The following is a 120,000-nucleotide window of genomic DNA, read 5'->3' on the forward strand; positions in this document are numbered from 1 at the left end:
GGCGCGATGCATGTAATTAATTGCGAATGATGAAACTGCATCATCCAGGCCTATAATTCATGTAGGAGAGTGGCAGTCAATAGTCAGAGCTCTCTCAGAGCGAGTGTACTCTTGTGACGCCCCAACACTTCCACTTCCACACCCAGGGAAGGTGACAGGGTGGGGGGACAAAGGGGTCACTTGTCCAGGGCCCAGGGAGAGAGGGGGGCCGAGAATTGGATGCTCATTATATTGTATTGATTGGGTTTGGGGCCCTTTCAGATGTCTTTGTCCGGGGGCCCAGCCAAAGCTGTCGGCGGCCCTGCCCACACACCAGCCACACCCCCATCACCACCACCATCACCCCCACCCCACATCCACACGCCTACCACCATCACCCCACCCGCCTACCACCATCAGCCCACCCGCCTACCACCATCACCCCACCCCACCCCACCACACCCACACGCCTACCACCATCACCCCACCCGCCCACCCCATCAGCCCACCCCACCCCCATCACCCACCCCCCACCCACACCCACCCGCCTACCACCATCTACCCCCCACCCCCACCCCACCCACACCCACCTGCCTACCACCATCACCCCACCCCACCCCACCCACACCCACCCGCCTACCACCATCAATCCACCCACCCCACCCCCTCCCCCCCACCCGCTCAATTTCACACCAGCTAATTAAAGTGTGTTAGTGCCATCGATTCATATGTTGTATAATTGGTATGAAATGGTGATTAATTCACACTCATGAATCCCAATGCACACGTCACAGCCATACAAATATACAGTGCAGTGCAGCATACTGTATTGAGGAAATGAAGTGGGCTGAGCTGCTGGAGACTGGCTGCCTGGCAGTACCCTTGAGGCAGCCATGTTTGTCTGGAAAAAAAACCCAGTTCTCTCTCTCTCTCTATTGTTCTCCTCAGTTCTCTCTCTTTCTCTTCTTCTCCTCAGTTCTCTCTCTCTATTCTTCTCCTCTTCTTCTGACTGCCCATTTCTCTGTTATAAAGCGGGCAGACTCAGGCATTCCCACGGTAAAAGGATGGGGGAGGAGAAGTGCAAGAGAGAGAGAGAGAGAGAGAGAGAGAGAGAGACAGACAGAGAGACAGAGAGAGACCGAGAGAAACAGAGAGAGACCGAGAGAAACAGAGAGAGAGAGAGAGACAGAGGGGGGGAAAGACAAACTTTCTGAACCTGCAATCCTTCCCCCATATCTCAAAGCTTCTCTCTGCAGTGTTACTTGTGCAAATGTGTCTATTTTTAGATACTTTATAACGACTATATACAGTATGTTAAGTTAAAACAGGACACATAAGTTGAGTAGCAGGGAACCATGTGACTTTGCTGTGAGTCTGTAGCCAGGCCACGGCCTTCTGGTGATGCAACATCTTTGGCGCTGCTTCTAGTCAGGCCAAGAGCAATGTAAATATCGTTTCTGATCTCCGGAAAAATCGGGAACTCCACCGAATTTGTCCGAAACCAGTCGTCAACCAGTAGGCTAGCCATCTTAGGGAGGCAGGTCAACCATGCTGTTTGGGAAATGTTAATTGTTATGTTCTTGGTCAGACCAAGTCTCGAAGAGATTTGAAAGTCGCTGATAATCAGGCTAATGAGTTGGCCATACAGTGTCAAGGAGGCGTGGCCTGGTCCTCGGGAAGGCTGCGAATCTCATCACCTTTCCCCCAGCCTGCAGGGGTTTGATCTCTGCCAATTTTATAACCCTTTTATCCAACTATTCACACCTTTCCTGTCCATCTGGGTACAGTAGGCCTTGGCATCAGAGAAGGGAATGAATCTATCTCCACATGTACTGTACACAGTTAAAAACAAAGGTATCACTGGAACAACGATCAGATTTCTTTAAAGTTCTTGTAAAATGCATCGTTATTCAAATAAACAACACACCAGCACAACACAGCAACACAAACACTTTCTCTCAGGAAGGACCACCTCAAAATTAGGATATTATCAAGCATTGGAGTTTGATTCTGATGAGAGCTGAGTATTAAAAAGATGCACATAGTCATTATGAAGGGAATGATGGAATGATCTCTCTCAATCACACACACACACCAACACTCCCCCAACACACACACACACACCACACACACACACACACCACACACACACACACACTAACCAGTCGATTCACCACACACGTCATTGCTCACAGAACTTTTCGTGAGCACACGCACAAACACGTGCCCATATGGTCAATTAAAGAAGAGGAGGAGAGAGCACACGTGCACACACACACGACGTGCCCTCATTGTCAATAGTAATGACTTGTTGGTGCTGTGTGTGCTGCTGTGTGTCAATTTGCTTTTGGGCCAGACTGACTGCTGTGAGTGCGCTGTACTCATCTGTCTTTCATGCAGAAGTCAAATCAATAGGTATCGCTGAAGAGAGTGCATGTGAACACGATGCTGCAGGGATGAGCGGAGGGAAGACACAACACATGTAAATAGCAGAGTCAGTGCATCATCTATTGCAGCCTGTGTGTGTGTGTGTGTGTGTGTGTGTGGTAGGAGTTGGGGTCCTCTTTGTGTCTTTTATTGTTATATGTAATATTTAACAATTAGTCAGCTGTCAGTATATGTTACATGCTTCCATGTTTAATAGTGTGTGTGTGTGTGTGTGTGTGTGTGTGTGTGTGTGTGTGTGTGTGTGTGTGTGTGTGTGTGTGTGTGTGTGTGTGTGTGTGTGTGTGTGTGTGTGTGTGTGTGTGTGTGTGTGTGTGTGTGTGGTAGGAGGTGGGGTCCTCTTCTTGTCTTTTATTGTTATATGTAATATTTATTTGTTCTTTACTAACTGTCAGTTAGTCAGCTGTCAGTATATGTTACATGTTTCCATGTTTAGTAGTATACAATACATGTGTGTCACCTGTCTGTCTACTGTGCTGTGTTTTTACCGTACATCACACTCATGTCCAAGCAAAATTTCTCTCTTGAAGAGACAATAAAGGATTATCTTATCTCATCTTATCTCTTCTTAAAACTCTGCCGAGACGAGAGAGCTTCCTTGCATAACATAACTACAGTAACTTCCTCAACTCACCTCTTCGCAATCATGGGTACTCACCTGCAATACATTTCACACTGAAGGTCCTCCACTATTTTTCTGCTTTCCATCTACTTCTATACTGTTGGATTCTGTACTTGCTTGAAGGTCCTCCTTGGGGAAGTCGCTTTGGTAAAAAGTGTTACAGCCATTTTGGTGTTTTTTATGTTTTGGCCTACTAAGGTAGTATTTTGGGTTAAATGTGATATATTTGATTATTATGGAGACGATTGAATTGAATGGTTATGGCTGGATTATGCTTATTTTTATTTTTATGTTTATTGCTTTAAGTGGCGATCACCATTGGGGATGACCTCATATGTCAAATGTCATTTAGCCGGATTTTGGGTTGGTTTGGATGAATGGGAAATGCAGCCCGGTCTGTCATACTATTTCGACAGTACTTGCTCTATTCTGTTACATGTCACAATACTTTCTTTAAGTTTGGGCTGTCTACTTTATTTTAATCAAGGTTTCATTCATCACTTTAATCACTCTGGACACAAAACATATTTTTACACCGTAACATTGAGGAGTGCGCGTTCTAATCCCAGCCGAGGCCAAGTGTTTCACCTTTCCATTGGAACTTGGAAAAAATGGACAGCACAAAAAGCGTCTGCTAAATGTATCGTAAAACATATAAACTCTAAATACCAGAGCCAGTGCATCTATTACGTCCTAAAACACAAATAAATACATGTATTTATACTGTAAATACCAGAGTCAGTGCATGTATTAGGTCCTAAAACTTGTATAAATATCAGAGCCAGTGCATCTATTACGTCCTAAAACCTGATTCACACAGACGAATGCAGAGTGGACCGTCATCTCACCACCCACACGCACACACACACACTATGTCTATGAGAAAGAGAGGCTGTGGGGGGAGTGTGTGTGTGTGAGAAACAGACACGCACACACACGCACACACACACACACACACACACACACACACACACACACACACACGCACACACACACACACACACACACACACACGCACAGCTGGTATATGGCCTTGAACTGCATCTCCAGGCTGTGCTCTGGCCCGGATAAAAATAGCTGCAACATCAGACACACACACACACACACACACACACACACAGTTAGGAGGGCAGGTGGAAAACGGACACACGCACACACACACACACACACCTCAGGTCCCACTCCACTCTCCAGCCCAAATGCAAAGCCAGCGTATAAAGTAGAGGTGTGTCGTTCACGAACGAGCCGGTTCTTTTGAACGGCTCCCTGAAGTGAACGATGGGAACCGGATCACAGCTGGGGGAGCCACTCGACTGTTATTACGTTCATTTTTCATTCATTTTAAGCACGTGACCTCGACCAGAGTAATTCAATTTGGGAAAAAAACACAATTGTTTGCCTTAAAGAGTGGCAAAAACGGTATTTAGAAGCAGGAGAATAATCAGTTGTTGTTTGGACAACATTTCCTTGAGGTGGAGTCAAAATATTACATTCTAAACACTGAATAAATAATTTTAAAAAGAGCCAAAAGAGCCAGTTTTTTGAACGGCTCTTTGAAAGGAACGAGCCACTAAGATCCGGATCCCGCTAAAGAGCCATAAATCCCATCTCTAGTATAAAGTAGCACTAATATTCACCACTCTCATACTCTTATTCCACTTGGCCCTTTTCTCCGCAGTCCATTCCCTCTCCTGTAGAGATGGGCTACCTCCACTCCCTCTGCTGTAGAGATGGGCTACCTCCACTCCCTCTGCTGTAGAGATGGGCTACCTTCCTCCATTCCCTCTTCTGTAGAGATGAGCTACCTCCACTCCCTCTTCTGTAGAGATGAGCTACCTCCATTCCCTCCTCTGTAGAGATGGGCTACCTTCCTCCATTCCCTCTTCGTCTTCTCCACGGGCGAGCCCACACCCAGGCACAAGGAGGACTGAAGGAAGGATATCGAGATCCAACCGACATTATTTTGCTGACACTTGAGTTACAGTTTGGCAAGAAAGAGCAAGAGTAAGATTAGGCTGAATAACCAAAGACAATGAAGAGAGAGAGGCATAAAAAGTGATGAATAAGCCTGAAGACGAGACGGGACGAGTTGAGCTAATACTACTACTGTGAGCAGCTCACACTAGAATTACTTGAAATATCAGAGTGCTGCCACAGCCATTTTTTTGCTTTGTCATTGACAGGGTGTTTGGATACGAGGGATGGCAAGGCTCTTTTGCTAAGTGTTTCGGCCTGTATAGAGAGAGATATTGCGATTTTAAAATGCAAGTTAGGATAACTCTGATTCAGTTAACCAGTTGGAAGGAGTACATTTTAGAAGAGTAAGATTGAACAGTCTTTGCTTAGCTACACTACACTCATTTATTAAATCAAGTGGCAGTGATTTTTAATCTAGTGCGGTAAAGCTATAAAATTCTTTATATTGAAAACTAGAAGCACTCAGAGAGTGCAGACCTCCACCAAGGCCATGAGGTCACTGACACCATAACATCTACATGCTGTGCTACTATGCCCATAATATAGCTTAAAGGAACACACCATCGTACATAAACAATGAAATATGTTCTTCCCAGAAGTGTGACGAGATGATGCGTACCTCTCCGGGCGTTGTGCGACCTCCCAGTCAGTCAGACGTGCTCCTGTTAGCATTTGTAGCTACTCAGCATGGCCAACGGTACGTTTCGGGGCTGTAGTTATATGCAACCAACGTCTTCCATGTTTTTCCTGTTTGAATAGGTTTATATGACCATTGACATGAAACAATGTTCGGTTACACAAATTCAAACGTGCCTTTGTCTATGCTGTGGAAAGTGTGTACTATAAAGACAGGCATATCAACACCTTCTGCTCGCTTCGACAGCACATTAATACCTTCACTTTTTTTTCTCCACCCGCCTCACTTACTTCCGTCAATACAATTGGGAAGCGGCTCTAGTGTCAACCTGATATACTCTTACATTCCAATTGTTTTTTTAGCGTCATAGCACATTAGCATAAAGCCAGTTGGCATTTACTGTACACATGTACACCATGACACAAATCGACATTTATTTATCATCTGTGAATTGAGCTGCCAAAAGAATTTCGTCGAAACAAATTGGGTGAGCAGAGTGAATTTCAGCCATTGAAAGTCAGCTAATATGGTAATGAGCAATTTTCGGCGAAAACCAATTGCAATGTTCATTATCTTCCCATGTCCCAGGCTGACAAGCCAGAGCTGTTATGTGATTAGCTACAAACATGTTGATATTATGTCCAGAGCAAATACAGTGAATTCATAGCAAAACCTCTTTAACGACCTCAGCCTTTCGGTTGCTTTGGTCGCCAACCCTCCACAAACAAATGAACAGACTTCCGTCACCACTCTGGGTTGTTTCTCGAACACATAGTTGCTTTCCAGTTAGCAACAGGAGTAGTTGCAAATGGGAAATTGTATTGTAACCAACAGCTGTGAACGTAGTTAGCTATGGTTTATGGCCCATTTGGTTCTAAACACCCCATTTCAAATTCAAAATTGCGAGTGGCTATCTGTCGTTGAATGGGTCAACATGAAGCACTAACAAATACATTTTTTTAAGTAAATCTCCTTTATTAAACTTATAAAACATCACTTCTCGAACTGTTCAAGAGCAGGAAAAAGAAACCAATAAAAAGGGGCACCAGGGAGCAGGTGGTGGTGGTGGGGGGGGGGGGGGGGGGGAGAGAATGGGACAGAGCGCCTGCTGACCCCCTGAGTTTCACCTTTGACCTCTACACATGTGACGTGAGGTGAGGTCAGCCCCGCCCATTTCACCTGCCACAGGACCAACTGAACAGGGGGAAAATCATATAATAATAATAATAATAATAATAATAATAATAATAATAATAATAATAGCAACAATAAAAATTCCAAAGACATCAGGTAGAAAAGTTGAATTGCAAAGTCACTTGATTTCTTTCAAGTCAATGTGTTTGTGACTTCTCGCTCATGTTATGTTTATGTACTTCTGCTGCCGAGAGGAAATGGACAAAAAAGGAAATACATAATTATGTGATCGTAATTAGGCTGCCAAACCAAAATGCTCTTAGAATTAAGCTATTTCCCACCTCACCGTTTGTGGAGAAGTAGATTGGGTGGTGTGATTGGTCTGAACAGCTCAAGAAGGAAACAGGGGGCAGTGGTGTAATCCTATTGGATGCCACTACAGGAAACAGGGAGCAGTGGTGTAATCCTATTGGACGCCACTGCAGACACACAGGAAACGGGGGGCAATGGTGCAATCCTATTGGACGCCACTGCAGACACACAGGAAACGGGGGGCAGTGGTGCAATCCTATTGGACGCCACTGCAGACACACAGGAAACGGGGGGCAGTGGTATGATCCTACTGGACGCCACTGCAGACACACAGCTTCATCAATCCGGTGGGAAGTGCAAATCAAGGGTAACACGAGTGGAGCGAAGGGGGAGTAGAGCTGCCCCGCTGGGACTCGAACCCGAACGTTCTGGGCCCAACCTTCTGGGTTACCAAACTGGGACTCGAACCTGAACCTTCTGGGTTACCAAACTGGGACTCGAACCCGAAACGTTCTGGGTTACCAAACTGGGACTCGAACCCCGAACCGTCTGGGTTACCAAACTGGGACTCGAACCCCAAACGTTCTGGGTTACCAAACTGGGGATCTGACCGCTACACCAAGAGACACAAGCTCGTTGGCATGACAGTCAGAACACACAACCCACAACCCCAGTGATGGACACTCCCATCACAACTAGTGTGTTGAATGTAGTGAAAGGGTGTTGCAGGGGGCGGGCGGGGGGGGCAGCAATATTGATATCCAGAGTGGGGGGAGTGAGGGGTGGGGGGGCAGAGGAGGGAGAGAGGGAGTGACGGGGTGTTAGAAAAGGAGAGGAAGGAAGGAGGGCCACAACTCTGTCCATCTCTTTGTGTTCACCTTGAGTCCTTCAATAACATTTAGCGCGCCACTCTTCCATCAAGTCTGTCTCTATCAGTCAAGTTCAGTCAGTATCTCTCTCTCTGTCTTTCTTGTCTTTATTTCCCCCCTCCCTCCCTCCATCCTCAAGGAGCCGAGAGGGGGGACTCCCGTGTTGGCGAGCCGGCCAGGAGGTCCTCTGGCGGGTAGACGGTGAGCGTGCACGCCCGGATGCCGCCCAGCGACTCGGGCAGGTCGAAGACCTTGTGCCACTCGTCCTTCTCGGGGTCGTAGCGCTGCACGATCTCCACCATGCACCGGTTGTTCCACGAGTAGCCGCCCACCACGAAGATCTTGTTCTCGAAGACGGCGACTCCGACGTCGCTCTGGCCGCGCAGCATGGCGGCGATGGGCGTCCACAGGTCCAGCGAGGGGCTGTAGTACTCGCACGTCAGCACGTCGTCGTAGTCGCTCGTGCCCCGGAAGTGGTTGCCGCCGATCACGTACAGGCGGTCGGCCACCGTGCACATGCAGTGTAGGCCCCGCACCGTCGTCATGGGAGCCTTCTGCGTCCACTTGTCCGAGTCCGGGTCGAAGCACATCAGCTCCTTCTGGAAGGTGTCGTGCGTTATGCCCCCTGGTGGGTCGGAGGGAGAAGGAGAAATAACACAGATTAACAAAAAAGTAATACTTGGGGCATGGGAACTATATACAGTACATACAAATACAGACACGCTTATTCATAACTAGACCTGGCCTGCGTTTCCCAAAACCATTTAAGTTGTATTTAAGCCTAAGCAGTACGGTACTTGAGTATGGGTGTCCCTTATAGGATCAATACATCACATCACTAAACGTTTATACATAAAAACCACCAAGCAACGCACAGTTCAAACGATAAGGTGCAGGGGCCGACCTTTTTGGCTTCCCTGTACCGTTATCTACCATACAGGAACAAGGGCCCTTTTGCACACACAATCTGAATGGTTGCATTGGAGGTGACAAATGGTGCAAAGTGGTAGACAAATACCCTGTGCACCGCCCATGACACTCTCATTTGTATTACTCACAACCTTTCAGTCAGAGAGAGTAGAGAGAGAGAGAGGTTCCATTGGCCCATTGTTTCCGGGTTCTATTATTGCAAGGGGGAGGGGGGGTGGGGGGGGGAAATCACCCTTTAGGCAGACCTAGGCAGACCTAAGGACTGTTCTATTCAATGCTAGGAGTATTATGACACGCCCCTTAAGGCAGACCGGAACCTGGTCATGTTAGGTGCCCATAGCAACCTATTAAATTGGCATATCTCTATATACTCATAGTATCTGTTTCAGCCATTCAGGGATGGATTTCTCGAAACCGTAGTTGCTAACTATGTTAGCTACTTTGTTGTTTGCAATGCAATTCCCCATTGGCAACCACCTATGTTGCTAACTGGCTAACAACTACGCTTTGGAGATCTTCTTCAGGCGAGTTTATACATTGTCTCTGTCAGGCAAATACCTTGCTTCTGTCATTATTTTTTACTTTAATTAATAAATCACTATTTTCTAAAATAAATAATTTAAACAGTTCATGAATCAATTGAACAATTAAGTTCAACATCGTGTTGTGGTTGATGGCACCAGGTGGTTTTTGGAGAAGGTTGAGTGGCAAGCATAGACATAAATACATTTTGCTCACGCACAACAGAAAAAAATACAATTTGATTGTGTTATGCCATAGGGGATTAAAAATAATGAACGAATAAATACAAACAAAAACAAAAAAACCCACAGAAATACCAAATGTCCTTGTCTACGAGTCTCATTCATCCTGATCATGTCATGCAGAAAGGTTAGTTCTGAGCAGACAATTCCTTCCGATGCAGAACAAAACGTACAATGCATACAAACACAAACACAGATACACTATGCAAACACAGAAAGTAAGACATGCATTAAAAACAAATATGATAACTCTTTGTTTAAAAAGCTGCAGGGGCTCCGTGTGTTTATTTGCATACTAATGCAGTCACACAATACAGCAAGAGACACCACTGGCTTTTATACAGACAATACAGCAAGAGGCACCACTGGCTTTTATACACACAATCCAGCAAGAGTCACCACTGGCTTTTATACACACAATCCAGCAAGAGTCACCACTGGCTTTTATACAGACAATACAGCAAGAGACACCACTGGCTTTTATACAGACAATACAGCAAGAGGCACCACTGGCTTTTATACACACAATCCAGCAAGAGTCACCACTGGCTTTTATACAGACAGAGCTGAAGCAGAAGGAAGCCTTCCTACCTCCAAGTGGAGAGAGAGAGAGAGAGAGAGAGAGAGAGAGAGAGAGTTGGAGTGGAGGGAGAGAGAGAGACAGCGAGAGAAAGAGAGAGAGAGAGAGAGAGAGAGAGAGACAGCGAGAGAGAGAGAGGTAGAGATAGAGAGACAGAGAGAGAGACAGAGAGAGAGAGAGAGAGACAGAGAGAGAGAGTGTGTGAGAGAGAGAGCGACAGAGAGAGAGAGAGTGTGTGAGAGAGAGAGGTGGAGGGAGAGAGAGAGACAACTAGAGAAAGAGAGAGGTAGAGATATAGAGACAGTGAGAGAGACAGCGAGAGAGCGAGAGAGCAGAGAGAGAGAGAGAGAGAGAGAGAGAGAGAGAGAGAGAAAGCGGGAGAGAGAGAGGTGGAGGGAGAGAGAGAGACAGCGAGAGAGAGAGAGGTAGAGATAGAGAGACAGAGAGAGAGAGTGTGTGTGAGAGAGAGAGAGGTGGAGGGAGAGAGAGAGAGACAGCGAGAGAAAGAGAGAGACAGAGAGAGACAGAGACAGAGAGAGAGGTGAGAGAGAGACAGAGAGAGAGGGAGGGAGAGAGAGAGAGAGAGAGAGAGAGAGAGAGAGAGAGAGAGAGAGAGAGAGAGAGAGAGAGAGAGAGAGAGAGAGAGAGAGAGAGAGAGCAAAAGAGGGAAGTATAAAGATGTGGGGGTCTACTGATGCCTTTGGTGCATCTCTTCTGTGTGCTTTACATCCTACAATAGCACAGCAGGTGCAAGGTGTTATGGCTGTACTGTGTGTGTGTGTGTGTGTGTGTGTGTGTGTGTGTGTGTGTGTGTGTGTGTGTGTGTGTGTGTGTGTGTGTGTGTGTGTGTGTGTGTGTGTGTGTGTGTGTGTGTGTGTGTGTGTGTGTCTGTGTGAGTGCGAGAGAGAGACTGGTGGGGTATGTTTATGTGGAGCTGCATATTTTCACACCTGTGTGTGTGTGTGTGTGTGTGTGTGTGTGTGTGCGTGTGCGTGTGCGTGTGCTGTGTGTGTGTGTGTGCGCGCGCGTGTGTGTGCGTGTGCGTACCTGCGCATACACTTGTGCCTTTATGTGGTGGTGTGTGTGTATATGGTGCTGCATATTTTAACACTTGTATATACAGTGTGTGTGTGTGTGTGTGTGTGTGTGTGTGTGTGTGTGTGTGTGTGTGTGTGTGTGTGTGTGTGTGTGTGTGTGTGTGTGTGTGTGTGTGGCGGGGTACTGTGTATATGTGGTGTTACCCGTCATCAACACCTCTGCGTGTGTGTGATGGGGTTGGCTTTTCAAGTGCAAACCCGCATCCCTGACTGTGCTTTAACACATAAGAAAATCTCTGAATAATGATCTCTCTCTCTCTCTCTCTCTCTCTCTCTCCAGCTACTCTACATAATTCAGTGCAGTGTATTACTGGAGTAATGTAAACACAGACACCGAGTTTATGAGTGGTGACTGAAGAGGAAGAGGAGGAGGAGGAAGAAGATGGAGGAGGAGTAGGAGGAAGAGGAGGAGAGGGAAGAGGAGGAAGAGGGAGGAGGAGGGAGGAGAAGGGGGAGGAGGAGGAGGAGGAGGAAGAGGGAAAAGGAGGAGAGGGAAGAGGGGGAGAGGGAAGAGGGGGAGGAGGAGAGGGAAGAGGGAGGAGGAGGAGGAGGAGGAGGAGGAAGAGGGAGGAGGAGGAGGAAGAGGGAGGAGGAAGAGGAGGAAGAGGGAGGAGGAAGAGGAAGAGAAGGAGGAGAAGGGGGAGGGGGAGAAGGAGAGGGAGGAGGAGAGAAGGAAGAGGAAGGGGAGGAGGAGGAGGAAGAGGAGGAGAGGGAAGAGGGAGGAGGAGAGAGGAGAAGATGGAGGAGGAGGAAGAGGGAGGAGGTGAAGGAGGAGGAAGAGGAAGAGGAAGAGGAAGAGGAAGAGGAAGAGAAGGAAGAGGAAGGGGAGGAGGAGGAGGAAGAAGAAGAGGAGGAGGAAAGAGGGAGTAGGAGGGAGATGAGGAAGAGGAGGAGAGGAAGATGAGGATGAGGAAGAGGAGGAAGAGGAGGAAGATGAGGATGAGGAAGAGGAGGAAGAGGAGGAGAGGAAAGCAGGACATGTCTACAGGGAGAGCTGAAAATAAAGAACAGCACAATCCCACAATGCATCTGGCCGGGAGAGAGAGAACGAACCCCCCACCCCCCGCAGAACAAAAGCACTCTCTGTGAGAGGGAGAGGGAGAGAGAGGCAGAGAGAGAGAGAGAGACAGAGGACAGAGAGAGGGATAGAGAGAGAGAGGGATAGAGAGAGAGAGAGAGAGAGAGAGAGAGAGAGAGAGAGAGAGAGATGTGTCTGTTCACATCTACAATGTTCGCTGAAGAAGTCAAGACAGTATATCTCCATCTTCAACTCCGCTGCTGAGGCCCTTCAATCCCTTTATGTGTCCAATTATGGTAATGGGGATTACTGCAACTGATGCCTGATATACATTGACTAATTGAATTGATTAATAGAATTTGTACAGAATTAAAAAGCTTGTTTATACAGTGTACATGTTATATCATGCAAGCATCGTCATTAACTACATAAATACATAACTACATCATTAAATACATGCCTATACCATACCAAAGCACATTGCCTCCACATTTTTAATTTTTAATCTTCTACACTCATTCCCTGTACCTGCTTGTGTATTTCATTTTGTTTTTCCCCTCCGCAATGATTAATTAATACACTGTATACGCGAATACACCTTGAGAAGGTGGCCATGCCTACCTGAGATGTACTAAAAGCCCTTGAGGTGTCCATGCTAAAACCCCTTGAGAAGGTTTGAGAAGGTGTCTATGAGGTGGTGTGCTTGCCTACCTGAGATGTACTAAACCCCTTTGAGAAGGTGTCCATGCCTACATGAGATGTACATGAGAAGGTGTCTATGAGGTGGTGAGCTTGCCTACCTGAGATGTATTAAACCCCCTTGAGAAGGTATGCATGCGGTGTCAATGCTAAACCCCCTTGAGAAGGTTTGAGAAGGTGTGCATGCCTACCTGAGATGTATTAAAAACCTTTGAGAAGGTGTGCTTGCCTACCTGAGATGTACATGAGAAGGTGTGCTTGCCTACCTGAGATGTACATGAGAAGGTGTGCTTGCCTACCTGAGATGTACTAAACCCCTTTGAGAAGGTGTCTATGAGGTGGTGTGCTTGCCTACCTGAGGTGTCTATGAGGTGGTGTGCTTGCCTACCTGAGATGTACATGAGAAGGTGTCTATGAGGTGGTGTGCTTGCCTACCTAAGGTGTACATGAGAAGGTGTCTATGAGGAGGTGTCTATGAGGTGGTGTGCTTGCCTACCTGAGGTGGTGTCTATGAGGTGGTGTCTATGAGGTGGTGTGCTTGCCTACCTGAGATGTACATGAGAAGGTGTGCTTGCCTACCTGAGATGTACATGAGAAGGTGTCAGGTGTCCATGCTAAACCCCCTTGAGAAGGTTTGAGAAGGTGTCTATGAGGTGGTGTGCTTGCCTACCTGAGGTGTCTTTGAGAAGGTGTCTATGAGGTGGTGTGCTTGCCTACCTGAGATGTACATGAGCCCTTGAGAAGGTGTCTATGAGGTGGTGTGCTTGCCTACCTGAGATGTACTAAACCCCTTTGAGAAGGTGTCCATGCCTACATGAGATGTACATGAGCCCTTAAGCAGGTGTCCATGCTAAACCCCCTTGAGAAGGTATGCATGAGGTGGTGTGCTTGCTAAAACCCCTTGAGAAGGTGTCTATGAGGTGTGCATGCCTACCCGAGATGTACTAAACCCCTTGAGAAGGTGTCTATGAGGTGGTGTGCTTGCCTCCATGAGATGTCTTTGAGAAGGTGTCTATGAGGTGGTGTGCTTGCCTACATGAGTTGGTGTCTATGAGGTGGTGTGCTTGCCTACCTGAGGTGGTGTCTATGAGGTGGTGTCTATGAGGTGGTGTGCTTGAGAAGGTGTGCTGCCTACCTGAGGTGTCTATGAGAAGGTGTGCTTGCCTACCTGAGATGTACATGAGGTCAGTGCTTAATTTGTAAATCACGAGGTACCGGAACGCAAAACACATATGACATCACAGCGACGATGAGTTGGACAGAGGTCCCGGAACGCACAGAAAAACTATTGTTACGCAAACGAATAAAAACGGGAAAAAGATAAATAGATGCAATTCCCTGCGTTTTATCGACATTGAGTCCCATGTCAGCTCATATCCATACTTTTGTTTCTTAATACAAGGGACGGTTGGCAATCCAATGGCTATTTTAAACAACAGCCATAGCCTATTAAATGCTGTAATGACAACAACCAATATTTTTTGTTTGATCGCTAACTTTATGCTTAGTAGTTTCGTGCAGGGAAAGTATGCTTTCCCCATGAGGTGAAAAGAAACCGAAGCGGTCTTCTACTAGTCTACCTATTGAAAGGACAGTGCATGACTGTCCAATTCTTATCCTTTCCCGTATTCACACAACGTTGGCATAGGCCTATTAAACGTCAAATCCACGCTTTGTTGGCGACTTTGTTGCATATGATTTGGCTAATCCGCATGTGCTGTTGCGATATGCCACTTCACTGTTTCAAGGGCTCGCGCACTGATGGTAAGCGAGCTGCGATTTTCAGGGCTCGCGCACTGATGGTAAGCGAGCGGCGACTTTCCCGGTAGACTTGGCTTTTCACACTGACTGTCTGCTCGCGCTGCGGTCCGGTTGACAATCCCTCCGACCAATGTTTTATTTGGAGCGTGTAGGCCCTATTTGAATGAAATATCACATTGTCTTTGCCGTTTTCGTGCTCAAATTGACTTGTAAGCTACTGTTAGGGTCTTGGGAGAGAAGGAAACGCGCGCGCACACATGCTGAGCGCTCGCCAGCCGAGGAAGATCTCATCCTCTCACCCAGGCTGTCTTTTTCGCTAGGCTACATGACTGATCAATGCACCAAACGCAGCCCAGGTGCCACTAGAAATTAGTAGGCCTATGTCCAAAACCTTGTGTGCCGACCAAAATTTGATGAAACATTTTAAACAATGTTTGGCACAGCCAGGCTTTCCATCTCATCCGCGCATATGAACAAACAACGAGAGAGGGGGAACTTCACGTAGCCTACATTTAGTCAGATAGTAGGGATGGAAATGTAGCATAGTAGATCTTAAATATATGGGACAAGCAGTAGGCTATCAATTGTGCTTCCCCCACCAAAATAGCCACGCAAACGCTGGACTTCTCCTACTGCAATAAAGTGGGGAGGTCGCGACTTTCGTCTTGAATGTTGCTAAATTTTAACTTGGTCTCCTCCATGCTTGCATGCAGACAAGTCCCCATGAAGCACTTCAGAATCCTCTCCCTTTCACTCAAACAAACACACTCTCATACACTAGTTTTGTGAGATGGCTTTGTTTCCTGTGTGTCGCGACGATAAAAATATGTCGATAGTTTTTTTTCAGTCGGTGCGCGTTGCCTTCAGCTCTACCATATTGTAACGGTGCAGCCGACTGTAGGCTATTTTTAAGTTTTAAAGGTTATGAGTTGGACGTCAGGCAGCAATAAGTCTGCCTTTGGTTTAGCCTTGTTACCTTTCCAAATATGAATAAAAAAAACACTGACCAACACATAAGAAATAACTTAGATCAACATAACGAACATCTTTTCTCATTTTTTAAGTAGTGCACTTTTGCAAACCCTTGTTTGCAGACTTGCGCGCTCGGTCTCAATTTGGAACAGCGCACATCAGTGTCTGACTTTAGCATTCAGAAATGGTGGTCTTCTCTGCGCGCACACTTCATGGTTCCTTCTCGCTTGCTCACTCGGCTTGTGGTTGTTGCGATCCTGACAGTATCAACCCCAATTTCGGTGAGATGGGAAATGTAGCGAACATGGGATAATGCTGCGCTCACCCCCCTGAGGAGGCAGATATTCCCTTACAATATAGTAGCCTCTCTGTATTTTGTTATTATTATTCATTCACGAGAGGTTTCCGGATCAGCCATAGTAAGTCCCGGAACACAGGGGGGTCAAAATTACGAGGTGGGGGATCCTGTTCCGGCATGATCCGGCTCAAATTAAGCACTGCATGAGGTGGTGTGCTTGAGAAGGTGTGCTGCCTACCTGAGGTGTCTATGAGGTGGTGTGCTTGCCTACATGAGTTGGTGTCTATGAGGTGGTGTGCTTGCCTACCTGAGATGTACATGAGAAGGTGTGCTTGCCTACCTGAGATGTACATGAGAAGGTGTGCTTGCCTACCTGAGATGTACATGAGAAGGTGTGCTTGCCTACCTGAGATGTACATGAGAAGGTGTGCTTGCCTACCTGAGATGTACATGAGGTGGTGTGCTTGGGTGTGCTTGCCTACCTGAGATGTACATGAGAAGGTGTGCATGTGAAGGTGTGCTTGCCTACCTGAGATGTACATGAGGTGGTGTGCTTGCCTACCTGAGATGTACATGAGGTGGTGTGCATGAGAAGGTGTGCATGCCTACCTGAGATGTACATGAGGTGGTGTGCTTGCCTACCTGAGATGTACATGAGAAGGTGTGTGTGAGGTGGTGTGCTTGAGGTGGTGTCTGTGAGGTGGTGTGCTTGCCTACCTGAGATGTACATGAGGTGGTGTGCTTGGGTGTGCTTGCCTACCTGAGATGTACATGAGGTGGTGTCTATGAGGTGGTGTCTATGAGGTGGTGTCTATGAGGTGGTGTGCTTGCCTACCTGAGATGTACATGAGGCCTCCGTAGACGGTTCCTGCGTGGCCATAATGAGGCTCGTTCATCTTGGCCACGTACGTCCACTCATTAGTACGAGGATTATAGCACTCAACTGTAGCTGAGGAGAGGAGAGGAGAGGAGAGGAGGAGAGGAGAGGAGAGGAGAGGAGAGGAGAGGAGAGGGGAGAGGAGAGAAGAGGAGAGGAGACAGGAGAGGAGATAGGAGAGGAGAGGAGAGGAGAGGAGAGGAGAGGAGAGGAGAAGAGGAGAGGAGAGGAGAAGAGGAGAGGAGGGGAGAGGAGAGGAGAGGAGAAGAGAGGAGAGGAGAGGAGAGGAGAGGAGAGGAGAGGAGAAGAGGAGAGGAGGGAAGAGGAGAGAAGAGGAGAGGAGAGAGGAGAGGAGAAGAGGAGAGGAGAGGAGAGGAGAGGAGAGCAGAGGAGAGGAGAGGAGAAGAGGAGACGGGAGAGGAGAAGAGGAGAGGAGGGGAGAGGAGAGGAGAGGAGAGGAGAGGAGAGGAGAGTAGAGGAGAAGAGAGGAGAGGAGAGCAGAGGAGAGGAGAGGAGAGGAGAAGAGGAGACAGGGGAGGAGAAGAGGAGAGGAGGGGAGAGGAGAGGAGACGAGAGGAGAGGAGAGAGGACAGGAGAAGAGGAGAGAAGAGGAGAGGAGAGGAGAGGAGAGAAGAGGAGAGGAGAAGAGAGGAGAACAGGAGAGAAGAGAGGAGGAGAGAGGAAGAAAAAAGATGCGTCATTAACTTCATTATTAGGCTGTACATTACAGCTCTTCTCAATAGAGGAGGTTAAAACCAAAACACTACAACATGGGACACATGTTGAGAGAAATGGTACATACCAAAGTTGATTTAATCAACATCGAAATAAATGTTAATATGATCCCATATACACAAACACTAACTTACATACCGTATTTGACAGATACAGTCTCAGATAGTGTGGCATGTACATATTGTGTATACACAGATGAGGCAGGTGATGAAATGGGGAGTGTGTGTGTGTGCGTGTGTGTGTGTGTGTGTGTGTGTGTGTGTGTGTGTGTGTGTGTGTGTGTGTGTGTGTATGTAGTGCCCTTGTTCATGGGTTACATTAGTTTATCCAGGCAGAAATCCAGCCAGAGCCCACATTAATCACACCTCATTATACACGCATGCTCACCTCCACACACACACACACACACACACACACGAACGCGCGCACACAAACACGCAAGCATGCGCAGTCCAGGCATTGTGTACGTACTCCATACCAAAAGCCTACATGTAACATTAAAACAAAGGAAAGGTCACAGATTTTCAAGGACAGTTGTCTTCTAAGACCTTTTCAATTCTCTTTGTGTGTGTGCGTGTGTGTGCGCGTGTGAGTGTGTGTGTGTGTGTGTGTGTGTGTGTGTGTGTGTGTGTGTGTGTGTCTATGCAAAGTAGAGCAGAGTACTTTTATTAACCCATTTTGGCCTAAGGCACCTGCAAAAAACGCATGCTGAATGCCTAAGCCCTGTTGGAGAAAAGGTGCCCTCAGGCTATAAAAACCTGTATATCTCAGCCTCCGAAGCACATAAGAACATGGAATAAGTTGCATTTAAAAGTCAGGTCCCTTATCTTGCATTAGATGGACTCGAAAAAATATATACATACGTACATACATACGTACATACATACTGTATCTGTATTTTAATATTTTTTTTGGTCTTTTTGACTCGTGAAGATGGTGACAGGAAGCGAGTGAGGAGAGAGAGACGGGGAAGGACCGTCAGCGTCAAAGGACCCGGGCCGAGAATCAAACCCAGCTCGGCTGCATAGCGGACGAGTGCCCTACAATTAGGCCACGGTAGGGGGCAAACTCAACAAAATATTGACTCTTGATTTTGCTTATTACAGAATGTCTCTGGCTTGAATAAGCTTGAAGACATGAAGAAGATAGAAATGAACAGTCTAACAAATTTATGTGGAAGTTCCTCGCAGCATATACTGTAGTAGCAATAATGCTAATTGACTGAACTCCTGAAGTTTGCTCTGATCACCCAGTTCGACGACCCCTCCATATTAAAAATAATGACTTCCTCCGCTCTGGTCGTTCCTGGTGCACACGTCACGAACATGTCAAGCCTTCAAGTCAAACTCCCCATTAGCTTGCTCACGACTTGTCAAGAATGAGCACTGTTCTGCTGTAATGTCCATGGATCCTATAGTGCCGTGCCGCACATTCTCTCATCTTACTGGCCAGTCTTAAATAATTCCCTTTAAGTAGCCAGGGAGATGGAGAGACAAGCGCAGCCCGACGTCTTCTCAAGGCCGTACAGCACATAGCTCCTCAATGGAGAAATAGGTCATCAGAGAAGACAGACACACATAGACGCAGATAGATGCTCAAACACGCACACGCATGACGCACACACACATCCACGCACACGCGCACGCGCACACGCAAACACGCATGCACACAGCTACAAGGCAAGGCAGGCATGAAACTGAACGGACAAGCTGGACAGGTCCTGCAAATCGCACTGAGATAATATAACATGAAGTACAAGGAGGAGAGGAGAGGTCCTATAGAAGAGGTCCTATAGCTGCTGATGAAATAAAATGGCAGTTTGTTCAAAGTAAGGCCTTCCAATAAGTTAGCTGCAGTGGTCTACCAAAGAGACTAGCGATTACACTTGCAAAATATGTACTTGGGGCCAAAAGGGAGTTCCAGCAGAAAATGTTTGGGAACCGCTGCACACAATGGTTTACCAGGCCTTCATTTAAATCACTATGCATGTGGTACAGACTTTAAACTTTCTGTGACTTCTGGGATAGCATAGTAATTTTGGTCGTTTGCACACTTAGTTAGCAGTTTCAGACTAGAGTGAGTGTTTGTGTATAGTGCACATTTCACGTTTGAAGTGCTTGCACATGGTTATGTATATGTAAGAACTGTCATATGATCATATGATTGTGTAAATGTCTGCACATATAACGTTTGTATTTGTGCGTAATTTTAAGTAACAGCCAAGTTATCATTGGGTGTCTGTATGCATGCTCTTTAGCTGAAATGTACCCAATGTCCAAATAAAAATACACACACACACGCAATCTCTCTTGCACGCACCCACGCACGCACGCACGCACGCACGCACGCACCTCAGCTGCAGGATCCAGTACAGTAGGGGAGAGTGGGATAAGCAGTGCCAGTTTCCGCTTAGTGTGACTTTAACGAGAGGCCATGATCGTTATGATTTCATCTAATGCCTGAACATACGTTATATTTCAGGAAGTTGGGCATCTCTGGAAACATTGACCTTTGATGTGTGATACGGATTTTAATTAACAACCCCCCTCTGAAAAAAGCAGCACTGCGTAGCCTTCTCAGATGTAACCAGATGGTATCAAAGGGTTGCCCAGGGCACTGGGAGTACAACGGGCTAAAAACATGGGGTAGGGGGCCAGTCAAGCAGGCATGATCCACTTCTATGTAAACCTTTGCTAGTCTGTTTCTCCCTTAATATTGGTGTCAGATTCACACAAATGCAGTTCTGGGGTGCTACCTTGCTACTAAACAGGCACAGCAAGTATGATTGAAATCTGTGTCGGTCGGGTCCCAAAGTGTCTGATTTCACGTGAAATTACCCAGTGCTACCATCGACAGTGTGCTCACCTTCTCCATCTTGGACTGGTATGGCAGCTCCACCAGTCAAGAAAAGCCTCCAAAATCATTGGCCACAGTCTTCCCACCTTAACCTCACATTACAACACCAGACTTGCCAGGAAAGCCAAAAACATCACCTTTGACCCTACACACCCAGCAAACCACCTATTCACACTCTTACCACCAGGGAAAAGGTACCGCAGCATCTCATGCAATACCACACGCTTCAGGGACAGTACCTACCCACAAGCCATCCGCCACTTAAATACACTAGCACTTTACAGCTACTCCACTACCGGACCTTCCTAACGCTCTTGTTTACTGTGCACAATGTTCCTAAAATTCTGTACAACCCCTGCACTTTAAATATTCCATTGCACGTCAGAGTCTCTCTGTGCAACATGTTATCACCCAAGTGGTGGAACGGTCTCCCAGAGGCAGCAAGACTAAGCACATCTCTTGCAGCCTTCAAGAAACAAGTAAAGACCTTCCTCTTTCGAGAGGAGCTACTAAACTAATGCTTGAGCTGGCCTAGCCCCAGGGCAGACTCTTGACATGATGTTTAGTTTAGTTTAGTCTAGTTTAGTTTAGTTTGAGTGTGTGTGTGCGTGTGTGTATGTGTTTGTGTGTGTGCTGTGTGTGTACTCTTTATTAATTGAAAAAAAAAAAAAACTAACCCCTCTTTGCAACTGCACTTGTTCTGTATATCTCCTGTACACTTTGTATTTGCTTGTGATGTTGGCTTGATTATGTCATCTTCTTAAAGTCGCTTTGGTTATAAAGCGTCTGCCAAATGTAATGTAATGTAATGTAATGTCATCTTACTTGCCAGAGCTTTTAAGATAACACGCCGGCTTGAACTGTCTATGGCGAGTACAACTGGCTAAACGCAGGTTATAGAGGAAAGACAATATTCCGATATGTAAACAGAGGGCGTGGGGAGAGAGTTGAGAATCTGCGTGTGTGTGTGTGTGTGTTGCTGTGTGTGTGTGTGTGTGTGTGTGTGTGTGTGTGTGTGTGTGTGTGTGTGTGTTGGTGTCTTGTGTATTTATTTCGTGGGGCAGTGAAGTGGGGTGGGGATAGTAAATACAAAATATGAGGAAGTCAATCATTATAGGCAGAGAGCATGGGGAGACGGTGGGTGGGTGTGTGTGCAAGGGGCGCGGGCGCGCACGCGTGTGTTTTCAAGTCTATGTGTGTGTGTGTGTGTGTGCGGTGGTAGTGTGTGTAACATACAAAGGAATGCATCCATCCTTGGCAGCATCTGGTGGTACCCTGGTACATGCAGCACTGCAGACCACTCCCACCAGTATTAGACTTTGAGCACACACACACACGCACACGCACACGCACACACACACGCACACACACACGCACACGCACACGCACACACACACGCACACACACACTTATCTCCTCCTCATACCAAAACTGCTCTCAAACTGATGTGTGAGGAGAGACATAAAACAACTTGCCTGAGATATTCAGTCTGTGTGTGTCTGAGAGTGAGTGTTTTCCTGTGTGTGTGTGTGTGTGTGTGTGTGTGTGTGTGTGTGTGTGTGTGTGTGTGTGTGTGTGTGTGTGTGTGTGTGTGTGTGTGTGTGTGTGTGTGTGTGTGTGGTATGTATCTGGTGTGTGAGGAGAGCCATAAAACAACCTGCCTGACACATTGCAGCTCTCCAGAGCAGTGAGGAAAACACCCATGCATGATAACTCCCTTACTCCCCACACACATAAACACATGGACACACACACACACATGCGCGCGCGCGCGCGTGCGGACACAGACACACAGAGACACACACACTTAACAACGCTCAACAAACACCAATCAATCATCTCTCCCTGTCTTCAATGAACAGCAGTCCGACCGCAGTTTGCCCTCTCTCACCCCTGTACACACACACACAGCATCATGCATGATAACAGATCTGGACCTCACAGTAGCTGGCACCAACTGGTATCCATCTCTACTCCACTCCTTTAAGCCAACACACACACACACACACACACACACACACACACACACACACACACACACACACACACACACACACACACACACACACACACACACACACACACACACACACACACACACAGAGACACAGACAGACAGACAGACAGACAGACAGACAGACAGACACACACACACACCTCAAAAGTATGCATGCACACAGAACATGCATTCCACCTCTATCTAAGACTATTTGACATCTTCACATATTTCAGCATTGCATCACTTCCATCGCTAGGGGATACCAAGCTCATCTCTTCCTGCCCCGTTTGTATCCACCAACTAGGACATTACATGAGCCATTACAACACTCAACACCAATATCCACCAACTTGGACATTATATGAATTATAACACACTCCACCAATATCCGCCAATTTGGGCATTATATGAATTATAACACAACTTGGACATTATATGAACTAAAAACAAAGATTTTCCGAGTTCTGAGTCCTTTAGAATGTCTCTGCTAGGGATGGCGAAAATTTAAAAAAAAAAAACTTAACCGGCTACTGAGCCTAATTAACCAGTTAACCGAAAATTCTCTGCCCGTGAAACAAGTTATGCCCCCATTTTAGAATGGTTAGGCTCCTGTCACACTATGGTAGTTTGTGCCCTTTGTATTATGAATTTTCCCCAATCATTGTCCACTAGAAAAACAATTGCTTTGCCAGCGCAGTCGCACCCGCGCACAGGCACACATAACGCACAAAGTCGACCTTCCATGCAACACAGCACCGGGGGCGGGGCGGCTAACCGGCAGAGAAAATTTTAACCAATTAAGATTGATCCGGTCAACTACAGGTTAAACGGCTACCGGTTAACATGCCAAGTCTCTGCCATAACAACCCACAATCCACAACCTGGAGACTACATGAAATATAAGGACACACAAGGCTAATATCCACCACCTCGGAAACTTATATGAACCGTAACGTTCAAGGCTATCCAGCGGCTAAACTCATACATTACACAAACTATAACGACACAAGAGGAAGGCCGGGAGGAAGACGCATGCCATCATTTTACATTTTATGCCCGTCGAGCTTAGGGTCACCTCATGGCTGATTTAATCAGTCAACCCCTCCCTCCCTCCCTCTCTCTCCCTCTCTCTTTCTCTCTCTCTATTCCTCTATCTGCCTGTATTACGTGTTGCCAGATTCGGCGGACTCCCGCCCAAAAATATACTAGGAAGCTGGTTCAGTAGTTAACCAGCTTAAGCTAACCTTGTGGGTAGAGGTCAATTATCTAATAGAAGAGCCTGGAGAGAGTCCTCATTTTCTTGACGGCTGTAATGCAATGTAGTGTCGTGTAGTGTAGTGTCGTGAAATGTAATGTCATGTTATGTCAAGTCTTACCAAGCTCCATGACTGTAATGTAATGTAATGTAGTGTAGTGTAGTGTAGTGTAGTGTAGTGTAGTGTCATGTAACGTAACGTCGTGCTAATTCTTACCGAGCTCTCCGGCGGCGTTGCGGCCCCCGACGGCGTACAGGTATCCCTTGAGCGCGCTCAGATGGAAGAAGGTCCTCTTCTCGTTGAGGCAGGCCACCTGTATCCACTTGTTGTAGCGCGGGTCGTAGCGGAACACCGTGTCCACCGCCGTCTTGCCCTTGGTGTCGTAGTTGCTCTGGCCGCCCACCACGTACAGGAAGTTGCCGATGACGGCGATGCCGTGCTGGTAGCGCGGCGCGTCCATGGGCGCCAGCGCCTTCCACTCGTGCGCCTTCTCGTCGAACAGCCGCAGCTCCTTGGAGACGACCAGCTGCTGCCGCAGCACGCCGCCGAGCGTCACCAGGTGGGCGGAGTCGGAGCGGATGGCGGTGCGCTCGGACTGCATGACGGGCTGCATGTAGGGCATCATCTGGTAGTTGCTGGCCTCCAGCAGCAGGTTGACGCAGGTGTTGTCGGTGCGCATGAAGTCCACCGTCTGCACGTGGTTGATGAGCTCGCTGGGGGACATGAGGGGGAAGCGGATGTTGCGCATGAGGCGCGCCGCGTGCTCCATGCGGGCGCCCGATCCTCCGTTACCGCCGCTGCCTCCTCCTCCGCTACCTCCACCTAGGGGGTGTAGAGAAATAATATTATCGATATGTATAGATGCCATTGTCTATGGCCGACAATCGAATCACATCGCTTGGTATTGCGGGGCATTCTTAAAGGTGTATGCCACTATTTTGGGGCTTAATACAGTTAAAGTCGTTGGCCAGGGTTTATAAAAGTGGTAAAGTATCTTATTTTTCATCTTAAGCGCTGTCTTGCTTTAAGACCAGTTAAAAGAGGGAGCATGTCGCTAAGCTAGTGAAAGTCAATGGATCCGTGTACACAGTTTACATGTAAGCCCCAAAATAGTGGCATACCGCTTTAAGTATCGAAAATAATTAATCGAATCACTGGCCCCTGTCTAATGCCTTAGTTCTATAACATTATGGAAGTGGAAAAGTAATTGTTTTGTTTTCGTGGGGCATTCTTAAGTATCGAAAATAATCAAATCACTGCCTTAAGAAATCGATATCAAATCGTACCGTCATGGAGGCTGTGATTTTTTGTACATAATAGCTAATGTAAAATAAAAAGCTAATGGGGATCTAATAAAAACAGCACAGAGAGCACTGATGATGGCAACAGCCTGAAACGTCTGCTCTACCTTGCTCTGACTAAAATAAAATAAAACTCCTTGTGCTTGACCTTTCTGTCTTGATTAGTGTGCAAACCTGCTCCAACCCTATACCTGATCTAATAAAAACAAACAAACTCCTACCTCCACCACCTCCGCCTCCACCTCCACCACCTCCACCACCGCCGCCGCCGCTCCCCTCCTCGTATCGCAGCCAGCGGCAGGCGGCCTTGAAGAGGTCCAGCTCGCTGCACTGCTTCAGGCTGTTGCTGGCAAGCACGAAGGCCAGCCGCTCGAACGGCAGCTTGACGAACTCCCCCGTGGCCAGCAGCGAGGGGAAGTTCTTGAGGATGAAGTTGTTGACGTACTTGTCCACCTCCGTCAGGTTGTAGGTGTTGGCGATGCGGCCCACCTCCACGCAGTTGTCCAACGACACCTGGGGAGACAAGAATGAAGAATGAATTACTGATTATTAGTTAATTAACTCAATGAGTATTACAGTAAGTCAGGTTGTAGATGTTCGCGATGCGCTTGACCTCCACGCAGTTGTCCAACCACATCTGGAGAGAAGAATTAATAAGTCATGACTGATTATTAATTCCTTATTTTTATAAGTATTACAGTAAGTCAGGTTGTACTGCAGATGTTCGCTAAGCGCCCACCCGCCACGCAGTTGTCCAACGATACCTGGCACAGGTGACACATTTAATAATTACTAATGAATAATCCTGAATCATGTATAACAGTAGGCTACAGAACACATTACCTGTAAGTCAGGTTGTAGGTGTTGGCGATGTGCCCCACTTCCCCACAGTCATCAAATGACACCAGTCACAGACGACATATTTAACAATTATTAATTAATCACATTTAATAAGCAAGTCAGGTTGCGGGTGTTGGCAGTGCACTCCCCACCTCCACACAGTCCAGCGACACCTGCAGATAAGCTTTAATAATGAATAGCTACTTAATAATAAATAATAATCATTACCGGTATTGATCGGTAACAGGAGAGATAACACTTAACCCATTCGAGCCTAAGGCTGCTGAATGCCTACGCCCTTTTTGGGAAAAGTTGCCCTCTGCCTATGAAAACCTAAATATCTCAGCCATCTCAGCATATAAAAACATTAAAAAAGTTTTACAAGCTAGGACCCTCATCTTGCATTAGAATGTGCTAATTCAGCTCTAACATACCTACATTTTAAATTTAAAAAAGCTCAAATATCAAGTGCCTGAACGCAGTGTATATGTCACTCAAGGCACCAAAGGTCAAACAACGTATCAGGGAAAAAACAAGTGAAGAGATGTGATGCAAAACCCTGTCTAAAAGCCATGACAAACATCTGTAAAATTTCATTTTTGAAAAGCACTTTTAAAATCAGATGGACTGATATTTTAAGTTCACTTAATTGATAGCAATTCACCCCGTCTTTGTGAACTCATCACACATGCAGGTAGAGGGTTTTGGATCTGACAACAATTGTTGACTCGTTTAGATTAAATTGCCAGAAGTTCTACAAATAATCCTTTTCATGTGCTTGTAATAAAAACCACTGAAAAGCACTAGAGCACGTTATATTCTGAGGATGCTGAGATGTGCATTCATAGCGATGAGAATAGGCGTGCGTGCTCTACTTCTCGAAACTGAAGACAAATTTCGGGAGCGAGTTAGACTGTCAAAACGCCGCCCTGTCAAGCTGTCTCATTGCTTATTTATTCTGACCATGTTCAGTGATGACGGCTCTGACTGAAACACGTCTGTGAACATGGTCAAAATAAATTAGCAATGAGAGAGAACTCGAGTGCACATTTTAACTTGTTTGATGTGCTTATGTGGCACACTTTATCACTGCCTTTGGGTGCAAGTCAAAGCCCTTCCTCTCATCCTTTCCTGTAGGGCCTCTTTCCTCCATATTGCCTCTCTTGCCTCTGTAAAGGAAACAAACAAAGTTTCCCCGCTGACAACCAGCTCAGAGCCATTACTGGTGGAGGGCGGGCTCCCTTCCCCCCAATTAAACATCCAGACGGCAAATGAGAAAACTACCTTTGAATTGTGTTTTTGCAAGATATTGAATAAAAATGCTGACCACCAATGACGTCAATCCTCGCGTCACAAGGCCAGAGGAGGACAGAGGAAAGGACAGGAGGAAACAGTTTGACTTGCAGCCCTGGGGCCTATACGTACTAAGAATCAGGTTCAGGAGTAAAGCAGGTTAAGTTAAGAGGTAAATCATCTAATAGAAGAGCCTGGAGTCCTCATGGTCTTAACAAAATGTGGACTCCAGGCTCTTCTATTAGATGATTTACCTCTTGGTTTACTCCTGAAACCAGCTTCTTAGTATACCCCCCTCTGGTCTGAAAGATTAGGTATAGAGGGAGATATGAGGACCAGATGATAGCAGTACATGACTTTACCAGAGATTCATAGAGTATAATATCTGATCTTATCTTCTCCAGTGTCTCTAGCTTTATTGAAGGGATACACCGGACAGCAAGGCAGCGGTGAGGCTTCACTCTGGGAGGGGAGAGCCATCTCTAGCCCTAATCATAGTCATTATAAACTGCCAATGCTCATCTAGGTAGTCATTATAACCTGCCAATGCAGTACTTGTAGTGTTTTTCAAAGGCACCAGTGCAGGGAAATAAATATTCTCCACTTAAGGGATTATCGTAAAATACATATTTTTATTAAAAAAAACAAGACAAACAAGTTTGGGAAACACTGGTGTAATGACTGCTTAAGTGTGAGGCGTTAGATAGGGTAGAGTCATCACCACTGGTAACAACATGTGTACGTGGCGTGCGCGTTTGTACTTTCAGTTTCCTTGCTGCTGTTGTTGTATATTGCTGTGTTGCTAAATAGCTATACTCCCCACAATCTGAATATTGACTTTGCTTTGTCATCTTTTGAAAGTCGCAGGGTAAGACTGTCTAGGGACCACTGAGTTGGTAAGTAGGAAAGCTCCATAAATCCAATACACATGAACACTTAGTAAGTAGGGCTTCACCAATATTGATACTGGTATCTGAATCGTCCCAGATACTTGCTCGTTATACTCACTTAACAACGCAACGTCTCATGTTCCATCGACTTGAAAGTAGCTTGGGTAATGCAATGTAACGTTAAGTCGTCCCCTTACCCCCGAGATGAGGAAGACTTTGCAGAAGTCGAGCAGACAACACCACGAAGCACATTTTAAACCACAGACTGACAGATAAAGCATGTAATGTAATACAACGTAATGTTGTCCCCTTACCCTGGAGATAAGAAACACTTTGCAGAAGAATCGCACAGTAAGTACCGTACATTTCATTTAATCTCACATTAAGTCCATTTAAAACAACAGACTGTAAGAGCACCTAATGCAATGTTGTCCCCTTACCCCGGAGATGAGAAAGACTTCGAGCACACATCACCACCAAATACATTTGAAACAACAGACTACAAGGAGAATTACAAGTACTTTGCAGAAGTCAACATCACCAAGAGCATCTAATGTAATGTTAAGTAGCGCAATGTAATGTCCCCTTACCCCGGAGATGAGGAAGACTTTGCAGAAGTCTAGCAGACAACACCCCTTTACTGTACCATAATGTAATGCAATGTAACGTTAAGTTGTCCCCTTACCGCGGAGATGAGGAAGACGTCGAGCACGGGGAGGATCTGCAGGATCCTGCAGGCCCTGCCCACCCACCATATTCTTAGCCTAGGGTTGTATTTCTAGCAATATTACCAGACAAATTATTAATGGAAAATCTAGCAAAATTGACGGACAAAAAAGGTAGGTAGGTAGCTGTAGCCTTACGCCAGAAGCAGATATCGTCAGGTGGTATCCAGCCTTCTCTGCGGTGTTTCGGCCCTGAACCACAACACCGCCAATATAATATAATGTTGTGCCACAGAACAAAGAAAAAGGGTCAGAGGGCTTCGGCGTTCACTGAAGTTTTGGCGAAGGTGCTCTTTGGTTATCCTTTACGAAGGATCCATCCAAGTCAATGAAAAAATATATCCAAGGCACTCTTCTTCTGGGTTAAAAAGCTTTTAATAAACAGCTAGTTCATAGTAGAACGGTTAAAAATTGCCAACATGTTTCGGCCGACAATGGCCTTCTTCAGGGCTGTAAAAACATAAAAAGCAATGTAAAAGCAATGCTGTAAAAGCAATAGGCATTGACCACATCCCTTTGAATACACGAAGAGGGGATAGACAAAGACTGCTTAACCAAAAAGAGAGCAGATGGATACACAGTTTAAATGCCATGCAATATCCGGGTTTGAATGATAACATCGACATGATTTCATTTCTCTGATATTTGTTAGTTACTATGAAGTGTTGATGTTTTTTAAGAATGGTTTATGATACTCTCTGTTTTTCTTGTAGCCTATAAGGTGTAAGGACAGCAGGTGTCTACCATATTTGTTTTGGGCACCTGTGCGAGCACGGACGGGAGTAACCAGATGGCGCGCACGTTCACAGGCGCGCACGGTTTGGAGACCTGCGCGACGCGCACCAGAACTTGATGACGTTCACATGCATATAGGGAAGTGGGGGGAGATTTGAAATGTTTTTACAGCCCTGAAGAAGGCCATTGTCGGCCGAAACATGTTGGCAATTTTTAACCGTTCTACTATGAACTAGCTGTTTATTAAAAGCTTTTTAACCCAGAAGAAGAGTGCCTTGGATATATTTTTTCATAATATAATGTCCCCTTACCCCCGAGATGAGGAAGACTTTGCAGAAGTCGAGCAGACAACACCACCACATACGTATATAGAAAACAACAGACTGACAGACAGAGCATGTAATGTAATAGAACATACAGTCCCAAGAAAAAGTTTGTACACCCTTTGAAATTTCTTACATTTCTGTCAAAATTTATCATAAAACATGGTCTGATCTTCCCGGAAATCTCAAGAAGGAACAATCAGAGTCTGCTTTAACTAATTCCACACAAACATTTACATGTTATCATATTTTTATTGGCCATAAGGCTATAACATTCACAGGACAGCAAGGCATAAGTAAGTACACCCTTGCATTAAATAGGTTTTAACCCTCAGTTAGTTGCAATATCCTCAACCAGACTTGTCCTGTAGTTGCAGATCAGATTAACAAAAATATCTGGATGTATCTTGTCTCCCTCTTCTTTAGAGAACTGCCTCTCGTCAGCAAGGTTTCTGGGATGTCTGGAGTGCATAGCTTTATTGACTTCATGCCATATAATCTCAATTATTTTTAGTCAGGGCTTTGACTGGACTATTCCAGAATGTGTATTTCATTGTTATGAAGGCATTCTAATTTAGATTTGCTTCTAAAGTATGGGTTGTTGTCACATTTCAGCACCTATCCTCTTATGTGCTTCAACTGTGTGACAGACTTCCTCACGTTTTTTCTGTAAAATATCACAATAAACTTGAGTTCATTGCTCCACTGATAATAGCAAACTTTCAAAGGCCTGAGGCAGCAAGGTAGCCGCATATAATGATGCTCCCGCCACCATACTCAGAAGTGGAGATGTAACCAAGAATAACTAAAAATGGGGTTCATTCTGCCAATCTAAAATTAATGGGGTTTCTGTCCAAAAAAATATTGCTGCACATTTGAGGTTTGCGAAAAAGCATTTATATGCTTCATAAAATTACTGCAAAATATTCTGTAGACCAACGTTGAAACCAAAGTTGAATTTTTCAGGGGAACACATAGTATCATGTTTGGAGGAGAACTGGAGAACCACACCTTCACCAAAACATCATCTCCACCTTTGAGTATGGTGGCGGGAGAATCATTATATGCGGCTACCTTGGTGCCTCAGGCCCTTGTCAGTTTGCTATTATTAGTGGAACAATGAACTCAGAAGTTCATTGAGATATTTTACAGAAAAAATGTGAGGTAGTCTGTCACACAGTTGAGGCACACAAGAGGATGGGTGCTGAAATGGGACAACAACCCATATTTTAGAGGCAATTGACTTTTGAATTGCTTCATAACAATGAAATACACATTCTGGAATAGCCCAGTCAAAGCTCTGACAAAAAACATTTGAGATGATCAGGCATGAAGTCAAGAAAGCTATTCACTCCAGATATCCCAGAAACCTTGCTGCAGAAGGGCAGTTTTCTAAAGAAGAGGGAGTCAAGATACATCCAGATTGTTTTGTTAATCTGATCTGCAACTACAGGAAACATCTGGTTGAGGTTATTGCGACAAACTTAGGGTTAAAACCTATTGAATGCAAGGGTGTACTTACTTATGCCTTTCTGTCCTGTGAATGTTTACATCTTATGGCCAATGAAAATAAGTAAACTTGTAAATGCTTGGGTTGAATTAGTTAAAGCAGACTCTGGTTGTTCCTTCTTGTGATTTCCGGGAAGATCAGATCATGCTTTATGACCAATTTTGACAGAAATGTAAGAAATTTCAAAGGGTGTACAAACTTTTTCTTGGGACTGTATGTAGGATATAATGTCCCCTTACCCCGGAGATGAGGAAGACTTTGCAGAAGTCGAGCACGGGGAGGATCTGTAGGAAGCTGGCGGCCTCCAGCGTGTCCTGCAGGTTCTCCATGTTGAGCGAGAGCTTGGCCGTGTAGATGAAGTCGATGATCTTCTTCAGACCAATCCGGTTCACGCCGTGGAGCTTTATACACATCAGATCCTGCTCCTTCATACCACCTGAGGAGAGGGGGAGAGAGAGGAGGAGGAGAGAGAGAGAGAGGAGGAGGAGAGGGGGAGAGAAAGGAGAGGAGGAGGAGAGAGAAGAGGTGGGAGAGAGAGGGAGAGGTGGAGAGAGAGAGAGAGAGAGAGAGAGAGAGAGAGAGAGAGAGAGAGAGAGAGAGAGAGAGGTGGGAGAGAGAGAGAGAGAGAGAGAGAGAGAGAGAGAGAGAGAGAGAGAGAGAGAGGGAGAGAGGTGGGAGAGATGTGTGTTAGCAATAGAACATATAAATAGCTTAAGAGTACACATGAAATCCCTCTCCTTTATCCCACCTAAGGGGGGCGAGAGGTGGGAGGTGAAGAGAGGGATGCAGAGAGAAGAGAGGGATGGAAGGGGAGAAGAGAGGGAGTAGAGAGATGGAGGGAAGGAGAGGAGAGGAGAGAAGAGAGGGATGTAGAGAGATGGAGGGAGGAGAGGAGAGAAGAGAAGAGAGGGATGGAAGGAGAGGAGAGAAGAGAGGGATGTAGAGAGATGGAGGGAGGAGAGGAGAGAAGAGAGGGAGGGAAGGAGAGAAGAGAGGGGATAGAGAGATGGAGGGAAGGAGAGGAGAGAAGAGAGGGAGGCAGAGAGAGATGGAGGGAAGGAGAGGAGAGATGGAGGGAGAGGATAGGAGAGGAGAGGAGAGAGGGAGGGCCCTACAGATAAAAAAGGCAGTTACTGTTGAAAATCGGTTATAATGATTTTAATGACATATAGTATATCAGAATATAAAGTTAATTTAAATGATTACTCTGTAAAGAATGAGGAAGAATGAGGTAATATAAATGAACAAAACTGCCACATCAATAATCTACCTGAAGTTGGACAATAGGATCATTTTATAGTTGATACTGTAGGTAGGCGTAGGTACTACTGCCTATTTGCTTTGTTGGGCAGAGTAGTGTGAAGTACACATCAAATCCTCCTGCTTTATCCCACCTCAGGGGGCGAGAGGTGGTAGGGAGAAGGAATGAAGAAGAGGAGAGAGAGACTGTGGGTGAAAGAGGGAGTGAGAGAGACTGTGGGTGAAAGAAGTGTGTTGGTAATCCACTGTATAATCCATGGTTACAGGGGGCGCGTCATTACTATTTTGGTAGCAGTTGCTAGCGCTACATCAGACAGAAGGGCTACAGGCACTAGCAGACTGACAACGCTGCCAGTCCGACAAACATCAGGAAATAAGGAGATATATATAAGGAGAAATGGGGAGAGATGAGATATAAGGAGAAATAAGGAGAAATGACGAGAGATGACGAGATGGAGTGGAGCGTGGATATCAATGTACACAGTCAGGTACATAAATGCATACACAAAGATACTATCCCAACACATACAGCACACAGAGAGGAGGAGAAATGTCCCAAAATAATAGAATAGTAGTAATAACAAGAAATACAGAGACAGAAGAAGAAAGAGAGAGCGCAAAAGCGAGAGAGACATGGAAGATGAGGGGTGGAGGAAGGGAGGAGGAGGGGGAGAGAGTGTGTGTGTGTGTGTGGGGTGGGGGTGGTGGGGGAGTGTGGGCTAAGATGATTAAATGCAACACCCGTAGAGAAGAAACAAGGCATGACCCCTGGAGATACACAGCCTAACAGCCACAGCCTAACAGCCTAACCCAATTCTCATTTAGGGAGAGATAAACAAACAAGACGTCACAGTGTCCACACACAGCCTTCTAAAAGGGTGACAGATGGGAGAGAGAGAGAGAGAGAGAGAGAGAGAGAGAGAGAGAGAGAGAGAGAGAGAGAGAGAGAGCAGAAGAGAGAGAGAGAGAGAGAGAGAGAGAGAGAGCAGAAGAGAGAGAGAGAGAGAGAGAGAGATGGGGGGAGAGAGAGAGAGAGAGAGAGGGAGATAAAGAGAGACAGAGAGAGACAGAGAGAGACAGAGAGAGAGATGGGGGGAGAGAGAGAGAGAGAGAGAGAGAGAGAGAGAAAGAGAGAGAGAGAGAGAGATGGGCAGAGAGAGAGAGTGGGTGATGGATGGACAAGGTGTGAAACCAGAAGAACAAAGTGTGAAGCGGAGAAGAGACAGCTGAAGAGAAGATGAGTCACTAGTCAGTGGGAAGCAGGCACGCACGCAGGCACGCACGCAGGCACACACGCAGGCAGGCAGGCACGCAGGCACACACGCAGGCACACACGCAGGCACGCAGGCAGGCAGGCAGGCAGGCAGGCAGGCACACACGCAGGCAGGCACACAGGCAAGCACACACGCAGGCAGGCACGCAGGCAGGCACGCATGCACGCACGCAGGCACGCACGCAGGCACACACGCACAGGCACACACGCACGCAGGCAGGCACGCAGGCACGCACGCAGGCACACAGGCACGCAGGCACGCACGCACACACGCAGGCAGGCACACAGGCAGGCACGCAGGCACACACGCAGGCAGGCACGCACGCAGGCACACACGCAGGCACGCACGCAGGCACACACGCAGGCACGCACGCAGGCACGCAGGCACACACGCAGGCACACACGCAGGCAGGCATGCACGCAGGCACGCAGGCACACAGGCACGCAGGCACGCAGGCACGCACGCACGCACGCAGGCACACACGCACACACGCAGGCACACACGCAGGCAGGCAGGCAGGCAGGCAGGCAGGCACGCACGCAGGCACGCACGCAGGCAGGCAGGCAGGCAGGCAGGCACGCAGGCAGGCACGCAGGCACACAGGCAGGCAGGCAGGCACGCAGACAGGCATGCACGCAGGCAGGCAGGCATGCAGGCAGGCACTCAGGCACTCACACAGGCACGCACGCACCAACTGGATCTGGAAACAGCTCCTGAACACCTCTGCTCTGGTTAAGCGAACAAAAAGGCACTCAAAAAGGACTAAAAGGAACACCCACAGCAACAACGATCCCTCTGACTGATCCAATTGCTCCATTTACTGTATTTATAATGGCAGTTACAGCAAATATGGCGACATGAAAACTTGAGCATAGGAGGTCTGATGGCCCAATTTCCCTCGCCAGACCTTAAGCGCTGCTACTAGTCAGGTCAAGAGCAATTCAAGTACTTTCTGAGCTCCAGAGAACTCGGGAACTCCACCCACTTTGTTGGTGAGCAATCAACTTTGAGCAGCTCCAACGGCCCTGGGTAGAGGCGTCTTCAAAGCAGTGACGTAGTTTAAGCAGAGACGTTCTATTGGGACTAAGAAAATGTTGGGTTTAAACTTCAGCGCAACTTTTTCTGAACTTGACGTGTAGCAAACCAACGGAGGTGGGTCAACCGCGCCGTTTAGGAAACGTTAATTGTTATGCTTTAGGTCAGACGAAGTCTTGAAGGGATATGAAAGTCGATTATAATCAGGCTACAATTTCCCTACACTCAAATACCATCGCGACAACACCCCAAATAGGGCTGATGACTCTAAATCAAGTAATCAGAGTGTATGCATTAAGCTTTCTTTCACATATGAATATGTTTTAAGCATTCACAAATTCATCACATTCCAGGCACAGATGGCTGTTTTCTTGGGACAATCTTGGTGAAACCATTTTAACCTGCTATAAAACAACATTAATACAAAGCAATAAAACCAATATGTGTACGGTATGCTTTTATAGAGATGTCCTCCTTCCTCTGATCCAACTATAAACTCAGCTACGCCGTTTGCAGCACCCTTCTTGATCCTCAGTCTGGCAGAGACTAGTACCTAACTCATCTTCAGGTATGCGTTTCTCATCCCTTCTCTTCTCTTCTCTTCTCTTCTCTTCTCTTCTCTTCTCTTCTCTTCTCTTCTCTTCTCTTCTCTTCTCCTCTCTTCTCCTCTCTTCTCTTCTCTTCTCTTCTCTTCTCTTCTCTTCTCTTCTCTTCTCTTCTCTTCTCTTCTCTTCTCTTCTCTTCTCTTCTCTTCTCTTCTCTTCTCTTCTCTTCTCTTCTCTTCTCTTCTCTTCTCTTCTCTTCTCTTCTCATCCCTTCTCTTCTCTTCTCTTCTCTTCTCTTCTTCCAGGGGATACGTTTATTTTCTGCCTTATCTGTCACTGTAACAACACCGGCTTGATTTTCTGCTCCACTGAAGACACATCAAAGCTCTTTCTTCAAGGCCTCGTCACTTCTGCAATCCCGCTCCTTCTCATGGCCTTCTGTCTCGCCTATTCTGTAGGAATACGTTTCTTATCGCTCTCTCTCTCTCCTGAGAAAACAAAACATTGGTCCTCAGTCTCTGTCTTTCATCTTTCCGTCCCATCTACCTCCCCTACATACCTGTCTGCCCACACCCCAACAATTTTTCATTGTCTGTCACCACCACTACCGACCCCCCCCAAACACACACACCACCTCTTCCACCTCCTGTGTGTACAGTCCCTCTCGTCACCTCCCTGTTCCTCTCTCTCTCTCCAGTCGCCCTCTCAATCCATCAGGACAGGCCTTTTACTCTCGCTCAAGCCAATCCACTCGGCACACAAAGGCACTGCTGTCCTGTCTGAGATATGAAAGCCTGACTGAAGGCGCGTTCTGGCCGACGGAGAACCGTGCCCGACTGCCCGACCGCCCGTTCCCCTTCCCACACCTAATCTCGAACCATTCGCCGCGTTCACACTGCAGGTCTGAGTGTTCGGGAACTGGATAGTTGGTTCACAATGCAAACCAGAAAGAATACTTGGTTTTTCGCTGTGAACCGTGACGACAACGTGGACGTCAGCAGGTGCATCCGAGTAACACATGCGAAAAAGTTCAGAGCCCGGTAATGAACACACTTCAGTTCCGAACTTAACTGGTGCGGGCGCCGGCACCGTTCTTGTCGGCCTGAAAACAGTACGAAAGGCCAAATGTCCACAATATAGCAGAGAACATCTCCAACAATGTCTGGAAAGTTAAAGGTGGGGTTGCAGGTATGACATCACGTTGGGGGAACTCCCCCAAGATTCTAAGGTTCTACATAGACTCCTATGAGCCTGCGGAACCCCCAACGTGATGTCATAATAGTACATTTTCCTAAAATGGTCAACCTGCAACCCCAAAGGAAATGTCCACACTGGTGGATTTTTACTCCCTCTGTTCTGTCCATCTACCCCTCAACGAAGTGCCAATCAGCACTGTACAAACTTGAAAAGGTACACTGTGCAGGAAATGGTCAAATGAGGTACTGCAACTATGTTGCTCATTGAAACAGGGCTGCCTATTGCCAAATTTGATCTTTACATGAAAGTTTACAAAGTAATAAACAAATATTTTCTAGTATGGTCCATGTAGAGTCATTTTTGCAGCTAAAAATGACTTTTTTTTTGGAAATTCAAAATGGCGGACCATGGAGAAGATCCCCCTTTTCATGTATGAAAAGTGCTATTTTTCCAGTCATAATGAATACTTAGAATTTGATGGTGGTGTTAAGTATTCATGAAAAAGGTAACATCAGTGAATGGGCAGCATGAATTCTGGAAATAAACAACTACAAATCTCACACAGTGTCCCTTTAAAGGGCGGCAAATTAAACGAGGGATTCTGATGAAGAAGAGACATCATGATCGTACAGACCAAATACCAAGATCACAACCGCAACTTAATTGTTCAGGGTGCAATGAAAACCCATTGTAAAATTTCAGGTGAAACACAGGAGGTAGCAGTCAAGGAAAGATGGGTCGCATGTTAGTCATCAGAAGAAAGCTCTTCAGTTAACACTTTATAAAGGCGTGTTTCACCTCAGCGTCTCTCATCTGTAAATAAGACTTAAGTCTTTCACCTGTAAACACTGCTGTATAAAGGTGTGCCCTCTAACGAGTAACCATTTGGTGTATAAAGGTGTGTTTCCCCTTACCTGTAAACATTGCTGCATAGAGAGGTGTGTCCCCTAACAAGTAACCATTGTTGTATAAAGGTGTGTTTCTTTCTCTTACCTGTAAACATTGGTGTATAAAGGTGTGTTTCTGTGTTTTACCTGTAAACAATGCTGTATAAAGGTGTGCCCTCTAACGAGTAACCATTGTTGTACAAAGGTGTGTTTCCCCTTACCTGTAAACATTGCTTTGAAGTAGTCGCTGGAGGAGGCCATCATGGCTCTGTGGACTGGAAAGGCCTCGTCCCCGTCCCCCGCCACCAGCGTCACGTCACACAGCAGACCCTCTATCCTCAACTGGTCAAAACCCTGAGAAGGAGAGAGACACATATTAAACCCTCTATCCTCAACTGGTCAAAACCCTGAGAAGGAGAGAGACACACACATCATGAGGAGCGAGCAGAGAGCAGAGAGAGAGAGAGAGGGAGACAGAGAGCAGATAGAGAGAGAGATGGAGACAGAGTGTATACCAATAGAAGAAAGAGACTGAGAGGATCAAGATGACTAAGTGTAGTAAGCCACATGAAGGCACCATAACAAACCAAAGCACATGGCGATGAATTTTTAGTCGTGTGCAGAGAATCTATAAGCCACCATGTCTGTTGTTCAGTTGGGGGTAGAGGGTAGAGAAGAGTATCATTTATTGATCCCAGGGGGAAATTAAGGTGTCAAGTACGTAGCATACACACATACATACAGAAGACATTACACACATCATTACACATACAGTATATTAACCATATATAACTCACTCTTACATACATTCAGCCCAAGGCAGTGCTCTCTCTCTCTCTCACACACACACACTGACACACACACACACACGCACTCACACAAAGTTATTAAGTGTCAAAAAAAAAGCGTCAGCGGTCTGCTTTTTGGAGGGTTCGTACACAATTTAGATCTGCTGACCTTATTTCAAAATAAAATCCCACTATTCCCCCATGCGCCACCAAAATTGGACTGTGGGGACAATGAGCCACACAATCAATCTCACTCTGACGATCTCTTATGGCCGCTACGCTTTCTATTGAAATCCATTTCAGGACTCAATCCTCTGGAGAACACAAAAGCGGAAAGTTTTATTTTAGATTTGTTCAAACTGCAAAAATCGCAAAATCAATTTTCTCTTGCTTTGGGGAGAGCCCACATAGCCTACTGTACTTCCAGAAAATAATAGCACCTCCACCACTATAAGCAAATAAATGATGAAATATTTGTAAGTTGGCGGCGCTAGTACTGTAAGCTTGCAAGACTGGGAAATAAAAGTAGGCCAAACTGCAGTCTGCCAGAGGGGCTGGAGAGACGAGATGACAACGAGTGAGGAGAGGAGAGACAGAGGAATTAGCAGTAGCAGTAGCAGTAGGATGAGGATTATCAAAAAGGGAATAATGGAGGAGGAAGCTTTGCTGCCACTGTGGTATTGTACTGTAAGAACAGTGTTCCTCAAAATTTTTCAGGCCAAGGACTACTTTGTCTCCCCAAAAATGTTTAGGGACCACCTGTTATCTGAATTGACAGCTGAGGGGTTGCAAATTTGACACTGCTAATTTAAATGCAGATCACTCACTTTTTATTCACATGTATTATGTGGTTATTGTGAAGAAAATAAGACTTCAGCTATGCTTATCTTTGTAATAATGTTAGGCCTACAAATAAAGCCTACTGCTAGCTTGTCTTGGAAAATTAGAAATCCCCTTAGGACCACATGAGCTGTGTCGCGGACCACTAGTGGTCCCCGGACCACACTTTGAGAATCACTGTATTAGAGGGATGCGCAGCGCTAGTAGGAGGCTCCCCGCTAGGCAGCAGGACCCTGGAGATACAGCCAGCCTGGCGAACTGACTGAGGAAGAGTGTTTGTCTACCACACTTATCGCCACTTACTAAACAGAGGAACAGTGGAAAAAGCAGGAAAAGCATGTTTGAAGGGATGTCTGCGTGAGCGTGCAAGCGTGTGCGTGTACCTGCGTGCAAGAGAGAGAGAGAGTGAGTGAGTGTGTGTGTGTGTGTGAGTGTGAGTTTATGAGAGAGAGAGAGAGAGAACTGCAGTGAAATAAACAGAGTGAGAGGATAGAGGGATAGAGGATAGTGGGTTCAGAGAGAGAGAGTGTGTCTGTGTGTCTGTGTGTGTGTGTCGTGTGTGTGTGTGTGTGTCGTGTGTGTGTCGTGTGTGTGTCGTGTGTGTGTCGTGTGTGAGTGAGTGAGTGAGTGAGTGAGTGAGTGAGTGAGTGAGTGAGTGAGTGAGTGAGTGAGTGAGTGAGTGAGAGAGAACAGCAGGTTCAGTCTTCTTGAGGTTATGATGAAGATCTCAAGTCAAGTCAAGTCAAGTCAAGTCAAGTTTATTGTCAATTTCTTTACACTGGTCATACAAAGAATTTTAAATTGCGTTTCTTGCTCTCCCATGCAGACATAGACTAATCTAGGTAAGGACATAGACAGTATAGACATAGACAGTACTCATACATGGACATAGACAGTATGGACGTAGACATTGCTCATACAGACATTTAAAGTGCAAGACTGGACAACAGAAGACTTGTAGAGAACATACATTAAGAGGAGGTATTTTGTTGTGCTTTTTCTAAAAGTCCTTTATAGCGTTCTGACATAGTAATAGTAGCATTTGAAGAAATAAATAATTAAAAAAGGTTTTTATTAAATACACCAGCAGCAGTATGTGTGTGTGTGTGTGTGTTTGTATGTGTTTTGTGTGCGTGTGCGTGTGCGTGTGTGTGTGTGTGTGTGTGTGTTTAGTGCAGGTAGAAAGTGCGGTGTGCGTCTGTGTGTGTGTACCTGTGTATGTGTGTGTGTGTGTGTGTGTGTATGTGTGTGAGTATGAGTTGTGTGTCAGTGTGTGTATGTTTGGGTTTAGTGCAGAAAGTGCAGTGTGCGTGTGTGTGTGTGTGTGTGTGTGTGTGTGTGTGTGTGTGTGTGTGTGTGTGTGTGTGTGTGTGTGTGTGTGTGTGTGTGTGTGTGTGTGTGTGCATGTGTATGTGCATCTCAACAGCAGCATTGCACTCGATGACGTCGAATAAGCAAACAGATCCTAACAGAGCGAGGTACGGCCTAAAGGGAAATAGATGTCACCCCTAAGCATGGGCCCGCGCCATTTAAGGTGTGGATGATGGTGACATGTCTACACCACTTTTGAGGTAAACCTAGTTTGTTGCCACCCCTTTTGCAAAAGTATATTGCAAAAATAGCACTCCTGGAGAATTTGCCAGACAGTTAAGACACTAAACCTGTGCACAATATGGAGAGAGAAAGAGAGAAAGAGAGAGAGAGAGAGAGAGAGAGAGAGAGAGAGAGAGAGAGAGAGAGAGAGAGAGAGAGAGAGAGAGAGAGAGAGAGAGAGAGAGAGAATAACATCTTCCTTTCTTCAAGAACACATTACAAATCCGGACCTTGTTCTTCTACTAAGGAGGTCCAGAGTGTGCTGCAGTGTGCCTGAGGTGCTGCGGGTCGCCCTTGTGAGGATGTTAAGCGTGCAGCTTTTAGCTGAGGGGACAGAACGTGGGGTTGGGAATAGATCCAGTCATCACCTGACAGGACATGGCTTTGGGAATACTGCCGTGCAAAACAAGAACGCACTAACTCGAAAATGGTAGAAATTGAGTTTAGATATAGGAAGCCTTTTTTCTCAGTTTGCCAAAATCTGAGTTACTGCGTTCTTGTTTTGTAGGGCAGAATACATCCAGTCTTCACCTCTGGCCCGCCCATGAAACTGCTTATTTTCCCCTCCGTATGCTCCGCCCACTGGTCGTGTGGTGCCAATCACTGCCCGTCATTAGACATGGAAGAACAGTTTGTTTAGCCACTACATACAGCAGGCGGGTGGGGGATACGGAGGGGAAAACAAGCGGTTTCCAACTATCGACTGGATCTATAGAAGACAGTACTGGGGGGGACAGGATATGGGTTTGGAATAGAAGACAGTGTGATGATTTTTTTTGTTTTTTTGCAGTGCTGTGACACTTTCACACTCTTGTCTGTTCAGTGAGCCTTACGATCTCTGTGTGTGTGTGTGTGTGTGTGTGTGTGTGTGTGTGTGTGTGTGTGTGTGTGTGTGTGTGTGTGTGTGTGTGGTGATGACTTGAGGGCTACAGGATATGAGTACAGGACAGCTCACTACAGTAGCTGGCTGTCGTTGATGAACTGGCATTCTTCAAATAGCATTGGACATTTTAGCCGCAATAGTCAGTAATGGCAAAACACACAGATTTGTTGAAAATCATAGTTTGTCATGATCTAGCACAGTTTTGGAGCATTTTTCCATCCCTCCGCGGCAAATGTGTGCTCCTTCAAAAGCTTTTCCTGTGGGTGGTACTCCATTGAAAACAATAGATTTCAGTGGTATGCATCATAATGTATAGTCCTGGTGCAGTGCATTGTGTTGCTAGAATTTAAAAAACAAAAAAAAAACAAAAAAAACTTTACTCCTGGGTCCACCTTGGGTGGTGTCGTGTTAACTCTGTGATCTCCATTAATGTAGACTGCGTAAAAAAGCAAAAATCTATTTGGGTAGTCCGGACTGGAGTGTCCTGGAAATAAGAAGATATAGGACATGCATGCAGCCTGTATAATGGCCTAGATACAACATGGAGCTACTTGGAAGTAAAAGTAGAGAAATATACCCCAAAAAATGCCTCTGTGGGAAAGCCAAGAGTCAGAGTGCCTCCGCAGCCGGCCCAAGGGGAAGCGACTTTCTGGCCATCACTGGCACAAATGCACACACACACATGCACCTACACACACACGCTCGCACGTGCGTACGCACGCACCTACGCACTCGCACACACACGCACACTCGCGCGCACACACACACACACACACACACAGGTAGACAACCCACTGGCTCAAGGTCAAAGTGTGACCTCTACACTGAGATGCCAACAGCTACAGCTGCAGGAAGCTGCGAACACCTCCCACTCATATTCACACCAGAAACCCTGACAGACACACACACTCACATCCACTAGAGCAGTGTTTCTCAATGGGGGCGGTACAGCCGGTGGGGAGCCCTAGGGGGACGTTGATAAGGATACAGTTGACATTAGGGATGGCACAAATCGCACCGAAAATCGAAACCGTACAATTCACACACATACTGAACTGAACCGTGCAATCCATCGCAAATCGCAATTCATGTACTGCCCAGAAAAATATGTAAAACATATTCTAGACAGATCTAGAACAGATTCTAGGAGTATCTTATCCAGTCTCTCTGATTAAAACATTAGCGTATAAGACCAAATCAGAGGATGACACAATTAAAATCACACCATTTTCACATTATAAGCCTATACAAACCATATGTAGGATATTTAGTGATAAGTCCGATTCTATTAGCCAGTGCACCATTTATCATGAACTAAAAAAAAAGAACCGTAGAGAACCGAAAACCGTGACCTTGACACCGTGATATGAACCGAACCGTGAATTTTGTGAACCGTACCACCCCTAGTTGAGATGGGGCGGTGCTTAGTTGGCGGCATAATCCATTTACATTTTTTAATAGCTTTTAATGCTTATGATGAGGTCAAGGGGGCGTTGGGAGGCTTAGGGTGAGGTCCAGGGGGCGTGAAAAAAAGGTTGAGAACCTTAAAGAAACCCTCCCAGACAAACACGGACTCATATTCCCACTCCGCATTCTGTCCCGGTGTCTTTACCAGAGATTCTTTAAGTATAGAGATATGCCAATGTAATAGGTTGCTATGGGCACCTAACATGACCAGGATCTGGTCTGCCTAAAGGGGCGTGTCATAATACTCCTAGCATTGAATAGAACAGTCCGTAGGTCTGCTTAGGTCTGTCTAAAGGGGGATTTCCCCCCTCTCCCTTGCAATAATAGAACCCGGAAACAATGAGCCAATGGAACCTCTCTCTCTCTTTAGTGAATGAGTTCAAGCCCACCGCCAGGAAGTAGACAAAGTCATCTGCTGCACAGAGTCTGCAAAGTTAGTCTCTTCCATCAGGACCTCTCTTAGTAGTGCTAGTGACAGCCTTTTGCCCACACAGGGTTTTATTTTGCTATTGGCCGTCCACGACCTTCAATAACCTCTGGGCTCAAAGTACAGCTTTCGTATGCCCACCAATAACTCGTGCCCTTCCAGAAGACAGGTGGAGAGAGAGAGAGAGAGAGAAAGAGAGAGAGAGAGAGAGAGAGAGAGAGAGAGAGAGAGAGAGATGAGATAGATAGATAGATAGATAGATAGATAGATAGATAGATAGATAGATAGATAGAGAGAGAGAGAGAGAGAGAGAGAGAGAGAGAGAGAGAGAGAGAGAGAGAAATAGCGAGAAATAGCCTCGCTAGTCTGTTTTTTTATGACTCATTTTACCACTAAAAACGCAGAGTACACAAATCACTGTAGACAAGCCTGGATAAATAAAGGATAAATGAAAAATGAAGATCTCTTACACATATGTAAGAAAGAACGATAATGGATGTTATGAATTCTATTAACTAGCTAAATGAATAACTACCATGGCCCATCTCTGCTTAATAAATAACCACCACAGCATATCTCTGCTTAGTGTGCGGCATTTCACTATAATCTGCCGCTGCTTCCCGGTGCCTAATCTCTGTTCTGTGGTACACGGGGCGTCATGCAATATAGATACACATTGACATCAATAATTCAGCTCATCCACACCGCCGGAATGGCGTCAAGGAAAATAAATGGAGTCGAGCCGTGACTAAATACAATGAATCTCTTTCCTCACACAGCCAATTCCCTCTCAGCCAATTCTCCCTTAGGCATTTTTGTTTTACTTGTACTGTTCCCTTTTCGGCTAGAGATCCCTGGACAATCAGTCTTTTTCACCATCCAATTTCTTTCCCCTTCACCAATCAGAGCTCCATGCCATATACAGCATCTTTTTAAAAACCCATCATGGCGTCTCGAGGGGATATGAGCTGGGGAGAGGAGAGGAGAGCAGGGTAGCAAACAGCCAATTAGAACCCGGGATGACCGTGGCAGCCAGGGTGGGTAAAAAAGGGCCAATCAGATCTGCCGATAAATGTCGGGTGCAGGGTGTAAAATAGCCAATCAGAAATGGGGATAATAAATGTCGCGTCTGTCATGAAGTCATCATGATGGCGGCGTCCTCAATACTGCTTTCTTCATCTGTGCCTCTGGCATCCTCATCATGATGTGCACACAACAACAACATTGCATGATATGACAGGAGATATGTGTCTATCCGCTCACATGATATATGTCTATCTGTCTGCTCCCATGCATGTCATTAGAATGATGAGTATTCTGACTACATATTCATCTGCTGTGTTGAGTACAGTTGGTATATATATATTTTACTTAATCCCTATCTCAATTATGACACTATGTAAATTTGCCTCTGGCATCCTCGTCATGATGTGAACACAACAACAACATTGCATGACATGACAGGAGATATGTCTATCTGTTCACATGCATGTCATTAGCATGACGAGTATTCTGACTACATAAATTACTTCTTGAGGCTATGCTGAATGCAACTGAAGATTAGAAGGTTCAGTATATTAAAAAACAACGAGAACAATGTTATTAATTCTTATTATATGGTTGTGACGTCATCGGTCGAATGCTCCATTCATTTCAACGGGGCTCCCCAACGTTCGCACGTCTGTTATTTTTCGATAACGGACGGGTTGGTCTATAACAGACCGCTGTCAATGGCAACAAGACTTTTCACTGCTAAAGCAACTTTTCAACAAGACTCTAATCAGCTGCTGTGATGGACAACACCTGTTGTCCTGGCTACCTAGCTGTTGCTTAGCGGTGTTCCACAACGGCACTGTTTTGTTTTGCGCAGCAACAATCTTAACATTAAATAGGCCTAAAGAAATGTCCCCGCCATGTGTGAATCATTTAAGTATATCCATATAATAAGCGGGTTAACTTTCGGCGAGTCGGTCGCTTTGTGGAATAGCAGCACTTCAGAGAGAACAAGACCCCTCCGCTCCGCGTCGGGGTCTAAAGATTCTCTCTGTCGTGCTGCTATTCCACGGTAGCGACCTTCTCGCCGAACGTTAACCCTTACATAATATACACATGCCCTGCACATGCTCAGTCAGGTCCATAACCTGCCATCACCCAGGCCTGTTTGCAGGTCATTTGCATGACGAGTATTCTGACTACATAAATTACTTCTTGGGGCTATGCTGAATGCAGCAGCTGAATGTAGCTACACAGGCCCTGCCCTGCACATGCTCAGTCAGGTCCATAACCTGGCCTCATGCAGGCCTGTTTGCTCCATAACCTGGCATCACCCAGGCCTGTTTGCTTAATTCCCATCATGCATTACGGATGGTGCTTGTTCCCTTTTCCCCTCCCCCCCCTCTACGCGGATATGGTAAATAACATTCTCTCAGTGTTGCCAGATTAAGCCGTTTCTCGCCCAATAGGGCTGTTTAGGATGGCCGTCTGCGGCTAAAAAATTGGCAAAAAAAGAAGAAGAAAAAGGGGGCAATTGGGAAGGGTTTTCTGTACATTTAAATCAATGGAATTCAGTTACAATTGGGTTTTGAACATTTTTCTGGGCAAGGGGGCCTATGGGGGCTATGGGGGGGGGGGGGGGGGGGGACCTATGCGGAGAAGAAAATTAGTAAAATTAGCAAAAACACTGACTTCTTAACACAAAGAGTATAGACCATCTCAGGCTACAGCTGCAACAGACTAAATGAGGTGCACATAACACCTTTCCTGCTACTGCTTTGTCTCGAGTTTCTTTCTTCGTTTATTTCTTTGCTTTGCTTTGCGTTTCCCTTGATGTCTCGCCTCTGTCATTACCTTTCCCTCACTCTGAGTCTGCCTGTGGTGCAAAGAACAAAGAACAGCCAAACAGTCACTAGTAGGGCAGGCACTGATGTGTGCAAGTGTGTCTGTTTTCACACATACACTTACATACTTCAAGTGCTACTGTCTCGTTATGGTTGGATAATATGGCTGGGTGGGCGATATGACGATATTAAATCGTGCATCGTGAAAGAGTACGAGATCGTCTTCAATCTGCCGTAGTGGAGATCGTCTTGCAGTGAGGATGTATCAGAGTGATATCTGCTTACTTAAGTGTTGGTGTCTTCACTTTTATTCTTTACATTATTGTATGTCAATTGCGCATTTCTGAGTGTAATCACTGTGTTTACATTTATTTAAATGCTACATACAAATTACAAGTATGTAAAATTGGTTCATTTTTTTCTTTGGAAGATCGTGATAAAAAAAAAAATCGGAATGGAGATTTTACGTTTAAAAATCCTGATATGATATGCTTTGCCATATCGCCCACTCCTATTGGTGACTATTTACTGCACTGATGCTTGAGTTGGCCCAGTCCCGGGGTAGACTCTAGTCCAGGGGTCCCCAACCTTTCTGGGTCTGAGGGCTACGGAGGGCTACTTGAGGGCTACCAAGGGCTACTCGAGAGCTACAGAGAGCTACCAGAGGCTTGAGTAAAAGTCAAAAGTAGAAGGACAAAAGTATTCAAAATGTGTTGTACTTAAGTAAAGCAAGTAGAAGTATTGCAAGTTTTGCTACTTGAGTAAAAAGTAGAAGTAGAAGTAAAAGTACTGCATTAAAAAAAAAATGGGGGAAAAAAAAGTCAGTCAAAAGTTTGAATACCATTTGGTTTATTAGAGCTCTGTACAATAAGTCTCTTATGAAGTGCAAATACCATTATGGTTTGTTATTAAAACAGCTTTGTAACACAAGTTCAGTTTTTAAGAAAACGTAGGGCAGTAGTTTTACTGCTTAAAACAGTGCTTCCAACCAGCTCGTTGTGCTTCAAGTATTATTAAAAAAAAAACAAAAGTCAGAAGTGCACATAAAAAAATAATCAAATAAATTTAAATATCAAATCCGCCGTCATCCTCCTCCTCGCCGCAATGTGAGGTGGTTGGTGTCGTTGATGTTGATGGCGATACCTCGTCTACCTCATCCATCTTGCCAACATGCCAGTGTCAGTGCCAACTGAGCGTCACTGACCGCGCCAAAAGACATACGCGAGTATGCGATCTGCTTTTATTTCCCTACCATTGCATCGCCCACTGACCGTGAACACGTTCCATCATATCTGGTGATGACAGAGCCATCTAGCGCTCGGGCATAGAAACGAGTAACGAGTAACGAAAGCAGCACATGAAAAATATATCGGAGTAAAAGTATTAATTTCATCAGAAAAATGTAGTGCAGTAAAAGTACAAGTATGAGGAAAAAAATATTACTCAAAAAAGTACAGATACTGCAGTTTAGTACTTAAGTACAGTACTTCGTTACTTTTACTTCGTTACTATACATCTCTGCATCCTTGGTGGGCACAACAGAAGCTCCTGGAGGTAGGGCTGGGCGATATGACGAGATATATCGTGAGGACGAGAGAAACGTGTCTATCGTGACCTTTCTCCTCTATCGTTTATATCGTGATAAAAAACACATTTTCATCATTACAGCTAATACACATTTTAATATAATTTCACCTCATAATATAGCCATTTTATGATTGTAAACATCTGCAAAAAATATTTTTAAAACTACTTGTGGGCCAAACTAGGCTATTTTATTGTTTTACTCCCATGAGTAAAATGCGCACGCAGCCTATTCAATCTGTTTGACTCAAACTTTGAGTCTTCAGTCACTCCTCGGTTGGCGCCCCCTAGAGTGCAGTACCCGGAAAAGTGTCTTTGCCACTGCCTTGCCAGCTAACGTGACGAGCACCGGGCAGCAAGCGTGCGAATCATGGCTGGAAAAAGGCGTTGGACAACTTACCAAAAATCAGCCAACTAGATGCTGCGGTGAAGTTTGGCATTCCTACCTGCGCTGTTTTGTAGATTCTGAGCATGAGACTTCCCCCCCGAGCCCCCCTCCCCCTTGCGCTTCTGTGAAGCGCATCTCTCCTACACAACCTCTCCTTTGCAATGGATCTCGAAAGTAATGGAATTGACACGTTCCGTACTACGCACTATGGGCTACACATTTTGGCCGGTGATGAAAACAGTTATAAAGCCCTTCGTGCACTTTCACTGGGACTTCTCGTGAGCACATCATTCTCTGAAATGTTTAACTTGACCCTCTGTAGCCTACTTGGAAATCCACCACAATTTTTCAGCAGAGGTAGGCTAAAAGTTAAAGTGACTCGATGATGCTATGATGCTGCGCATGCCATTGAGTCCCAAACAGTTAGGTTTTACTTCTGGGCATGAAACGGTTTTGCAAATGCAATGCCCTTTGTTGTGTTCACTGATATATTGGTAAAAATACAACAAACCGAATTGTTCCTCGACAGCAACCAGCGTGAGTCAAGTGATTATTGGGAAGCATAACGTGGTTGGGGACAACGCTGGTGGGGACGAGAGCAAGCAATAGGCTATTGCGTGCTGTTTATAACAAGTTCTTACATAGGCTATTCACAAATATTTTCAGCTTTGTTCAGTTTCATATTAGGACTACTGGTATTTCGTAACACTAAGTATGCCTATTTAAAATGAGCTAATATCATTTACTGACTAATTGCAGTCATTTTTTGTCAGACATTTTGTCCAGTCACATTTTATTTTGCCGGTCATTCATGCCAATGTCCGGCCACAGTTGGCTAACGTGAACCTTGCTGTTTATGGCCGCAATTTGCGCATCTGTGGTGTTCTTGGTTCGTGGGACTCTCACATTGGGAAACGAGATGACTGGTGAAAACAGGCGATGAAAGATTTTTTTCGACCCTGTCCATCAAACTGATTGACTATGTTTTTTTTTTGTTTTTTTTTAAGGCTATATCGTGATGCATATCGCTATCGTGATATAAAATAATCCATATCGTGATATACATTTTTGTCCATATCGCCCAGGCCTACCTGGAGGGCTACCTAGCGCCCACGGGCACAACGTTGGTGACGCCTGCTCTGCTCTATGGCATGCAGTGTAGGGGTGCATCCCAATATGTGACCTTGCCTCCTCCACTTGTGCTTGTCTCCTCGTCCCGCCTCCTGGCCCCTCCTCCGTGGAGAAAACGATAAAGTTTCCCAGCTGTCAGCCTCGCCACAACAACTTTTGAAAAAAACAGTACTTGGTATCTACACTTATTGTTCTGCATATGGTACATCCTGTGTGCTTTGTATCTGGAAGTCCTCAATTGTAAGTCTCTTTGGTTAAAAAGCAAGCGTCTGCCAAATACAATGCAAGGTAATGTAATGGCTAATGTAGCCGATCCTCCATCTGATTGTAATGATCGATTTATTCATTCTGCTTCTGGTCCTCAGTGATTCATCTCTACCTGAATAACCCCCAGCATTCATCAGTTCGGCCAGCATCATTGGCAACCGTAATGCAAGGTAGAAATGGACTAATTCAGTGTGACAGTCAGTAGCAATGATCGAACACAGACGTCTGCACATGAACTCCTGCTGATATTGAAACTGTTGGTTTTGTTTGGTTTAGGAGCCTCAATAAACCTCAAGGGTTTGCCACACAAACACGCGTGTATGCGCGCGCACACATGCGTGCGTGCGCGTACACGTACACGTACACACGCGCGCACACACACACACACCATGGTACCTGTAGGACGACGGAGCTGTGTGTGTTGCTGAAGAATTTAATTTAATTTTTCACCAAAAAATGTTGGTGAAGAAGCGTGTACACACACACACACACACACACACACACACACACACACACACACACACACACACACACACACACACACACACACACACACACACACACACACACACACACACACACACACAAACACAAACACACACACACAGGTACCTGTAGGACGACGGAGCTGTGTGTGTTGCTGGTGAAGAAACGTGTGTTGCCAGTCTTGGAGGCCTGCAGGTGGGCGGAGATGCCCACGTCTCCACAGCCCAGGGACACCTTCATGTGGGGGTCGTCATCCTCCACCAGGGATCTAGACACAAGGAGACACACACAAGGAGACATTAGAAATATATAGAATCAGGTGCCTAGCGACACCTTCCTTCACATAGGGGTCATCATCCTCCACCAGGGATCTAGACACACGCACGCACACACACACGCACACACACACGCACACACACATTAGAAATATATAGAATCAGGTGCCTAGCGACACCTTCCTTCACATAGGGGTCATCATCCTCCACCAGGGATCTAGACACACGAACAAGGAGACATTATAGGCATTTCATGAATTATTCCTCTTTAAATCGTGGGACTCGTGGCAGTATTGGGGAGAGAGACACATTAAGGGTCATCATCCTCCACCAGGGAGACATAACAGTATAATGCCTTTAAAGGAGAAATAACAACAAATATAATCAAGGCCCACCCTAAATGAACATTTTTCATCACCAGCCGAATTGGTTAGTAGTTAATCTCGCTAGCCAAACAAACACTCGCTAATGGGTCAAAGTGTCCAGTAAGTTTGTCTTTTCTAACAGCCGAAGTGAAATTTCACCAGCATTTGGCCAATTGGCTGGTGATAAATATGATGCATTTAAAAAGGTGTACGAAGAAATATTTTGTAGTAGTTCATTACCAGAATTCATGCTGCCCATTCACAAATGGGTAGCATTTAACAAATACGGCTACGAAAAACAGCAATGGCACTTAAATCAGTTGCCACTAAGCATCAAATGCCTCATCATGCGTAATTACATTTAATGAAACCGTTCAGTGCTGTGTGCCTATACACACATCGCATGGACTTGCATCTTCCCGTCACATAGAAAAGGAAAATAAGCTGGTATCCTTCCATCTACTGTACATCATTTCAGCCAAGCCAGAAAAGCTGAGCAAAACTACTGAGTTGAGTTAGGCATGGCTTTGAAAGAGCTCCAAGCATTCAGAGATGTAAGGAATTCACAATATAGTGACAAAAGCCACCACGAACACACCATCTAACACACACACAACAAAACACCACAGCACATCTAAAACCACAAATGATCGGTGAAGTGAGACAATTCTAGTTCTTAGCTACGGTTTAGCCTCGGGCAGAGTCACTTGAGTCTGAGATGCAGTCTTCAGTCTCTCTAGAGTACTGTACCTCCCCCTTAGAGAGTCTTTTAAGAGCGATACTGACAGCCCAAACCATTAGAGAGAGAGAGAGAGAGAGAGAGAGAGAGAGAGAGAGAGAGAGAGAGAGAGAGACCAAGAGAGAGAGAGACCAATAGAGAGAAAGAGACCAAGAGAGAGAGAGACCAATAGAGAGAGACCAAGAGAGAGAGAGAGACCAAGAGAGAGTGACAGACCGAGAGAGAGAGAGAGAGAGAGACAGACCGAGAGAGAGACAGACCGAGAGAGAGAGACAGACCGAGAGAGAGAGAGAGAGAGAGAGAGAGAGAGAGAAAGATAAAGTGAAAGAGAGAGACAGCGGAGAGAGCACAGACAGAGAGGATGGTGTCTTCTCTACTTCTCCCATTTTTTTGTGTCGCAACAGCTTTCTGCTTCTGCATGAACGCAGACATGATGGTTTGCCCCTTGGTTGTCCTCCTCCCAAATTAAACACTCAAATAGTACTTGTGTCACTGAAATTATGAAATAACAGCAGTGGCATCAACCATCATCATTGAAGTGTGTGTTTGTTGATTTGGGTTTTTTTGCCTCGTTGCCATTGCCAAATTAGTTTGGTCGACAATCAGAGAAATTGCTCTACCAAGAGCCATGGCGTTTAATAACTCTACCAAGAGCCATGGCGTTTAATAAAGGGTCAGCAACTAGATTTTTTTTTTCTTTTCTTTTCTTTTTTTGCAGGCTGATGATCGCGTCCATTAACATTTGGCAAGAGCACTTGCCCTCGATCTGTATTCTACTCCAAACAGTCTCACTGGGAAGGAAGCATAGCTGCCTTATTAAGTGGCCTCTCCTCTCCTCTCCTCATAATTCTTAAACATGTAGCCGCCAGACCCCTGCCCTCATTTGCATGCTGATGCGCCTTGTCAGATGGATTAGCGTCTGCTGCTGATGGGAGAAGGCGGTCAGGCAGGCCCGTCTACAGGGGAGGACAAAGGGGCCAGTTGTCCCGGGCCCAGAGAATGGTGGGGCCCAGAATTGGAACTTTCACCCATTACATAGTAAGGTCACGGTGGGGGCATTTTCAGATGGTTTTGTCCCGAGCCCAGCAAAAGCTGTCAGCGGACCTGGAGGCGGTAACCGTAGCGACATGCCTTGATGGAGCCAGCCTCGCCTCGCCCGCCCAAGTCAGCCAGTCTCATCATCATGCCCACGCCATGCCATGCCACTACTTAGAATGATGAGCAGCAATGAATAGGTTGATGAAGGGGAATTAAACCCCCAACATGGTTTGGAGAGAGCTGAACCCCAGAGAGAGAAAATCACTCTGAAAACACAAATTTGTGGGCCCATTTGACCCACTTAACAGAGTGCCTCCGGGCAGTGCAGTCTATATAATGCGGTGTTTTAATAAAAAGTCTTCATGGGAATATTCACCAATTTCTACATAGCCAATCAGAGACAGACACTTCTTAAGATGGACACTCGAGAGGGGCTTTGTGATATGTGGGTCGGTGATGTTTTTTTAAAAGCAGGTGTGTGGCACACACAGCTAATGCCACTATTAACTATACAAAATGTTCCATTACATTCATAGAACGAATGATTTTTATGCTGCACTGCCTGACTTCTGCTGCTAAAATGTCGACCCACGTATGTGTGGCATGACTTTGTTTCTCCTTTGGATTTTCTATTTGAGTAAGATGTGGTAGCGAATTAAATATATTTGCCGTGGCCTAACGGTACTAAATTGTGTTACTATGCTGGTGATTCCTGCTGGTTCATTTGCCGATCCTCCCCCATCTCTCTCCCCCACTCGCTTCCTGTCACCATCTCCGACTGTCCAATCAAATAATTAAAAAAAATGATTTTTTTGTGTTTTTTTTTGGGCAGGAGACCCAGAGGAGGTAAGGATCAAGAGAGGAGGTGCAGGGCCCTTAACAGTTACAGGGAGCATCGTGGTGTGAAGAGAGGATGAGGGCACTTTGCTGTGGACATGCGGTGATTCACACAGCCTGATCCATTCGCATCAAATAATCATTAAACAGTTTTGTACTTCAAGAGGCGCACAGCTGGAGAGCAGTTAGATGACGGACATCAAAAATGTATCAAATGTAACAGCACCGTCAAGATGTTTTACTTTTATGAATCACCCATTAAAGTTTTGGGCTAAGCGCCCTTCTACAGTGTGCAATGGTGATTGCACCCATTAGAGCAGTGTTCTCAAAATGCCGGCCCGCGGGCCAGATCCTGGGTGGATTCTGAGTAGGGATGGGATATCGGTATCGGGTTCAGATATCAACATATTTCAAAGATCGGATCGGAATTTTCCCAAAATATCGGAATTTTCATGATACAGACATCGAGTCAGGTGCAATGTTAATTTGAAATCATAACACTAGTTTTCAGGATAGGATTGTTACTTTTGTACTTGTTACTTTTTGCTTATTAATTGGTTTCCTGTTTTTTCTGACCAAATAGTCTGCTTGGGCCTACCTGAAGTTGAAACCCATGCATATATGTGATTTTGGTATTGGATCGGAGTAGTATCGGTATCAGCAGATATCCAAATTTAGATATCGGGATCGGATCGGAAGTGAAAAAATGTGTATCGGTGCATCCCTAATTCTGAGTGGAACAAATGAGGACTTACAGGTTCTTCCCAGATCACAGAAATGGCGTCGACCCAGCTTTACCGGCAGAGAAGCTTATTAGGCTTGTGTTGATTACAATAAACTGGACTATGTAGAAACTTCTTATGCATCGTTTTGTGAGTGCAGTGTCAGACCATATTTGTACTACTGTAGAAGTTGGGTGTCGTGGCATGTGATTTTAGTGTGGTCATTTTACAGAAACTGCCAGGTTCCATTAGCGCTTGTACTAAGCTATTCGGGATAACTCAGTAACTCAGCCAAGGTAAAAAAAAAACTTCGGCTGGGCTACTTGACTGATTTAAAGGTTCAAACGACCCTAGGGTGAATATACTCCAAACAATCACTTTAAGATTGGCTTGACTGGCTGAGTATTTTCACTTTTAAAAAATAAGTTTGTTGAAGTTTGTGGGACAATCCGTTGTGCCGTGTTGACGTCAGGTGGATAGGCAGCCGACATCCTTATTGGACTACAAATTAAAATTGATATTTTTGTGAAGCACATACTTATGGACAGTTTTGATGGCCTCTGTGATCATCCACAATGTATTGTAAATAGCCACAAAAATGAAGAGACTGCATTAAATGAGAAGCTGTGTCCAAATGTTTAGCCTATACTGCATAGAAGCTCTGCAGACCATCGGTGGAGTTAAATCACAAAAACGCATGCCACCAGCAATAAAACTAAAAACTTAGTGTGTTTAATTCTTCATACATTAAAGCAAGATAATAAGTTCTGATATGTTCTGCTTTAATCAAATTTCTCCCTGCCTGCCCTGCAGCACATGTACAGCGCGAGAACTCAGTACAGACAGAACAAATTAGTCTAACGTAAATAGGCCAAGTAAAAGCACAGAGTACAAAGAGTAGAAAATGGGTGAAGTCTAGTTCACATAACAACCCAGCACCACAGACACGCACGCACTACACAAACACGCACACACACAGAGCACAACACAAATAATACCACACATCACTTTACAACACAACTACAACCAGCCTACGGACACCGCATGACAACAACTCAATACACTACCAGCACATTACAAATAAGCGATACTAATTATATATGACCGCCCGGGTTAGTGATGACAATTCTGATTAAATATGGTTAGTGATGAATAATCAGATGATATATGACTGTGCTAGTGATGACTAATCTGATTATATATGACTGGTTTAGTGATGACTAATCTGATTATATATGACTGGTTTACTGATGACTATTCTGATTATATATGACCAGGTCAGTGATGACTATTCTGATTATATATATGACTGGTTTAGTGATGACAATTCTGATTAAATATGACTGGGAGGGTTAGTGTTTACTAATCTGATTAAATATGACTGGGTTAGTGGTGACTAATCTGATTACATATGACTGGGGCAGTGATGACTATTTTGATTATATATGACACCAGGGTCAGTGATGACTATTCTGATTATATATGACTGGGTTAGTGATGACTATTTTGATTATATGGGGGCAGTGATGGGGAGGGAGGGGTGCAAATGTGGTGCAATGACCCCTGTCAGCAATCTGTGGTTATTAGATGCAATAACTAATGAAATGAAAAACCAAAAACTGCAGCGTCACCAAACTTGAGCGTGGTCAGACAAGGGCTCCCAACAGCTTCCTCTTCATCTCATCTCTCAAGTTAACCCTTTCCTCCCTGCTGACTCATAGCACTGGATGGACAGAGCTTGGAAGCAACTAGCAGATGGCCACACAGCACAATGTTCATAAAGGCCTTCAACTGTCTGCTGTTTGTTAGTTAACTAACTCCTTTATTTGGATACGATTTGGATACGATTTGACACGATAGACCACAACATACTAATTGACCGCCTTGAATCTTGGGTAGGCTTGTCCGGTCACGTCTTAGAGTGGTTCAAAACATGTATTACAGGAAGGCAGTTTTTTGTCACCATCGGAGAACACGTCTCCAACAAGTATGATGTGCCTTTTGGAGTTGCTCAGGGTAGTTGCTTGGGCCCTCTCCTCTTCTCTCTCTATATGTTGCCCCTGGGCTCCATCATCAGAGAGCACAATGTTGATTTTCATAGCTATGCCGATGACACTCAACTATATATCTCTGTCGAGCCTAGCCAAACCACTGCCATTCATGCCTTGACTAAATGCATGTCTGCCATCACAGATTGGATGAACAGTAACTTCCTAAAATTAAATGAGGATAAAACTGAAGTGTTGCTCATTGGGCCTAAGGAAAAACGTGCAAAACTCCACTCAAGCCTAGGTGACCTAAGCATACACATTAAAGATAAGGTTACTAGCCTAGGTGTGGTCATAGACTCGGATTTGAGCTTTGAGCCTCACATCAACAAGATAACAAAATCTGCTTTTTTCCATCTTAGAAATGTTAACAAAGTGCGCGGCTTGGCCCCCCCGACAAGACGCTGAGAAACTTATTCATGCCTTTGTCACCAGTAGGATAGACTACTGCAATGCTCTCTTCTCTGGTCTCCCAAAAAAATTAATTGACAAATTGCAACTCATTCAAAATTCTGCGGCAAGAATCCTAACAAGAACCAGAATGAGAGAGCACATCTCTCCTGTCTTGGCAGACCTGCACTGGTTACCTGTCTCATACAGAATCGGCTTTAAGATTCTGCTCACAGTATTTAAAGCATTAAATGGACTTGCCCCTAGCTATATCTCAGACATGCTCTCTTTTTATGCCCCTGCTCGAGCTCTCAGGTCCACTGATGCCAAGCTGCTAAGGACCCCCACCCCCCCGCAGAAGAAGATCGGCGACGCCGCGTTTGCCTGCTATGCGCCCAAGAGATGGAACGCCCTCCCCATCGAGATCCGATCAGCCACCTCCGTCGACTCCTTTAAGAAGCAGCTGAAGACCCACCTCTTCATCCTTGCCAACTCCTAGCTGCCAAGGCGTCATAGTGTCCCAGCTGCCGCAGCGCCCTTACTACTCGCAACCAGCCCTGGCAGGGGGCTCCCCTAGGTGGCCGCTGGTCTCTGCCTGAGGTTTCTTCCTGACTATAGGGGGTCTTTTTTTCTCAGACTTCACTGAGCTTTTTTTTTCCCCCTTACAAACTATGAATCAAGCGAAAGGGAGTTTTTCCTCACCCCTAATGCCACCAGGGGCCGCACCTGAGCGCCCAATCTCTGTGTGACTATCTATGACTTATGATAGGCCCAGCCACTATGGACCTTACACATCTAAGAATCCTGGTCCTATCCTACGTTGACCTTATGACTCTACATTCTCTGTCTATCTCTTCTTCCTCTGCCTTCCTGCTTTTTCTGCCTCTCCTCTATACCTCTCCTTTTAAATCTATCTCTAAAAATGTTTTTTTTCCATTTGTTAAGCACTTTGAGTTACATGCCTTGTATGACACAGTGCTATACAAATACAATTATTATTATTATTATTATTATTTGCTTATTTGACAGGGACCGTGTACAAGACAGAATGTAGTACCAGAGTTAGCTAGAAGCTAGTTTACATCTGTGGTCCCTGAGCAGCCTATTGGCAAATAATCATTTGATGATGTTCCCTTGATGTTTAGTTTTCCATTTCAATGACATGGTTATTATAAAATGCCACCAGGGTCTTGTGTACAGAGTGCTGTGCCATCTGGTTCGACTCCCGCCCTGCCAGGTTGGTGGGGGGAGTAATTAACCAGTGCTCTCCCCCATCCTCCTTCATGACTGAGGTACCCTGAGCATGGTAGCAGGGTACAGTCCCGCCGCACTGCTACCTTTCCGGGCTGCCCGCTTACTCGGGTGAGGCATAGTAAATGCAATTTTGTTGTGAGCAGTGTGCACTTGTGTGCAGTGGAGTGCTGTGTTACAATGACAATGGGAGTTGGAGTTTCCCCAGTTAGGCTTTCATTATTAAGAGATGCCAACCTTATTTCTTATTTTTATGCATCTAACAATAAAGAACAGCTTTGGGGAATGAGGTGAACTGCTGAAGGCATGGAACCACTGCTCTGTCAAAAGTAAACACATCCAATTTATTTTTTCAATTCATTCGTTATGGACCTTCTAGATGTAGAATATATACTACAAAGTAAGGCCCCACCGATATATCGGGCCGATATTTAGCATTTTTGGGATATCGGTATCGGCCATACTTTCAATAAATTTCCACCGATAAGTTTGTATAACTTTCACAACCATTTTTGTAGCCATTTCGTTCTGAATGCATCTTCTATTCTGCTCTCCCCACTTTGAGTCCATGAGAGTTCATTATTATAACTAAATATATGTGTATATATAATAATAATTTATATTTCATTACATTTTATTATGAACAATATTTCTATATATTGGTTGCACATATCGGTTATCGGCCTCCCATTTCCATAAATATCGGTATCGGCCCTGAAAAAACCATATCGGTCGGGCCCTTCAACAAAGTGAGAGCGATGACGTCCTGAGCGCGGTCAGAGCACACTCAGCGGTGAGTCATAGGTAGGTAGATGCACTGCGGAGACCTCGCTTGCCGTAACGCAATAATGGACCCGCGGCGCGGCGCGGCATGACTCTGGACCCTTAAGCGCTTGAGGAGGCATCAGTCCCAGAGGAGGACTTGAGTTCATCCGCTCCAATTGAGTGCGTAACAGCCAGGTATGAAACTTTTATTTACTCTCTTGGCCGACGGCTTCATCCAAAGGCACTTCCAGTTACGTTAGGGACAGGGTATTAGTTACAGTCCCTGGAGCAATGTGGGGTTATATTAGGAGCCCTGCACTTCAGCCATGGATGATGAAGGGTATTAGAGAATACCCACACTCCTCCTACTGCTGTGGGATGGGACTCGAACCTGCAACCTTTCAGTCACAAGACTAACTCCCTAACCATTAGGCCACGGCAGCCCAAAGGAGAACACAAAGCCACATGGAGGGGTAGGAAACCAAAGACAAACACAACACATCACAGCACATAGGGGTGTAATACAGAAGCTGGTAAACCTGGTGAAGTTAAGACAGGGGTGTCAAACTCATTTTGGTCCGGGGGCCGCATACAACCCATGTGGACCTCAAGCGGGCCGCATTAGTAACATCATCGCAAAAAAAAAAAAAAACGTAAAGCAGAGGATTAGTGTTAGTACTATTAGTATTAGTACTATCACGTTTTAAGTGTGTTGAATATGTAGAAAGTAATGCAATACTGATGATCCTATGCAAAATTTCCTTCACTTCATTCATTCATTGCCAACCGTCAATTAATTAAATATGGGACAGTTCTTTTTGGCAGGGGGTCTGGGGGTTTTCCCCCAGAAAATTTTGTATTTCTTATATGTAATTTCCTGCATTTTCACGCATTCTAACATCCCGTTTCCAGTTTGAGCTTAATAGGAACCAATACAAATCCAACTATATTTCTTATTTAATTACAACAAATACCAATACAATACGAATAAGAAGTATTAACATTTTATCTCTATATATGAGGTCTATAATATATGAGCTTTATCAAATACCTGTTACAGTACAAATTCACTATTTATAATAGAAGTGTGATGTGCACTTTACTACAGTGTAACAGAGGGACCATTGGGTTAATGTCATGCAGGTCTCGATTTTGCCCCGAGGGCCGTAATTGCGCATTTCGGTTATTTCATAAAAAAAATAAAAAAAAATTCTACATCCGGGCCGGATGGAACCCTCCCGCGGGCCGGATGCGGCCCGCGGGCCGTATGTTTGACACCCCTGAGTTAAGAGGTAAAACATCTAAAAGAAGAGTGTGGATTCCAGGCTCTTATATTAGCGGATTTACCTCTTAACTTAACCTGGTTTACTCCTGAAGTGAACCAGCTTCTTAGTACAGGCCCCCAGGACTGTACAACACCACAACAACCACCACAAGACACTGAATGGCAAACGCACTGATTGTCGCACTACAAGTATAAGAGGAGGGGGGAGGGGGAATTGGGGTGGGCAGGGCAGCCACGTCACCAGTCACATGACACAACAACACGACGACAGCTAGCTGATTGGTCGATTTACCCAGTCAGGTGGTAAGTTGGAGAGGCAGCGAGGAGAGAGTGGGTTGTCCACACCACAAAGGAGTGTTGGTGGCTGCCGAAAACGAAAACAAAAAAACACAAGAAACACAAAGAAAGAAAAAGAAAGGAAAAAAGAAAAAGAAAAGAGTGCAAAAGCTGAGCATTTCATAAAAACAAAAACCATAACAAACCAGCCATACATATGTGAAGTGCAAAATGCATGGCACAAGAGAACCAACGGACATAAAACAACATAGAAAGACATTTAAAAGACACTGGGTCTTTCTCAAAACCTAGTGCAGCGTCCTTCCAAGTGTATCAGCCTAATTAGTCACCCCCAGTGATTGGATACTCTTTATTAGCCACACCCAGTGATTGGATATTCCGTAGAGTTCACCAAAGAGTATCCAATCACTGGCCGTGACTTATTAGGCTGATACACTTGGAAGGGCACTGCACTAGGCTTTGAGAAAGGCCCACTAAGTAAGTAAAACTTGAGGGGGAGGGGTGCATGGGAGAAGATATGAAGATGTAGTTTACTGGTCAGATGGGGTCAGTGTGTAGACACAAACAGAAAGACAATCATAAAAAAAGACATGCGCATACCGTTTATAGACACACAAGACGTTTGCGCGCGCGCGCGCGCGCACACACACACACACACACACACACCATGGTCCTGCCTGCACTGCTGCGGTGCACACACACACACACACACACACACACACACACACACACACACACACACACACACACACACACACACACACACACACACACACACACACACACACCCCCACACCCTTCACCGTTTCGATTCACTAGGCACGACATCTTGGCAAACACAAATTACAGTGACTCCTGCCTCTGTTTAAAAAAGAAAAGGGGGATCAAAAAAGGAAGGAAGAAAGAAAGGTCATCTATTTTCTTCCTTGTACATGCTCACTTCTACCTGCCAGACACAAAGAGGGAAGAGCGCCGCCCCTCCACTCAAGGAGGATGGAACACAACAGGGAATAATTAAACCAATTGTTAAAATTGGATGGGGGCAGTTATCACTGGGGGTGTGTCTTAATTGGATGGGGGCGGTTATCACTGGGGGTGTGTCTTAATTGGATGGGGGCGGTTATCACTGGGGGTGTGTCTTAATTGCTTTTGGTAAACAGGATACAAGACAAGGTACACTTCTCTTCACTTCTCACACCCAAAGCTGGAGCAGGTATTTAATCAGAGTACATGCAACAGAGTTAGAAATGTAGTTGATGAATTTCACTATAAATATTTGGTTCTCCTTATCATACGTTGCAGCCACCTGGTGGTGTATTCTTGCAGCTGCAGTAGGTCAGGTCTTTGCACACGAACTATGCTTCCTCCAGCCAGAAAGAGTTTACTTCGCTGGAGATATGAATGTACAACAGCAGCTGCATGATGTTGTTTGCACTTAATGTTTCACCAGAATAAATGCGAGTTGGAGCCAACCTTTGTCGCCTTTCCTTGCCTTCGACCTGCCGCCGAATGCGGTCTGTTACATAAAGACATAATCAAACTAAGTCCCTTTATACTGTAGTTCTTTTTCTTTTCTATTTGACCCCTTGGATTGAGGAGCTGGGATAAATACTTACTCCTAATAATGCTCATGTTGAGCTGGCCTTGCCCCAGGGCAGCCTCTTGACATGATGTCTAGTCTAGTTTGTGTGTGTGTGTGTGTGTGTGTGTGTGTGTGTGTGTGTGTGTGTGTGTGTGTGTGTGTGTGTGTGTGTGTGTGTGTGTGTGTACTCGTTATTTACTCTTTATAAAATAAAATAAAAATAAAAAAAATAAAAAAACGAACCCCTCTTTGCAACTGCACTTGTTGTTCTGTATATTTCCTGTGCACTTTGTATTTGCTTGTGATGTTGGCTTGATTATGTCCTCTTTTGAAAGTCGCTTTGGTTATAAAGCGTCTGCCAAATGCAATGTAATGTAGTGCAATGCAATGTAATGTAATGTAATGCGATGTAATGTAATGTAATGCGATGTAATGTAATGTAATGCAATGTAATGTAATGCAATGTTCAAGAGAGGCCTTGTACACAAGCCCTCAACAACACTACACGGGTGCAGTGAGGCAGGAAAACTTGGAGCAGAGATGAGAGTTCAGCAAACACAGCACAACAGCTTTCCTTCTTTTTGTCTTCTATCTTCTTACTTCGGCCAGTGTGTCATCAGGTTTGCTCTTTAGAACACAACAAGTTTCACCTCGTGCCTCATCAGGTCCTGAAGATGCAGTGGGCGAAACGCGTTGTTCACTTTAAGAAATAAATAATCATAAAAAAGAACAGAAAGCTGTTTTTTTTCTGAACTTTCATCTAAGGCCTAACACTGTCTCTTGGATTACAACTCAGAACCAACTCAAGGATGGTCCGGGATGAGCATTATTCTCGAAGTAGCACCGTGGAATCTGATCACGTCAATAATCACAGAGACATGTTATACAGCATTATAAATAATCACTGAGATATGTTACACAACATTATAATGCGGTGGTCAACCTTATTACAGAAACGGAATGTGAACACCGGACAGCACCACCAGCAAGACAAGTGTGGTATTAGCATAACATATTTGGCTAATAATTCATCCTAATAAATGCATTGGAGAGGAGAGGAGAGGAGAGGAGAGTGGGGGTGGGGGTGGGGGGGGGGCAGCTAGCAGAGAGGGGGGTGGGGGTGGGATTGGGGGGGCATGAGGCAGGTAGAGGAGAGGAGAGGGGGGTGGGGGTGGGGGGGGCAGTTAACGGGTCAGGGGGAACAGCCGGCTCCTGATCTCACGCTGGCCTGACCTTCTGTTGCCTGACACCGGTAAACAGCCAAAGAAATCAGCTGAACAAGTACAGCCCAATACATTGGAGTAGAAGGTTACACTTTATAGTTATCTATTTAAGATATTTTTAGGGCTTGTATGTCTTTATTTGGCATAGGATGATGAGAGAGGGACAGGAAACCAGTAGGGAGAGAGAGAGAGAGAGAGAGAGAGAGAGAGAGAGAGAGAGAAAGAGAGAGCGAGAGAAAGAGAGAGCGAGAGAAAGAGAGACAGGAAGCAAGTAGGGAGAGAGAGAGAGAGAGAGAGAGAGAGAGAGAGAGAGAGAGAGAGAGAGAGAGGAGAAGAGTAGGGGAGAGAGAGAGAGAGAGAGAGGAAAAGAGTAGGGGAGAGAGAGAGAGAGAGAGAGAGAGAGACAGGAAGCAAGTAGGGAGAGAGAGAGAGAGAGAGACAGGAAGCAAGTAGGGAGAGATAGAGAGAGACAGGAAACGAGTAGAGAGAGAGAGAGAGAGAGAGAGAGAGAGAGAGAGAGAGAGAGAGAGAGAGAGAGAGAGAGAGAGGAAACGAGTAGGGAGAGAGAGAGAGAGAGAGAGAGAGAGAGAGAGAGACAGGAAGCGAGTTGGGAGAGAGAGAGAGAGAGAGAGAGAGAGAGAGGAAAGAGAGGGAGAGGGAGGGAGAGAGACACACAGGAAGCGAGTAGGGAGAGAGAGAGACGGGGAAGGGCTGGCAAATGAGCAGGGCCGGAATCGAACCCGGGTCGCCGGCCGGCGTAGTAACCCAGTGCCCTACCGTTAGGCCACAGCAGGGCCAATTTACACTTTATTTTGAGGTCTACGTTGCATTAACCCCCAACCCAACCCAACTCACCTTGACTAACAAATATTCTGCAGGAAACACTGCACTTGGAAAATGATCATAAGGCGAGGGTTAGGTATGCAGGTACAGTGCAAATCTGTGCAGTGCAAACAGCTGATATTACACTGGTGATAAAATGTACTAAAATGTAAAATAAAGTGTTCGTGAGGCGAGCAGAGAGCTGTGGCGTCCGCATCCAGCCGCATGTTGACTTAAAGCCCTTCTCTTCTCCCACTAGAGCTGTGGCGTCCGCATCCAGCCGCATGTTGACTTAAAGCCCTTCTCTTCTCTTCTCCCACTAGCATGAATCAAGTCTCCCACCAGCGTGAATCATCCTTCCTCATGAGAGGATGCGCTGGTACAGGAGCCCAGGGCTGGCCCATCCAATTAGTCCTCTGTCATTCATATACACACACACACACACACACACAAACACAGACACGCGCACACACGCACACACGCACACACGCACACAAACACGCACACACACACACACACACACACTCGCGCATACACAGACATGCACACACACACACACACACACACACACACACACACACACACACACACACACACACACACACACACACACACACACACACACACACACACACACACACACACACACAAACACACAAACACACACACACACACACACACACACACACACACTATTCGCTCATGGACAAGAAATGAGAGCGCAATAAAAACACATAAATGGGAAGACACGCTTTTGGGTTCGTTGCGCGTCTCCACTGTTTGGGCACCCCATCCTCGTCCCCATTCCCATCCCAATCCTAGGAGTTTAACTCTGGCTCCGCTGTTTGGGCATCCCATCCCCATGCCCATCCCCATCCCCCCTCTCCATCCCCTTCCCCTTCCCCATCTCCCTCCCCATCCTCATCCTCATCCCCATCCCCATCCCCCTCCACATCCCCCATGCCCATGCCTATCCCCTTCCCCATCCCCCTCCCCATCCTAAGAGGTTAACTCTGGCTCCACTATTTGGGTGCCCCATCCCCATCCCCCTCCCCCTCCTCTTCCTCCTCCCCATCCCCATTCCCATACCCATCCCCATCCCCACCCTAGGAGGGTAACTCTGGTTCCACTGTTTGGGCACCCCATCCTCCTCCCCATCCCCATCCCCATGCCCATCCCCATTCCCATGCCCATCCCCCTCCCCATCCCCATCCCCATCCTAGGAGGGTAATTTGTTTAAGATGCTGATCAAACAGTAGACCTCTGCAGGGAGAGAGCGAGGGAAGAGAGCGGAGATGAAACGGAGAGATAGAGCCTTGGGGAAGAAAGGAGGAGAAAAAAAAGAACGAGCGAGTGAGCAGGAGGACTGGAGAGAGAGAGACGGTGGTGGTGGAGAGATAGATACTGTTAATCTAACTGCAAATTCGTGTCCTTTCTAGACGTCCACATTATACTGTACATGCGACCCAAACACAAGGGTATCATGATAAAGAGGACGGGGAGTAAAGCGAACGAGCACAAGTGAAGTGCCATGTCAGCAGTCACATGACTAGAGGCATATGATTCAGACTAGAAGTTATCTGGATCCAGACCAGCATTTTGGCACTCTATATGTATAACATTCATTATGTGTAACTGTTTAAATAACACTTAAGATTTTCTTTTACTTCAGACATGTAAAAGTTTTATATTTTACCAGACATGTTTCGAAACATGTCAGGTAGAAGATAAAACGTTTACATTACATTACTACTACGAGTGTAGTAGTTATCTGTATCCAGATCAGCACTTTGGCACTCTGTTTTGAGAAGTGCTATAAAACTAAAGATATTTATAATAATATTATTATTATTATAATTATATATTTAGCAGTGAGGCGATACGAGCTGCATGATCCATGCTAGCAGTTTCAACAGTATCGACAGTAAATTCCTGATCTGAGAAAGATTAATAAAGAAGGTAGGATATAAAAGACTGTGATGAGAAAAGACAAGAGAAAGCCGTTGGATTGACAGCAAAGACAGACGCCAGGCGGGCATAGCAAGCAGCTTAATTAACAGGCATGCTGCACTAATGTCATTACCCAGCATTTGATGTTTTAAGATCACGAGCTGAGCTACACACCTGACACTTTGATTTACCTCTGCCAAGGAGCTAATGTTTTCGGCTTTCAGGATTTGTGCGTTTATACCGTATGAACGTCGTGCTGTTCTGAAATCTTGCCAACAAGCTGCTATGAACAAGTGACTCGGGCCGATTCAAGTGGCTGTACTGATTAGGGATGGCGAAAATTAAAAAAACTCTTAACCGGCTACTGAGACTCATTAACTGGTGGTTAACCGGTTAACCGGTAATCTTAAATTATACAACGTTCGCGTGCCTGATATGCAGAGCATTGTTTTTTTTGGGGGGGTTTTTCCCACATAAGCCTTTTTTTGCTGCGCAGACAGGACCTGCCATGTCCAGCCACTGTTGCCAGATGGAAAATGCTGAAAATGGAAAATGCTTTTTGGGAGGAAATTATCATTATAATTATTATTATTATTATCATTACAACCGGTTAACTGGTGGCAGAAAATTTTAACCGGTTAAAGTTGATCCGGTCGACTATCGGTGAATTAACATCCCTAGTACTGCCATGAGCCGGCTTGGAAGAGTAACCCCCCCACAAATGATGTGCTAGCCCACCCTAACTGTGATGCCGCACAAAGTTTCACTTCTCATTTACTCTGACCTCACACACACACACCATCTAGAACATTTCAAATTCTAACAAGATGGGGGATCAATTTTTTTTTGAGCATTTGCAACGCCTTGATGGGATGTGTTGGCCAGCCGTGGCCTAGTGGTTAGAGAGTTGGTCTTTCAATCTAGGGGTTGCTCGTTCGAATCCCCCCTGACCTCTCCATTCACAGCTGAAGTGCCCTTGAGCAAGGCACCTAACCCCACATTGCTCCAGGGACTGTAACCAATACCGTGAAAAATAATAGTTGTAAGTCGCTTTGAATAAATGAAAGCGTCAGCTAAGTGAAGTGTAATGTAATGTAATGTAATGTGTTAAGGCAATGACACACCATTAAACAGGGTGTGAAGGAATGGGTGGTCTGATCGATTGTAGCTTCAAAAAAGTGTGCACGCACATCCCAAATTGCCTTGGGTATCAAAGAACGCACAAGAAAAAGGGAAAAAATGTCTGACCCCCACAAAAGCTCCGTTGTTGTGATTTAATAAAAAAAAACGGCAGAATGTGAAGGAAGACCTTGCATTAAATCGCGACAAGATAGCTTTTGTGGTATGCAGATATTTTTCCCTTTTTCTTAGATTGTAGCTTCAACTAGTTACTGTAACATACGAAGACATGTCATGAATACGAGATAGACACGCCCTTAGTATTTCTCTCAGAGAAACTGGTTGCCAACAACAGTGGGACAGACCAAATTACTTTGAAGTCACGATAGTCAGGCTAATGATGGGCTACCTGAAGCTCATATCCAGGAAGCTTACAAAAACTGGACAAAATCTGGACTTCACACATCATCTCTGTAGTGTACATATAATCACATCCACTGCTGGCACTCTGAGATGAAAAACATTCAAAGAACAAAGGAGGGAAAAAAGAACAGTTTTATGACACTGGGTGTGGGTTTTAAAGCAGACACTTGGAAAATGGTCTTGTTGACCTTTAGGAAAATGATCCAAAAACAAAACAAAGCCTTAGTGTTTGGACTTCACACACTGCCATTACTACTAGTGACACCAATATACGGTAGCCAGCAGCTGCACAGACAGCTTGAGTGGTATTGAAAGACCACTTAAAGCACACACACACACACACACCTGATTGCTACCGATACCAACACCTCTTCAAATGAGACTCGTGACAATACGTACAAACAACACTTGCTGGTTTGTGCACGGTGGCATGATGGATTTTTTTGCGATCTTAGCTGAAACCATTACAAGAAGAGAAAGGGAAAAACAAGAAGAAAGACAAGAAGAGAAAGGAAAAAACAAGAAGGGAAAAAAGAAAGACAAAAAGAAAGAAGAAAGGGAAAAACAATTTCTGTTGTGTGTGGGAGAACATGACTCATGTGAGAAGGATGATTGAAAGAAGTGTGTGTGTATCCGTGTGTGTGTATCCGTGTGTGTGTGTATCCGTGTGTGTGTATCCGTGTGTGTGTGTGTGTGTGTGTGCGTGTGTGTTTTCCTTGAGTAATGTGGCACATTTAGTGGGTGGCGATGGCAAGAGAGAGCCGTGCGATTACATCCATGTAGGATACATGGAGTGTGTTTAATGTCTTTACTTTGTGTACCATCACCACATAAGACGGTAAGTGTTGAGGTTAAGATAAGGGGCTGGGCTTAAAGAAAAGGCTCATCAGCTACTGACAATGACAACAACAACAACAACAACAACAGCTCTGAGGTGAAGAGAGGGAGGGTGTGAGTGAGGGTGTGATGTTGGGAGGAGAGAAAGAAGGAGGGAGAGAGGTATCAGGAGTGGAGGAAGAGAGAGGAGGGTGTGATGTTGGGAGGAGAGAAAGAAGGAGGGAGAGAGGTATCAGGAGTGGAGGAAGAGAGAGGAGGGTGTGAGTGAGGTTGAGAGGAGAGAAAGAAGGAGGCAGAGAGGTATCAGGAGTGGAGGAAGAGAGAGGAGGGTGTGAGTGAGGTTGGGAGGAGAGAAAGAAGGAGGGAGAGAGGTATCAGGAGCGGAGGAAGAGAGAGGAGGGTGTGAGTGAGGTTGAGAGGAGAGAAAGAAGGAGGCAGAGAGGTATCATCAGACAAGGAAGGAGGTTGCAGTAGCGGAAGAATAGAATAGAATAGAGCCAGTGAAAGTGTAAAGCATTTAAAGAGGTGTGACGAAAGACTGACTGTGAAGAGGAAGAGGAAGGAGGCGGGCGGGAGAAGAGAGAATGAAGAGAGGCGGGAGAAGAGAAGAGAGAATGAAGAGAGGTGAAAAGAGAGGAGAGAAAAGAAGCGTACTGGTACCTGCTGAGGTGGCAGAGGAAGGATTTAAAACCTTAAGCACCATACCAGCATAGAAACCAAACCACAGGCCCATACATTAGCCCGTAAACTTGATGAGAAAGCAGCAGTGCGATTCACATGCAGGGGCAGGGAGTGGACACACTGCAGCTGGTTGCCGCTAAACTGGAATGCATTCTCCTCTCACCTGGCACGGATTTAACACATTGTTGTATTAACAATATAATAAATAACCAATATGGTGTGTTATTTTATAGTTTGCACGATTTATACGATTTTATAATATATTCTTTTCAATGGCAACAGCTGACAGAGAATGCAGCGGTTCATTTTCAAAAACCACAATAAATAACCCAAACATTCACTGACCTAACCTCATTTAAAAAAAAATAAAATACAAACGTGAGCAAATTTTATGGCAGGGCCTCTTAAATACATACTTACTTTACATACAAATCCCTCCTCAGAGATTTTAGTCATCAAAAAAAGAAAATGATTAACAGAACATTGACGCCCTGACTCCTGATGCAGTGGGTCTACTTTCTGCTTCATGCTGTTAGCTTATAAGGCTAAATAATGGGGCTGTAACGATCTTGAATCGAACCGAGAAATCGCGATACTGAGAGTCACGATACTGTATCGTGATAAAAGGAGGCAGTATCGTGATATGGCCTTTCAAAATGTTATCATCCTTCAGTCCAGAAAACAACCATATGATACAATTTGATAACTGTTTCCAAGCTTCAAATGAGATGACATTTCAGAAGTCGTGAGCTGAATCGAACCGTAGGTAAAAAAAATTGTGATACGAACCGAATCGTGAGTTGAGAATGGTTACAGCCCTAGTAAATAACTGTTCGCGTGCATGTGTGTACACCACTGACTCAGCAAGTTTTTTTTTGCCTTTTTTAAACTGGGTGTTGCAGCCAGCCATGAAATTAATATGCCATGTCCTTTTTGGGGCCATTCATGGTGATTTAAGAGAGGAAGAGGTTTGGAGGTCAGATTATGAAACAATTTTTGCCTCTCTCTCTCTCTCTCTCTCTCTCTCTCTCTCTCCCTCTCTCTCTCCCTCTCAGCAGTAGGTAGCAGGCCTATATTGATCAGCTGGCCTAGTTTAGATGAACACTGTGTTTATGTTTGGGCGTGCACGTGTGACTATATGTGTGCGGCACGTGTGTCTGTATGTGAGAATGCTTTTATCAGAGCAATGCATGGAGCTACAAGGACGGTATATATGGGTTCTAATGTTTGTTTTCCCCTGGCTGCACACAACTCAAACTCTGATTGTTGGAAACTGCTGTCGGTCAAAAAATTAGCTCACGTGGTTGGCTGCCAGTGTCTTGCCCCTCCTCACAACACCGTGTTTATAAACAAACAAACAAAAAACAACCAACAACCAAAAACCACAAAGCCATGGGGCCCCATAAACGTCATTCATGCACACCAAAGGAGAGCAGTCAAGAAATAATTTCCACTGTGCCTCCTCTACAGACATGAATTGTCATCCAGGCCATCATCTCAAAAGGTCAACCGTATTGAATGTTTATGACTACGCTCGCAATCCTCGCATGTTACATTCTGGGCTTAATTAATTTGACTGGCCATGCCGGTGTCTGGGAGACTGTGGTTACACGAGCACAAGACATAAATGAATGTCCGCACACTTCAGAGTGAATAGCTCGAAAGTGTTCACTGGAAAAATAGAAAAGCAACACGGGAGCAGTGTGCTGTGCGGACATGCCTTTTTATCTTCATAGTATTCTGACCATTTTGCCCTGCAACTGCGTCTTGGATGTGCACGCCACTACTTCACTTTACATGAAGACACATGCCACTCCCTTTTTAAAAACAACTGCTGCGTCTTCTCTCTCTCTCCCCCTCGGTAATAACAAGGTCCTGAACACGTAAAATTGACATACAAAGTGTTAATAAAACAGGTGCGCACAGACGTATATCACTTGCAAACCGACGAACTGACCGCCATAGGGATATAGAAATATACTGCCAGTGTGTGACTAGTGCCTCTTTTCCACTGCTGGTTTTCTGGAAGGCCAACGGCTTGACACTGCGGGACTCTGCCTCCACTTTTTGCTTTTCGATTGAGCTGTGTCATGCCTATTCGAAAAGCAAAAAGTGGCGGCCGAGTCGGAAAAGATGCAGAAGAAAAAGTGTTTGAGGCATCCTCTTGTAGTCACTTCCTGCTGCCCCCGTGTTGAAAAGGGAGCAACCTCTGTCAACGCTGTGAGACCTTCAGATGTAAAACTGTGTCAAGCTGCCTGTGTGCCATGAAAATAACAGAATGAATGACAGAATACAATGAACAGGAAATGGAGACGTCCAAGTATGAGCCAGCTCACAGTTACGTCCACGGCACTGAATCACCAAAAGCCAAGCACATAAATACACTAAAAAATAAACACATAAATCTTCACAAAGGAAGGTAGTAGTAGAAGCAGCAGTATATGCCATAACACATTTCACACAGCAAAGGCTTTTTATCTACGGTAGGAAGTGCAGTTTGGACAAGACAAGGTCAGCCACTCTTTATGAGGAAAGAACATTTCAGATAACAAAAAAGGTAAATATTACAGGTAAATAGCAGAGGCCTACTTCTGGCATCTGAAGACAGCATCTAGTATATCAGTGGTTTTCAACCTTTTTTGAACAACCGCCCCCTGCACCTCATCCAACACCCCCTTGACTTCATCATAAGCCTGCCAACGCCCCCCTTAGTATTAAAAAAATGAAATGGCCTAATGCCACCCAATGATAACTAAGCACCGGCCCCCTCTCAGCTGTATCCTTCTCAACGCCCCCCCTCGGGTTCCCCAACGCCCCCCTGGGGGGCTGTACCGCCCCCGTTGAGAAACACTATAGTAGATATAGCAGCAGTAGTAGTAGTAGTAGAGAAGCGCCACTTTATTACTCCCAGAGGAAATTAACATCTGACCTACTTTACGAGACAAACGTGTGTGTGTGTGTGTGTGTGTGTGTGTGTGTGTGTGTGTGTGTGTGTGTGTGTGTGTGTGTGTGTGTGTGTGTGTGTGTGTGTGTGTGTGTGTGTGTGTGTGTGTGTGTGTGTGTGTGTGTGCCGCACAACAAATATTAAAAACCCAGAGCTGAGCTGGCTCCTACGTATGGTCAGGTCTGTCTGGTCGCGTTAAGGCTCGGAGAGGCTGATGTAGCTCATATTCACCCTGGATCACCTTGCAGACAACAGAGAAGGTCATGCAGAACAAAACAGCCCCTGCTGCTCCAGGCACTCCCAGCACAAAGAGGAGCAGAGCAGAGCAGAGCTCATACGCACAAATGGAGACGCCAGAGCAGGGCAGACCTATCTCTTAAAGAAGAGGAGAGAAAGGGAGAGAAGAGGAGAGAAGAGATGAGGAAGAGAAGAGAAGAGAAGAGAAGAGAAGAGAAGAGAAGAGAAGAGAAGAGAAGAGAAGAGAAGAGAAGAGAAGAGAAGAGAAGAGAAGAGAAGAGAAGAGAAGAGAAGGTAAGAGAAAGGGAAGGGAAGGGAAGGGAAGGGAAGAGAAGAGAAGAGAAGAGAAGAGAAGAGAAGAGAAGAGAAGAGAAGAGAAGAGAAGAGAAGAGAAGAGAAGAGAAGAGAAGAGAAGAGAAGAGAAGAGAAGAGAAGAGAAGGAAAGGGGGTGTGGGTGGGGTGGGTTAAAGAGGTGGGGAGGACTGGAGACATAGTTTATAATTAAAAGAGACATGAGTGTGTGCTGGGGTGGGTTATTAATATTCTCGCTGATTAAGTACGAGTGATCCGTTGCTCCGTGTTCATTTTAGACATGAATAATTAACAGTACGAAAATACACAGGGCAGGTCTCTACAAGTCTTCGAATAAAACACACAGGGCAGGTCTGTCTGAAAATACACAGGGCAGATCTGTACACGTCTTCATTGGCAAGCAGAGGACTAAAATGTAGCAGTTTGATGCTTTTATAGAGAGGGAGTGATGTGCAAGCCAAGTGGACATCTGAATACTCGCCCATGTAAATATTGCAATCTGACTCAGCAGTTCAGACACCAACCACATTGGTCACTTCCACTGCTGCACGTCACTTCGGATAAAAGCATCTGCTAAATTTAATGCAATGTTTTGTAACCAAAGCTACGGACTAAGCTCGTATTTGGAGCCTTTAATTCACGACAGCAAGCCCCCAGCAAGACATTAGCAGAGCTGTCCATCAGCCACAGAGAGAAGAGGAGAGGGGAGGAGAGGAGAGGGGAGGAGAGGAGAGGAGAGGAGAGGAGAGGAGAGGAGAGGAGAGGGCATTGTGTCTCGACACAGATCTGGGGGAAGGAAGGCTATAAAAATATGCTGCATATTAGAAGGTTCCAAGGACTGGATTGATCTCCATTATTTTCTAAATGGAAGGAGCTTCGGAACCCATGTGGCCAGATGCACGATATAATCATTGTATTTGTTCCAATAATTTTGTCCATTTTGTCCTCTGTACGATCAAAAAGAAAAGATGAACGATAATGTCAGAGTTTTCATTCAGTTCATTTACATGCCTTGAAACAATCTTTTGGTTCTTGTACGTTAATTTCTTCCCAAAAGGCCCTAAAAAAGGATCATTTTGAGGTTGTAGCCGCACGATAGTTCAGCAATTTCCATCTGGCAACCCTGTTCGTAACCAGGGCCGGATTAAGATGGCCTGGGGCCCCTAGGCTACAGGTTGCTGTGGGCCCCCCCCCGAAAGGCAAATTTTGAGACAAATTTAGATAGATAGTGTCATAATTACAAGGTAGGAATTATTGACAACTTGTCTACTAACTGTACTCAACACGACAGATTAATTTTCCAGCATTGCATCTCGTCACAATTTTGCCATTTTTCACTTTTGGCCAATCAGGGCCCCCCTGGCAGGTGGGGGGCCCTAGGCTGCAGCCATATCTAGAGCTGCACAATTAATCGAAAAATAATCAAAATCGTGATAAAATAGTGAAATCGAACTCATGATTTTAATCGTGATTTAATCGTGACAGTAGTGACCTACTTTTGAGAGCGTCCTTGAAGCCAGAACATACTGACAGGCTGGTGTTTCTGGCCAGAAATCTGTCCACTTAAGTTTCATGCTATTGCCTTTACATAATTATTACAATTCATTTTATTTTGCTCATCCCGTATGTAATTCATTCTTGGTTATATTTCATCTTGATATAATTTTCAAAAAAATCTGCATAAATCAATAATCGTGATTAATAATCGTGATTATGGAAAAAATCATAATCACGATTATTTTGGTCAAAATCATAATCGTGCAGCCCTAGCCATATCTAGCCTGTGCATTAATTCGGCCCTGTTGGTAACAGACCTCACTCCTCGCTCCCTCATAGCGATGGCCATGCGCCGTCAAACAGAGTAAGTGGAACAGCCTTGATGACCAGACAGGTGACCAAACGATGCATCTGGCTGACGACCAGAAATCCTGTACGACGTGCATAACAGACTTATAAAGAAGAATCACCGCTTTGCAACCCAACTGAGGTCTGTGCATACAGCGAAGGACAGAAGAAAACAAAGAAAAACAATTTAATGTTTGAAAAAAGTAAAAATAAAAATTGCTCTATTGTTAGTTTGGCTAAATGGTTCAACTATAGATCATCTTAACAGCACAACCACTTCAAGTCTCCGCATGGAGTGAAGGACAGAGATGAACTTATTTTAAGTTTTAAGTTCATAAAATTCTCTGCTGTTTGTTAGACTATATATGGTTCAACTATAGTTTGAATAAACATGTTGATTGAAAGAAAGCATTTCTTCACCACCTGGCCAACACATTCACTGGCTGCATGCAGGGGAGTGGAGAGAGTCGAGGCAGGGTTAGTTAGGGGAATTAATGAGGCACGCTTGGGGGTATGTTAAATGATGCAAAGTAAATATAAAAGAATCCCAAGTGAAAAGTTTTCAGCACCCTAAGAGCCTCAGCAGTGGCTGGGAGACACCATGGGATCATCATTGGGGCAGTCGTGGCCTAGTGGTAAGAGAGTTGGTCTTTCAATCTAGGGGTTGCAGATTCGAATTAGGGGTGTGCAAAATAATCGTCATATCGATGCATCGCGATACTTACTCTCACGATACAATGCATCGATTCATGACAGGTATCGTGATACTTATTTTCTCAATATACTGCATGGATTCATGACAATTGATTATTTGATAACAATAAAATTTGATTTGCCACGGGTTATTTTGTTCAGTAGAGAATAGGTAATATTTCTGTTGTGATGTAAGCTCTCTCCCAGATGATAGAATGCTTAAATAGAATGAACTGACTTAAGAAAGCTACACAGCAACTGACAAATAAGCTGTATTTTACACATTTACTGAAGTAAATATCGCAATGAATCACAGTAGTACATGAATCGCAATGCATCGTGATAGAATCGCATCGTGGCATGTGTATCGTGATGCGCATCGAATCGTGAACCCTTTGCCGATACCCACCCCTAGTTCGAATCCCCCCTGACCTCTCCTTACATCTCCATCCATGGCTGAAGTGCCCTTGAGCAAGGTACCTAACCCCACATTGCTCCAGGGCAGTAGCGGTGGGTGGAAATTTTGATTGGGGAAGCACTATACAGAATAGCGCAGGTGACGTCAGCATAATAAGAGGTGTCGATAGGCATGGATTTCAGTTCTTGCCTAGCTCTATTTAATATGCCATGATGAGGTTTGCAGCAAGTGAAACGTGTAAGTAAAAGAGACACAAGCTTGCTCCACAAAAAAATCCCAAACTGTTTTGAGATGTGCACGATGTAAGGGGTCACTAGAGAAGGGCAGGTTGCATAGTCTAAAACCTCTGATGCTCTCAGATATCGGCTACCAACCATTCCAGTGCAAGTCCATCACCACAAAACCGGAGACCTTTTGTAGCCTAACAGACAAGCGTCACAAAGTAAGAGTTTCCACGTAGTCCACCAGATCCCAATCAGCCCAGCCCTCTGCACGACAGAAGAGATAACTTAAACAACAACAAATGCGCTGTCTTTTTCTATCCCTGCTTGTTGTCACACGCGCCCTACTGTTATTCGTGACGACAGCCAGGAAATATTGCGCAGGCCTGCTAGGGTCAGTCCATCTGCCACGAATGACTTTATCCNGCATTGACCACAACAACAGCCAATAAGACGTCCTTGATTACGGCACAAAAACACCAGCTCTCACCTCTATTCTCTACAACCGACAGTGGGATACGCGCACACAACAAAGCACCTCAGTAACTTTACGACAACATAATTTGCCAGAACCGCATTGAACATCGAGGCACTCGGCGGTGCTATTACAAGTAGCAAGCTAAACATGACTCACCCACCAGTTGCCTCTCGAGAGCACTCTGCGAATTAGGTTCATCAAATCGCCTATCCAATTCCTTTGCAAATCATAGACTGTATGGTCCAAATACCGTCCCTGTAGGAATCCCAACACCGATCTCAAGACATGTTCTCTTTTGCTCTCCATGGTGTCAATATAAAACTCTGTACTGTCCGTGAATGAGACTGAAGAACAGCGCGGGTAAAGTGTCATCTCTCTTACAAAATACTTATTTGATATTGGTGGTCAACAGCTTTAGGGCGGGTTTATTAGAGCCAACTTCCAATCACTACGAGAAAGCCAGGAGAAGCACATCCGTCTAAAATTTACCCAGGAAGTTTCTCCATACAATGCACAGTATTACAGCCGCACTCTGATTGGCCAATGCTCCTCAATGTTTTATCAATCGGCGGCAAGAGCTCAGGTGAAGCAACATGCTGTTGCTGTATGCATGCTTCCCCTCATACACGTCAGTAGCCGAACCAGAAGACTGCTCGTCGCCATGGTTACTCCTCAAACAAAATCATGCACTCGTGAGGGAATGTGGTAGAAATCATAGCCTAGATGTTTAAAGAACTGCAATTTTAACTCGCCACCGGTTGAAATTAAACGTAGCCTTCATGAAAATACAGTATATTGAATCTCGACAATATTGATCAATAAATATGGTTCGTTTTTCAGCTGAGTTCCAGTAGGCTGTGCTTCCCCTAGCTTCCAATAGGAGTCGCCACTGCTACAGGGACTGTAACCAATGCCCGGACAAAAAAAACCTGTAAGTCGCTTTGAATCAATGAAAGCGTCAGCTAAGCGCAATGTAATGTAAAATCATTCTGTATCAAAACAAACCAACACTTTAAAATCTTGATGCTGCTGATGAGATCCTAATCATACAAAAAGCAAGAGGACTAAATTAACACGACTCTTGCATCAATATCAAGAGAAATACAGACTGATAACTGGTAAGGTGACATCACAGCTTTGGGTCTTTGTACTGTGAATAAATGAATGGATTTGTATTTACTTGTATGCACTAAATGAATGGACATGGATGTATGTGTTTGGGATACGTGATGGATGAGTGCATGAGGTTCTTGAGTATATTTCTAAAATATGTTATCTTAATTATTTATCGCGTCACCAAACAAGGACTTCTCAATTTTGTTGAACTTGTTACAATGATAAAAAAAAACATATTTATCATATTCTATAGTTTAGTAAGTGTTGTAAATTAATGTAGAGATGCAAGTGTAAATGTACTGTAGTACTGCGGTAAGCTAAATCAGCAAAGCTGGGTTACCATCTGTGGAGCGTAGATAGATCAGAAGGTATCTGATGCCACACAGGATGACCCAGAACACCAAAGCACATCTAATTCCAACCCCCAATACATTTACGCTCTCTAGATAGCAAATTACCCATACACTGACTGTTCAACCTCAGAGAGATTCAGGAGAACAAGAACAAAAAGAAAAGAGCAAGTGTGTTGGCTTGGGACATTGGGGATGGGGAATATGGATTCAGACTTATTCTGTGTGTGTTATATAAGTAACTTCGGCAATAAACTTTGCTACTTTGGCTGAAGGGCTGTACTGAATAGAACAATCTAATATAATGAATGCCTGAACAAATGCCAATCTAATATAATGAATGCCTAAACAAATGCCAATTTAATATAATGAATGCCTAAACAAATACGTGGCACCTTCATGAGCGGTTCTGGTGCCTACTATAGCTCTGACATTTCCAAGGAATTTAAACAGAAACTTAAACATACACACACACACACACACACGTGCACGCACGCACGCACACACACACACACACACACACACACACACACACACACACACGCGCGCACGCACGCACGCACACACAAACACCAGAGCACAATCTCACTTGATCGCAACTTAAACCAAGACTTATCCTGACCGACCATACTAAAAACACACATCCTTTCATTTAACACTTGATAGGACGGACACACAGATACACAAACACACACACAGTTATTTCAGGGTGGCTCCACCACTTCCACTTCCTCCTCGAGTCAACAGTAGGGGAATGATCAGGGATAAACACACACACACACACACACACACACACACACACACACACACACACACACACACACACACACACACACACACACACACACACACACACACACACACACAGCTATATATTCTTCCAAGGAATAGCTGCTGTTGCTCCGTCTCTCTTTCTCCTTATAGCAAGGGGCCATGCAGCCACAGCAGACCTATAATCAGAGCCCGTGGCCATAAAAACCTGCTGGCTAAAAACACGCCACACAATGCTGTGGGGCTAAAATAGGCAGCAGGGCAGGGCACGGCCGGGCAGGGCCACCACCAAGCCACGCCTGTCATGCCACGGCACGCTACAGTCACATCCTACCACGCCTACCTTTAGTTCAGTATAGGCAAATGACAAAAATATTGTTTCAAATATAATCGATATTATGAAATTTGGATATTGTTTGACAGACAGACAGCAATATTGATATCAGGATATTAATACGATATATTGCACTGCCCTGCAGCCGGTCATATCCACCCTGCCTCGCCTGTGAGTGACACAGGCCTTTAGCCGTCCCTAAACACAACAGAGGACAAAGACAAAGAGAAGAACCCTAAATGATTTAGACCGCAATCCTGGCCAGCTTACCAAAGGGGCTTGTTATCTACTTGGGACTTGTTGGGAGTATCTTTTTTTCAGTTTTTCCTCTCCCTTGACAAAAACAGGCTTTACTTTCCCTGTACACAGTAAAAAATACATAAATAAAAAGCAGTGTTCATTCAACACTCTTAAAGAGAGGACTCGGGTACCAAATAAAGTACATGATTATGTTAAATCAACTCGCTTAAGTGCTGAGCCAACACTGCATCTTTTACTATGTAGGTTTGAAGGAGTGAGAAGAGGAGGAAGAGTGGAGAGGAGAGGAGAAGAGAGGAGAGGAGAAGAGAGGAGAGGAAGAGAGGAGACGAAGAGGGGAGAAGCAGAGAGGAGAGGAGAGGAAAGGAGGAGAGGAGAGGAAGAGGAGAAGAGAGGAGAGGAGAGGAAAGGAGGAGAGGAGAGGAAGAGAGGCTGAGAAGAGGCAGAAGAGAGGAGAAGGGGGAGAGGTGGATGAGTGAGAAGCTGAAGTGTGTGTGTGTGTGTGTGTGTGTGTGTGTGTGTGTGTGTGTGTGTGTGTGTGTGTGTTGGAGGAATCAAAGATCTTGCCAGTGCCCCTGATCTGACCTAGAACTGTCAAAGTATTTATCCAGCTGATCTTGGGCTTATTAATCCACACGCCGACGACCCCAGTTGGGGGACGGACGGCAGCACAAACTCAATTTAATACGCCGTCAACAAACTGTCCAACTCGGCTGTCTAGGAACACAGCATCTTTAGTAGCAAATAAATTGTAACAAATGCGTGTCGGATACACAGTCACAGACGCTTGTCAACCACTCTCTTCTATGCGATGTAATCCATCTACACGACAACACTTCAATAGCGCGTCTGCAATAGTTAATTTGATATTTTTTTTATTCCCCTTAAAACATTGCTGAATTAATGATTCTGGTCTGTGAATTTCAGACCTACTGAATGAAGTTCAGTGGTTCCAAAATGTTCAGTAGTTTAACCCTTTGAGGAGTACCATGACAAATATGTGATTAGAATTTTGCCAGCATTTTGAGTTCTCATTAGGATGTGACAAAGACTTTGCAGGTTTTTTAACACAGGGTTCTATGGGAGCTGTAGAGTGTTCAAGTAAAATTCTAGAAGAACTGGGAAGAATATGTTTTATCAGCATTCAAACACTGTTCCAGCCGGCCAGTGCACCTTGCTTCTGGTGTAATGTATAACCACGGGCAAAAACAAGGAAGCAAATGCCGTGCAAAAGGGAGAATGCCTGTCGGCCAAACGAAATGTAGTGCGGAGCTGGGGGAAAAAATACTGGCGCCGCGGGAAGAGACGAGGGAGATGGGTACGAGAGGTATTACGAATTCACAAAACCCTCATGAACACCAGACTGGGTCACTGAGCAAATCTGACAGACAAATTCTATCACACACCGCTGAATCACACAACCTTCAAAAAAATCATCCATGCGCAACGCCGGAAGGAGCACACACAAACCCACAGCAATACATTGTCATGAAGCGATAAGGAGGGGCGGTTGGTTGACAGCTCATTCACAACACAAACACATACACAAACATTATATTGGACCGACGTGTGTAATTTATAATTGGCCATCACCACAACAACTAACACACAGTTCCGTGTCCGTGGGTCGTTATTTACTTACATGTAGGCTGGCGAAAGCGGAGAGGACCTGGAGGTTTTAAGAACGGGCACTGGGAATTTCCAGCTGACGGGGGAACCGCTTTTCCATTTTAAAGGCATGTTGTTGTCACCACCAGCGGACTACAGCTGCGACAACGGCGATGAAACTGTGCGCTTCCATGAACAGGGCATCGGCGAGGGCGTCCATACCACACTAACCCACACCGAGAAAAGAGCAAGGGAGTGGGGGATGGAGGATGGAGGACAGACGTAGGCAACCACCACCAGCAGCAGCAGCAATGGAGACAAGAGCAGCAGGAACCGTGGAAGTTAAAGGTTAACAGCTCGGGCTAACGACAGGCTAACGCTAATGTTGGTACCACCGCTGCATCCTTCCCCCCAAATCGATGCTTCCTCGTCTGTCAGCAGCGAGGGAAGCAGTGAGTACGTCCCGAATGGCTGGGACAGAGAGGAGAAAAGGCAACAGACAGGCGCGTATTCTTCTGAGCGCAACGGGAACGATGCTTCCCGCGGACCGGCAGGCAGGCAGCCCAACAACAGCACCTTGATTATAGAGCACCGTCGCCTGCAATGCCGGACTTGCTATGGGAAGAACTCGGAAGGAGGGAGGAGTGATGAGAGGCAGAGAGAGAGAGAGAGAGAGAGAGAGAGAGAGAGAGAGAGAGAGAGAGAGAGAGAGAGAGAGAGAGAGAGAGAGAGAGCGAGGTGCCAAGTGGAGGGAGGGAGGGACGACAGCTCACAGGCATCAAGAGCGGTTGATGTTTTTAAAAGCGGTGGTCCACACATATATCCAACGGAGGGGAGTCAGGAATAGATCTAATTAAAGCTTAAGATCAAGCCCACACATGGACGCATGGAAACGCACGCCATGAAAATAAAACATGCTGGTAAAGCAATTGCTCCCGACCCGAGTTAATTCGAGGTGGTGGAAGATGCTGACATCAAGGCGACCGTGTCACTTGGTTGGGAACACGGGTCACTGGCGAGCACAGCACAGCACAGCACAGCACAGCACAGCATCGCCCACGGCGTTCTGGAGAATGCGGGGCAGGATTTAATCCTCATTGTCAGCCGAGAACGCGGGACCCCTGTAAACCCGGAGAACACTCGTTTTAACGATTACGCCCCAGTCCATCCGCGGGACTGTAAAGCGGTATCGTCTGTCACGGATGCTCAGTGCAAACCAATGACCCAGCATGCACGTGAAACGAAGATACCCCACTTAGGACGCGCGCATATTTAGGTCATAACCATCCTCTCTCTCGGCTCGCAACTCGCATTGCAGCACCCCGAGTAGCCTTTCTTATCAGAGTCAGCACACCTTAACAATATAACTGCTACCCCTTGTAGTACAAAAGCTGCTATGTAGGCCTAGTAGCTATGTAAATGATGTGGGGATGCTCCATCGAGTAATTTCTTTGAGTCAGAGACTGGAGTGATATCAAATATTGATCATGGTGAATGAGCATGATTCAAGACCCATTAAACCCCAAAAAGGTCCAAGAAACACAGCCCAGGTAACTGCTTGATTTAAAGTGTTCTCAAAATTATGACCAGCCCACACAGCACACAAGTGTTCACTGCACACTACAAAATTGCATTTATGCCTCACCCGTGCAAAGGGGTAGCCCCCGATGGCGCCCCAAGGGAGCAGTGTGGCGGGATGATACCATGCTCAGGGTAGTTACCTCAGTCAAGGAGGAGGATGGGGGAGAGCACTGGTTAATTACTCCCCCGACTAACCTGGCGGGTCGGGAATCAAACCGGCAACCTTTGGGATACAAGTCTGACACCCTAACCACTCACCCATGACTGTCCCCATTAGGAGTCAAGAATGCAATTCATGTAGAGAACCCTGTTCTCATCACCCGGGAATACAATCTGCCATTCACAAAAACGCAGTGACATTCATACAACTGTGTGCCAGGTTGGAAGTCAGCTGGAAATTGACAACATTTAATCTATTCTCTCATTGACAAATATTTTCCACAGCGGGTGGAATATCTCTACAATCTTCAGGAAGCCATATGAAGGGGAGGCTGTGGCACTCATTCATGGATATGCACAGCTGTGGTGTAATGGTTAGGTGAGTTGGACTGTAGGTCAAAGGGCTGCCGGTTCAAATCCCGCCCTTACCTCTCCCTACAATGCCATCCACGGCTGAAGTGCCCTTGAGCAAGGCCCCAAGCCCCGCATTGCTCCAGGGACTGTAACCAATACCCTGTAAATAACTGTAAGACGCTTTGGATTTCTTTAAAAAGCATCAGCTAAGTGTGATGCAATGTAACAGTCATGGGTTCTCTGGCCATAAGGAGGCAGGTTCGAGACCAGCATGGGCCAACCCCAGTAGCGTTTTGGAGTGCGTGCACATCCAAATAAAACAGGTGCCGGACTTAAACACGATGAAACAAACAAGAAAGAAGGTCCGCATACTGTTGCTGTTCCCTGTTTTTTATTCAACACAACATTTAGACCAGTCTGGTCTTCGTCAGGTATACCTGTGTGCGGAGTGGACCTTCTTTCTTTTTCGTTTCATATCCCAACCCTAGCCGCTTTCTCGTATCCACTCGTTTCCTATCCATTCTTCACTGTCCTTTCGAATATACGCTCAAGACGCCCATACAGACGTCATATGGAAGGAAACTTTCAAGTTGGTAGGCATGCCTACGATGATGTCAACAGACATTTGCTGAACGAAGCAACAGTCATTTTCTCATGTACTCTTCCTGCTGCACAATTTTTTCTTCCAATATTACACAACCCAAGATGTGCGTCATGCATGCATTTGGATCCTGAAATCTTGTCACCTCTTGGTTTACACATCACATGCGAGTGTGCTAATTTACACATCACTCTAGGGAGGGACGGAAGGAAGGAAGTCTATAGATCTAATAAATAGTAGGGATGCACGATGTGAAAAATTTCGGCCGATACCGATATCCGATATTGATATTGCTGTTTTGGCCGATAACCGATATTAACCGATACCGATGTTTTTTTTGGGTTTTTTTAGAGATAACATTTAATACAGATACAGACTGACAGTGATGCAAACAAACTGAAATTTTGAATGTCCTCTTATTTCCAAAAACACTTTTTAACTCCATGGCATAAAATTAGATAAAAAATAGAGACAACCTAGAAGACAAACGATGAAAGTCACCGTCAAGTCCAATCTTTTAGAACCATAACATATTAAAAAAAAGCATCGGCGTTAACACCGGCCCAGGTTTACCCATTGGACCGATGTCCGACGTGTTGAGAAATGTCAAATATCGGCCGATACCGATACATCTGGCCAATACATCGTGCATCCCTATTAAATACAGAGCTGAACTCCATGACATGCAAAGCCCCACGAGGATCCACGAGTGGCACATTGGCACAATTTTAATTTAAAAAGCAAGATTTCCTTGCCAATTATTTTTCAAGCACGCACATTTAGCGCAACTATTTGCCGATGCGATGTTTCGTTCATTATCAATTCCCTGCAGCACCTCTGCAATTTACTCAAACATGGCAAACACTTAGCCTGCCCCTTTTCATGCAATCAACTAGATGGTTCACTTTGATTTTTTCGAAGCAAAACCCCCCCATTCGGAGTCCAGGCGATGGTCTGCAGCTGTAGCAACACTAATGTGAGGAGACAGATGTGATATTGATTTTTTTACAGTGAGGCAAAACAGCCCATGAGCAGAACATGAACTCCGATTAAAATAAATAAATATATAAATAGAAAAAATCAAAATCAAGACAGCATGAGAGCCACACCTTGAAAAGAGTGGGCATGTTTGCAGAAAAATGCTTGACATGCTTTCAATTATACTATCCCACCACAATTAGGCCGTTGAAGTAAGCAGTCAAGTCATATTCACACCAACCCCTCATGACTTGGACAGGTCTCCAATTTCACACTGCAACAGTAAATTACCTCCTTAAGGTTCTTAAAAGGCAAATGGGCATCTATTAGATGACACTCCAGTCAGTTATAATTTGCATTCTGGACAACGACAGAGAAATGCTCTCCTCCAAGACCGCCAGCAGGGTAAGCAGAGAGCTTAGGGCCTCAAACACTTTGCCCCCAAAATTGGGGCATCCTAAATTGAGATTGCCTAAAAATAACCCTGTAGTATTATTATTATTATTATTATTATTATTATTATCATTATTTAATTATGAGGGGGCCTCCTGACCAGTTATGCTTAGGGTCTCCTACACCTTAGCAGTGGCCAAGCTTTCCTCCTTCAAAATCAGAACAAAAATGGCCAAGCATCCATTCCATCAATTTTACTGTGGCCATACTGAATGCGCTGGCCTCCAAACGCAGCTCAGTTAAAGGGACACTGTGTGGGATTTTTAGTTGCTTATTTCCAGAATCCATGCTGCCCATTAACTAATGTTACCTTTTTCATGAATACTTACCACCAGCATCAAATTCTAAGTATTCATTATATCTGGAAAAATTGCACTTTTCATACATGAAAAGCGGGATCTTCTCCATGGTCCGCCATTTTGAATTTCCAAAAATAGCCATTTTTAGCTGCAAAAATGACTGTACTTGAACCATACCAGAAAATATTTGTTTATGACTTGATAAACTTTCATGTAAATATCAAATTTGGCAATAGGCAGCCCAGTTTCAATGAGCAGCATAGTTGCAGTAAGTTATTGACCATTTCCTGCACAGTGTCCCTTCAATGAACCTTTACCACAGGAAGATTTCGTCAAAACCCGTCCTGGTTCTGCCATTCAGAAGTGCGTGCAAACAAAAATATGTGTCGAGCAGACGACTAGAAGGCAGTAAGTTACTGAGGTAAAGTCACAAAGAACAAAGAATAAAAGAGAAGGATTGCGGCAAGCAAAAAAAAACCCCTACTCAGAACATAATCGGAAACAAACAGAGAAGGAAACAGCCGGAGAACAAACGCATCCATATTCATGCCGCTAATGGACAACTAAATTAGCAACGCGCTAATCAGAATACAAATGACCAACCAGAGGCAAGGAGAGCAAGTTAAGGGTCAAATTAAAATCAATGGAGTCCTGACTGAACCAACTCCAAATAGCCTGTTCTACATCGGAGAGACAGCATCCATTAAGATAGGCCTGATAATGCATCTGAGTGTGAACAGAGATCAACAGCACAAAGTGTCATGGAGGAAGACACAGGCCATCGAGGATGCATAAATAACACACCAGACTCGCTTAATGGGCCGTTTCAGGAACAAATGGCATTCCTTGTCATTACCTTTATAGATTTTTGTCAAATAAAGCACACATTGCAAAAAAAGTCATGCCGTTGTGGTCAAACATACTCTACATCTGGACAGCTGGGCGAAGACAGTAAGTTTTATAGAAGGGATCTGAAACTAGACAAGACTTGACTACGATTTATCCAACAATAAGTTGGCCTTGGTGAACGCGTCTCGAATTGATTTTTTAAATCACTTGGAACTGACCTTTGACAAACAGGTAATATCTGACTGAGGTGAAGGAGTTATCCCACCGAGCCCTAATTCTGATTCCTCAGCATAAGTCATGCCTGCCCCTGACTATAATTTGTCCCAACAATAAGTAGCTCAATGCCCCCAAAACATCAACTATTTGGATTCGACATTTGGCAAATATCTGTAATCTCTGCTGGGGGTGAGTGTGTCAGGCCACAGTGCCTCCAAACAGGTAATACCTGCTGGGGGTGAGTGTGTCAGGCCACAGTGCCTCCAAACAGGTAATATCTGCTGGGGGTGAATATGTCAGGCCACTGTGCCTCCAAACAGGTAATATGTGCTGGGGGTGAATGTGTCAGGCCACAGTGCCTCCGCTTGTGCTTGTGCTTGTGCTTGTGATTAATGCAGGAGTCCCGCTGAGTAGTTGTGTCAGCGCGATGCTGAGGAGTCGTGCAGGACACAGGGCAGCTGGGAGGACTGCTCCTCTGGGCAGCTGGGAGGACACCTCCTCTGGGCAGCTGGGAGGACTGCTCCTCTGGGCAGCTGGGAGGACACCTCCTCTGGGCCAGAGATCACATGCTGGACACAGACAACGATAATCAACTCTGGCATGGCCGTCCTCCATTTATAAAACTGTATTAATAGAAAAATGGCTTACTGTCTCTGTGGCTTATTACAATAACAGCTACCTAGTGAGGATGACGACATCATCTAGTTGTTATGATAAGTGACAGTAGGGTAGAGTATAACTTATTGGGCCCAGAGGGAAATTAAGGTGTCCAGTGGCATACACGCATTAAATACACAAGACATTACACATATAATTTCATATATTAACCATATAGCACAGTCATACAAATGTAATGTGCAATGTAGTACACATCGTAATGTGGTAAAGATGTAATTACTCAATAATGATCTTGATGTTATAAGTACTGTATTGTGATTACAACAAGTACTTCACTGGGGAAAACGGGACCATTGCATGAGCAAATTTTTTTTTTTTAAAGTGTATCGTATTGGCCGATACGCAATATTTATTATTTTATTTCATTCAGGTTTTTTTTAGACTGTTAGATATTACTTGATTGTTAGATTGGGTGTTTAAATGTTACAAGTTCTACCTCAATTTGATAATGTTAAAGGAATGTTTATTTTTAACTTAAGACCTGGAATCGGCCAACGGTGATGAAAAAAAATTGGTATCGCATCGGCCATTAAAAAACCTGTATCGGTCGACCCCTAGTGTTGATGTGCACTGAGCTCAGTATGATGAAACCAGTAATACAAAATAAAGCCAGCCACCGTAGGGGGGCATAATGACACCATGCAAGCCAATATACCAAGTGCACTGCGCTGTGTGCTGCCAACTGTGCCAACTTGGCCAAGCTACCCCGCACGCATCATGCCACCTACATCCTACATCACATTCACTGAATCACACCAGCCAGCTGCAGCAGTCAGGCCCCACCAACTGTTAAGGAGGCCGAGGAGGAGGAGGAAGAAGGAGGAGGAGGGAGAGGAGGAGGAAGAAGAGGAAGAAGGAGGGGGAAGCGGAGGAGGAGAGGAGGAGGAAGAGGAGGAGGAAGAGGAGGAGGCATGCAGTCCAGTCATCCAGTTATCTGGACGCTGACAGCTGAGCGGGACGGCATCCAAACCAGAGGGCATCAGGGGCAGGAGTAACTGAGCATAAATCACTACCACACTAACTGTTGTTAACTAGGGAGGATGCACGATGCATCGGCCTTAACATCGGAATCAGAATCTTAAAGGTATTGATTCCGATATGTTTTTTTTTTTACATTTTGAAAGATTGGACTTGACAGTGACTTTCATTGTTTGTCTTCAATTTTTGTATCTATTCTTTTTTTTATCACAGGGGGTTTTTGGAAATAAAAGTAATGTTAACCCTTTCATTTATGCACGGTCTCTCCGTTGAACCTTTCTGTTACCAAAACGGTAATCTGTTACTTAAGACTCTCACTGTGATGTCAGTGTTATGATGATGTCGACCTAGTTGAGTTTCTTTCTATTTTTTTCCCCCATCAAAACAGTGAGTCAGATGGCCTGCGATGCTGCGTTCCCATCTGCATCCAAAAGGCCACTTGCACATTTCAGATCTCCAACTCGACTCGAACACAGTTTAGCATATTTCACAATAACAAGCTACATAACTGCATTACAATGTTGGGATAATAACATAGAAAAGCCAAGCTAAGCCATGTCGTGTCATGTCATCAGCATCCGTGGAGTTACAGTAGTAGGCAACTAAAGGATTATTGATAGCTAGCTAGCTAGCGATGCTGGTAGCTCGTCAGACTAATCTGCTGATTGGCTGTAATCCGGTCATTGCCTGCCAAGGCACACGCTTCGGTTCAGGACTGCAGCTCAGCCAAGGAGGCCAGTGCATGTAGTGGTGGCACAAGAAAACACATCAAAACATGAACATCCATGGGGGAGGGGACTGGGCATTACATTACACTTAACTGACACTTTTATCTAAAGCCACTTACAATTGTTTACACAGGGTATTGGTTACAGTCCCTGGAGCAGTGTGGGGTAAGGTGCCTTGCCCTGCTCAAGGGCACTTAAGCCATGGATGCGATGGATGGAGGTGTGGAGGTGAGGTAAACGTGGGATTTGAACCTGCAACCCTCTGATCTAAAGACCGTCTCCCTAACCATTAGGCCACGGCTGCCCCACCACGGCTGGAGGTTGCCAACACTGCACTAACACACCCGAACCATATAGATCAGGTGTCACCAACGTGGTGCCCGCGGGCGCCAGGTAGCCCTCCAGGAGCATCTGAGGTGCCCACCAAGGATTTTAATAAACAGTGAGGACTACCAGATTTTAGTCACAGTTAATGCTTTTCTTAGTTTAAATATGAGATTATTTATTCAATATAACCTATAAACAAATTACCATTTAATAATAGTGTGATTTTAGAATGATGCTAAGACATCAATAGAAGACTTTGAGCAAAAGTAGCCTTCGGGTAGCCCTTGGTAGCCCTCAGACACAGAAAGGTTGGGGCCCCCGATATAGATTACAATCCAGCATGGGTCATACCCCAGCCCTACCCCATCCCTCACCTCTCTCATCCCACACACACTGCCTGTCCAGTTCTTCACTACTTCAATTACAATAAAAGCAAACAACCCAAAAATATTAGTATCTCTGTCTGACCATCACTGCATTTGTGACAATGTACTCTTTCAAATACACAACGTAGGCTGCTTGTTTGTGTGGTCCTCGTCAGCTTTGCTACCAAGAGCCTGTGTGTGTGTGTGTGTGTGTGTGTGTGTGTGTGTGTGTGTGTGTGTGTGTGTGTGTGCGCGCGTGTGCGTGTGCGCACATTTGGCAGTGTAAGACAGCCAGTGCAGTCGCTCAGGCGTGAGGTGAAATGTGTTTTTTTCTGAGTGCTTTTCTGTGTTCCAGATCCATGTGCGCTTGTCACCATGTCCTAACTACAGATAGCTATATGGGTCAAACAGAGCGGGAGCGTGGAAGAGCACGGGTAAGAAAGCAAGACGGTGAGGAGGTGAGAGATCAAGGATTCCATTAGGCACACACTCATCATCATCAGCAGCAGCAGCAGCAGCCAGTAATGCGAGAGGAACTACTACAGCACCACCTGCTGGTGGCATGGAGAAGTGACAGAGCTGACATGGACATTTATGTCAACAAACCTGGGGCCTATACTAAGAAGCTGGTTATGTTAAGAAGTAAATCATATAATAGAAGAGCCTGGACTCCTCATTTTCTTAGTATACCTATCTGACCGAGCAACTCGGCACACAAATCACTGTATGCACAAATCACTGTATGCACTCTCTGGCTTGCACGGATGCATGCATACACACACGTGTCCACAAACAGCATTTTGCACTACCAGCTAAACGTGTTTAAATGATCATGTTTGACATTTTTGCCCCTTTTGGACAATTTTGTCTGGAATGCAGTACAGTTTTCCCCACCACAATTTAGATTTTTCAAACACACCTTTCTTTTTTCATACAAAAATGTGCAACTCACCGAGTAGTTAGTGGTGTTCACTGGGCCTCCACAGTTTCGTTGTGAAATATGGATTCAGTCACGTCTTATATGCCCTGTTGCAAAGCCTCCATAACAATGCCAAACACTAGTAAACTACAGCAACGGGTGAATTAAAATTTTCAATGCTCACCTCCCTCCAAAGGTGCAAGTGGTAATGAACGAGAGAGAGAGAGAGAGAGAGAGATAGAGGTAGAGGTAGAGGTAGAGGTAGAGGTAGAGGTAGAGGTAGAGAGAGAGAGAGAGAGCGCGAGAGAGAGCGCGAGAGAGAGAGAGAGAGAGAGAGAGAGAGAGAGAGAGAGAGAGACGTGCCCCTGGGAATTGACAGAGCAATAAGGACAGTGCAGGGTGGCAACAACCCACCCCTCTGTCTTCCCACACTTGATTGAAAGCCAATGGAGCGGCACTCTGTATGACACTGCTATTCATATACCTCTAAACTTAGACACACAGAGACACGGGGGCTTAAAAAAGCAACTGGCTGGATAGACGCTGCTATTTGGGGTGTCCATCTTTCATGCCTGAGACACTTCAAGATTCCCATTCCTCCAGGTCATGTTGTTTAAAAGGTTCGCTTGTAAGCTCCGGGTTTATGTTGCTACATTATTGTGTAATGCATGTGCTGTAACCAAAAGCACAATGCTGATTATTCTCTCTCCAATTAACAGGTGACTGTGCATGAATAAACAGGTTTGTGTTTACTGTGCGCACAGTGTTGAGCAATAACATGGTTAAATACAGTGTTGTTGTTGTTTGTTTATTTCAGTAATTCCATTCATGGCTAAACCACAATTGGCTAACCAGCGGGGATGTCACGATTCATTACAGTGACAGTACAATGTTTGTCGTTGTTGTCGTCGTCGTTTATATCAGCAATTCCATCCATGACAACACCCTAAACTGGATAACCAGCTTAAACCACAACAGAATGGACAGGTAAGTTATTAGGAGTTTGGACCAGTGGATAGGGCTGCACGATTATGGAAAAAATCATAATCACGATTATTCGGGTCAAGTTGTAATCACGATTATTGTTTTTTTTTTGCTGAATTAAAAAAATATATATAACAAAATGAAATATAACCAAGAATAAATTATATACAGGATAAGCAAAATAAAATGAATTGTAATAATTATTTAAAGGCAATAGCATGAGACTTGGGTGGACAGATTTCTGGCCAGAAACACCAGCCTGTCAGTATGTTCTGGCTTCAAGGACGCTCTGGAAGGTAGGTCACTATTGCCACGATTAAATCCCGATTGAAATGACGATTTCGAAATGACGATTTTCGATTCTTTTCGATTAATTGTGCATCCCTACCAGTGGATAACCAGCAGGCAGGGACCAAATACCTGCCATCAGGCCAAGATCTGAGAAGTGCCACTGCTGCCTAGCTTGACTCTGGCACCTGCCAACCGGCCAAATGCAGCTAAACCCTGGTTGTGTGGCAGGTGATCATTTCAGTGTCATGAGCCAATTTGGCAGGCAGCTTATTCTATGGTATGACATTTCGGCATAGCCTATATTTTGCATTTTGCCTCTTGTGTATTTAATTTCAAGAAAAAGCTCCGTTACTTAGTTTCTATTCGTTTGATTTCCATGTAGAAAACTGTGCACTCATTTTCTTGTTTTAAGCTTAACACATCATCTTCTGAGGTTATATCTACAGCGCCATGATAAAGAAAAGAAAAAAAAAAAATCAAATTTGTGGCTAGTAGAATGGCTGTATGGCCAGTGACTTGGGAAAACCACCAGCCAGCCACAGTGGCCGGCAAGCAAAAAAGTGAATGTCAAACCCCGCTGCCTGGGTATGGACAAGCAACACACAGCAAAGTCATGATGGCATCACTTCCTCTGTTGCCTGGTGATGACCCGCGGGGTGTTCTAATAAGGTGGTCCCGTAGGGCTGGGAGATATGAAAAAAAAAAAATCACGATATGGGTTACTTTAAATCACGATAACGATATATATCACGATATAGCACTATAAAGTAATTACATACGTTTTCAGTTATTCTCTTTATTTGGTCTTTATTTTTTTCATATTGCAAATCAACCTTTCTTTAAAATAGATCTTTTTATTCTTATTTTTACAGTTACATGAACTTATACTGTGTATTGTGACAACATGAAATGTAATGAAATCATATTCAATTGTATACAACTGATAAAATTACTATCACGATATAAACGATATAGGAGAAAGGTCACGATATACACTTTTATATCACGATAACGATATATATTGTCATATTGCCCAGCCCTATGGTCCCGTACCAATCTCACCAAGGCCATGTACATCAACACAGATAAATAATGATGCACGTATCCGTGGTTAAAATGGTCTGCCTCCGTTTTTATGTTGTTTATTTACACAATGTTCTGCCAATGTGCTGCACGCGCTGCCAGAATTCCGAGCCGCCGCCTCAGCATTAAAGTGACACTGCCCCATTTTTGGAAATAAGCTTATTTTACACATTCACTTGAGTTAAATAATAGGGTTTTACCGTTCTCCAGTACTTTCAAACGTTTTCTAGTTATGAGCAAAGAGTACTTTCAACCGTTCTCGGGGTATGACAGTGCAAATTTTGCCTCCAAACTAACGGTTAACATTGAGTCCTATGAGACCAGTTAGCCGCGAGCTGGTCTCATAGGACTCAATGTTAACTGCTAGCATGGAGGTAAAATTTGCACTGCCATACCCTGAGAACGGTTGAAAGTACAGGAGAACAGTAAAACCATATTATTTAACTCAAGGGGAGGTGTAATATAAGCTTATTTCCAAAAATGGGACGGCATCACTTTAACTTTGTGGGACCGGTCACCTCGTCGGCCGTGATCCCTTCATACGCATTTGATCCTGATTGCCAAGAAATTGAATTAAGAATAAAATAAAATAAAATAAAATAAAATGTGTCGCCCTTCCAGAGCAGCCCTGTCTGAGCACCAATCAGCTGTGGAGCCCCATAAACAGTAAGGCATTGGGCGCCACGAGAGGCAATCATCTCATCCCGCCTTTCAAAATAGCAGGTCCCGTAAAACCCTGAAAGCGCAGGCAGGACAGGTAGAATTTAGCCACAGCTCCCGCGGCAGGTTAGCAACAGAGCGCTGGAGAAAGCCCTGCCTTTGGGAAGTGTGTGTGTGTGTGTGTGTGTGTTGGGTGTGTGTGTGTGTGTGTGTGTGTGTGTGTGTGTGTGTGTGTGTGTGTGTGTGTGTGTGTGTGTTGGGGGTGGGCAGCAGGTGGCTTTTGTAACCGGATGAGAAAACAACCCGTCTGGGGACACGTAATACTAAACATTCCTCCCCCACCCAAACTCACCCAAACACCCCCCCAAAACACCCCCCCCACTCACTCATCCCCGGCATTGCATTCACTGGCGGCACAGCTCAGCCAATGGGGTGGGAGTTATGTAAACACGCAGCGCAACGACTCGACGACTGGGTTTCTAAATAGCCAGGCTCAGTCAGACTCGCCTATGCCTAGAATTCACACGGCACAAATCAAATGACGATGCCTAAAGTTGCTGCCTGGTCGGAGGCCCCCACGGGAGGCAAGTACACGCGTCCAAACAAACATCACAAAAAGGAAATGACATAAGAGTGTGCTGCCAAGACAGAAAGGTGTTGAGCAGGGTTGAGGGGGTGGCAGGCAGTGGTTGTGAGGGGGTGGGGGTGGTGGTGGTGGTTGTGGTTGTGAGGGTGGTGGTGGTGGTGGTGGTGGTTGTGGTTGTGAGGGTGGTGGTGGTGGTGGTGATTGACACTTTGAGATGAGAGACGGGCACAGCAACAGATGGGACCTGCGGGGTGGAAAAGAGCTTACAAGGGGGAGGAAGGGAGCGTGAGGGTGTGTGTGTGTGTGTGTGTGTGTGTGTGTGGGGTTATGCGAGATGACAATCCTCTCTCCCAGGGACTCTCACTCCTACACGTCGTCCAGTCACCCGCACAGTCACTTGGGGCCTTGCCAAACAGGGCTGCGGCGGGCCATTCATGCCAGGGCTGCACAATATATCGAAAATGTGTTGAAAATCAATCAATATCAATAGTGGCAATATGTGTATAAAAAAATGACTTAATTATCGATAACAAGTAAAAATCAAGAAAAACTTGATTTTCTGTGTCGTCCTCCGATCGCTAGTTGAATGTCAACAAATGCGCGAGGTGCCCACGACGACCAAAGCCACACCCCCCACATAGACTCGGCAAGAAAAACACTCTGCTATATTTTTAAATATTGTTTAAATGTCGTTATCGAGGTATTGCATGCCGTCAGAGTATCGATTTTTTTCTGATATCGTGCAGCCCTAATTCACGCTTTAAATAGCACATCAGGTAGTGAAACCTAAAAAGTATTGATTCCATGTACTTTAAAATGTGTCACATACAATTCATTCATGTACCAACTTCACACAATAGTGATATTAGCTGTGGTTGACACCTTGACATCTCCTCCTGAAAACGACAATTACCCTTGCCCCAGCTGCCCACTGTGTGTGTGTGTGTGTGTGTGTGTGTGTGTGTGTGTGTGTGTGTGTGTGTGTGTGTGTGTGTGTGTGTTTAAACTTTAAAAAGATCCTCTGCCTGTTGTGTCACCTTNAATGCCTTGTANCCCAAAGTTCGACATAGTACATAGGATGGCGTTGCGTCGCGTCGCCAAGCTAGCTATGTTNTGCTCGGGAAGGGTTANGAGGTTGTGTCGCCAAGCTAGCCATTTTGTGCTCTGGAGGGGAGGGGTTAGGAGGTTGGTCGTTTGGGGCCGTGCTGTAAGGGTTTCAAACATCACTTGGGGACGGACCACACAAACACAGGCGGTAGATCCTGTAGTCCGACGCTTGACAGATGCCGTGTNCAGACCAAGAGCGAACTACGCTGCCTGGTAGTGTGGGTAGCAGAAGAAGTTTCGCCTTCGCTGTATTCGCTCCAGACGCAGCATTGACATGTTTGATTCAGCTAATCACATAACGGCTCTGGCTCGCTTGACAGCCTGGGACATTCGGAGGTATTAACGTTCCTATTGGTTTTCGCCGAACAGCGTCAGAGCGAATTCGCCTACGATTAGCTTGAGTTTAACCGTCAAAATTCGCTCTGGTCGCTCAAGAAGCTTCGCTCCTGGTGAATTCGCTTTGGTAGCGCTGGTTGCGTGCCCTCCATAGAGAAATAATGACTTCTGTCGCTTCATTTGCTCCGTTCGCTCTTGGTCTGTACCCGGCAAGACTGGGACATTTGAAGTTATGAACACTCCAATTGGTTTTCGCCAAACCGTGTCATAGCTCATTACTTTTTATCATTAAAATGAGCTCTGGTCGCTCAGATCGCTTTGCTCCAGGCGAATTCACTCAGTCAGTCACGCGCCCTCCATAGACAAATAATGACTTCTGTTGCTCCGTCCGCATAGGTCGCTCTTGGTGTAAGGCGGGTTTCGAAAACCGCGGACCACTGTAGCCAGTAGCCCCCCATTATGTAATACAACAAGACGGCGTGGCGATGTTTGGAGAGGGAGCACAGGGCCATTTCCATCTATCTATTCCACATCCTGGTCAGAGCCTGCCTGTTGCACACCTTGGGGAAAGAGGAGACGTGAGCCTGTCTGTCTGTCTGTCTGTCTGTCTGTCTGTCTGTCTGTCTGTCTGTCTGTCTGTCTGTCTGTCTGTCTGTCTGTCTGTCTGTCTGTCTGTCTGACTCTCTTTGTGTGTATCTGTACAACTGACCAGGCACTCACTGTCTGTCTGTCTGTCTCACTCTCTTTCTCTCTCGCTCTGTACAACTGACCAGGCACTGTCTGTCTGTCTGTGTCTCTCACACACTCACACTCACACACACACACTCCTCTCCCCCCAACATGCCTCAGTGCTCGGTGGTGCACATTCACAGGCATGAAAGCCATTGCCTAGCAACACTTGGAAGCAGACCTGCAAGATGTCTGTGAGCCAGTAACGCCCACGCCCTTGTGTGCGCGCACACACACTCACACACTTTGTACAGGCAGACAGAATCCACTGGCCGTTTCTGCCCATCCTCTGACCCTACACTAGAGCATCAACCCTAGAAAGTGAGTGAGAGAGAGAGAGAGAGAGAGAGAGAGAGAGAGAGAGAGAGAGAGAGAGAGAGAGAGAGAAAGAGAGAGAAAGAGGGGGGGGTATGGATGGGGCGCCGTTGCTCATTGGGCTAAGGAGCTGGCCCATAAATCCCAGGATTCCCAGGAGAGATGGGGGGAGAGAGAGAGAGAGAGGAAGAGAGAGGGGGGGAGAGAGAGAGAGAGAGAGAGAGAGAGAGAGAGAGAGAGAGAGAGAGAGAGAGAGAGAGAGAGAGAGAATGGATGCATGTGACAGATATTCAGAGACAGTGACAGTACTCTTTCACGGCTCCAGCTGCAGGCACAGAGACAGGAATAGAAGCTGTTAATCCGTGCCTAACACGGCACTTGGTCCAATTTGTTAACATTTTGCTTTGCGTTACATAAGTGTTAACGAGATGCTAGCTGATGCAGGGGTGCTTTACAGGAGCTTAATTTCTATGATGGAGCATAGAACAAAAAACTGATTTTTTTTTGCATCCGACATCTGTGACTAGGGATGCAAATTATCGATTAATTCATTTATCATTAGTTGATAGCCTTATCGATCGACTTACGATTAATTGATAAGCTGCGCTTTCCCCCCGAAATCTCAATGTTTCTTGAAAAAAACCTACTAAATCTAAAAATTTTATTTCAATTCTTTAATCCAAAGGTGATTTAAATATTCCCACTATTCACACCCCTCTTCACACACACTCTTCACATGCCCATTTCACATCCATTTCCCTCTTGTCAATTAATTGTGATTAATGTTTTATAATCGCTTAACACATTGATCGATTAATCGTTTGCATCCCTATCTGTGACCCAATGTTGTGGGCCTTTGCTGTAGTCCCTTTATTGAAAAGAATGGCAGCAGAGAAAACTGTTGTTTTACAGAGAGAGAGAGAGAGAGAGAGAGAGAGAGAGAGAGAGAGAGAGAGGCAGAGAGCGAGAGAGGCAGAGAAAGAGAAAGAGAGAGAGAGAGAGAGAGAGAGAGAGAGAGAGAGAGAGAGAGAGAGAGAGAGAGAGAGAGAGAGAGAGAGAGAGATACCTGCGGGTCAGTACCAATTATGCAGCTGTAACTCCATTAGCTGGCAGCCTGCATTGACCCTGGTGGCCAGGTCAGGTGAGATTCAGATCAGCTGTGATGACCCTAGTGGCCAGGTCAGGGGCGTGTTTCTCAAAAGAGAGGTTGTTAGCCTGTTAGCAACTGCGGTAGTTGCCAATGGGAAAATGCATTGAAAACAACAAAGTAGCTAATGTAGTAAGCAACTTTGGTTTTGAGAAATTCACCCCAGGTCTGCTTCAGATCAGCTCTACATAGATAGCCCATAATAACCATCTGCTACTACAGTACTAAGCATTGAAGAGGAGTCATGGGCCCTGCCGTGTCCACCCAGTAGGGTACACGCCTGCCACGCGGCTGACCCGGGTTCGATTCCCACCCGGCCCGGGTCGTTTGTTGACCCCTCCCCCGTCTCTCTCCCCATTCGCTTCCTGTCTACCTCTGAAACTGTCCTGTCCATAATAAAGTCTAAAAAGGCCAAAAAAAAGAAATAAAAAGAGTCATGAACGGGGGGCTAAGTATACAACAGATAAAAAGAGGTATCGCACATAAGTCTTTCTTGAGGTGCTGGCTTCTTGTACAAATGTCAAAGAAAATACAGAAATTGCCACACTCTCTGGTGGTCCAAGTTTTATTTTGCATGCACGCAGGCAGTAAGACCAGACTGAGCTTCTCGAAACATGTGAAATACATGCTGTGAATACCGACACACGCCTACTGCTAGCTGATGCAACAGGTGGGAAAGCATGGAGCGAAAGTATGCAAAAGCTGATGAAAATCCAAGGCACTCTGCTTTAGGAAAAGTTTTAAAAAGCCTATTGTAATGGCTATTCCATGCCTTGGATTTTCTTTAGTTTTTGCATCTTCAGTTTTTTTTCCCTATCCAAAGAGCACCTCAACTAAACTTCTTAAGAGTCCAGGAAGCGCTCCTAAACAATGGAGCAAAGCATATTGGAACAAGTTAGCAATGTAAAGTACTGCACGAAAAAGGGAGACAAAACAGCATACGTAATCTGCAAGAGACCACGTGTAATTCCACATGCCTGTAGAGAGGGTATCAGTTTGGGAAAGGGGGGGGGGTTTGTTCTTTTAAAGGAGATTTGCCGTTACCTGTCGTGAAGTCCGATGGACATCGTATCCCCTCGATGTATCGGGTGGTCCATACCCTCACCAGAGCCCACGCCACTGGAGGAGGAAGAAAGCATCCGGCAGTTAGTCAAGCAGGCAGTCATGGAGATTGGTAATGCAGTGCATTGGTAATTAAGATGTCAATACACCTGATGTTCACACCTGTTAAATCCAAAACTAATGATTATGTTGAGTGCTTTATCACGACTCAGTACTGTAGGTCTGTCACAACCTTAAAATGAATAGACTTGGGTTTATTAACCCATTGTGTCCTGGAGCGACATACACGCTGCATTCAGGTTCTTGATATTTGAGATGTTTTATTAAAAATGTGGTTAAGTTAGAGCAGAAAAACTAAATCTAGTGCAAAATGAAGGTTCTAGCTTTTAAATGCAACTTATTTGATGATTGTATGTGCTTCGGAGGCTGAGATATTTAGGTTTTAATAGGGAGAAGGCACCTTTTCCCAAAAAGGGCTTAGGATGAAATGGGTTAAAGGAACATCAGGAAGAAATGATATTCAGGCATGGTAAAGCTTAAACTCCAGAGGCATAAAGCAATAAGTACGTTCTTTCCCGAAACAGTTGAAGTCATTCATCAACTTGTTGCATGGTGACACTTCTCAATTTCCTTAGACCAACACTCAGACAGACAGACAGACAGACAGATGCTGGTCCATCCCAAGGACAAGACTCCAAGACTCCACCTGAACAATGTTGTATTATAATTGTATATAATATAATGTTGTATCATAATGTACACAGCAAAATGCAGTGAAGAGTGTCCAGAGCTGCTGATTGGAGTAACCAAACAGCTGAATACATGTCCCAACACAGACATGGCATGAAAAGGAGGACACCCGTCTCCTCTTTAATTGGTTAATCGCTGCTCAGTAGTTGGGGTTCACTACGGGGTCATTTCACGTGAAATCAGACACTTTGGGACCCCGACCGACACGGATTTCAATCATACTTGCTGTGCCTGTTTAGTAGCAAGGTAGCACCCCAGAACTGCATTTGTGTGAATCTGACACAGAAACAGACTAGCAAAGATACAAAGATAGTTTACATATGAGGGTAGGACACTATGCATTCAGCCTTGATTATATCAGTCAGTGTAAGTCACAAAAGGATGTCTGAGGTATTCTTTGAAAGCTCTTTTCTGGCTCTACAAATTACACACACAACATGGAATACAACAACCTTCAGAATATGAATTATGATACATTGAAAATAAAAAAAACCGTATATTTTAAAATGGCCAGTTTCTTGTCTAAACATAGCCTGTAAGGCCATAAACAACACCTGAAAATGGGTTGCTTGGTTCTTTATTCATTTCAGAGATAACCACAGACATTTTTTTTTTTTAACTTGTAAACCTGTGTCGGTCAGGTCCCAAAGTGTCTGATTTCACGTGAAATGACCCTATGGCTGTTTCCCAAATGTCCAGTGTTCTAGCCTTGTGAAACACACGTGAAACGAACTCCGCAAAGTATCCAATCACTGGGCGTTTCACGTCCTAGCAAGGCTTGAACACTGGACATTGGGAAACGGTCTCTTTTTCAGTGTGCGAACCTGCTCTGCCCATTTGAACCGTTCTATTTGGGTCCAAACACCTTCCTATTTTTCTACACATCTGGAGCGCAACAATATCCCGATTCCTTTCATCCTCTCCAATAAACATCAAAGGAATCGCTGATGTCGTATCTCAAGTAAGTAAGTCTCCCTCCTTATGCATTTCTTAATATCTGCCGTTAGTCATCTGTGGATTGGCCTGGTGTTTAAAATTGGAAACGTTTTTCACACGTTATATCTATCCACTCAGGCAGTTAACTCTCAAAAAAATTGAGTACGAATTCTCCCAGTCACAGGCCCTGCTTTTTTTCTATTTGTAGATCCCAAGCATTTGAAAATGAGCGGCGTATTCTTGGCCGACCTTATTATCACCATTTGCCATTCCTGACAGACTCTCTTGTGAATTAGGAGAGGAAGACGAGGAGGTGCAGTCAGTCCACCTTCATCTATTTTCGTACTTGTCTCTGAGTAGCACAGACACTGAGCTGTCTCTCTCATCATCATTTCAATCAGAGCAAGTCAAGTGATCCGTGTTTATTGACTGTTTGTTTATTACATTCAATGTTTGGTTAGTCTTGTGTTAATAAGTCAACAGTGTGCCACCCTCACTAGTTTATTCAATGCTGACAACTGGAGCCTCCTTAGAAAGCATCATGTTGTCCTGCCCTGCCCTGCCCCGTCCTGTCTCGCTCCCGACCCCTTCTCCACTTCTTCCCAGTGGTGTAGTCTACTTTTTATGGTGGGTATACTGTATATTTGAGCATTTTTCAAAGTGGGTATACTCTACATATTTGTGCTATTCAAAATAATGGTTCAATCAATTTTAAGTGGGTATACTGAAATCCCTGAAATTTAGAAGAACCCGCGCTCGTTCTACGTAGACTACACCACTGCATCTTCCCGTCTGTCTGCCAGTGGGCAGCCCAGGTCACTCCGCATCACAGCTGATCTCATTGGAGCTAAATAAGGAAGTGTTCTGCCTCTCTACTAACTCCTCGACTGGCCTTCACTCCCCACCCGGTGAGAGGGTAATGTACACTCCTGACAGGAAAACAGGACCGTGCTACACAAGACAGACATGTGTATACACAGACCATACACACACACACACACACACACACACACACACACACACACACACACACACACACAAGCCCCTTTATTTAGACCACTCCACTGTGCCCATCACCGTCTATCTGCATATGGGAGCTATTAGTGGAGGGGAGAAGCAGCATATGGCTTTTCTATTATTATTCCAGACCAGACTCATATTTTGGGGCGTTGTCTGCAATCTGCAGGGCCCAGCCGTGCTCCCTCACGGGGGCCTAAATCAGCTGGGTTGATGAGGACCCCTGGGCCTGTTCTCAGGACCACTTCATGGACACTCACGAGTCACATACCCATTCAAAGGCTAACGATTCAATTAGAAAACAAAAGCAAGAGCTTGTTTACTGTTATTATGATGAATCAACTAACTACTATGTGCTATTTATCCCACTAATTAGTATTAATGTTAATGAACAGGAAGATCTTAAAATATGCCCGTTTTGACATTTGGTTTGCCCCGTTGTGAATCATTAGGCTTTGAATTGTATTTGGCTGAAGTGGCCTCTCTCACGTTGCCATACGTTTTGCACAGGATGATGAAAGGCAGAAGAGCCCACATGTTACACAAAAGTTTCTAGCGCATTGTTCTGCCCATCACTCCAGTCTCCAATATGGCCAGGGTTGCCAGATTGGGCGGTTTCCTACCCAAAAGGGCTGCTTAGGATGACCATCTTTTCAGAAAAAAAAAACACAAACGCCCAATTTTAGGCCATAGAAATCATAGAATTGGGTGGGATTTAGTGCTGCCTTCCAGGCGGAATTTTGAGCCTTTTTTGGGCTGGAAATCATCAGCCTCATCTGGCAATTCTGAATACGGCTTCATTGGCTGCTGAGCAACTCCAGTGGAGCATGGACAGCTGTGTGTCTAGACATGCCCCTCCAGTACTGTGGTGGAAGAGCCGGCTTTCATAGATAGCTAGCTTTCACAAGCAGGCTGCTTTTCGCAAGCAGACCAAAAAGCCAATACCATATTTGAATATGCTCGTCATCACAGACACCCATGTTCGACACAGGAGGACACAGGGCTTCTTTCAATTCAAAGAATGTGATCAAAGATTTTAAAAGTGCCTTGCTCAAGGGCACTTCACCATGTATAATATGGGATTCGAACCGGCAACCGGCAGTCTACAATATACTCTCTAATCATGATGTGATATCAAGGAGATGAGAATGCTGGTAAGAGGAATATCAAGGTGCAGATGGAAGTCTCCCAACGTTGTAGAGAGCATCTCCTCTCCAACACAAAGAGGATCCGCTGGCATGCTGGAGATGCAGCAGCAAGACACTAAAAACTAAGGAGAGCTGCCAACAGCTAGTCTTAGTATTCCAGCCACAAACACCCCGAAGGCACAAGCTTGTATTCAGCTGCTGGGAACATTGCCTTGAAGCGTAGGTCAAGACCTACCGCTGATGCCAACATGCCAACTGTCTTGCCATACTAACTAACAACCATGTTGTCTATCAAACTTTAAACTTAAGACTTTTTTCGCACACCTCAGCTGGCAGGTGTGTCGGAGATGGCTCATGGATCACTCAGCAACAACTTAAAGAAACTCCCGCACACTGACCATTTCGCTGTTCTTTCTTTAATAACGACGTTTCGGTACTAGACCTTCATCAGGCAATCTTGATTGATCTTGATAGACAGTGTGCGGGAGTTTCTTTAAGTTGTGTAGTGATGGTCACTCAATCACAATAATCTCTGCTATGTTTCAGGATTACACAATGGGGCACAGAAAAGTAATGGGATATATCTGGTTGAAATGTTTTTAATTTCCCAATTGCTGCCAGTTTGGTACTTGTACTTGTACATGGTTTATGGTTCAACCCTTTTGGACGCAAGCTTGTAAACTGTGTTGTGGGGTATTGTATATTGTTTTATTATGTTGTATTTTTGTTTGTTCTTCCGTTCCTAGATTATGTTTCTAAACACAATAAAGCAATTAGACTAAAAATACAAGTATGTTATAGGTTACAAGAGGCCTAAGACAACCATAAGTCATATTGCCATGATGTAAAATAGCCTAAGCCCAGGCATTGTAGTGACGGGAAAAACCCACATTCTTTCAGTTTCCCAGAGTTCATTTCAGAAAGGGCTACCATGTACAAACGCTATGGCAACTGGTGACTCACTTGTTTCCCAGCCGGTCGGCCGGACGCCTTACGTCATTTGGTTCGGCGCCATGACAGCCGATCCTAACCCTTACCCTAACCCTTAACCCTAACCTTAACCCTAACCCTAACCCTAAATCGCTTGTTTGAAATGTTTGATTACCAAATGACGTAAGAAGTAAGTAAGTACAACCCCTGAGCGACTGGGCGTGAAACTAGTGAGTCCGATGGCAACTGACCTCCTCACCCTCCACTTTAATTGGCCAGGTGTGCTCAGCGTACCAAAACAGAACTATGAGCATGGTCTTGTGTTGAAAAAGAACTCTCTAGATGTGCTTTATTTAACACGTCAACGCACTAAATTAAGTTACAACTTACAGTTTGCAAATTGTTTGCAATAATAACCTTAATCTGAGATTTTACATGCAATGACATTACATTACATTACAGTTACATAATGTTGATATGTTCTGCTTGAATGCTTGGCCATATGGGACAGGTGTCATCACTGGCCATGAGAAATGCCAGCCCTTCCATTGTTGTTGTTACAGCAGAGAGGGCATAGGACTAGGCATCATTGCTTGGCAACGCATGTAAGGTATGACCAGTGTTGGTAGCAGTTGTTTTGGTTTGCCTGAAGTTTGGCAACATGATAGCCAGAATACACAACATGACAGAGTAATTTCAGGAGATTCTAGCGCCATGTAAACTGTCATGACTTTACATAACACTATCTCTTTTTGATGGCATAATGCAGAACAAATGCTTCACAATCGATGCACATTAGTTAGGTCAGAAAATGTTAAAAAAAAAAAATGTGTTATGATTAGGCCCACTAATAAGCTTCATAGCAAAAGGACATTTCTTATAGCCAACATTTATATAGTGAACGCTTTATCACACTCAGTCTCACAATCCTGCAGTGTAGCCCGGATAAAAAGCTTGTTAAAGTGGGTACAATCTGCTTACAAATTCCAGAGCACTCGGAAGCTGGGAGAGCTTAAAACAACTAGTTTCAAGCTCATCTAATACTCAAGCTAGCAGTCAGACAAAATAAAGAAGTGGGAAATGTTCAGAAATGAGTTCAGAAGCAAGTTAAACTTTATGTTCTGAAACGTCTCATGATAGATGGATGACCTGGGACTCAACAACAGTTCTAGACACTAAAAAAAGAAGACCTCTTTCGACTTTGGAGCTTTCAGAAAATGAATCAAACAAAGAGGCTTTTGATGATTTCCTTGTGGTCATTTGATATTCTTTTGTGTGAAAGGGATGATCAGTTCTGTATTCTTAACTCAGCATGAAGCATCAACAGCTTATGGTGTTATTATGGGGCATATTGGGCACAGCTCCAACGCTGAGGCAAACATAGCAACAACAACAACTCGTCTCGCACACAGCACAGAGGTAACTAAAGCACAATGCATCCACTTCTAACACATGCCAACCAGTGTGTGTATGCCAAGGGAGTATGACAAAAAAAAAACAGAACTTCTGAAATAGGATAGCTCTAGTTCTTTAGGACAGATAGTTAGCGTGGATTAAGACTAAAATGGTCATTTGCACTTCTAGTAGTTCCCAGCTGTGTGATGCAAACAATGTGCTTTCCAATTCCAAATAAGTTGGCTATTAATCACCACTGTCCAGTGTCAATCGTGTAACAACAGATTGGAACAAACGATGGAAAATACTGTTGTCATCAACGACCAACTACAACTGGTAACGTTGTAGGGGTGCAGTCTGTCGATGTCTTGATAACACAACTATGCCAAATCTCTGCACGCTATCAGGACAGAGCCCTACTGTTCCACAAAGTTGGAGTGTTTCATCTGGATATACACATGCAGTGCTTTTCAAGACAAACACTCTGAATTTGGTTTTATTTCGGAAGTTCTAAAACTTAGCTAGCTGACCAGCTAGCTAGCAGGTTAACCATCCGCACAACTTCTGCCTTCCTCCAGCACGGATCTAATCCGTCCATGATATGCTGCACGGGTGGGAAACGAAGAAATATGAACTGCTTTTAAGGTTGTCTATTCCGTCAAGCACCCACCATGACAGCCGCTAACTTCACCGGGTAACAGGATTTGAAGAAAGGACAAAACATGAGGCATAGAACTAGCTACAGTACAGTCGCTGAACAGATTGGAACATACAGGGGCTTAGCAGGTTAGCTTTACACACAATGGCAGTCGATACGCGAATATCACCTTAATACCATTTTTATAATCATAAAATGTGCTTCAGAGATCACAAATAAACTTTTAAAAAGCGATTTCCCTACCAGCAACAGCGGGATTTGTCCTTGTTTTCCTCTTAAACCCCTCAAATCCACTCCACTCATGGACCTCTTCTTAGGCCCGCCTCCTAAATATAATTGGCTGATTGTCGTTGAGAACAAAAGTATCCTCATCGTCAAGTGGTGATGCTGCACATCAATCAAGATGATGCGCCGAAAACTTCCGTTACCAAAAGAAGACAGTTGCGCTGCGCACAGACATGCCCATGGCAGCGCAAGTAGTGTATTATAATGCCAGGGAATGGATGGTCTAATACTGTAGTTCTTAATTTGGAAGAATTTACGCGTTTTTAATTTGAGAAAAGCTTAATTAAGGCGTGGCATATGAGTATATTGTTCTAACCTGGCCTCAATATTTGCTGTATTCACCATGATGATGGCCATTCATTCCCATTACCTACCTGCGGACTTGATAAAGTTTTCTTCTTCAGCTTTTCCAACAGTAATGTGAATGCAACTAACACACCCTACATAATTATACACACTACTATACAATAAACACAATATAGGCCTACACACACAACTGTTACCTGAGACCCTTGGGTAATTGGGATAGGGATAGGGTTCAGTTCACTTGCCCCTTGGGACCTGTGGTCATAGACATCTATCCCACAGAAAACAATTGACGGATGGCTCCTTTGCAGTCATTTGCGCACCGTCTTGCACTACTAGGACAGGGCTGCTGATGACAGCTTTGACCAGGCTCGGGGCAAAACCATGCGAGACGGCCCCCCCTCTCAATGTAATGGGTCCCAATTCTGGGCCTGCCATTTCCCTCAGGGTTGCTGGATGATTTCCAGCCAAAACAATGCTCAAAACCCACCTGGAAACACAAAATTCCGCCCAATTCAAACTAAATTCTATTGATTTCTATGGCCATATAAAGATGCAGAAAATGCCCTTTTCCTAAGCAGCCCAATTGGGCACGAAACCGGCTAGCAGCACTGCTTCCCCTGCACCAAAGTCAACTGACCCGTTGGTCTCGCCCCCTGGTGGCGGACCTGGGAGCAGCATCTACATGTCTGACCGTGGTCCCCTGGGGCCTGTGTGGCCCCCTGGGCCTAGGGCTGCATGCTTGGTCGCTCCGCCCCTGCTGCTGGTAAGAAGAGTGGCCCCTTTGGTGACATGGAGTTAATTACTCACAACAAAGTGCTGAAAGGAAGACCGAATTCCTGTAGCCTGAGACAGCTTTAGCAAACAGCTTTCTACTGTCACCATGCACATCCCTCATACCGGTAGATTCCAAGGAAAACATCCCTTACATGGATTGTGCCACACATTTTTTCTGTGCACAGTACCCCCTTTCACAACCGTAGTCTTGGTCTGTCAGTAAGTGCCCCGCTGGGAATACCGATAATAGTAGTGATGTTCAGAGATGCAAAACTCAGGAGTCACTCAGGTTTTCCAGGAGAGTAACGTGTGTGTGTGTGTGTGTGTGTGTGTGTGTGTGTGTGTGTGTGTGTGTGTGCAGGGTCGGAGCTATAGGGAGAGCGAGCAGGGCATTTGCCCCTGGGCCCAGGGCACCCTTGCATTGGAGGTGGGGGCCCAATTGTGATCGTGTCAGGTCATATAGGGGGCCCGATAAGTGTTTTGCCCTAGGGCCCTGTGTACAATTGTTCCGCCACTGTGTGTGTGTGTGTGTGTGTGTGTGTGTGTGTGTATGTGTGTGTGAGAGAGATATGTGTCTCACTCTTACTTACTGTATCATTAGGCTCATTTGTGACGAAGCAGTGCTGCTTTTGCTAAGCAGCGAGCATGCACACTTTGCCAGTTTGACGCATTGTGGTTAGAAACTTCTAACCAGAATGCATCAAACTGGCAAAGTGCACATGCCCACTGTCTAGCAAAAGCAGCACTGCTTCGTCACGAACGAGCCTAGTCGTATCACTCCTACCTCCATGGTCTTTCCCAAGGGGCCCCCCCCCCCCCCCCTTCTTTCTTGAACAGTAAATATTCACATTCTGTGTATTGTGTAAAGGCATGGTTCTGCTCACGCCTTCATATGCGATTAATATCCCATTTTGCATCTAACAGGCAGGAGTCCACTGAAGAATAGATACTGTCATAGCCTGTCTACCTAAACCCTCTCTGATACTCTTTTCAGTAAGCGCATACGACTTCAATGCGAGCGTCGACGTTGCGCAACGGACGTCAGCGAGAATTTGTTGTCACGATGTGGGTGTTATTAAATACAGCGCATTTAAAGTCGGCCACAAATATGAACGAGACGATGAGCTCGCACCGGTTTGCTCTACTAACACACCACGTGTGAGGAGTGGGGGGACAGGCAGTGAGGAGGAGCTGAAGTGGGGACCTGCGCAAACTTGTGTAGAGGTGTGAGACAAGACCCATATACACACGTGAGTGAGTTGTTGACCAACCAGTTCATGGGCGCGTGACCTCGGAGGCAGTCCGCCGACGAGCGCCGACGAGCGTTGAAGGGGATAAGCAACTGCAGAGGTTGCAAGATCTGACTGCAGCCGCATTCATCCCGCGATAGTTTTACACCATGTGACATGTCACCTCGTCAACGCAACGTCGACGAAATTTCGAAGTTTGACAGGAAATCTAACCGTCATGCAGCATTTTCCATCCAGGGTGCATTGCTGTCTAAATGCGCATATATGCGTTGACACATCTCGATCGCACCTATTGTTCCCATCTAGCTGTCAAGAAAAATCACGCGAGATTACAGCGATACTTGAAGATTCGCGAGAACTCCATTCTAGCTGTCAGCTTCCTTTCCTTGTTTTTATCACTCATCATGCATAGAGGGATTTGTCTAACGCAATTATTGCTTTCTCAGTAACTTTGCGAATATATAGTGATTGTACTGTAATCTAAATTTAGCATTTTTGCCGTACTATCCAGGACATTAGGAATCTTAACGGCAATCTCTCAGTCTGCTGCGTTAGTTGGGCCAGTTGTTAGCTTCGACAGCTAACAAACTAGCCAAGCCTTGTACAGGTGACTTGTCTCAGAAGTGGCCTCTCCCACTTCGTTGTGGTGTCCACCCTGGCAACATTTTTGGACTTGCAAAAGGAGTTATCGGACATATACTACAAACAGTGGCTTTTTGCTTCATTCACAGAACGGATTTCGTCGTTTCCCCCGTTCAAATCCAGTTAGCCGCCTTCCCCAGTAACGATTACCTCCGTCTGAATCTGGGCCTTTTGCATGTAGCCTTCTAGCTCAGTCTATCGTTAGGCTTCTCGATGGCGTCGGACACAAGTGACACTGAGGAATTTTATGATGCTGCCGAAGATGTTAACTTCTCTCCCTCTGCAAATGCGTAAGTATATGTATATGCACACGTACGCCCAACTTGTCGTTTTGGTGATGTTGGTGTTGTCTGTTTACTATTGTGACTGTGTATTGGATTCTCGAGTCCAACTGATGAGTGTATGTTGTTAAAAAAGACCCTTGACACTTACTTATGACTTGTCATCTGACTCATTAGCCTTCTTGCCTTCCTGACGTCGCCTGACCTGCATTGTTTTGACAACACTGGGTTATGTTACGTAGTGTGATAAGAACCTGTAAGAACTTGCCCCCTCTACAAGGACCTAGCCCAGATGTTGTTTGGTTGCTGAATGCTGATACTGAATGACCTGATCAGTTAATGATATAAGAATCGAAGACTTGACTACAACACTGGTCCCACCCAGACATCGGAAGCTTGCTCTCATTGTATTGACATCATGTTAAATCAATTAATGGTTGTCATTCCAGATGTAAGTTATAAGCTTACAGACTTATTATAAACATGATGATTGCTCAAGTTTTCTATTCCTAGATATAAGCCATTTTGGATATTTTTCAGGACACTTCATCAGTGTGTCAATGTTTTTCCTGTGTCGAACCTGAGAAATGGCCCATTGTACAAAAAGTCTGACTTCAGCAGGTGTTTGTTTTCACAATATTGTCAACTGAGAATTGCATGGAAAAAGGAAGTGCTACACAAACACAAGTGCTCCCTCACAACTGTGTAAGGGCTGTCCAACGCAACTGTCAATCTGTCAATCCCATTGACACTGAATAGAGTAGTTTACTTACTGTGTTTCACTTGTGCACTTAGGGCACTATGTTTCAGTGTGTATTATCAATACGGCATCCGCACTGAAACACGAACACTGAAGTGCACAAGTGCACCCACCATTTGAGATCCATACGTCAGTGGCTCATCCATTTCAAGTCTTTGTCACTGTTCATACAATAGAATGAGAAGAATATGGCATACATTGGAAAATTCTGTGTGTCATGAAAGCTACATCATATCAAGCACACTTATAGTAGCAAAGCTGCTTATTTTTTTCCATAAGCAGAAGGTGTTTTTTAGTTGCCTGATTATCATCGACTTTGAAATCTCGATGTTGGTCTGACCAAGAAGATAACGATGAACGTTTCCCAAACGGTCTGGTTAACCCGCCTCCTTCAGTTTGCTACTGGTCGAGGCTAGAAAAGGCTGTGCCGAAATTTTAACCAAACATTTTCTTAGTCCCAATAGAACGTCTCCACATAAACTATGTCACTGCCTTGAACACGCCTCTACCCAAGGCCGTTGTAACTGCTCAAAGTTGATTGCTTCCCGACAAAGTGGGTGGAATTCCTGATTTCTCCGGAGCTCAGAAAACTATATTTGTATTGCTCCTGGTCTGACTAGAAGCAGGCGTGGCCTGGCTAGTTTCTCAGTGCTTGGTATAAACCAGAGCCATCTAATATCAGAGTTACGCCACTCCCATAGACCTCTATGGTCCAATCTATTCCACAGCAATGGAGCCTCACGGAGCCTCACGGAGCCCCACGGAGCGTTAACATGGAAATCCCCATTGACTTTAGTTCTATTAGAAGTTACTTAGTTCCAGGAGGTGGCCGTAGAACACAGAAAATGTGGTAAAGGTAATGTAATTTGTTTGTACTTAATCTTTGTTTGGTATGTGATGGTTCTGTGTTAGTTTCCAATGAACAGAAGTTTACTGTTAAGAAACATTTTAATCTACGCGAATCACATCACCAACCGACTTCCTGGTCCCCGGTTTGCGCAACTCTGTTATTAGATGGCTCTGGTATAAACGGAAATGCGACAGATGGCTCTGAATGAGGGATGGGGTATCGGTGTATCGGTATCGGTGTATCGGTGTATCGGTGTATCGGTATCGGGTTCAGATATCAACATATTTTCAGAGATCGGATCGGATCGGAATTTTCCCAAAGTATCGGAATTTTCCCAGGACTGATATTGAGCCAGGTGTAATGTTAATTTTAAGTCATAACACTTGCATATTAGTTTTCAGGATGGGATTGTTACTTTCCTACTTGATACTTTTACTTATTAATTCATTTCCTGTTCTTTTGACTTCCTTTTCTGACCAAATAGTCATCTTGAGCCTTCCTCAAGTTGAAATTCATGCATATATCAGGTTTTGATGTTGGATCGGAGTAGTATCGGTATCTGCAGATATCCAAATTTCGATATCGGGAATCGGATCGGAACTGAAAAAATGTGTATCGGTGCAGCCCTACTCTGAAAGAGAAAGGGCCCAAATGAATGGAATAGTCATTGAATTAGGGCACTAGATGGTGCAAAGTAATTTCCTTCCCACATAGCTATTAGGTATTGTTTCTACCCACATGGATATCTTCTGTTTAGACGAGTAATCTCAGTCACATATATTGTGAGACTCCTTTGCTTTGTGATTTGTGAATATGTTTTATCTGCTCAGAGCCTCAGAACAGATGTCATGATGTACTAAAATTGTGTTTTTGACTCTTCTTTTTTTTTCCCGCCCCTCCTCACAGTTCACCTGCAAAATTCGTCCTTCCCAGTTCTCAGGTAAGATAAACACAGTGCTCTCCCTGTATGCGTTTGGAAAAAAAAAAAAAATAGCTGTGAAAATGTTTCCTCATCGGGGAAAAACAGAAATGTCCTCTCTGTTCTGCTCTGCGTCACGAGAGCAGTGGCACAGCTTGTGGTTAGATATGGAGAAGAGATATCTGGTTGCCAAGGCTCTGTTGCCCTCGCTGAGTTTAATTATTATTCACGGAGAGCAGACTGGAGATAGGCAGAGAGAGCCTAATGCTGACATATGTGTGTAGGAGGAGAAGGGAGATGGAAACCAGAGCATTAGCTTACAAAGCTGAAATAGAAAGTCATTAAACATCTAATGCTCCAACTGCATCTAACTCCTGCATAAATGCATCTAACTCTTCATCCAGAGAGTTTACTACAGCAACTTGCCTCTCTCTTTTTTTGACTGCTTGACTTGTTGGAGCTTGAGGTTGTGTTTACGAGGTGGTTGTTTCGTTCCTCAACTGAGGAACTTCATCAGTTTCTGGTTGACTGTCTAGGGCTGGATTGGCCATCTGGCATAGCGGGTATTTCCTGGTGGGCCACACACACTTTTTTTTGGTACATTTCTAAAAAATAGTGGCTCACGAGGGTGCGGGGCCCACTGGGGAGTCAATTCTGCGCCACTAATTATGAGGGCCCCCTTTAAGCCAGAAGTGCCCGGGCCCTATTTCTCCCCCAGGCTAGCCCTGGTGCAACCACTGCTATTGTACTGTGAAGTTGGTACATGAATTAATCTGTAGAGATGGCTGCTCTGGTATTGATGAGTGGGATGGCACTTCAAGTCAGAATGGTATGTGGGTGGGAGACGTGACGCCTTGTTTTTTCGTAACAATGGTTAAAAACCTACAAAACTGTTATTTTCCTTTAAAAAAGAAATGTCAATGAAAGAAGATGTGGTACATTATGTTTCATATTAGTCTTAGATGAGAAGAAACATTTTTGTTAAGATTTATGTAAAGGTTTATATGTCAAATTTCCTGCGGTGTGACTGTAACATTAATGAAACAATATATAATAATATATATATAAATTAACCAACAACATTTTGAATAATGTATGAAGCATTTGGCATGATTGCATAAATCTTAACTTTAGATTAAGATATGTGAATGTGGAAAAAACTCAAGACAGTAATATTAACTACAAGTTCAACTTCGTAACACAAATTGCGTCCTGTGGGGTGACATGTATGTCAATGTTTGTGAATGGGCAGCTGCAAGGCCAACTACAAGGGTCTTAAAGACTGGCTCCTAACCAGTCAGTACCTCAGTTATTGGAGAGTGCTGTGGAAGTTTAAGGTGACTCTTAACCTCTTAATATGTCTTCATATTGCAATCTTTCTGTCACGCAATGCTTAGGTTCATTTTATGGTGTCCTGTGGTGTGACTGCTCTTATAGGAGGAAAAAAAAGTTTTTTTTATTAATGAAAACACATATTAAGATTAAACACAATATCATTATCAAGTTAGAATGAGCTCAGATGTCAGTCATGTATACAAAAGGATTAAAATGGCCATAATGCAGTGAATTCCCTGTGGTGTGACTCCATTTTCCTGCGGTGTGACATGCCTAGCTATGTGTTGACGCAGGACACATTTTCCCAAAAATGGCAAAAATAAGGTGAAATTCCACAGACCACTAAGTGCTTTATTTTTTTCTATTTTTTTCCAATTTTTATCCATCATTTTTTTCAGGAATTTGAAAAACTTTTTTTTTTTTTTGCGTTACGCCCTTAGACGTCAACCACCCATGTAGCAGATCATTGGTGATTAATGCAACACCCCCACCCCCCACTCAGACGTATAATGCTGACAAATGTGTGTAGGAGGAGAAGGGGGATGGAAATTAGGGCATAGAGGAAATAGGAATTCATTGAATGGAACTCATCCAATGCTCAGTCTCATCTAATGGACTTCTATTATGTTCACACTGAAGAGTTCTTTTAAGCAACTCTATTCTTTGACTGCTTTGACACCCCTACACACACACCCCAAAGTTGCTCCTGTGAACCATCTTTCCAGCTCCAATAAGGCAACTTGGATGAATGATAATTTCACACGCTATATGTTTGTGTTTTTTCCTTGTACGGGTAGCTAGTTCTCCATGCAATGCTTGCCTATCCATCAGCATTACAAAGGGCAGATAGAAATAAAATGCAAATACGTTTTCCCGCTGTCTGCAATAAACCAGTCTCCTCTAAGGCTTTAGTGGAGTTGACAAAAGAACATCTCCATATTCCAGACTGGATGACTGTTCTGCAATACTGTCAACTGACAACTGTCAACGATTGGTCAGGTCACCACTCCTTTCAAACGAGAGCTGAGGTCACTCCTCCCACCTAAGTGGTGCTCCAGGGCATCAAGGTCGGATCCAGACCAAAAATGAATTACAAAGTAATTAATGTGGTCTGGTAAAACCTGGCTACTGTACTACTGTACAGCGTAGTTTCTGTACTTCTCTGGAGGACAGTGTTGTGCTGGTTGTTCACTGTTGGATGTTTGTTTTCAGGCTGCTAAGGAGTCCTTGGAGCAGGAGGTAGCAGCAGGATTGGCATTGCCGGAGTCTCGCAATGACGACTCCCTAAAGGTAGGTCTACGTTACTGTTTCTCAACGGGGGCGCTACAGCCTCCCAGGGGGCGTTGGGGAGCCCTAGGGGGGCGGGGGGGGCGTTGAGAAGCATACAGCTGAGTGTGGGCTAATGAGAAAATGCGTATTAACAGACTTATGGGAAACCCATTCCGTTGTATGCCGTCTGTGTTTTCTTGTTGACGTACAGTGGTGCTCATATGTTTACATACCCCAGCAGAATATACGCTTTCTTGGCAATTTCTCACAAAATATGAAGTATTACACATTTTTTTTTTCACTCATTGCTAGTGACTGGCTTAAGATATGTATTAGCAATCTTCTGTGTTTACTCTTTCAAAAGCATGTGATCATGAGTAGAGTAAACACAGAAGATTGCTAATAAATGTCTTAAGCCAGTCACTAGCAATGAGTGAAAAAAAAAGATTTTGTGTAATCCTTCATATTTTGTGAGAAATCGCAGAGAAAGCGTATATTTTGCTGGGGTATGTAAACATATGAGCACCACTGTACATAAAGCCTCACCTCTGGGATTTGGGAAGTTGTACATGAGCTATCAGAACACCTCAAGTTATAAACCACTAAACCTGCAGTCACTAAAATTCCCAATTTCAGCCGAAAAATTCAAGGAGTATTCAACTTCCTGTCCCTTCCTCCAAAATGGCAACAAAATGCAATCAAGCAGATTTTGTTATGATCACAACGAGATTTGCCTGGTTAGGTTAGGCTAGGTGGGGTTGAATGCTTGGCAAACAAGATGGACAGACATAACATATCTAACTTGATTTCCTAAGACATAAAAAAAACCTGCTGCGTCCTACTTGAAGCAGTGAGTAAACTGCCTCACAAGCATGTGGACTACACCCGCAATTCACGTCAGCTAGATGAATGCCAATCAGGGTAGGTCCCATGCATGCTTAGCAAAAAATGTGTTCCCGCTATGATTAAACGGCATGTGACATGACTGCGGTGCAAAAGTCACTCCCATGTGCCGCGTCCTGCACAGAAATTCTAACCAGAATGCTTCACGCGGGACTCGGTGGGCATGTTCGCTGTCCAGCAAAAGCGACACTGCTTCATAGCGATCAAGCTTAATGTCTTGTGATTGGTTAACTAACCACACCCCTGAACCGGTTTGGTTAAGCCAGTGGTTCTCAAACTTTTTCCATCATTACCCCCTTCAGAGGGTCTGAATGCTTCCGAGCCCCGCCTCGTGCAGACTGATTTTGCGATTGCTGCGCAGAATCAAAGGAAAGGTGACTAGTGAGATTATACAAAGAGGGACTGCAGTCGAATGCAGATGTGTATTCATTTCCTATGCTATTCAAATTCACGACAATTAATAATATAATGTTGGTGAGGACTTTAAATTTATTGACTTATTGGCGTGACAGGAAATCATTTAAAAGAAACCTCAAAATCAGATGTCACACGCCCCCCTTGAGGTGCCTCCCCCCCCCCTAGGGGGGCTTACGCCCCACTTTGAGAAACACTGGGTTAAGCTAACCAAGGTAGTGCTGAAATTTTGCAAACAAGTCTTAAGAACTCATCTTTTTTCAGACGTGGGCTATTTCATGCTCTTAGAATCCCATGACAGTTCAAGGCAATGTGACCTAAAAGCAAATAGCAGACTTCCACCTTTAATTGCTTATGAGAAATTTCAAAAGACAGAAAAGGTCAAATGTCGGGCCCACATGAAAAATTCAGGTCAAAACATTTTCACACCCCAGCTGTGTTCCAGGACAATTGTGCACCAAAAAAACCATCACCTAGTTTGCACATCTATTTTTGATTGTATGTTTCTCTCTGTTTATTCTTCTCTGTCTTCCTGTTTGTCAGTTTTTCTCCTTTTATGAGTCTTTTGTCTTGCTGCTATGTATACATGTATTTAAATGTGCCGCAGAGCTGCCGAAGAAGACCATAATTGCTTTCCTCTCTCAGAGTAATGTCAGCTGTGGGTCAGTTTCAAAAACATGCTCACTGTTTTATTTCACTCATGATCCGCATTGCGTGAGGTAGGGGTGTAAATCACAGCCTCCATGACGATACGATTCGATATCGATTTCTTAAGGCAGCGATTCGATTATTTTCGATACTTAAGAATGCCCCACGATACGATACGATTCGATTCAGTTTTTTCCATTTACTTTCCCCTTTTATTATGTTATGGAGCTAGGGCATTGGACAGGGGCCAGCTTTTCGATTATTTTCAATACTTAAGAATGCCCCACGATACGATACCATTCGATTAGATTGTCAGCTGCAGGATCGATACCTTTTTGATATTATTTACATATGAGGTGGCATTTGCATGCAATCTGTGACAATATGAGACTGTATTGTTTGAATATTTTTCAAAAAAGTGTGCTCAACTCCAAACTACAAGGTCTTCGGTGCCAACGAATAAATTTGTACATTTCTATTAGAAAAGCCGCATTTAGAGGCTAAGGTCGAAACGTCTGTCTGTTATGCTAACCCGCTGATATAGAAGAGTTAAACTTCATACTGTGGCTTTTCTACAAGAAATGTAGTAGTTTGAATGACACAACAGTGGCGAGTGAGAGCGACACAATGGCATATTAAATGGACCTATTGTCAGTGACAGGCGCTCCTTACTTCAATGTTTGTCTTGCTTTTCAGAAAACAGTCGCTGCTTGCTGCTTGCTTGCAGTCGCTATTTGCTCTCGTGCACTGTGCTCCCAGTTTTGTGCCTCAGTAGTCCTCAGACAACCTCAGTGCATTTCCTGCCTCTGGCTTTCAGCACTTTTTCTTTCCCATTGTGTGTGCTGACCTTCTTCCTTATCTCTGTAGTCAACAATCACAGACCTACGACCCTCCAGCACGTGGTGAGGAAGGGCAGGTTATCACCATGCAGGCTCATATTCTTCCTGCATAATACCATAGAGTAGCTTAGCTTACACCGCAACAGAAGCATGTAATACTTAAAAGGCAAAAAGTTTACCGCACACTTATTTGACTTTATGCTCTTTTATTCTTTTATTCACATGCTCTGAATAAAAGAGCATAAAGTCAAACAAGTGTGCGGTAAACGTTTCCCTTTTTAAGTATTGCATACTCCTGCATTTACCAACACCTAGAAGCTGTGCATGGATCTTTGAACTTTTGCAGACGCATATAATATTTTCATCTAAGAGCACACTGTTGTTCTACTTTTTACACATTTCTGCTGGCACTGGCTCTGGCACTTATTCAATAGCCCGATGCATTGGACGGCTTCTTTTCACTTCATGAAAGGGAAGTGCACTTGAGAGGAGGCTCTGGTGTGGTGACAGACAGGCTGCTTACTGGGTGCATCCCAATATGTGACCTTGCCTCCTCCACTTGCCTCCTCCACTTGCTTCTCGTCATGATGACATCACCGACAACAGCATTATATTTCAATATCTTGCAAAAGCTCAATTGTAAAGTCTTTTTCTCATTTGCAATTGGGATGGTGAATGAAAAACAGTCCCTCAAAAGTTGTTGTGGCGAGGCTGACAGCTGGGAAACTTTATCGTTTTCTTCTCGGAGGAGGGGCCAGGAGGAGGGACGAGGAGACAAGCACAAGTGGAGGAGGCAAGGACACATATTGGGATGCACCCACTGTACACGATTCAAGCCATTTGCACTCTATTTCCCCATTCTGCACACATGAGACCTGTCCATCTCCTTCACTCTTTATTACCTGGTCCACCAGAGGGGCTGGGCCATGTGTTGCATTGCAATGACCCTGTCTGTCTGTCTGTCTGTCTGTCTGTCTGTCTGTCTGTCTGTCTGTCTGTCTGTCTGTCTGTCTGTCTGTCTGTCTGTCTGTCTGTCTGTCTGTCTGTCTGTCTGTCTGTCTGTCTGTCTGTTTGTCCGTTTGTGTGTCTCTTGTTTGTCTATACGTCTGCCCTTAATATCTATGATCATCTTTTAGGGGGTGCCATGATTGCTCTCATGACTGCACTGATTGTTTCTGTCTGTCTCTGTCTCTCACCAGATCATCAACAGGTTGCCATCTCTGATTGTTCTGTTATCTATCTGTCTATCTAGACCTTGTCTGTCTGTCTGTCTGTTTGTTTGTTCGTCTGTGTGTCTGTGTGTTTGTCTATATGTCTGCCCTTAATATCTATGGTCATCTTTTAGGGGGTGCCAAACAAACAACTGACATGTGCGTCTAGTGTTGGCTAGGGGGTCAGGCTGCAATCTCATGATTGCTCTGATTGTTTCTGTATGTCTGTCTCTCTCCAGATCATCAACAGGTTGTCATCTCTGATTGTTCTGTTGTCTATCAGACTTGTACGAAATCCTGAATTGAATGAATTGAAATTAACGGTATGCCATAATATGAACACTAGGTGGTGGTGTTCTATGCACTCTCAATAGAACACTAGTGGTGTGTAGATTGAATTCAAAGAAATTCAAGGTAATGGCACCACCTATTGTCCGTATTAGGACATTGCTTTGAATTTCAATTCACTCAATTCGGGAATTTCGCACAAGCCTGTTATCTATATGCTTCTTTATTTCTATACCTCTGTTGTCTGTATGCCTGTGGCTCTCCAGATCATCGACAGCATTATTGAGGAGAGCCAGAAGGACAACGGTGCCCAGGACCTCCTCCATGGGGAGGCCGGCAGGAGGCCGGAGGAGGAGAGGCCGAGAGCAGACGACCACCAGGGGGCAGCATCATCATCCGCAGCAGCCAGCGCCCCCAGCGCCGCCCCAGAGTTCCTCTCAGGGCTGGTGACCGCGTCCACATCCGCATCCGGCAGCCAATCAGACCAGCAGCCTGGCAGGGCGGCGGAGCAGGGTTCGGAAGATGCTGGGTTGCCCGCGGCAGCAGCAGGTGTGGAGGTGTGCGTGCCAGCAGTCGCACCCGAGGCCGCCCAGGATCATGCTGCTCAACCGCCCCCACCTCCAGACATCACCAGCACGCTCGGCGGACGCACCCCCAGGTAGGGATGCACCGATACACATTTTTTTTTACATATGCAAGTGTTATGATTTCAAATTAACATTACACCTGGCTCAATGTCAGTGTCGGAAACTTTGAGAAAATTCCAATCCGATCTCTTAATTACAGTATGTTGATATGTGAACCCTTTACTGATACACCGATACCGATATCCCATCCCTACCCCCAGGTCCGACTCGCAGTGCGCCGGTGGGGGAGGAGGAGTGCCTGAATCGGACCCCAGCCCGGCCGACCTCCTGCAGCAGTTCCCTCTGGCGGACAACAACAGGCCCCAGCTGGAGCAGCCGGACCACCAGGATCAGAACCAGGATGTGGGTCAGGATGAGGACGCCGATCAGGACCCCGCGGGCGGGCCCTCCAAGCCGCCCAGGCAGTTCGCCGTGGAGCCCGACATCGTGGCCAGCACCAAGAAGGCACCGCCCTCCAGACCGCCCCTCCCGTCGGGAGCCCCGCCGCCCCGGCCGCCGCCCCCCTCGCGACCCACCCTGCCCCCCAGCAAGAGGTCCCAGGACGCCCTCCGGCCCAGCGTGCTCGCCGGTAAGGAAGGGAACACGGATGATGCCCGGTTGGTTTTTTTGTTTGTTTTGTTTGTTTTGGGTTTTTCCCCCCTTAAAGTGCAATTTTTGGGACGTTTTCTGGGTGCTTTTGTTGACCTTGAGGAGGGGCAGGATTTTGGGAGAGCGATGGGATGGGCCTGTAAATGACCCAGTATTGATTTAATAACTTTTATAATTTTCAATACCTTTTTATACTTCAAAATGATTACTTCAACATAATTCAAAACGACCCAGTATTGACTCAATACCTTTTATACTTCATCCTGAACAACAGGGTCTGACTGGACTGCCTGTTGCTTTTGATTGGTCAGTTTCCTCAGACTTGACAAATCTGTTGTTTTGATTGGTTGGTCTCCCCAGACTTGACAAATCTGTTGTTTTGATTGGTCGGCAGTGTCGTCGGAGGTGCTGGAGGAGCCGTGTGGCCTGGTGTCCCCCAGCTCGACGGTGCGCTCCCTCACCAAGGAGCTGCAGCACTCACTCGACCTCGCTAGCGCCACCAGCGGGGAGAAACTCGTCACTGCACAGGTGGGTACTACTGGCTATGTGTGTGCACGTGTGTCCATGTGTGCAATACAGCATGTGCCCATGTGTGCCAGTATATTTGGAATA

The 120,000-nt window shown here is 45.0% G+C and overlaps 2 protein-coding genes across 3 annotated transcripts in view; one reads left to right on the forward strand and one right to left on the reverse strand.

Annotated features, from left to right (window-relative positions):
* Window positions 1–7,858: 7,858 nt before the first annotated feature.
* klhl13 (kelch-like family member 13) lies at window positions 7,859–105,498 on the reverse strand. Of its 2 annotated transcripts, XM_063202728.1 has the most exons (9): window positions 105,420–105,498; window positions 98,325–98,399; window positions 50,450–50,591; window positions 37,854–37,986; window positions 31,674–31,870; window positions 25,379–25,631; window positions 24,034–24,600; window positions 16,930–17,043; window positions 7,859–8,600 (listed from the first exon to the last, which is right to left on the reverse strand). In XM_063202728.1, exons 2-9 carry the CDS (start codon window positions 98,375–98,377, stop codon window positions 8,110–8,112), a joined length of 1,950 nt encoding a protein of 649 aa, XP_063058798.1. In that variant the 5' UTR covers window positions 98,378–98,399; window positions 105,420–105,498; the 3' UTR covers window positions 7,859–8,109. The 2 variants fall into 2 exon arrangements, with proteins under 2 accessions (XP_063058798.1, XP_063058797.1); XM_063202727.1 differs by lacking the exons at window positions 98,325–98,399; window positions 105,420–105,498 and adding an exon at window positions 80,592–81,207.
* A 2,666-nt stretch (window positions 105,499–108,164) lies between these two features.
* Window positions 108,165–120,000, forward strand: part of wdr44 (WD repeat domain 44) — a 29,833-nt gene continuing 17,997 nt past the window's right edge. Inside the window, exons 1-6 of the mRNA XM_063204185.1 lie at window positions 108,165–108,726; window positions 111,234–111,267; window positions 113,794–113,871; window positions 118,420–118,811; window positions 119,001–119,368; window positions 119,783–119,916. Of these exons, the coding sequence (XP_063060255.1) occupies window positions 108,650–108,726; window positions 111,234–111,267; window positions 113,794–113,871; window positions 118,420–118,811; window positions 119,001–119,368; window positions 119,783–119,916 (1,083 nt within the window). The 5' untranslated portion in view covers window positions 108,165–108,649. The remainder of the gene's footprint in view (window positions 108,727–111,233; window positions 111,268–113,793; window positions 113,872–118,419; window positions 118,812–119,000; window positions 119,369–119,782; window positions 119,917–120,000) is intronic.

This window comes from Engraulis encrasicolus, chromosome 7 (genome assembly GCF_034702125.1).
Source record: "Engraulis encrasicolus isolate BLACKSEA-1 chromosome 7, IST_EnEncr_1.0, whole genome shotgun sequence".
NCBI lineage: Eukaryota > Metazoa > Chordata > Actinopteri > Clupeiformes > Engraulidae > Engraulis > Engraulis encrasicolus.

What these genes read in the sequence shown, in the direction of transcription:
- klhl13 (XM_063202727.1), bottom strand. Translation starts at nt 80,689, where the DNA reads ATGCCTTTAAAATGGAAAAGCGGTTCCCCCGTCAGCTGGAAATTCCCA. An exon ending in AAGTCTTCCTCATCTCCGGG is followed by an intron (nt 25,632 to 31,673) that starts GTAAGGGGACAT and finishes TTGTCTCCCCAG; the next exon opens with GTGTCGTTGGACAACTGCGT. An exon ending in AGGCCTCATGTACATCTCAG is followed by an intron (nt 8,601 to 16,929) that starts GTAGGCAAGCAC and finishes CCGACCCACCAG; the next exon opens with GGGGCATAACGCACGACACC.